General features: G+C 44.0%; 1 pseudogene; it reads right to left on the bottom strand.

Moving 5' to 3' along the window:
* Window positions 1–33,796: 33,796 nt before the first annotated feature.
* On the bottom strand, window positions 33,797–119,926 carry LOC144828223 (RNA demethylase ALKBH5-like; annotated as a pseudogene).
* Between the last annotated feature and the right edge of the window lie 24,253 nt (window positions 119,927–144,179).

Genomic DNA, 144,179 nt, shown 5'->3' with positions numbered 1-144,179 from the left:
TTCGGAAGTAATGAAAAGCGTAATTTTTAGGTCATATGACCAAGCCTTTCATCATTACAATAAGAAAAGTAAAATGAACCAATGAAAAGTTTTATTAACAAGTCACATGACTTGTTATGCTTACGTTACGCGCTGCGCGCCCCGGATGACTTCCGGATGCGCTAACGCGGCGCGTCATATGACGCATTACGCGACAACGCAGGTACAGAATATAGTCAAAATGTCTCCACCAACCAGCGGTCGGAACACAACCCCTTTCAGCAGGCTAAATAGTTCTGTTAAATGACAACAGAAGGGACAGGCAACAAGAACCATCAGTCAAAGAGGGGAGAGCTAGTTCTTCTCTACCGGGTTACATTGGGGCGCTACCGGAACTGATCGAATTGGTAGTCTACAGTGTTTCTGGATGTTTCAGACTGAAGCTGGGGTTAGCATGAGAGCAGCACCATTTCGTAGCTCCGTCGTGGTCATTCCGCAACCAATCATGGCAGCCGTTCTTTATCGTTATTTTGGGCGGGGTGGGTGGCGGAGCCGAGCTGTTTTGCAGCCATCATTGTGTGGAGTTCAGTTCATCTCACTAGTTTTGTATTTGTCATGAGGGGTTGTTCCTAATGTTTCTATTTTAGCGAGGTCAAAAAGAGATCCCATTAGTGGCCTACTGATTTTGCTCGATTCCTTTTCTTTTTTTTAAAACGATTTTTCGTTATCTGCAAAGACTAAACAGAGTATTGCGACTCTGTGTTTGTTTGTAAATAGAGAATGAACCAAAGAGAACTAATTCTAAAACAGTAAATACTTGGATAACAATCAATCAAATGGAGAGAGAAGCAGGCACGACGGATTACAATGGGGGCAAAGACCTGCGTTAACTACCTTTCACTATCTGCAAAGAGAGAGTACTCCTAATAGAAATGAGGGGGGGGGGCACCATTCAAAGCAGATCAGTGTGCATAAACACGAACATGTTTTCACTTACCACGTACTTGACATTCGACAGCTTATGATATTTGCTATTAAAAAACCATTGAAATTCACTGAAAAAACCATAGGTTATAGACCATATATAGTTAGGAATTAGCATTTACAAAACCTTGAAAATTCACTGAAAAAACCATAGGTTATAGACCATATATAGTTAGGAATTAGCATTTAAAAAACCTTATTTTACTCACACAAAACCATTGAAATTCCATATATAGTTAGTTGCACTAACTATATATCGCGCACCTGCAATCCACTGCTGATCATGTCACATATTACATCATTCATGACATGGTCAGTGACATCACTGATGACATCACTGATGACATCTCAAATGACATCACTGATGACATCACTGATGACATCTCATTTGACATCATTCTTGTGCTAATACGATAAACCTCTTCAGACTCTAATATAACCTTAGATACACTCAGTGTATACAGACACTCACACACTGCCACTCATCCATGGAGTTACTCACACACCCAGTCAGTCATGCAAAGAAACAATCTCATCTCCATTTCTTCAACTATACAGTTAAACACACCTTACTTATTGAAACATATACTAACACATATTTACTCTCTTATACAATCCCTGATACAAGTTCACAATGATCGATACAACCACTCACTCATTCGGTGGCTCTCATGCACAGTTATTTATATATGCCAACTCTCACATGTACTGTGTTTTACATATGTACTTACTATGACATGTAGCATTGAGATATCCATTCACTCATCAATACACTCATGCACACAGTCAACTGCCCATGTAGCTGTTTCCACATGCACTCTTGAACTCATACACCTAGTGAATAAACTGTTCACACATCTATGCATAGAGTCACACACCTTCCAGCCACCCCCACACAAACTCAATCTCCCATAGAAATACTTGGGCAACCAATTAATAACACATATAGCCTCTCGTATAGCTAATGATCAACACATGCAGCAGTTTACAGAACAACAGACATAATGATGCACAAATTAAGACAGTTTAGTCACTAACCCATGCATTCAGTGAGACACATTTAATCACTCACTCATACAGTCAGTCACGCACCTACTAAATCCTTCATCCAGACACTTATACATCCACTCATTCTTCAATATGTAAGACATATTTTAACTTTACAGAAACATACAGTCACTGGATGTTGTCATCAGTGATGTCATCAGTGATGTCATTTGAGATGTCATCAGTGATGTCATCAGTGATGTCACTGACCATGTCATGAATGATGTAATATGTGACATCATCAGCAGTGGATTGCGGGTGCGCGATATATAGTTAGTGCAACTAACTATATATGGAATTTCAATGGTTTTGTGTGAGTAAAATAAGGTTTTCTAAATGCTAATTCCTAACTATATATGGTCTATAACCTATGATTTTTTCAGTGAATTTTCAAGGTTTTGTAAATGCTAATTCCTAACTATATATGGTCTATAACCTATGGTTTTTTCTGTGAATATATATATATATATATATATATATATATATATATATATATTCACAGAAAAAACCATAGGTTATAGACCATATATAGTTAGGAATTAGCATTTACAAAACCTTGAAAATTCACTGAAAAAATCATAGGTTATAGACCATATATAGTTAGGAATTAGCATTTACAAAACCTTGAAAATTCACTGAAAAAATCATAGGTTATAGACCATATATAGTTAGGAATTAGCATTTAGAAAACCTTATTTTACTCACACAAAACCATTGAAATTCCATATATAGTTAGTTGCACTAACTATATATCGCGCACCCGCAATCCACTGCTGATGATGTCACATATTACATCATTCATGACATGGTCAGTGACATCACTGATGACATCACTGATGACATCTCAAATGACATCACTGATGACATCACTGATGACATCTCAAATGACATCACTGATGACATCATGACACACCAATACCAGTTACTACATAAGCACTCACTGATTCCTACGTCTACACACACATTCACTCATTCACCCATACAATCACTCATACATACAGTCACTTATTATTACAACACTATCATATGCACTCATACACCTATGCAGACAGTCACACACTGCCACTCATCCATGGAGTTACTCACACACCAAGCCAGTCCTGTAAAGAATCAATCACACTTCCATTTCTTTATCTATACAGTTAAACACAGAACACCATACTTCAGTGACATCACTGATGACATCACTAATGACATCTGAAATGACATCACTGATGACATCTCAAATGACATCACTGATGACATCATGACACACCAATACCAGTTACTACATACACACTCACTGATTCGTACGTCTACACACACATTCACTCATTCACCCATACAATTACTCATACATACAGTCACTTATTATTACAACACTATCATATGCACTCATACACCTAGTCAGTCCTGTGAAGAATCAATCACACTTCGATTTCCTCATCTATAGTTAAACACAGAACACCATACTTTTCACACATATACTAACACATACTTACTCTCTTATACAATCACTGATACAAGTACACATTGATATGCACAGAGTCACACACCTCCCAGCCAGCCACACACACACTCAGTCTTCCATACATCCAGTCATTCTTCAATATGTAAAACGTATTTAAACTTTACAAAAACACACAGACACTAGATGATGTCATCAGTGATGTCATTTGAGATGTCATCAGTGATGTCATCAGTGATGTCACTGACCATGTCATGAATGATGTAATATGTGACATCATCAGCAGTGGATTGCGGGTGCGCGATATATAGTTAGTGCAACTAACTATATATGGAATTTCAATGGTTTTGTGTGAGTAAAATAAGGTTTTCTAAATGCTAATTCCTAACTATATATGGTCTATAACCTATGGTTTTTTCAGTGAATTTTCAAGGTTTTGTAAATGCTAATTCCTAACTATATATGGTCTATAACCTATGGTTTTTTCTGTGAATTTCATTGGTTTTTTAACAGCTAATATCTGTAGCTGTAAAATTTATTCTTCTTTAAATCCAAAAATATATTTTATATGTTTATGAATAATCTTTTTTTTAAACATTTTTTTTTCTTCGTTCCCGCTTCGCGAATCGGGAAGCTTCCCGTTAGCTGACCTTGATGCCGCGAAATAGACCGCGAGCCGGTAAACGTTTCTTTACCGCAAGTGCCGCGTTAGAAAACAACATCGTGACGCCTCCCGTCCGCATGACGTTTCACGTTGTCGCGTGATACGTCATATGACGTGCTACGTTAGCGAACTGGTACGCGAAGCGAGTCGCAAAGCGCAGGTTTCTGGAAGCAAACCGGGAGGCCCTGCAAAGCGCTTAACGTAAACACAGCAAGTCATGTGACTTGGTAATAACACTTTTCATTGGTTCATTTCACTTTTGGTTTCCTAATGATGTAAGACTAGGTCATATAATCTAAAATGAACACTTTTGATTGGTTGAGAACTCTTGTTTTTCCCAAATGATGAAAATCCCTCCTTCTTTCCTCACTCTGACTTTCATCATTGTGAGAGAAAGACCCTTTGTGATCACTGAGCAATGGCTTCTTTAGTAGCTTCAGCTGGTGCTTCCCCACCACCTCCACCACATCCAAGGAAGAGTGGACCACCTGCTCAAGTTATAATTCAACAAGAAGAAGAAGAAGAGGAACAGGAGGACGAGCACGAAGAGAGGCAGTTTTTGCCTGAGCAGCCCAGGACGTCTCACCGGAAAGAAAACTTCATTTGGCAATTTTTTAAAATTCCCAAAGGTCAGAAAAAAGTAAATGCAAGATACGTAACTTGCCTTATATGTCAAGATAGACTGTCCAGAGGGACCGACAAAAAATACAGTTTCGGAAACTACACAATGCATCGCCATATGACTAGGTGGCATCCTAACAACTACAGTGCTGCACAGTTTCGGAACGACCTAGATAATCTCCCTATTATGGCCAGAAGATCTGTTGTACCGGAAGTAACGGGACCAGAGGGCAGGGAGATGATGCCAAATATACAAATGAGATTTGGTGAAGTAAAACACACCTGCGTATTTTGCGATGGATTCATTTCCTACGGAGAAAGAAGCATCACTCTGATCAACAGAGCTATTGACTATCATATGCAAGTTTGTCCGAAACGCCCAAAATAATAAATACTTCTTTTTTTTGTTTTGTTGCTCCTGTTGAGCCCTTTACAATGAATCGTTTTCATTGCCCCCTCCAAGAAAAACCCAAAAAAATATAAAACTGTTCCGAAAAATTCAAAAACAGTAAAAAAATGTTCAGAAAAATAAAAAAAAAAGTTCTTTTCAGAACTACCTCCCCGTTATTAAAAAATTGGTACAATATTTGGAACTGTGCCAACCTCTATTTCTCTTAGTTCGCTTCCTAGTTCGCTCGCCGGTACGCGAACTGGAAGCGAACCAAAAACAGTAAGTATAAGGGAGGGAAACACACACTTATGTTAAAATAAAGACAGCTATAGGGGAGTAAACTAGAGATACTATTACCCGTAATCCACTGCTGATGATGTCACATATTACATCATTCATGACATGCTCAGTGACATCATCAGCAGAGGATTGCGGGTTTTTTTACAACATGCCTTATCCACGGTTTAATAACGCTGCCTTTTGCTTTATATAAGTTTTCAAATTGTATGAAATATATACCAATAGGTCGTTATGAACCTTTAGGTAGTGCTTTTCTTCATGAGGTCTGGTCGCTTCCATACACATACAGATGTTTCAAAGATGATCAAGAAGTTTATCTGAATGGAGAGGAATGCACTGAGACGCCAGATCATTCACTAATGTGTAGGCACATACAGTTACACGGTTCATGCAACAAACACCGACCAAATATGGCTTGCGTGTTGCAAGGCACGCCAGTTCCTGCTATCATCCCCACGTTCAAGTTGTTGGAAAATGGTAGTTATTTGATGCTCAATAATGAAGATTGTTCTGAGTTAATTAAAAGTATTCCTTTTATCGTAACAGTAAGTGAACGGGTTATTTGCTGCAGAAATGTTCTATTTCCTCCCACACATGAACATAGGGAGTTTTCAATCTGGCCACAAATACCAACCTTGGGACACGTTTCAACGGCATGGCAAGAATAAGAGCTCTTTTGTCTCAGAGAGAGGTGGCCTTGAGTTTGGCCCGTGAAACTTTCGTACTTCACATAGCGAACACCCGTACAGAGGTGCACACCCTTTTCAATTAAGATTTGCCTTTCAATTTCAGCAACATGTTTCCGACTATCTTTAACGCATCCTCCACAAAGTCCCTGACACACTTTTTTAAAGTTGTTACCAGTGGTCTCGTGACTTCATTTGAGAAAATCTTTGGAGTCATCCCTGCTTCCTTTCATTGTATTTTCTGCACTCTGGTTCGTGGATTGGCATTTTTACTTGCATTACCAGCGGACGCTCTTGTGCTTTTTTACATTTTTAAATATGGATGTCCCTCCTATGCAACCTCCGACCCTGCAGCTGCTGACACTGTTCCGCAATCGCATGCTAGAATATTATGGCACAATGCCGTTGGCGATATTAAGCACGGCATATGGATTATCTTTTCGGTTCTCCTACTTCACCTGTGTCCAGCCTGTATTTCACTGCCTGACCTGTGATTTCGATTGGGCCATTGATTTGTGTCTCTGCGGACCGGTTTCTCCTGACGTCGACTTTAATCAGCTGATGACTCCTATCATTACTCACGAGTTGGTTTGTCCTGGCGAAAGGATTATGGCTGTGGCATTGATGCATGGACTACTTGGTCCCTGGAATTTACTGGCGGCAGCACAGTCTTTCTTGGAAGAGAGCTTTCTTGAAAACCCACCGAGCTGTCCTCTGATGGTGATAGAGGATCCGGTGCTGGGAGAGCACGTATGCTCTTTTCCGCTTTTAAATTGGATGGCTGAACTGTTTTCGGATGAAGACGGTGACTTCCTATTGGAGGCTGTTGCAGCTTATTTTGCATACACAGTTATGTCATAGACCTTTTTCATGTTTGATATGCTGAGTACTAGCATTTCATTGACAATTCATTGACTTATTTATCAAGTTTTTATTATTTACCTTGCATATTGGCTTAAGACTCGATAAAGTACTTGGCTGTTTTATTTTTCTTTAGCATTAAATTTTCCTAGTTTTTAATGCTTTACCTTGCGGACCGTCCACATATAAACTTGCAATCTGCTCTCATGAGATGGCACTTCTATTATCTTATTCAGTTCGTTTCCGGATCATGAGGAGGTGTCATCTAGGTCCTGGATATCTTTACACCGTGTTAAGTTAGCATGGGCTCATTACCGGTTTAAACGCCATTTTTCCTTTTTTGCAACTTCTGCACACGACACTTAGTTGTTGCTTTAGCTTTCCACCTAGTAGTTCATCGTGGTTTACATGAGAATAATATGTTATTGGTCTACTATCTGCTTTACTTGTTAAACTATATCTGTACAGCGAGTGCTAAAGTTTCAAGAACAACACGATACAGAATTGTTATGAGGTCTGATCTCCACGACTTCATACTCATAACATAAGTGCAACTTCTGCCAATTCTGGGCATGAGGCGGGTTTTATATTGCTTTGCCGAACACACATACACAACAGTTGATGCGGTTCACATGAAGAGAGAGCTGGTGTATGGTGATGTGATTCCTTCAAATCTAAGACACTAAAGTATGGGCACGCCCTAAACCAACACAAAGAGACCTTCTTAGCAAATAATATAATATGTGTATTAGGGAGGGTGAGATATAAGCAGCCGCGGGCCGTGGAGGGAGTTACGATGGGGCAGGGAGGCGGGGAGGGGGAGAAGCAGGGTGGAGCCCTCTCTACCTTGCCCCTCCCCCTCCCCGCCTCCCTGCCCCACCGTAACTCCCTCCACGGCCCGCGGCTGCTTATAAGTGTTGCTAACTCTTATTCATTTACAGCATGTTAACATACTGTCACCATTCGCTTTTTATGTACTAGTAACTATGCTGGTAATTTTGCTACTGATAATATGTGTACTTGTATTCTCCACCCTGCTTCTCCCCCTCCCCGCCTCCCTGCCTCACCGTAACTCCCTCCACGGCCCGCGGCTGCTTATAAGTGTTGCTAACTCTTATTCATTTACAGCATGTTAACATACTATCACCATTCACTTTTTATGTACTAGTAACTATGCTGGTAATTTTGCTACTGATAATATGTGTACTTTTATTATCTAAGGTACTACGCCTGAGAAGACGGCATTAGTAAATAAACATTTCAAATACACATCTGTTCTTCTTAACTCCATGTTCTGGTTTCTAAGAAATCTATAACGACCGACTGTTCATGAGTTCCACGTATCCTGAGGTACTATAAGTTCATATTCTGGATTGTCTAAACATTGAGAGTTTGTTATATCCAATGTGACACTGTACCTAGCTTGCTAAGGAGTTTTTGATTACTAACGTGAGTTTTGGGACACCCTAATTCGCCGAGGTTCCAATCCTCTGTCCACAGTTCTGTGTGACAACAGAAACCCTGCGACAGGGGCACCCCCGACCCTTGCTGGAGCTTCATCACACTTGCGATACAACTCCAGCAATGCATTCGCCGAGGTTCCAATCCTCTGTCCACAGTTCTGTGTGAGAACAGAAACCCTGCGACAGGGGCACCCCCGACCCTTGCTGGAGCTTCATCACACTTGCGATACAACTCCAGCAATGCGCCACCTTTACGGCACAGATACATCACGCATCTGTGCTGTTTTTGCCCCATGATGCGCCGCATTGTAAATGCAGCACACCATAGGTGACGGAACAGCGGCACAGAATGACTAACACATCCCTGGTGATGCGCCAGTCATCATAAATGTATCCCTATGCTTCTTATCTTGTTAGAGATGAACCGCCATATATATCATCAAAGTTTTTTGCATTTCCTAAATAGCAAACTTTAAGGAATAAATAGCGATTCTTTACCATTCCTAGTTTGCGATGAGCTATTTGCTAATTAGCCGAATGTAGCCCAATGAAGCCCAATGTAGCCCAATGTAGCCCAAAGATGGCCGCCAGACACACAAAAAAACAAATGTAGCCCAAATATCAGCCAGATGTAGCCCAACTATAGCCCAGTGACAGAATGACCAATCAGCTTCGCAAACCTCCGTTACGCGAAGCGGAGCGCTGTTACAGATATATATCTTTTTTTGAACGTTAATTTCTCAAAATCCACTGGAGCACATATATTGAGACCTAGCAAAGGCACATCGGGCTACCAGTCCCTAATATTTTGCCAAGTTTCGTGCAAATCCATTCAGCCGTTCAATTATTATTATTATTATTTTTTTTTGCCCCGCGGGGCCCTTTTAAAACCTCCACATCAAACCTAGGGGGTCAGCGAGGATCTACTATGCCCCCTTATAGTTATTTCCCCCTTTGTTTTGACCTCCTCTTGTCTCTCGATCCTACCGAGAGACAAGATGGCGGCCGCTACGGACTGTTTGGAATGTTGACAGACGCCGGAGAACCAATCAGCTTCGCTTCACAAAGCTTCGTTGCGCGAAAAGTCCGCGAACCAGAGCGCTAACCGGTCCGCTGTTACAGATATATATCTTTTTTTAAACGTTAATTTCTCAAAATCCACTGGAGCACATATATTGAGACCTACAAAAGGCACATCGGGCTACCAGTCCCTACAATTTTGCCAAGTTTCGTGCAAATCCATTCAGCCGTTCGGGCTAAAAGTGAGGCCAACCGCCCTATGGAAAACTCAATGTTAAAAACACGTTTTGGGACCCCCCTTTTTTCTCGGCCCCCACTGGACGAACCCCCCCCAAATTTTCAAGGGCTGCTCAGAAACAAAATGTGCCATTTTCCTGAAAATTTCAGCCAATTCCGTCCACAAACGCCAAAGTTATTAGACATAGAATTTTCAAAAAACCCATAGAGAAAAAATCCTAACTATATATACCTACTGGCGACCGCCAGTAGGTAATATATATATATATATATATATATATATATATATATATATTACCTACTGGCGGTGGTGAATAGATAGTTAGGACCTAGTTTCCATAGGAAAAGCATTTTTTATTCTGTCAAAAACCTTTGTGCAGTCTGACTATTCTTAACAAAATTTTAAAAATGAGTGCGAATGAGAAAAAGGGGTGGTCCCCTTTCTGGAGTAAATAATGTCCCTTGGGATCGCCTTCCCCAAGGGCTGGCTCCTGCTATGTCCCGGGGTGTCTATTGAAGCCAGCCAACATGTATTATTTTCTATTTATTGGACCTGTTGTCCAGACACACCTCCCTTTCTCACCAGAACATAAATACAAAATCTTGGTATTCAATTGTATTCTCATAAATATGGCTACTCCTCTAAGTGCAAAAAACACAGTTGATGGACAGAATGTAGAACAATGTCATACATTCACCCCAGTACAAGGATCTGGGCCTAAATCCATCGTTTTTTTGCACTCCACACCACCCTGGGTTAGACACTGGCTATATGCAAATCAGCTCTGACCCTGTGCCTCATGGGAACAGTCCAGTCCGAACTACCAAGCCATGTCTTTCCCAGACCGGAATCAAGCATCCAAGGACCGGTTTCTGGCTATCACCTTCATCAGCCTGGATAGCTTGACTCCAGTGGTGTGGAGAGCCTGGGACTCACGTCTGAGCATACCCAGCCCACTCGGGGTGAAAATTGCAAAAAACACAGTTGATGGACAGAATGTAGAACAATGTCATACATTCACCCCAGTACAAGGATCTGGGCCTAAATCCATCGTTTTTTTGCACTCCACACCACCTTGGGTTAGACACTGGCTATATGCAAATCAGCTCTTACCCTGTGCCTCATGGGAACAGTCCAGTCCGAACTACCAAGCCATGTCTTTCCCAGACCGGAATCAAGCATCCAAGGACCGGTTTCTGGCTATCAGCCTTCATCAGCCTGGATAGCTTGACTCCAGTGGTGTGGAGAGCCTGGGACTCACGTCTGAGCATACCCAGCCCACTCGGGGTGAAAATTGCAAAAAACACAGTTGATGGACAGAATGTAGAACAATGTCATACATTCACCCCAGTACAAGGATCTGGGCCTAAATCCATCGTTTTTTTGCACTCCACACCACCCTGGGTTAGACACTGGCTATTTATCAAACATATTCCAGTTTACGTTTACTCCAATGAGTTTCCTGCAGAAAATGATAGATGGATTATGGCCCAGAATCCATGACTCCACTGCTTCATATTTCGCCCATTTATTACCACCAGTAAAGTTGTATGGACATATTATAACATAAATAATTGCACTATGACTCTGGGTAAAAGAATAAAAAGAACTCATTTAAATACTTCAATAACTGCTGTTAGCAAATCATCAGGCTGGTGAGCTGGTTTCTGAATTACAAAGACAAATTGACCCCTTTCTGTTCTTAAACCATTCAGCCAATGCCCTGCTGATGCATCTCTGCATTACGGTGCTTTATGGTGCTCTAACCCTGGGTTCCCCAAAGTCGGACCTTGAGGGCGGATACTGGCAAGACTTTTAGCGTATCCAAAATTAAATAAATGCTATTATCTGAAAAATCTGCCATGGACCTGGCCTGAATTTGGAGAACCCTGCTTTTACCAAACATTCCTCTTATCTTCCTCCCACTCCTTGCGCTAACCCCTGATGCTCCCCTTTGGTGTCACCATCTTCTGATCCTACACGTATGACGGAAAGGGAGTTTGGTATGTACCAATTTCCCTAGACAGGGGACCCCTCATTAGGGTAGATCACTGCGGTAGAACATAGTTACCGATCAATTTTATGACTATTCAAAATATTAATGTGGTCAATCCTAAACATCATATAGCACTCTACTCATCAGCTATCGTAAGCACTTTCAAATGTTGACTTCTTTCTATGTTTCCTAGTTTTGTCATTTACATGCAATCTTAGCTTTACCAACTGAAAAGGGGTATTAATTGCTGTTGCTCACAAGTTTACTCTTGAAAGTGTTGAGTTTCTCATGGATATGATCTATTTTTTGATTAGGATCTTTAGTGATCTAATTGAACTGCATTGCATTGACTGATTCACTTTCTGAACCAGCGTTCACATGAATGTTTTCTGCTGGCATTGGTAATAGGAGACTGTGAGTTTTGTTTAGAGTTTGAGGGACAGGTTACTCCATCACAAACATGGTGGATGTCATGTCTACCATATTAAAGTGCATTTTAGCCAATAGCACCTAATATGGTGGATGGAATATCTGCTATGTTTTGATGAGGCATCCTAATTACTAAACTCTAAATAGTCCCCTATGTTAGCATAGTGAGTGAGGGTAAAAATGTAAAGAATCTGATTTAATGTCTAACTATTGTTAATAGAGTCATCAAAATCCACCTCTACAGAGGGACACGTAGTGCTTAAGGTTTGTACTTGGGAGCAAAGGCTTGAGGTAAACCCAACATTAGCACAGAACTTAAGGGTATTTTATTTTTTACTCAGTGTTATTGAATTAGAGTGTTATTGAGAAAGTCTCTCGAGATTACCAGAAAAGATGAGGCATCAAACTGGAGCATAAGAAGAACAGTGCCCTATGCACTTCTTTCCAAATTGGTTTGAGCTTTTTTTCCCAGAACTGCTGAACAACTATCTTGTTGTTTTTTAGTTAACAAATCGTGGTTTCTGTCTATAGCCCTTGTGTTTCCATTATCCTCTGTGCCACTATAAGTTGAAATTAAGGCAACTGCATTATCTGCTTGCAAGCTTCTGCTGAGAGTTTCATCAAAATGTTGGACTGCAGGACTAGACAAGACCATATGTGCCTATGTTTCCATATTTGGTTTACATTGAGGACGTAGCATCTCTGTGACAGACTCTCCAGTATATTCACACCTTGCATTTAACGTGCATCTTCACTTTTTATGTAGCACTGCTCCTAGCTGCCCACTCTTTGTATACAATTAATTAGCACAGTGGTTCAAAGGCTTTAGAGGCCATGTACTGAACATATATGTACCCATTAACGCAGCATAAGTAGATACCAAAGCCTTAACAAATGATATTATCTACTGGATTAGAATAAAGAATACAGCAATTCCCATCCCCTAGGAATGTGTGAAAACTAAGTGTCTAATTATGATGTTGGGCATACTTAAGCCCGCCGGACACCATCTCGGTCCTTGGACCTACTGAACTCTGGTCGGAGGTTCCAACCGCTTAATTAGGATGCAACGGAACACTGTTCGGTCGCATTCCTACATTTGCCTATGGGAGCATGCTCTACGGCAGTTAACTAGCCGTAATACATGCTCGCACAGGGAAATGGGAGGTGCTGTTCATTCCTTCACCTGTGGCAGGCACCTCAAGATGCCCGGCACGGGGTGCAGGGATCAGCAGGGGGGAACAATAGGTGCCCCCTACACCCCTAAACGGAGGCACAACACACCAGGGGGCCCCCAAACACGCATTCCGACATGGTGTCCATGTCAGACAGGCCGGCATGGAAACCATGCCAACCGTGCATCGTAATCCCAAGAGCGGAAAGGCCTGTCCTTTGGGATTACGAGCCGTTCCAACTGGCCAACGGGCTTCTTGGGCCCGTCAGAAGCCAGCCAGAATGTATGGCCAGTTTAATTTCTGACCTAATTATTATAATACGGTGGTCAGAAAGTAAATCAAGGGGCCGATCATGATGCCACCCTGAGCCTTTCCGGGCCACATCGTAATTGGCCCCTAAATGTCAGCAATTTCGTTTCACAAGCTTTTAGCTTCTGGTATACTAACAGCCTCATACTTTACTCTTGATTGTTCTTAGTTCACTGTTGAATATCATATCCTAGCACCATTTTGAATACCCATACTGCTTCCACATCCCCAGACAGGGAAAACCTAGAATCTTATCTGAGAGGTCCAATCAGGACAGCAGCTCGCTGTGTAACACCAACAGGAGTGAACTCAGCTGAACGTCATAACTCTTGGCAAGAGTGCACTGGGAAAATCGGCGGCAGGTTGCCAACATAAGTTGGAGATTTGGTGTCCATATCAACTTCCTTGTCCTGCGCATCATTTAAAGAACCATCACCTTCAATGAGCTTAAAGGCCTGCTACTCTTTCCTGTTGTGAACTATTGGAATCGGCAGAAAAAGAGAGGCCTCTGTTCTAACAATGTTGGATCAAAATAAACTCTGCTGGTGACAAAGAAAGAGTCAATATAGTCATTGTTTTTGTTCTTGTAGACAGCAGAGCTGCCATTGATGTGTGGTCCCCGCCCCCCCCCCCCCCCAGCAAAGAGTCTGCATCACACCATCAGAGGCTGGATCCTGGAAGCCTCACAACCTGTATCCCCCCAAACAACACTGTCAATGTGTGTTGTTTATTCTATTTTTATTGCCTCAATGTTTTGATTTTTGGAATAATGTTTTGAATTAGTGGATTCTATGATCTCTCAGATTGCCCATAATTATGAAATGTCATAGAAATTAGAACAAACAGGCATTTTTTTCTGAGATTGATAACTCTGTAGGGTTTTGTTGTTAGGAATTTTTTTCCAGCACTCATTTAAAGCGTATTTTTTGTTTGTAACGGTATGAGAGAGGGATGATTGACAGTTTGAATGAAGAATTTTGAAATGTATTATTGTTATTGTAAATAGGAATGTTGTGGTTCTTTTTTGTTATGTACATAAGGTCTTAACAAATGCAAATTTGAAAAATTACAATACTAAAGAGAAGATTATTGAATAAAACACTGAAATAAATTAAAAATAATTGAAAACAAATAAAACACAAAACATAGCGTTTCACTCGTATGTTTTGAGATAATAATTTCAGGACAATTGAGTAGCGGCACGTGCCCCCCTTTTTTGTTCATTATTAGCTTGTGGCAAGATGTGCTGTTGGGAGCCCAGACCCAGTAGTGGTTGTTCTGCCATAATTATAAACTGGCCTAATGTTGGAATTCTTCTCAATTACCACTTGAAGTATAAAAAGTGGTCTTTGTATTCATGTGGAATGTGTGTATGTGTCATGTTGCTGTTGGCTTTTTTCCATCTGTGATCTGGTGTTATCTCTGACATAGTAGTGTCTGCATGAATTCCATTTTCAGTGAATGTCCACTGGACCTTTCCCAGTAATTAATGACAATGTTTGTCTCTCTTTGAAACTGTCGGCATGCGTGACTTTCCTGACTTGCTGCACTATTTTTCTCTGCTCCTGTTTTCTTTCTGCTAGCCTCAGGATTTCTTTGGCAGGCCATGTAAAACTAGGAAATCACTTTCTGTACATGCTTTTAATGTGCCTTCTTTATTATTTTTATCTGTCAGGCTTCTAGCCATGTGTGTTTTCTGGCCTCTGATTCTTACAAGCTATATCTGTTGAGTTCGTTTTTTTTTTTTTAGTGGATTACATGTAGTTAGGTGTGGGGTCCAGTAAGGAGTCTCAGGGGCATATTACCAACGATTAGCGATAATTATCGCTAACAATGCTTAGCAACAAATTTTATAACGCTAAGCATCGCCGAAAATTATCGCAGAGATAGCTTGCTATTAGCAAGGTTTACCTCAGAAGTGATAAAAATCCTCGCGCTAACTGCCAAATGAGAGATTATCGCTGGAAAACCAACGATAATCTCTCGAAGTTTGGCGTTAGCTTGATGATAGGGGCTCACAAACTTAGCCATGATATCCACCTTCCATAGGATATCATGGCTAAGTCAGGAAAATACCAGGTATAAAAAAAGCAGTGCTAACCGCGGTTAGCGCTGCTTTTTTTTATCACTAACAAGGTTAGCAAAATCCTTGATAATAGGAGAAATGTCGCTTAACAACATTTCTCCTATTATTTTTCTCTGGAACGCCCCCTTTGCATCTCATTAGAGTTGCAAGGGGAAGCGTAGAGGAAAAGGGTGCTAACATGCAAATTTGCGTGTTAGCACCCTGTTGCTGATAGGGAGATAAGTTTATCTCCGCTTTCTTGGCTTTTAAAGCCAAATAAGCTGAGATAAATCCCTTGATAATATGCCCCTTACTGTGGTCTGGACCACTGTACCTTCATCTCTCGTGTTGGTCTTCGCTGTAATGAAAAATGCTCATTAGGAAAAATTATGAATTCTCGATTTGCGCTGAAACCGGAGTTTCAAGTCGAATTGGGATTGAGCTTTGGGTCAGAAAATCCCATTTTCAGGGTGTTATCCACACACAGATTGTGCGAAGAAAACGCTGGTGAAATTGAGATGAGGACTAAGAAAACGCATGTGTTAATCACTGCGCAACAACAATTTCCAGCAGCAATTTCCCATTCTAGTATTTCCAATTGAGCTCTGTCCTATCACTTTCTCTCCAAAATAGCATAAAAGCCATTTCAACATTTTTGCTGTCAACCAAAAAGATTAAGTGTACTCTTAACAACTCCATCGATTGCCTCCCTTTAAATTCCTTGTTATGGTAATTCTTCTTTTTAAATCTGTAGTGCATGTGACATGAGTCAAGCGTTCTTGTTAAAGATAGCATTATTCTTTATGTTCAATCGTCCTTTCTATTATATAGCAGCTCAATTCTCTTTTTATTTTAAAGAAAATTAATTGGAAAATAGCAATTATGTTCTCTTTAAAATTTCTAGAGTGCAAATCTGTTTTTGTATTCAACACATTTGTAAACTGCATTGTATGTATTTCGCTTCATAACATAGAGAACATCGAAAAAGGCAGCGAAATGTGTGCATACTTGAGTGATTAGTTTCCGAGTGAATGCTTGCTGTCGTGTAAATTGATTATGTGGATGTAAACCAAATAAAAATGCGTTATAATCAAATCAAGGCTATTCATTCGCTGAAAACAAACATTTTTCTCAGGTTTCAAAAGGCATTTAAAGATCTTGAAAATGAGCCATGTCAATTATCCTCAAACTCCTTATTCAAACAGCACAGCTTTAGCTACTGAAAACACTCATGTATTTAGGGCTTCTCATAGTCAATAATTTATTTGGCATTTCCTAGATGCAAAACACTTTACGCCCACAGAAAAATAATTACAATTAATTTGGAGTTTTTTCTTGCACTAACAACTGTTAGACCTGTCATCCATAGGGTGGTCTTTCCGCCAGACATTTTGCCTTTTACTTCAAATCTTTGCTGATTCTTTTTGTAGGCTTTAAGACTTTTAACAATTCACCACTACTTACCAATCCTAAAGCGCATGTGCGTCTCCCCTAATTAAAGTGGTATACCATATGCCCAGGGCTTGTACTTCAAAGGCTACTTGAGGGCAGTAGCACTGATTGTGCCACCCACAGAAGTATCCTTTCCAATCTGTCTCAGACCTGCCACTGAAGTGCCTGTGTGTGCAGTTTACTGCCACTTCGACTTGCCATTTAAAACTACTTGCCAGGCCTTAAGCTCCTTAAGTGACCCTTAGGGTAGGGTGCCATGTAGGCAAAAGGGAGGACATTTGCTTGTATTTTTTGCTTGTCCTGGTAGTGCCAAATAGCCTATTTCGTTTTTAATTACTGTGAGGTCTACCCCTCTCATAGGCCAGCATTGGGAATTTCTTAATCCAATTTTAAGATGTAATTCTTGATCAGAGAGGAATAGCTTTTTCATGTTTCATATTTTTGGAATGGTAATGATAAATCGTCCTTACAAGTGAAGTTGGATTTAACATAACTGTTTTCGAAATGACACTTTTAGAAAGTGGAAATTTCTCTGTATTTACTGCTCATTGTGCCTGACAGCGAGTCTCCAATACACGTCTGGAATAGCTACACTTTGTGCATTCCCTCTGCACAGCCACAAGCACAGGAAGGTGGGCCTCGTCTGCATTCTGCATACCCATCCACATTCTGATTGTTCTTCCTGAACAGGGAGGAATGGGAGGGGTTGATACTCATACTTCAATAGGTAGTGTCCTATCCAGACACAAAGAACTGATTTACCAGCCACATGGAGCCTGGTAGGCAGGACTGGCTGAAAGGGATCCTTGCACACTTCATCCCCTACATCAGAGGTCTCCAAACCTGTCCTGGAGGGCCGGATCCATGCCAGATTTTTAAAATAACTACATGTATCGTAATGGGGATATCCCAAAAATCTGGCATGCATCCGGCCCTCCAGGACCGGTTTGGAGACCCCTGCCCTACATCAATAGCACTTTTAGCACTTAGTACGAGTACTGAGGCCCTGACTCAAAGGACTCAGCTGGACTGCTTTTCTGTTTGTTGCCCTGCTTCTCCCTAACTCTGCTGAAGGAGCGCTGGACTCTGCCTTCTCTCCAGCCTAATCAGTAAAGGCCTCCCATCCCTGCACAACAGATGTTTAGGAGAAAAACACAATTTGAGAGGGCCAGTGCTGCTGGGCCCATCCTCCATTCCATAATTATTGGGAAATACCACTGCTTAAGTATAGAACATATCAGAGCCACTTTTTATAACACAGCATCATAGACTCTTTGCAAGTCATGATAAATCCTGAATTTCTCATGTGGGACCATTTCCTATTGGTCAATTGTGGACCTGCATTGATGTGAAAAGGACCCAGTGTCCACATGCCACTTTATGTTCAGCAACTGAAGAAAGCCCCGATGATCATGAAGTGGTACCCTGTTTGTGGAGTATAAAGTGAATCTGAATCCTACATTACACCTGTCGCAATACACTTTCCACCATGAAGAGGTTCTACTTCTCCTGCTGGTAATGGTACCATCCTCTATATTACCTTGCTGCAATTTCCATGTTTTGTAAACTGTACGCTTGTACTGTATACATTTCATGTTGTAAATAGGAGTTTGCTAAAGCAAATAAACCAACTTTAGATTATAGTGGATTACTTCTCTACTGGAATATAAACCTATCACCCTGCCAATAAAATGGCTAAACTAGAAAGATAGCAGAAGCACACTGAATGCTGGGATCGATTTTTCATGTGAAAAGCACTCTGAGGTCTTATGCTGGTTTCCAATCGAACAACCTGAGAACTCAAAATATGGTGGACGGTGAAAGGCACACACTGCCCGAAGCAATGTATGGAATTGTTCCATTTTCTATCAAAAGCACCATGTGACCCAACTAGATGCCTAAGGACAGCCTGAATAACATGCTTTGTTTTTGAACAATGAAGTACAAATATTTTTAGTAAAAGGCGTGCATGAAAAGCCCATATTTTGTGAAATGTCTCGACTTTGTATCTTCTCCCTGGATGCGAGAAGCCTGAAAGTCCCTTTGCTTTGTAAGTATATAAAATAATATTGTTCCAACCAAAGAAAGCATTCTAAAGAGCCGAAATGGCAGCATGAACAGGAAACAAACACATAAATCAGCGAAGCAGCGAATCTTTAGAAACGTCTACATTCGTAGAACCATTAGTACTGTTGGTAATATCACATCTAGGTTCAATAACAGTTCATGGGCCTCATGTACTATGTGCTGCCACAAATAAGTCTGTGTTTTTTTTCAAAATCTACTAGTAGTTAGTGCATCATCTGAAGTGCTAATCAGTCGCATAATAAAAAACCATTTGCAGGGAATAGAAAAACCTATTTCTCATTAATGCACATGAAGAAAGGGCTTGTTTGTGACTGTACGATTAGCTGAAAGGAGGAGGAGGTCTACAAGGGACACCAGACTGTCACCATAGCATTCACCTTTAGTGAAAGGCAATGTTTCTATGAAAAACTGACCATGCCCCCCGATGAGACAGGAGCTGCTTTTAAAATTAAAAATGGCATTCCGCGAATGTAATTGGGGGCGCAAGGAGGGATCCACTGGGTTGCTACCTGTTTCCCCTATTGTCGTCCATCATGATTTCCAAATTTAGAGCTGGTATTCGGGGTAGCAGATAAATCATTGCTACATTTCAGATTTCATTAGCAAAGAAAAAAGGGGCGCCTTTAAGATGACATCTGACATCTCCAATGCTGATTGTGTAGCAAAGTTTAATTAGTAAGTCTGAATGATGTGTCTGGCTCATGAAATATGCATTGCGCATTTGGTTTTTCAATGATAAAGTTTATGATTATGGCAAAATAGGCTTTGTGACCACAAAATATTTATGTACATTTGGCCCTATATGATTGTGGGTGAACAACGTGCATTTGGTGACCTACTGGTCACTTTTCTAGTCATTACTGTGCCAGCCACTCCCCGAGGGCTGGCTTACACCTCACCCCACACCCATCCAACAAAGGTGTCACAGGAGATGTGACCCTGTTAATAAAAGGGGCTGGGTGCACATGCCCTGGGCTAGTTCTACCAACTAAAATACAGTGTCTGTGTCGTCACTCCTACTGCCTGGGGACCTAGTGACCCACTCCATTACATCGGCGATGAGAGGGTTCGACTCATGTGTGCAGCTGCCTTGATGGTGGGAGGGTGGGAGAGTGTAGCCGGTGTTGAGGGTAGTGACACCTAGTGACCATGGATGGTCACTGCATCAGTAAGGATAGCCCAGGACAACATGAACAGAGACACTGTGGCCCTGAACTGTTGTTTGCAGAGAGGAAGCAGAGAATGGACTGTGTTCCCCAGGAGAGGCAGAAGCTCAAACTAGCCAAGACTGAAGAAAGTGGGCAGCAGGTGCATGCAGTAATGTAAGGATGGCACAACAAGCGGAATGACCAGGTGAGCAAGCTGCCCGAAGCTGCGTACCCTCAGATGAAGAAAGGAGAGTGCAAGGATAGAAGTGTGCAGAAGATTATACCCTGGACACTCACAGTACGGGCTGGAGCCCGAGAGGAGAGGTCAGTGAAGATGATCGAGAAGAGGTCAGTGAAGAGGACCTAGGAGAGGTCAGTGAAGAGGACCTAGGAGAGGTCAGTGAAGATGACTGAGGACAGGTCATAGAAGATGACTGAGGAGAGGTCAGAAAAGATTGACCTGAAATCGAAGGGTGAAGTCTGAGAAGAAGTCAGAAAGGTAGAAGGTCACATCAAGTGGTCTGGACACTGACAGAGGAGAAAGCACCATTGTCCTAGGGGTAGAACATGGCCAGGAAGACCCGTGTGAAGTGCACGTCACATGGAGAAGCCTGGTCAGAGAAGACGAGTAAAAAGATGAGACCAGACCGCGTCACAAAGTGAAAGACAAGGAAAAAGAAATCGTGTGGCATGAGGCCACTGCAGAAGAAGAGAAAACAAGAGAAAAGAAAGAAGAGAGGAGTATGTGAGAAGACACCTGGCATACCACAAGATAAAGACGATGAACGAGTGCAAGAACAACCTGAATGGAGCACAGTACCTTGGTAACATCGGTGGCAACATGAGAGGCTAGCTGTCCAGAAGTCTTCGGCAACACCAAGCAAACCTGGTGACTGCGGAGGTGAGCAAGCTGGACCATTTGTGATATTCACCTTTGGGGTCGCATAGAAGACTGGATTGTGAGACTGCTCAGACATCCTTAGGGACCTTCGATGTGGGGTCTAGAAGTTGAGCCGACCACTAAACACCAGACCATGGCGGTCCAGGGGCAAAGACCTCAGGGACATCCGGTGAGAGTGGGTCCCACCACAAGAGATGAGTCCACAGCAGCTCCCCTGCAGGTCCCAGGAAGACGAAGATCTCGGGTAGCAAGCTGGTTCTTCCAAATACCATCCCATCAATGCCAGTGCACCCGAGTCTAGGGGGCAGGAGTAATCCTATCAGGAAGCAAGAACAACCCAGTTGGAACGAGGTACTTGAAGGTTGGACTCATAGAGCTTCCTCCACAAACATAGAGGGTGGTGTTGGAGTGACACAGCAAAGTACACCCTGTCCAGAGGAAGCCTGATGAAGAGGGCCTCTGGGACATCCCTTGAGAGGGGAACACCCTGGAGAAGGGCATCATGGTGAGAGAGGGATGTTTGTAACTACTCCACCATTCTGTAGCTAGAAGCAATGCTGTCTCTGCAAAGACACAGCAACAACCAGGACTGATATGTGAAAATGTAACATCTGCCAGATTTACTATCACTCCACCTGCACCGCCACAGTGAACTGTGTATATAGAGACTTTGGTTGTCAACTTCCACGCCTCGAGTCCAGGGACGACTAGATGAGCTGGTCACCACTCAACTGTTCCAGACCGAACTGTTGATCCTAACTGCAGTTGTACCATTGTCCTGCGCTGAAAGCAGCTGAAAAGACTCAGTGTAAGTTTTCTAGTTGTTGTTTTATTCTCTCCCAGGTTAGACTTTGTTGTCCCAGTTTGAATAAAGTTATGGAGGTATGTAGTGACCTGCTGGTCACTGTTCTAGTTGTTGCTGGGTCAGCCGCTCCCTCAGGGCTGGCTTACATCTCAACCCACACCCATCCAACACAGGCGTCACAGGACATGTGACCCTGTTAATAAAAGGGGCTGGTCACATGTGCCCTAGGCCAGTTCTATCAACTAAAATACTGTGTCCGTATAGTCACTCTTCTACATGGGGGCATAGTGCCCCACTACTTTACAGTGCAATCCACTTCATGTGAATAAATACATAAGTGTAAGTAAAAGTAAATCAAATAATTAGAGCCCCAGAGAGCAAAGTACACAATTGGTTTTAAAGGCTGAAGGACAAATACATAACCATCAGAAAAAACTCAGCTAATGGGGTAATTATTGAAAAGATTCTTTGTACAACATCATATAAATATACATATGAGAAAAGTGACCTACTGTTCCTAGAACCTACCAGCAAATTAGGCACCAATCACAAATTGAGTAGAAAGGACATGATAAAAGAATAAATGAATTTCAGTGCAGAAAAGAAGAAAATAATGAGCTATCCATTGCCTTCTTTATTATAGAAAATTGTGTGCTCCTAACAATTCTGGTCTATGACTTTCCAAAGCAAAAATGCCCTTTGAACATATAGTAATCATGATTGCCTTAGCTTTCAATGGCATGCACAAAGAAGTAGAGAGGCAGGTGTAATTACATTAATTGTTTAGAAACATTATCTGCCACCGCTTCTCATTCATACACAAGTCTGCTCTAATTACACGAATGACAGCAATTAAGAATGATGGAAAACACCAAACCATACTTTAAACTTCTAAACTTGAACCTGGTCCACATCGTTTTTAATTTTCACATTCATTTCCACCTCCTCTTATCTATCAAAGTTCAGACTCATTCTACGTGCATTATATTTTCACACAAATGCATAATCAAGTCTACCCCCTATGGAACAGCCTTGATTCCAAAAGCCACAAGTAGAAAATTGGATGGAACAACGAATGTACTTTTCATATGATGTACTTCGGTTTAATTAGGAAGGCCTTTTTTCCAATTCTCTGAGATTAAAATCACCCCCTTCAGTACCCCATTCTAGCTTGAAGTGTAATAACTTCTTAACTTCTTAGTTCTGCAACAAAATGCCATTCGAAAGTTGTGCAGCTAGAACATGACCTTCAGTAGAAAGCAATATTGGTTTCCACTCCCTTCCCCAGGATAAAGAAGAGGACTCCAATGGTCAGTTGGCTTACCTGTTGTGTGACTGCAGGGACACAACATGCCCCAAGAGGCCTTTTTCCTAAAGAGCATAGCTGCCCAATGGCAAGTGGAATTGGACTGGACTTTGTTGTTGGCCACTGCCTGGCACCCTGGAGTCTCAAAGTGCCTTCCCCTGGGGTCCTCATGGATTTACAACTGTACTCATTTGGTTATTTGGGCACCAAAATAAAGTTTGGAAACTTTGAAAAACTCTTGCTCCCGATCTCCAGCACCTCACTGGTATTTGACTGGCAGTTTTGCATCATCGGACTGAATTTCAGCTTTGTCCAGTATCTATGCACCACCAAAAAATGACAAAATCCCTATTTTTATTTGCAGTTTTTCTAACATGAACTGTCTTACTTTTTAGCAGGACCAACCCACTAATGGTATCGGACCAGCGTTCCAACGTGGTCAGCCTTAAGTTGCATCTAGGACTCAGTCTACCACAGCCATTGACTATCATTGGCACCTTGTGCTTTTTGGTGCTATTTCTACTTAAACTTAAAAAATCCATGTCTCTGGTTCCCCTTGGAGAATTTTGCTGTTTTCTGTCATTACCTTTATTAAATTTTTCTCTATTTTCTAATTGCTTAGTGTTTTGACTTTATTACTGTTTTGGTGCTGCATTATTAATTTATGTGTTGCCCTAAGTTAGGCCTTGCTGTTCTGTGCCATAGCTACCAGGGGTTTGAGCTATGGTTAATTTAGTAATTTTGTGGGTTCACCCTGACAAGATCTGCGATTATTCGTTGTGGTGGGCAATCACCCGCCCCAAAAAATTACTCAACTTTTTTACAATTACCATTTCCGTATTTACAACAGGAAAAATAAAATATTTTCTCACGCAGAAGATGAATTTAGTTTGTGATAGAACATTGAAATATATATTAATGGGCATTAGAACTACAGATGTTCTAAAAATATAATGTTTTTAAAAGTAAATCTTAAACTTACTTCTGGAAATCTCATTAACATTCTTCTGTCAACATACAAACAAACAATAAAAAATACAGCAAAGATATTCAATTATATATTTCAATGATTATTCATCAGGGGGTGTGTCTGATTGACAGTAAGTCATCAATTTAAATAAAATATTGGTGTTAGAAATGGGGTTTCTAATTGGCAGAGGTAGGTACCTTTGTCCAAGTAGGGACCCTTGCTTCTATTCAGGAAAATGGGGATACACACTTTAGATAACCCCTGCTCACCCCCTTGTTAGAATTGTCACGTGAAGACGGGCTTATCCCAAAGGCAATGTGTATAATATTTGCACTCAAAATACACAGTAATACATGGAAAACTCCATAAATGGACACCAAACCTGTTCAAATAAAGTATCTTTATCTAAACCAAATAAGACCAAAATGACACAAATCCAACACACATAGATTAAAATAGCTCTTAAAAACAGTTATCTCCAAAAGAAAGATTGTAGGAGACAGATAGCACTACCTGGGGCTATTACGATGTTGCGACAGGCACAAATCTAAAGTACAGTGCTGACCGCAAGGTGCATGGCAAGAGGTACGGAGTCACACAGACCCCCAAACAGCAGTACCTTGGAATCAAAGTCTATAGACGATACACAGTGTGGTGGAGGTGAGGTGTCGGTGCTCAGTTCGAGGCCGGATCCCTAGTTGCCATGGGGGCGGTGAGGTGTTGTGTCTGCGAGGAGGAGACATGTCGAGTCCAGGACAGGGGAAGTTGGCGGATTTGGTGGTTAGGTGTTGGTTCTGGTGAGGTGGTGTGAAGTTAAAGAGTTTGTCAAGTCACACTCATCGGTTATTGGCTCTGCAATAACAGGATGTTGGGTCTGGCACAGACAGTGCCAATGTGAGTGCTGGCATTGGGAAGGCTGATAACTGCAGGCATTGGCAGGATTCCAAGGGTGTCAGAACTGTGGTGCAGGCAGACGGTGCATCGTGCACTTCACGAACAGTGCCTTTGGCCTCAGTGCAGGTCATGGCATCACTGGCAGCATCGCTGACAGCTCCATTTTGTCTGGCAAGGGTCTCTAAGCCGGGTGCAAACCAGTTCTGTCTTCTCTGGTGTAGCATAACCATTGGAGATAGAGACAGCTTTGTGCAGAGAAGACACAGCCTATTCAGCTGCAAGTGAAAGTCAACCCACCACTCTAAATGCAGCCAAGGTCTATTCTTCTCAGCTATGAGTCACCCGGGAAAGGCAACATACACAAGTCAACCCCCCTTGTCGCTGTCTACAGTGAATGCACATCCTCAGCCCTGTCAATCCTAAGCCAGACATTCAATATGCAGAACAGTAGAGGCACACAGATGGTGAAATAAGGAAATGGCTTAATTCTAAAAGTGGCATTTTCAAACACACAATTTAAAAAACATCTTCAGCAAAAGATGTGCTATTAAATTATGAGCTCAGTGGAAAGTTATACTTGTAAAAGGTTACAAAGCAACTCCCATGTAGGACAGATATCCTCTCAGTCGTGAAAAAACGAAATGGCAGCATTTCACTAGCAGGACACGTAAAACCCACCAGTACATGTCCCGCCTTTTACATACACTGCACCCTGCCCATGGGGGTACCTTGGGCCTACTTGAGGGGTACTTTACATGTAAGAAAATGGAAGGTTAGGACCTGGCAAGTTGGTGGACTTGCCAAGTTGACAGAGTAGTTAAGAAATGATGGGCGCAGACACATCAGTGGCAAGTCTGAGACACATCACAGGGCTACTCATGTGGGTGGCGCAATCAGTACTGCAGGCCGCCTAGTAGCATTTGAATTACAGGCCCTGGCACACTCAGTGGACTTTACCAGTGCCTTTCCAGTAAATCAAATATGCCAATCATGGATAACCTATCATAATAACAATTTACACAGAAAGCATATGCACCTTAGCACTGATTAGCAGTGGTAAAGGTTCCATAGTTCTAAAGCCAAGAAATACAAGTCAGGAAAAATAGGAGGAAGAAGCAAAATGTCTGGGGATAACCCTGCAAAAAGGGCAATTTTCAACAATTGTTAATCTTGCTTTAAGAATAAAAAAACCCAATAGCAATAATGATCAGGATGGCAGATCTATAAACTGTAAACTCCTTCGAAAATAACTGTGTTGTAGTACTGATTTTTTATTAAGGCATGAAAGCGTGTAGTCTGTGATATGATCCCATTATTGTTTTTTTTAAAAGAGAATTAGCCTGATGTTATCTTGCATATCACAGTCATTTGTATAGGATGCAATATCAAATGGCATAACGCACACAATATAACCTCAGAGCCCAACCTAGTGGGCTCTACCAGACATTAAAGGCCCGCTCCAGTGTTAAGCAAGGGAGCAGGCCTTTAATGGCCGGTAGAGCCAGCTAGGAGGGCCCTAAGGCTATTAGAACATTCGCCCCTAGGGGGCAGAATGTTTTAATTAGTAAAAACAAAGGCCTTCGGGAGACTCTCAGGCTCCGAGAGGCCTTTCTTCAAGGCAGCAGCTGTGAAAAGAAAACAACATTGGAATGTTACTCTCTGGGATTCTACCGGCCACTAGAAGCCCGGAGCACTCCATTGTCTACAATGGAGCGCTCAGCATTCCAATATTCGAATATACGAGGCTTTATTGAAACCGAATAGTAACATGGAATTAATATATCATTATGTCCATAACAGAATCTGCTTAACTTCATTAGCTGCATTGTTTGTTTTTTCTTTACCCTGACAGCCAGTGTTTTGGCATTATAGGCAATGAGGACTGCTAAGCATCTCTCACGTCATGCAACCCGCTCTAAAGATGGTAACTGTTGTACCCTGCATATAGAGACACAGGTAGCCTTGTAGTATTTCCAAGTCTTGTTTATTGGTTCCATGTCCAGTTAACCCCTTTCTTAGTCAAGCCAGCTCTGGTCAAGTACCCGCCCCACCAGGAGCAGCCTGCCTAGCTGCTCAGACCATCTCTAACTGTCATCACTCATCCACACAGGCACCCAGGCATTCCACGCATCACAGTCCCACTAACATTCTGTAACCAACTCACACTCTGGCTGAGCAGCTAGGAGGACCTAGGCTGGTTTACATGTACATGTAATACCGAGGATATAACATTATCCCTTTCCTTTAAATAAAAACGAAAATAACAATACAAAAGGAGAGAACTATTAACAAAAAAGCGGTAAAGTTTGGAACTCAGGGATGCAACATAAATCAAAACATCACGAGAGAGCGAACAGTACAAATCAAGAAAAGATGGGCAAAATACGACATCAAAAATATGAGCAACAATATCACCCATCCTCCCCCATGAAACTTATCAAAACATTTCGAAGCGTAAGCTTGTAGAGATTTAAGTACAAATTGTAATACTTTGTAACATAAACTGTAAAGTATTGTTCTGTAAGGCAAAGAATAAAACACCCTGCAACACCAATCTCAATAAACATAAAGTAGAATGGAGCAAAGGGTAACACACCCAGCAACCAATTCCACTTGCAAGGGAACTAACAAGTATATGGGACAGTGACCCATGGAAACTGTGTAAGGGGCTAGCACCCATAACGCACACCCTATGTAGGGTTGTACCTTAGTACTGCATGCAACATGTAAATGGGGTCTAAGCCCATATCCTAACCCTGTGTAAGGGTTACACTCAATAACGATTATGTATGGGAACTAACCAATGGCCCATCCCTCATGTAGAGGTCACTTACTCCCTGAAGGAGTATATCTTTGTAAATGTTCATGATAAAACCCCATAACCCAACCTTGTGTAAGGTTAAAACAAAAGGTTAAAACAAAAACTGTGTGTATAGCAACACACCCATGTGCCTACCTCCATATAGAGGTCACTAACTGGGACTCAAACCCAACCCCATCCCTGTGATGGGACTAAAGCCATTGCCCCAAACGCATCCCTCCTTAAAGGGATAAAACTGTGATAACCACCCCTGAAATATACAGGACACCATACATGGAAAAGCGTAAATCTGTGGCATCACGAAATATGAAACTGTTGCATAGATCTTACTAATACGAATCCATTAACTGTAGAAAACTAGTGAACTGTGCCCGCTGCCGGTGAGCGATCTCTCACCCGAGTTGTACTGCACAGGGCACCCACACACAAATACAAAACACCCTAAGTAAAATGAGTAAAGACATCGTGGATACAAGTAAAGCTTTGGCATAACAAACTACTAAGACGTATAATGTCTAGAGTACATAGTAATAGCAAGTGGAATAAAAATCATTAGAAAGTTCCTCTAGAATAACAATATGAGAGGCAAAAAGGCATAAGTGTACAATAAAAGTTGTTCCTTTAGAATAACAATATGAGAGGCAAAAAGGCATAAGTGTACAAATAAAGTTGAGACCATTATACTAAATACAGCTTGAAGCAAGACAATAAATGGAGATGGTAAAAAACAAAACCAGTCTGTAAAAATGACTACAATCTTGTAGAACTTCTTGTACCACTCTTTCAGATAGTTTGTCCATGCCAAAAGAAACAGAATACAAGAAACCGCCCACTGTCTTTTTAATTATCCGCTTTCTTACCTCCAAAAGACGAGACCATGGCAATATTCAGAGAGGATATATCACACAAAAGAAAATGAACTCTGACATACATGAAACGGAGCATTCCACCAAAAGAATAGCACGTCAGAGGTACCTCATCTTGTACTCCATTGCCCCCAGCAGACTGTTGCTCATCCGGACTGGCTGACGATGAATACTTAACGTGAATAAGCCTGAGGTGGATGGCAAAGCAAAAGGAACCACCAGATGCCAACCACAGGATGGCTGCACATCCTTGACAAAGTACCGGATGACTCACGGTACGTTAGTGCACCAAAGCGTCCACAGGCATAGCTGAACCAACCACCAACGTGATGAGAGGACGTCACTGAAGGAACAGCGCTCGACCCCGTGATGAAGGTAGATGTGCGCACGTATTGCTTTTTAAACATGAAATGTTATGGTTTAACTGACAATACAGCCAGAATCATAAAATGTCAAAAGAACTGTAGATTAATGCACTTGAACTGGCTTGTGCCACAACGGTTATTAAACAGGATGCGCAACAGAACCGACAACACAGTTCACGTTAGCCTCATCACTGCGGCGCGAATTCCGCCGCAGTGCTGAGCATTCCAATCGCGGGCGTGGTCATGATGGCAAAAGATCAGGGTTTAATTCATCACCGTTCTTTAGCCCACTCTGCCACCCCAGTTCAGACATAGCCATATGCGAATCAGTCTGACCCTGTGCCTCATGGGAACAGTCCAGACCGAACTGCCAAGCCATGCCTCCCTTGGACCGGAAACAAGCTTCCTAGGACCGGTTTCTGGCATTTCAGCCGTCTTCAGCCAGGCTTGCTTGAATCCAGTGGCAAAGTGAGCAAGGGACTCACATACTCTGCCAACTTATGGCGAACAAAGCGGTACAAAATGGGGTGGTGATGGACGGAGCATCTGAACCAATCAAACACTCACACCCACTCAAAAGATCTAGTTTAATCACCGTTATTTAGCCCACTCTGCCACCCCAGTTCAGACATGGCCATATGCAAATCAGTCTGACAATAGCATGGAAAGCAAGGGACCAACGTCTGGGCATACCCGTCAGGGTGACAAATTCAAAAAGAACTATTGATGGACTGAATGCAGAACAATGTCATACATTCACCCCAGTACAGAGATCTGGGACTAAATCAATCATTTTTCTGCTCACCATACCATTCCAGTTTGCCCCATCCCCCATGACCATCTCCTTGGATTTCCTCACGAACACCAGGCAAAAGGGCTCCTCATATCACCATAATCCCTCTCTCACTTACATTATATTTTTTTGGAAGCACTGGTAAAGGTTGACTTTACTAATGAGAATGTATATCTACCCAAACACACACTTTTCAGCAACATTAGCAATAGATAATGAATGACTGGGGAAAATAACAGAACTCCCTAAACTATTTTATGCAATTTGGATAAGGATTTTTCATGACAGTTCATAACAGTTACTGTTCTACATTAGGGTTGTATCTTATGATCTGTGGTAACAAAATGATCTCTGTGAAAAAAGCAGTGATCCACTCAGCTACCCACAACAAATACAGATCTGTGATCTGCATGGTACAGGTTATTTGCAGCAGGTATATTACCCCTCTGCACCACTTTCTGGTGAGTCAAAACTGCCCCAAATAAAAACTCGAATCTCTCTAGCAGTAACATTGATCACTGAGTTATCTTGACATTTTTAATGCTGCCTGAATACTGGACACACAAAGAGCTCTGCTAAAGGTGTTTTTAAATCATGAGTTATTACTAAGCACAGCGCCTCCTCCTTTTCCAACCCCGAGGTCAGTGCCTCCTCGCCAGGTCAGCACCCAGTACAGCCACACCAGTTGCTGTGCCTTAAAACTGGCCCTACACCACAGTTATTACGTATTGGGTAAAACAAAAAGAGCAGCAGGGTAGTCCATGGAGTGAGGGGGCAGAGAAGCACAGTTCGCATGATCTACAGGTGGGCAAAGGTTCAATTAAAGTCATATTAAAATAGATTGCTGTTAGACATGGCCCTTTCTGCAGGTATATCTCCAAACGTTTTGCCTTTTGCCTCCTATTTTTCTGATCCTGTTTTTTTGTGGTTATGTGATTCTGGGCATTTTACCACTGCTGAGCACTGCTAAAGTGCATATGCTCTCTGTTTAAATTGTAATTATAAATGGTCATCCATGATTTGCATATTTGATTTTCTGGTAAGTCCCTAGTAAAGTGCACTGATTGTGCCAGGGCCTGTAAATCAAATGCTACTAGTGGGCTTGCAGCACAGGTTGTGCCTAAAATACGGCATAATGCAATAGATGCGCAGATGTGCTGTATCCATGGCTTCTTTCTCTGCAATTGTAAGGAATTTGCCCTATGTGTTCAGGGTGACGTGTATATGGTGATTCCTGGTTTGTGTGCATTATCCAACTGCTTCACATGTTGCACCCTGATTTATGATGTGCTTATACCTTATAGTGACAGCATAGGGATTACTATTTCAGGAGCTACATAATACATGCACAGTGGTGATGTAAGGTGGTGTTATGCATAAGTGTTCAGTAAGTAAATCTTTATTTCGAAGAATAAAAATTCCTCATAAAAGCACATTACATTATAAAATTTCATTAAATATCATTACATTTCATTCCTGAACTTTTTATGTTAAAAACAACAATAAAAAAAAGAGAGGATATGATTCCCAAGACAGGTGTGGTTTTATAAAACATATTCATTTCTTGTATTCCTCAATCTTACTGCTACTTTTAAAAAGCTTAAAATGGCGCATAGGGTGTGGGGATTAGTGGCTTTCTGTAAAAACAGCAATGCAAATTTTGCTTGGCGGAATTTCTGTTTCTTAAAAATGTCTACCAAAAACAAACGTCTAGGGTTGCTGTAAAAAAGACATAAAAGTACAAAATGAAGGGTGTCCTGCGGAGACCTATTGTCGCAGCTGCAGGCACCCTTCTGCTCAATTGTTACAGTAAAACCAGCAGGATAAGCTAAAATGTTTGGTAACCAATTGAGCCTACAACGGCACATTAAAAAACGATCATTTTGGCTATACATCAGAAACAGATATGGTTCCATTCCCTCCCCGTTTCTTACAAGGTCATAGGCTGCTAATGATTTCTTTGCCAGGCCACGACTTCTTCTATCGGAGGCAAATTTTTCTAAAAGCAATTTTTTCACCTTCAGTTTACAACTATATACAATCGAGGAAGGATCATTAAAAAGTTGGCACTGGTCAATACTTGTTAGCGAGTCTTTCACATATTTCAACCAAGGGATTTGTAGGGCCTTGTCTCTTTGTAAACAGTCTGTGACTATTTCCCTGGTCAGGGCTGCCTCCGGGTTGGTCCAAATTCTCATCCATGCCATGGTTGGCCTTAGTTTAACAATGTCAGAGATATATGGCATCCCCAGTTCATCATGGGCAATTTCTGCAGGGATGGTTTGCGGGATTTTTAAAATTCTTCGAAAGAATTTATCTTCATGCTGTTGAAGTTGCTTACAGTCCCTGAAGCCCCATACCTCAGCACCATACAAGGCCTTTGCTGTGCTGATTGAGCCATATAGTGCCATTATCTGTTCTGGGCACCAACGTCCCAATCTACGGGCGAAACTTGAGATGGCCCCATTTGAGGAGAGAAGCTTGGTGCAATGGGCCTCAAGCAGGTGATTAAACTGCATGTCCCCGTCCATTAGCAGCCCTAGATAGGGGAAGGTCTTTACTTTGCCCAGGGTATGTGAACCAATTTTAAACACGCTCTTGCTGGCGGGTTTTTTGCCGGCCACCATGACAAAAGATTTTGTTAGGTTGACAGACAGGTCCAAGTCCCCCATGAACTCAACAAATCCGTCCACCGGGAGTTGCAAAGCCCTTGGGGTCCTGGCCAGCAGGACCGCGTCATCCGCGTACAATAGTACTGGGACACGACGCGGTCCTACTTTAGGGGAGTCAGCTTCTAGAGCAATAAGGGCACTCTCTAGGGCGTTAATGTAAAGGGAGAAAAGAAAAGGGGCTAATATGCACCCTTGTCTTACTCCCCCTGAACATAAAAATTGATCAGTTTGCCCCCCTCCGGGCTGAAGCGGACCTTGGCCGTGGTGTTCCAGTGCAGCTCTTTCAGGATGTTAATCAGCCCCTCCTCTATCCCTAGGTTGTGCATCATGGACCACAGTTTAGACCTATTGACGTTGTCAAAGGCCGCGGCTAGTTCCATAAATGCCATGTAGACCGTGCCCCTGCCTGCTTTCGTATATTTAGCTGTCAAAAGATACAAATTTAGGCACTGGTCCCTTGTCGATCTGCCCTCCCTAAACCCATATTGTATTTCAGCCAAGATATGATGTTCCTCGGTCCACTCCATAAGCCTGTTTAAAATCGCTCGCCCCAAAATTTTAGCAGAAACATCAATAAGCGAGATCGGCCTATAACATTTAGTGGCATCCCTGGACCCTTTTTTAAATATCGGTACAATCAGTGCCGTGGACCAGGAGCGTGGTAGGGCAGATTTGATGGCTGCATTTATGACCCTTGTTAAAATTGGTGCCCATAAGTCTATATTGCTTCTATATAGATCCGGTGGAGTACCATCCGGACCAGGGGCCTTGTTTGGGGTCAACCCGCTGATTGCATTTGTTATCTCCACTAGCGAGAGGGAGATTTTGTCACTCCGTGTGCCCTGCCATTCGCCCTCCTGAATTGCTAGGTGTAACTTATTATATAGCCCTTGGAAGTGATTGACCCATTGCTCTGGGAGGATGTTACTATTAATCGCTGGGGCAGAATTCTCGTTGAAACAGGGCCGATTTACAATTCTCCAGAATTCCGCAAAATCCCTGTTTTCTCCCGCCTCTCTCAGGTCAGCCCACACTTCTGCCTAAAGCAGCTTCTTCCGCTCTTTTACTTTGGTTCTGTAGTTAAATCTGCAAGTGGACACTTCTGTCTTATTCCTTGGTTTAACTTTAAGACAGGCTTTTAGATCCCTTAGGGCTTTGGAGCAGCTCTTGTCGAACCAACGTGGGTTCTTCTGCTCTTTCCTCGGGCCTTTGACTTTCAGCATTTTATCCACTATGTTTGTGAGGATTGTGAAGGATTCCATTAATTCCGGACCTTCCTTTAGGGGGTCCAAACAGTCTTCTATCTCTTTTCTACCATATTGGACAAGAGATTTATAAAACTCATCAGAGTTTACCCTTGCCCACTTAAGACGCCTACCCTGGTCTGTTGGCTGGAGGCTAATTCCCCCCCCTTTGCGTTTACCCACCCCACACACATGTTTGATTTCTAGAACAAGAGGGTTATGGTCACTAAAGGGACTCCATTTAGTTTTGACCCTGGCAATTCTGTTTTTAGCAAAGGAGGATATTAGTATATAATCTATTATGGTAGAACTCCCTCTGCCTTTGAAGGTTGGAACATATGTACCCTCTGCCTCTGGGACTATTAGGTCCATCGTGTGTACTAATGAATGGGCTTCTAACATTGCGTTTAATTGTGTGCCCTCCTGGTTATGTTCCCAATGGGGTCCCTCATTAAAGGGGCAAGTGTCCCAATATAGATGATCCTGAAGCAGATCTGGGCAGAGATGACAATTAAAGTCGCCCAATACTATTGTCATTGGTACCCCCCCCCCTTCTTCAACTCAGCCTCATGTGTAAGTTTCTCATCTAGTTCACTGAGTGCGCCATTTATTCCCTTTATGGGTCCGGGGTTGTAAAAATTAAAAAACTGTACCCTCAGCCCTCTACTCTGGAATATTGCGGTTTGCAGGGTACGTGATGTCCAGGATGGAACAGTCCATTTCCCTTCCAGTGTTAGATCGACATAGAGCGCCAACCCTCCTCTCGCTCTTCACCCCCTACCTTTTTGTGCAGGCACAAAAAAGCACTTATAGCCCTCTATTTGATATAATGCTGCACTGACTGCCCATGTCTCCTGAAATGCCAGGATATAGTATCCCTGGATCTCATTCCTCCATTCCGGGTTATCAAATTTGCCTGCTAAACCCGCTACATTCCATGTCAGAATGTTCACTTTTCGTGTATGTGCTTCCCCGCTGTTCGTATCCCATAAAACAGGGTTTGAATCTATTAACGTTTTGTTGCCAACTCTCGCTATTTCTGTTGTTTTGTTGTTTAGATTTTCTGCCGTGTTTTGAGTGCCTTCGCTACCCTCCGCTTCCTCCCCTTTAGCCAGCGTTACAACCTTTTCTCCCTTATCCTTCTCAGCTTCCCTTAGTCATTCATTTTCATCCATGGATTGTAAGGGGCTGTATCTATTTGTCCATTGGGGACCTCCCTGGTATGCTATAGTTTGCACGCCATACTCCATGGGCCTAGGACCAAGTCCATCTGTGAATCTGTTCCTTCCCAGGAAGTGAAAGTTTGGTTGGCGTGTCACCAATTTCCTGGGGTAAAAGTATGCTAGTGGCAAGGTCCTTATTGTGCTAGTGGTGTTTCTGTTGTCATTGGCTAATATATACTCCACAAGATTCGGATCCCTGAAGTTGGCGATAATACAATTCCCCTCTATTTCTTTCTTTCTTGTTCCCACCCATTGTGCTCTCGCTCTCCTTAAATGTAAAATCTCCCCCCCTCTTCCGCCCTGTAGAGGTCTATGAATGTTTAGCCAGGTTGTAATTTTTTGTTTCAGTTCTGAGAAAGTTTCTCTCTGCCCCCGTCCTAGCCCTGGGACCCCCGTGAAAATAACGACAAAAGGGCTTGCTTCCGGGGGTAGGTTTACACATGGGAGTGGGCCTTGTGCTCTAGCATTATGCTCAGTAAGATATTGTTGGTTTTTTGACTGGTATGAGGTGCCGATGTTATCTGGCTGCCTTGGCCCTCCCACACCCTGTCTTTGAGTATTATTTCTATCCGAGTTTCCATGTGTGTTGGTACTCCCACCCCTGTCTGCAGTTGCCCCTTCAGTCGCAGCATGCACATGAGCAATGGTGCATTGGTCATAGCTAGCACAGTTATTGGATGATACTGGTCGTTGGGCTGGGGCGGTATTTGTTGAGGTCCCCTTAACATTTTGTGTGGGTATTGGGGATTCCCTTGCCTTACTCTGTCTTTGTAGTTCGCTAGCTATTTTATCTATCTTACTCACTAGTGGTTTGATTAAGCTAGTTATAAATGTCTCCAGGTGCTTTTGTAGCTCTAGAATTATAGGGTCAAGCCACCTCGGGGCATTGGGGCGGCTTTGGGTTCTATTATTAGGACTTCATCCTCTATGTCTTTAGACTTACTACACTTATTGATCTTTTTCTTCGCCCTTGTTTGTCTGGTTCTGTTTTGGCGTTTTTTAGTAGGTAGTTTCGGTATTACGTTTGTTTCTGTATTTATGGATGCTTGGTCCTCTGCTGCTACTTGTGCACAGGGGATAGTGTCTAGTGAGTTTTCGCGGCTCCCTTCAGGTGATATATCAACTTGGGTTACATCCTCAGTTTGAGTTGGTGTCAGTGGCAGGGAGGGTAAGGTCATTCATATACGTCTCTCTGCACGCTCAATATCCCCTGCGACCTTTCTTAACATTAAATCAATGACCGTAGGAGTGGCTTTGTGGGTGGATTCATCACCAGGCCCTGGGCCGGGGTTTTTTGGTTTAAGAGGGGTTCCTACTTTGCTCATTGTCGAGCGAGTTTTAGGTTTGGTCGCCATGGTTTTTCAGGTTACAGTGTCAGAAATGTAATCCTTCTTCCTGTTTTGTATAGAACAGTTTGGACAAAAATAGTAAACAAAACAATAGCAATGAGCTGTCTGCTTTCCCCCCCTGGCAGTTATTAGGCTTCCGTGTCCAGTCTTTGTGATTTTGAGTGGGCCCTCAAATTCTTTGGGGAACGGCTTTGACAGTACCTTTCGGCAGAACCACGGGATGTGGCCCGTCCCGTCCCTGGTCGTCCCCGGACGGCCACAGACGGCCCTCCCTTTGCCCGGGCTTTGCCCGGTGTCCCGCGAGGCGGGGCTGACGCTGCACTTATGCGCCTCCTGGCGCGGTCGTTTGCTGGTCGGGGCGCTAGGGCTTCTGGGGGTTGGAGTCCCCTGGCCCGCTCTCCGCTCGGCGGCCGCGCTCCGAGATGGAAGAGGAGCGAGGCGGCGGGAGGCAGGCGGGAAGCGGGAAGCAGACGGATGGCTGGCAGAATGCTCCGCAGGTGTGGGCTGCCCTCTCCCCACAAGGCTGCAGGTAACTTTTTGGCCGAGTCCCCCGCTCAGCCGGGCTGACGCTGCACTTATGCGCCTCCTGGCGCGGTCGTTTGCTGGTCGGGGCACTAGGGCTTCTGGGGGTTGGAGTCCCCTGGCCCGATCTCCGCTCGGCGGCCGCGCTCCGAGATGGAAGAGGAGCGAGGCGGCGGGAGGCAGGCGGAAAGCGGGAAGCAGGCGGATGGCTGGCAGAATGCTACGCAGGTGTGGGCTGCCCTGTCTGTCACTACCTCAGGCTCGATCCTGGTTGCCACAAGCAATAGCAAACGGACGAGTGCGCGGGATTAAATACGGAGTTCAAGTGGTCATAAGTGATGTTTTCTAACATACGCAATCTATGATCATTTACCTTATTGCCCTACCTATGATGTTATGACCGTTGCCTCGTTGGAAAGGAGATTTATGGTTTATGGCAAAGTGATTTATGATCTACGTATTGTTATGACTTACGCCTAGTTGGTAAATTGATTTAAGTGATTCTTATCTAATGTGTTTTATGTATAATACAAAGGATTTTTTATATAACTTTGTTTGTGCTCTGCCTAGTGTGCCACTAGCGTGTGTGTTTGCACATATGCTTTACATATTGTCTCTGGGATAAGCCTGACTGCTCTGCCAAGCTACCAAGTGGAGGAGCAGGTCTTATCTTGTGTGTGTAACTCCCTTACCCTGACTAGAGTGGTGGGTTCTGCCTGGCTATGTGCATACCCTAGGCAGCCAAAACCCCAATTTCAACAGTTTCTAACACCATTTGCTGTCAGTAATACCGGTTTTGGTGGAATTGCCACCACATTTTTACCAGGTGACTATTAATGAGCCTCATAATGTGCTGCTGGGCTATTCAGGTTGTACCTTGTTAACTGATTAACACACTTAAAAATGTTTTTATTCACGTCAGTCAGTAAATAAAACGTAGAAATGTTTTTGTTTCATAGCTGTTATGAAAAACTTCAAGTGAGAGAACCACGTGTGTTTTATTTACAACGTTCATCATAGGAGTCTGTAACACTACAGCAGGCGTGTTTAAAGCTATCCCGGTTCAGCTTGATATTGTTACCTTTATTTCAAAATGATGAGTTTGATCGTTAGTGGCCCTTTCAAGTAGGTTTTTCCTTTGAAGTGCAGGTGATCTATTGAAACCAAAGTAGTTGAAAGGAATCAAAACATGAACATGGATCCTTTGGGCATTTCTTTTACAACAAAGCATTATATAAAATAAATAGGCGTTTCAGGAAGGTATTACATACATCCTCACAAATTGTGAAAGGTTTTTCTTATGTGTTGTTTATCGCTACTCTACAACTATATCAAGCTTTGTACTTTATTTAATTCATATTCCCTATCTGAAATTAAAAGGCGTGCTTTTCTTAGTCTGCTTTTCGTCCATTTGATGTAGTACACAACACATTTGAATTATTTGCATTCTGAATTATCATTTAGCTCTATTTAGAATAAGAATTTATTGTATTTCACTACTTGTAGGAATCAGTTTGAAGGCGCCACCTCCAAATTTACTGCGAGGCTTAATATTGATCGGTCGAGATGCAATTGTTTATAACATAGTCATGACATATTTATGTATATCAATTTCTTTTTTTTGTTCATTGTAATATTCAAGAATGCCGACATCAACGCACAGCCTCCTTATAAATTAGCAATTGGTGCAGCGTGGTCTCTCATGAGCCCTCCTTCCAGACAAAGAGGTAATTATTCGAGTTTATCTGCTGACTAGTGTGGCTGCAGTTTGATGATATCTCCTATAATAGTACTTTTGAGTGTGGGTTCAGTAAAGTGGTATACTAGTGAATATGTAAGGCAGCAATCATTGGTTTTCAAAAGATAGGCATGAAATACTGTGGTAATAACATCGATTTTGAGTTTTGTATTGTAGAATAACTCCTATGAACTTCGGTGCAATAGAACAATTGTCCCCAGTCAGATGTTTTATTATGCCATTTTTATTTTTAGTGTCATGGCATAATTAAGTTTTGGGGCTTGCCTAAAAGGGCTATCAAAGCTAAGCACTGAATGCATTTCTGAAATAGAAAAAGAACTAAACAAATATAAGAAATACAATCGAAAGTTCAACAATGCAATGAGAGACCAGAAATAGTGGAGGGGCTATTAAAGCCAGGAGCTACACCTAGACACTCTGAAGGCTCTCCTTTTGTGTGGCACGTATTATGAATGTTTGGACCTCATTTCTTGCACCCTTGCAGAAAAGGTTATTACTGAAAAGGCACCGAGGATAATGCTAAGAGAAATTATCTGTCATTCATAGGCTTCCCTATAGAGTCCCAAAGAGTTCACATGTTAGGCAGATGAGTCAAGGGAGAGAAAAATACATTTAGGGTGATGTAAATATAGCATTTTTCTGTTTAGATCTACTAGACATTTGGATGTCTACTTTTCCCAAAAAATCGCCATTGCTCTTTTGTTGTTTGGTGTTATTCCCTTTTGAAATAGTTGCATTAAAATATCTGTCAGCTATGTTCAACACCCTTCCTGAGCCTCTTTTTGCCCCGAGGAATCCATCCCGAGGCCATCCATTTTTTAAAAGGGATGAGCGGGCCCCATAGAATCCCTTCCCAAGCCATATTAGGCCCCAGGGATCGTATCCACCAGGGCTGTATTTTATTAAAAGGGTAGGGCAGATGTGTGGCCTGAAGACTTGGGTCTTATTAGGCCATAGGGACCCAATCTTCCAGGGCTTTATATTTTTAAAAAGGGGAGGCGAACCACATTGGTTCCATCCCCTGAGCCTTATTAGTATTTAGGGACCCTATACCCCAGGGCTGATTAATTAATCAATGAAGTCCACATGCAGCACACCTCCCTGAGCATTTGTAAGACCCGGAGAACCGAGCTGTTTATGCTGCGCCCTCTGGGCGGAAGCCATCTGTTGTTATGATTCCCTACCCACATTAGTGGGAACTGGGAAACAGAATACAGGTCTGCTCTCAGCTAGAGGGAGCATTTTTAAAGCTCCCGCCTGCAGGGAACAGACGTCGTATGAGCTCACATATTGTGAAAAATTTGAAAATGCTCCTGGCAGGCAGGAGCAGAGATGTTTCCCTGCCCACGCCAGTGTGGACAGAGAAACCACTGTCTCCCGGGATGGGCTCCCCGGAACACAACAAGTGAGCCGGCTCCAGGGTATGGGCTGTCTGCGTCCATTAAAGGCTCAAGAGGGGTTTGCTCAGTACCCACACTTTTATTAAAGACATGGCCATTGGGTATTGAGTCTCAAGGGTCCTTTGAAGGCTCTGGGAGGGGTCCACATGGCTCCCATACCCTTAAAAAATACTTTGTGCCCCAAGGGGTGGGGTCCTTGGGGCTCAATATCACTTGGGGAGAGGGGCCGCATGCCCCCTTTCTATATTCATTTAATTGGACCCATGGCAATGTGTTCCCAGGTGCCAAAAATGGCATGGGGCTGGGGGCTGCACACCCCCCTAGTTTTTAAATGTGTGCTCCAGTGAGACTCCCATGGGCCTACCAATCCAGAATTTAAATCTTAATGTATCAAAAACGAATGAACAGATTTATTCCAAATCTCAAAAAGCACAATCTACAGATCAAGTTCTAGTTTCCTGACAAATTTGGTGTAATTTCATTCTGCTATTTGTGCAGTACAGCTTCGCATTTATTTTGCAGGAATAACAGCCCAGTGAAGGAAACAATGTCCAAATAAATCAATATGCCTGACGCGTTTCATGCTCTTCCCACATTTCTTCAGAGGCTTTATTTCAAACATTAGGGGGAGCACTGATCTTTTTTCAATCATTTACACCTGACCCAGTGGGCGTTGGCTCACCCAGAGCCTGCTGGGATTAGTAGTGCCTCAATAACGCTGCAGTGAGCTGCTCCTATGCAATTTCAGTGTTAAAAAAATAATACCACTGTGGGTCTGGAAATTGTCACATGTGCTCTGCGCCGCATATTCAAACCTGCAACACGACCTTCCTGCCCTTCGCGCTGCTTGCCACATAGTATGTGACAGTTGTTGTATATAAATAAGTGTACATAAAAATCATTGATTCCATCAGTGACTGTATGGATAATTCTATACTTGTAATAGTGATTTCATAACGCACTAAGTATGAGTTACTATTTATATGAATAAATGAAGTGATATTTGCATAAGTGTGTACCTAAGTAAATGTATTTAAGGAACATTGTTTTCAAAAGTGAGTAGGATGACTGCATAACTGAATAGGATGCGTGCTGGTGTGTAATGTTAATATAAGTGTATAAGTATATTTGATCGTGTTCTATTGATCATTGACAACATGTATGAGTGAATCTATAGGTAAGTGATTAGATGTGTGTGTAGATCAAGGAATTACTGAGTAGGTTTTTATATACTTGTTTTGCTGTGTCAATTGATTCAAATATGGTACTCTATATTTTTCAGTGAGTGATGAAAGGTTATAGTAGTGAATGATGAGGTGTATCTGATTGTCACGTGGATGATGTCAACAGTGATGTCATCAGTGATGTCATTTGAGATGTCATCAGTGTTGTCATCAGTGATATCACTGACCATGTCATGAATGATGTAATATGTGACATCATTGCCAGTGGATTGCGGGCGCGAGAGTTACAGTTAGAACAACTAACTATATCGGAGGAATTTCAATCGTTTTGTATGAGTGAAATTTCCAGCTAACTATAACACCCCTAAAACCTATGGTTTTGTCAATGAATTTTTAAGGTTTTTTAAATGATAATTCCTACCTATAACATGTCTGAAACCTGTGGTTTTTTCATTGAATTTCAAACGTTTTGTAAATGATAATTCCGAACTATACACCTGCCTGAAACCAATGTTTTTTTCAGTGAATTTCAAAGGTTTTTGAAATGACATCTCCTACTTATAATGTTGACCATTTCCCTATATTTTGAACAAGAAACCAAATCTGCAATGCTACCTGAAAAATAAGGCAATAGTTCCACTTACCATTAACAAATCAACATCAACATTTAACTAATGTAAGAACGTGGACTATGTACTGCGTGAATTACATCCTGCTCACACCCATATTTAAAGATCAATATGTGATAGAGGTTCTAATTATACACTTTCGACACCAAAGAAAAACACAATACCCAATGCCACCACCACCACAACCACCCCCCCGAACTCCTCCCCCCTACTACGTCAGAGGCAGCGCAAAACAGGACAACGGACCTTTCCAAAATAATATATCCCCTCAACAGTACACTAGCTCAATCTATAGAGATGTGGCAACCAAGTATGTATAAGGGAAAGAACTCGAACATTAACCTAATGTACACAACGCTAAGACTACCGGTGAAATACTATACACAATTCACTATACAAACCAAAAACTTTTCATTGTGTAGATATACCATTTATCCGTGTAGTGTACTGAATAGTGAATGCAATCAAATTATCTCAGACACTGGGGAATATTTCAGTCATGCAGCTGTGTTCACTCCCCCCCCCCTTTGAAACAGAAGCGGAGTTGGCTGGTTCAACATAAATAAAGTCAACGTAAGACTATAAATAATTAGGCTACGCCTTGGGCGTGGTTCACTTCTGCAAAGTGAAGAGACTGAGCATTAGAGAAGGTCCACACCCTGCCACGTGGCTGCCGCCATGACCACGGGCCTCCTCGGTACAGGGCCATTGCGAACTCAGTGCCACAGCACCGCAGACTTATGTCTGTACAGACTCCTGTTTTCGATCTACACTGCGGACAGCAGGGTTTAGAACTTGAATTCAACTTTGGATCTAAATTTGTAGTTGGTATCTGTGCTGAGTACTGCCTTCAATCTACTCTGCGGTCAGTAGAATTGACAACTTGATACCAGTTGCGCATCAGCACTAGAGAAAACATTGAATTCAGTCTTGATTTTTTTAAAGCAGAGACAATTGTACTATGTTCTCAGATTTTGTTAAAGTTTGAACAGTAGGAAATTCAACCTTCATTTATTTAATGCAGAGACAATTACGGACAGCATTTAAGTTAGCCTTGATTTATGTAAGGCAGGGACAATTTTGTTAATGAATGCCATTAAAAAATTCCTCAATGTCTGTACTAAATACTGCTTTCAAATGCACACTGCGATCAACAGAGTTCACAACATGATACCAGAAGCGGATATGCACTACAGACAACATTGAATTCATTCTCAATTTATTTAAGACAGAGACATTTCTACTGTGTCGTCAGAGTTTGTTAACGTATGTCACAAAAAAGCATTTATCGATGCTTCTGTGGACTACTGCAATAAATGTACTCTGCGGACAGCAGGGTTCACAACTTGAATTCAACTTTTCATCTACACTATGGACAGTAGGAAATTCAGCCTGGATTTACGTAATGCAGAGACAATTTTACTGTATGTGTTCAGATTTTTTTTACATAAGTCACAAAAATCATTCGTTGATATCTGTGCTGCCAACTGCCTTCGATCTACATTGTGAGGGCTCATGATTCAGGTGGAATGGCGATTGCACATGACGCATTCCATTAGCCAAGAGACATTGTACCAGTGCGACCCGCTCGAACCACGAATCATCGCAGGGTGCGCACACGCTGAATTCTTCATGTACCACTAACTCACTGCACCACAAATCCTCGCCACATGACCGTATTGAGTCAGATGTTTTATTGGGAAGAAAATATATCATAGTTTTTACTACTACTGCAACTTACTACCGTGAAAGCACAACCAATTTTTATAAGAAAACTTGATTTTTAAGACTTTACTACCAGTGCGTCCTGCTCGGAACACGCATCATCGCAGGCTCCACAGAACTTTGTTGCTTCAGGTGCCACTAACTCTGTGCACTACTTATCATAGCTGGCTGCACACAAACTACATTACCAATACAGTGCAGCTCTAATCAATGCCCCGTGGTCATGGGCTCTTGCTAACCGCTGCCTCCTGCCAACACTGCGGTCATCAGAGCTCACGATTAATTACACTGTTGATTTAATATTTGCAGAGTACAATACCAAACTAAGAATAACATTTATCAAACCCTATACAATATCCCTTTATTATGCTTCCTTTAACAACTTCTTTTACATCACTTATAGATTTACTTGAATAATAAATTTCACGCTGCAAGTGCAAAGGTACACTTAATGATAGTCTTCACTGTGGATAGCATAGGTCATAATTTGAACCTCACTTTTTCTTCGTTGGAAACCTGAATTTCTTTTTTGGAGACAAAATTGGCCACACCACTGGAAGAATCATCTGATTCTGATCATTTTGCTGCTGAAGAATTCATAACCATCAATGGTACTTTTTTCCCCTCAAAGTACATGCAGTCCATTATGCAACAGTCAATGCTTTCAGTGCAGCCCGTTCAGACCACGCATCATTGCACATGCTAAACACCAGACGTACCACTAACTCAGTACACCATAAATAATCACCACGAGGCTTTATTAAGGCAGAATTCTGTATTCAAAAAACATTATCACCAGTGCGGCCTATCCGGACCACCCATCATCGCAGGTTACGTACACACTCAGTCCCAAAGGTACTACTAACTCAGTGCACCATAATTCATCGCCACATGACCGTATTCAGGCAGAATTTAACTGATTCTTCATTCATTATTTATAAAGTGCAATACCAAACAAAGTAACATCCCTCAAACTTACACAAAATCACCACATGGCCTTATTAAGCCAGAATTCACAAGACAAAACACATTACTATCAGTATGGCCTTCCCAGACCACACATCATTGCAGGGTCCAAAGAACCTTGTTGTTTCAGTTACCACTAACTCAGTGGAAACCAAACTAAGTATAACACCTATCAAACCCTACACAATATCCCTTTAGTATGCTTCCTTCAAAACATTTTTTATATCACTTATAGATTTAGTTTAATAATAAAATGCACACTGCATACATGTTCTACCTTCCACTTCAATCATAATTGCAGATGATGGACTCCACCCTAAGATCTACACTGTGGACAACAGGGTTTACAACTTGAATTCACCTTTGCATCTACACTATAAAAAGTAGGAAATTCAACCTTGATTTATTTAATGCAGAGACAATTATACTGTATGTATTCAGATTTTGTTAAAATAAGTGAAAAAAGCATTGTTCTATAACTGTACTGACTACTAGCTTCGATGTACAATGTGCACAGTAGGGTTCACAACTTGAATTTACCTTTTCATCTACACTACAGACAGCATTAAATTCAGCTTCGATTTATTTAAAGCAGAGACAAAAATAGTGCTGTTGCTAGTATGTGCAAGCACCTTCAATCGCTGCATCGTGTGAACTATGATAACAAAGAATGTAGAAGATTGCGCCAAAATGTACCTCCACCACAGGCAATACCAAGTACCTCTGGGGTATCACCTTCAACATCGCCACCAGACATACGTCCCCAATTTGGGAAAGTTAGAATGCACTGAGTGTTGTGGAATCGTTTAATTTGTTATGGGGAGCAATCAGTACACCTAGCTTGCACAGTAATTGCTAACCATCGATGCTAGGTTTCCCCCCCCCTCGAAGTTCATATAGTCCAGTATGCATCTTTGAATGATTTCAGTGCAGCCCGCTCAGACCACGCATCATCGCAGGGTGAGCACACGATAGACACCAGACGTATCACTAACTCAGTAGACCATAAATAATCACCACATGCCCTTGTTAAGGCAAAATTCAATAGTCAAAACACATTTTTACCTGTGCTGTCTGCCTGGACCAAAACGATTCAAAAATGGGGTGGTGATGGGCAGAGTATCTGAATTAAGCAGAACACTCCTACCCAGTCAAAAGATCAGGGCTTGATCCATCACCGTTTTTTAGCTCACTGCACCATCCCAGTTCAGAACCTGGCTACATGCAAATTAGTCTGACCCTGGCCCAGTGCATCATGGGAACAGGGCAGACCAAACTACCAAGCCAATTCTTTACTGGAAAGGAAACAAGCTTCCGGGGACCGGTTTCTGGCATTACAGCCGTCTTCGGCCCGGCTTGCTTGAATCCTGATGGTGCAGTGAGCAAGGGACTCACATCTGAGCATACCCTTCCACACTTGTGGTGGCCAAAACGATTCAAAAAGGGGGTGGTGATGGACAGAGTATCTGAATTAAGCAGAACACTCCTACCCAGTCAAAAGATCAGGGCTTGATCCATCACCGTTTTTTAGCTCACTGCACCATCCCAGTTCAGAACCTGGCTACATGCAAATTAGTCTGACCCTGGCCCAGTGCATCATGGGAACAGGGCAGACCAAACTACCAAGCCAATTCTTTACTGGAAAGGAAACAAGCTTCCGGGGACCGGTTTCTGGCATTACAGCCGTCTTCGGCCCGGCTTGCTTGAATCCTGATGGTGCAGTGAGCAAGGGACTCACATCTGAGCATACGCTTCCACACTTGTGGTGGCCAAAACGATTCAAAAAGGGGCTTCTTTCAGAGACTCTGTCCCTCACCACCCCTTGTTGTAAATATTTTTGTCCACCCTAAGCGTGGAAGGGTATACTCAGACATGAGTCCCTTGCTCATTGCACCATCAGGATTCAAGCAAGCCGGGCCGAAGACGGCTGTAATGCCAGAAACCGGTCCCCGGAAGCTTGTTTCCTTCCCAGTGTAAGAATTGGCTTTTGTAGTTTGGTTTTCCCTGTTCCCATCATGCACTGGGACAGGAACAGACTAATTTGCATACAGCCAGGTTCTGAAACTGGGATGGTGCAATGAGCTAAAAAACGGTGTTGGATCTAGCCCAGATCTCTTGACTGGGTGAGAGTATTCTGCTTAATTCAGAGACTCTGTCCCTCACCACCCCTTGTTGTAAATATGTCTGCCTGGACCAGGCATCATTGCAGGCTCCACATAAACTGTCCCTACCTCAGTGCACCACAACTCATGAACTCTTTACGATAGAATCTTCTGTGTATTATTTCACATACAATGCTCCTACCTTTGTACAGCAGGAGACATAAACCATTTATGATTAAATATCTGTATATGATATCATGATTACTATTCTACTTGTTACCAACAACAACGTAATAAAGTGGAGTCGAGCACACGTGCCCGTACCCACTTCAACTATCTATCTGTGTCTGTGTATTTATTGTGTTTGTAAAATGCTGCTCTTCTGCCCTACCACATTATATTGTGCTATAAATAGCGTATGCAACCATCTTACCTGTGACAGTAAGTGTGGGCAATTCCTCCTTTTTTTTTTGCATATTTATATAGCGCAAAATCAACCCAAAACTATATCAGCAATTTACATGAGCACCGTATTTACAATACATTTTCAGGCACGCGTACATTACGTCATTACTCTACAATAACAGGATGTGGACGCAACTCCGAGCCTCGAACACTGATTTCCGGCACCAAGTTCTACAGTGTACCTGAATAACCACATACGTATATATATTAGCTGCCCTTCATGTGCCAAAAACTGCAACTGAAACCTTTCACGGCCCTGTATTACTACAGCTACAACACTCCACTGAATGTACAACAAACATTCATAATCACAGAAATGCATCATGTCCACCATCTTCTATGTGTGCAACTATGAACGAATATAGAGTCAGTGATACCCCTTACCTACCGTGTTGGCCAAGTTGTGGAACTTTATAGATATAACGACACATTTGCTTTTAAGACCCGGGTGACTTCAGCACTAGAAAACGGACACCTGAATCACGTGATTTCTCGTGTAGCTCATGACGGGACCACGCCCATAGCTCCTGAATCATGGTTTAGAGCCTCGCGCAGCACTGGCATACGTGAAGCCAGCCCATTCCACTTACGCTACCAGGAAAAAACAAAAAACAAACATTGTCCATATTTCCATTGTAGTGATTTCTTAGTTCCAGGTCTAGTTGTTAGAAAGGCACACACACACTCCCTCATGGCTGGTATACACCCACACCACACCCATCCAGGGTATGCATCTCTAGACACATGACCCTACCAATAAAAAAGACGGAGGGCACGTGCTGTACACCATTTTAGAGTTGCTCCCATCGCAAACGCTGTGATGGCCCGTCCTAGGGGTTCGGACGCCTCATGAGGGGCCGAACCACAGAATACAAGGGCCCACCACTTCATGTGTGGCCTCCTTGGTCACTGAGTTAGTGGTACCGCAAGGACTGAGCGGGTGAGGAACCAGCGATGATGATGGGAGCACGAGTATGTTGTAAGCCAATACCGATATCAAGATTCGGCACCAAATGTGAGACTTCTTGGTGGAAGAGCGGGACTGCATGATGTAGAAGGTGTCCTGTCCACGGAAAGGTGAGCAGTGAGGCCTGGGTGCGCAGCGGAGGGAGTCGATGGGCTGCAGCAGACTGTATACAAAAAACCATCGCAGTGATTTAGACGAACGCAGTCCTATATACCGAATCTTATTCCATTTGTATTTTTTTTTCCAATAGCAGGAACGTTTTTATAATCGGTCAAACGTCTCGAATATAAACTGTACAAATAGTTTTTAAATGCAGGAGGGAAGGTGTATGAAAGGGCAATGTTATTGTACTTCACATTAAAATAGTAATAAATATCAATCATAACATCTTTCTTTTACTATCTTTTAGATGTAGAGCTTCAGGTTGCATTATGTCCCGGCACGTGGTGAAAAACACATCGGTGACAGAAAGGTGAGCTGCGAATATTCTTTTCAGTCACTCTCTCACTTCCTCCCTCCTTTCATATAGAAATGACACACAATGTTAACTTCCTTTTTAATCTAACAGGTTGTGTTTCACAAACCTACAAAGCTCTACGTTCGTGTATTCTGCGATGATGCGTGGCCATCGTAACAACGTCTGAGAAGCCTGCTTCGACACATGGTGCACCATCTTTGAATCAAGCCAATGGCACAAGGTGAGCAAAGAAACTTGTTTCCGAATCAACGACAAGTTATCTGTGAAAGGAGAGTGTGTGTAGTGTGCAGCAGCTTCACTGCGTAGGAATGTACAAATACTTCCGAGCAGTGAGGATAGGTTACAACAGTCTGAGGGGCCCTTGCACCACTTTTGTGTCACTTTTAACATGAGAAAAGTGGCGCAAGGAGCTTCTAAATCTGCCTCTGACTTCCCAAGAAAAACACTCACCTCTGGACTCTGCGAGTCAATGGGGTGCAACAGTCTAGGTCGGCAATATTGAGATTTCACCGCTATGCAGTGGGAGTGCATGGGATATACTACTACTTTAGAAGAAAAACAGCTCACAGACACCTCCTTACAGTGGAACTTGATGAAATACATTATCCTGAGTGTATAAATAAATAAATCAAAGATATACATGTGCAGGTGTATGTACTATGCTATTACTAACTCTATATACTATCTTTCAGATCACTAAACTAGAGGGTGCACTATGAACCAGCACATGCTTGGACACACAACGGAGGCAAAAGGTGAGCTACGAGTATTTTCTTCAGTATTAACTGCTCCATCTATAACTTTTTCTCTCTCACAGTTTAATGTTGTTTTTTTCTCTCTTTCTCTCCCTCACTCTCTCTCACATCGTTTCTCTTTCTCTTTTAAAGTTATGGACGCTGCTGTTCACTCTGCCGTGTACAACCAAAGCTGAGTTCAAGTTGTGAACTCTGTTGGTCACAGTGTTTACACAAGGTAAGTGGAGCGGCCTAGATATACAATGCCTTCGATTAAATGCATTATAAATAAAAGAGCTTATTTACAAGCCCCTTGTGCCACTTTTGCCTCACTTTTATCATGGGAAAAGTAACACAAAAGTGGTGCAAGAGTCTTGTAAATAAGCCCTAAAGAATATTATTCTGCATAATGACTTGGTTTCTCACCTAATTGTCTCATCTCTGAATCATTTTAAATACCTGTTGGTCCATAGTGTAAATCTGATGCAGTAGGCACTTCTATACATCACCTCTTGAACGCAGGACTATAAGACAGGTGAAATGTATCAGGCACACTGCAGACGTGCAAATAACCAAATTTCGCCAAGTGTTACCTTAACTTGTAATGTTTGACCTCATTTAGTCACATCGATCTAATTTTGAACACTTATTTTAATTTTTGTTTTGCAGATTACCTACTCTACTTCTATTTGAGTCCATATCACATGTTGTTGAATTGTTTTTTTAAGTTATGTTTCTAGTTATTTATTACATTGTTATCTTTAAATTACGTTTCCAGTTATTTATTATTGTTTTAATAAAAGTTAATTAAAAAAGTATATACGTCTTCTTTTTCTGACAACATTTCACAATTATTTAGTGTGATAATGATATAGTTAGAAAACATTTAAAAATAGAAATTATATTTATAACTTGAAGTATTATACTGAGACTAACTCTTTACAGATCTTTACCAGAGTCTATAGCTACGACTAACGGTTCCTATGGAAAAGTTTTAAAACTCCACAACAGTAACTGTTGCAATTAGCAACATAGTGTGGTGAACTTCTAGCCTCTGTGCTCATTTAAGTGTTACATGAACTGTTACTATGGTAACAGGCAGAAAACCGTTTGGGGGTAGGGTTGAAAGGTACTGGCTGTATAGAAACCGTTATATTTACCCAGGATCCTCTACATGACAGAAAGGAAAGCAAAGTAAGACAGAACACTGTGTAGCAGATTTACAAGCCCCTTGTGCCACTTTCGCGTCACTGTTCCCATCTTAAAAGTGATGCAATAGTAACGCAATGAACTTGTAAATCTGCCCCTATGCACATTACGAGCAAAACAGGTATATAACTCATTCAATTCTTTATCGATCACAATTAGACAGTGTTGCTTCACGATTCACAATGAACTTCATTAAATACTTTGTGCCTATTTATATGGAAGACGAGATTGTCGACATTACAAAACTTAGTGGCATATTTACAAAGATGGAGTTAAAATTGCAGTCGCTTTAAAACGCCTGCAAACTACAACAAAAATGACAAAAATTGACTTCAAAATCCTTTGTTATCTAACCGGAAGATTTTCTCAACATTGCTGTTTCCTATACAAGACTGACAGCCACCCACCCAGGCTATAAAATAAATGGTTGTGGCGGGCTCCAAGGCCCCCCCATTGCAAAATTAGAAGTGTGGGAACCTCAACGACCACCCTCAAACCCCGGGAACCAACACCCCTGGGGATTTGTGTATTGTGGGAGGCACACAGCGTAGCCCTCTGCCTGGATCCCTCGTGGGCCCTGGGGACTGCCACACCCCAGGGCCGGCTCCTGCAGTGTCCTGGGGTGCCTACCCCCGGGACACTGCTGTTTGCTATGAGAAGGCGGGAGTCTCGCGGCTCCCGCCCTCCCATAGCAAACTTAGTTTGCATTTTGAAAGGCATAGCAGTGAAATCTGTTCTCACTTTCAAAATCCAAACCAGATTGCTTTTCCACATGCAAGTTAGCATCTCCCCATATGGAAAAGCAATGCCAGCTCCCGTTGCAAAAGTCGCGCACCCAGGGCAGCGCTCAGTGCGGCCCCCTGGTGTGCACGCACTGGATGCATGACTCATAATCTGTAGGGTGCACGACTCCAGCACCTTTGCTGGACAATTTCTATGCGTTTGGAAGCCGGCATTGCTTTTCCACATGGGGAGCTACTTACATGCAGCTCCCCATGTGGAAAAGCAATCTGATTTAGATTTTGAAAGAGAGAACAGATTTCCTTGCTATGGGAGGGTGGGATGGACACCCGGGGACACTGCAGGAGCAGGCCAACCCACAATACATAAAGCCCCAGGGGAGGTCGTCTATTGACATGCGTATATGCACATATCCACAACTTTGACAACAACATGTGATGTTCGCCATTCAATCTTTTCGAACAACATCTCATTAGCGATAGTTGCCGCCCTCCCGATACATGCTACATTAATGTAAATTGCGCATTCTGCAACATCAAAATTGTAAAATCAACAAACATAAGTACACTTTCTGGCCAGGTAGGAACTGAACAATGCCCACAACCCCAGAACAATAATTCACAGCCCTACGCTGCCTAGTGTACGTAAGCCCAGCCCACTTTGCGTACGTATAAATAGGATAACGACAATGCCACATGTCCCAATTCTTCCCAATTCTTCCACACTGCATCCACCTCGCATATCACAATGCGCAATAAAAACAGGGATCCATGAGTAACCCTGGGCAAACAACGACGCTACGCTTGCAAAATTTGTGCTACTTCGCGCTACGCGAATTGCATGTAGCACAGTGCAAAAACGCGTAGCGTAGCATAGTTGAAATTTTTTGCTCGCTCGCGGTCCTCAACATCAAGTTGGCGACTGTGAGTAAGCAAAATTACATTCCGGCGAGACTTTTTCCTCGTTCGTGATCAGCAACATAAAAATAAAATGGAATGTAAAATAAACTGCACGTCGAGATTCTCAACGCGGGGAGGTTCTCATTGCGAGTTGTCGCGTATGCTCACGACCGCTCGCGATGAGGAACAACCAGTCCGCGTTGAGAAAGCTGCCGATCGAGTAAAAATCTACTCGAGTGGCAGAAAACGACAGCTCGCACTATGCAAGATGTTGTTTTCAATGATTGCACAGTGCGGACATGCATCTGGCATAGTGCAATCATCGCGAACAGCGCACTACTCAGTTCACGTAATGCTAAGAGTAGTGCACTTTGCGTAGCTACACGTAGAGCTACTTCGCAAACTACGCCCAGGGTTATCCATGAGGTGCACACCGTCCTGGCAATCAACACTGGCTCTAAATTGTGAACCCTACTGCTCGTCATGTTTCGAAAGGGATCCATGAGGTGCACACCATCCTGCAATCAACACTGCAACTGAATTGTGAACAATGCTGCCCGTAGTGTTTGCACACACAACAATGAGAGCAGGTGAGCAGTGGGGCCTGGGTTCACAGCCGCTCCAATTGAGCACGGTGCTGCGGGAGAGGTGGGTTGCATCAGCCTAAGTGTTTAACTAGCAAACTTACCCTGCGAAATGATGTGATCTCTGACCACATTCAGTCACATCTCTGTCTCATTTTAAAGACCTGCTGGACCGTACTGTAGGCCTGAGGCAGTGGGCAGCATTGCCCTACAGACATGTGTTGATTACAGTGCTGCAGGAGCGGCGGGGTGCATCAGCCTGAGTGCGCAGGTGCGAACAAGCGATGTTGCTCTGCGTAATGATGTGATCTCTGACTTCATTCAGTCACATGTCTGTCTCATTTTAAGGACCTGCTGGACCGTACTGTAGGCTTCAACCAGCGGGCAGCGCTGCCCTACAGACACGTGTTGAGCGCAGTGCTGTTGGAGGGGTGGGGTGCATCAGCCTGGGTGCGCAGGTGCAAACAAGCGATGTTTCTGTGTATAATTATGTGATCTCAGACCTCATTCAGTCACCCAGTCTGTCTCATTTTAAGGACCTGCTGGACCGTACAGTAGGCCTGAACCCTGCTGGCTGCGCTGCCCTAGCTGCGTGGCATTGGCTTTTGGGGGCTGTAGTGAGCTGATTACTAAGCGTACATGCACACAGGGTTCGTCCACTGCATTACATGAGCACATCATGCTTCTAGCATGCGATCTGTTCCTTTGTATGTGAACGTTGGTATAACATATTATTATTTAACCTTGTGTATTCTCGCGCACTCCAACTCCTCTTTGAACCACGATTACCACTAACAGTTGGTAGATCGTACTTCAAAAACGAAGGATGCACTAAACTGGTGTTTTCTATTAAGCTTGAAATAAACCTTCATTTACCTCCAGACGTTTCCATTAAATTAGTTCTCCCTTTTCAGACACTGAATTGATTGAACCAAAATGGGCAGTGCAGGTGCTCACCCCGTGATGATGCCCTCGGCATTCTGACGCCTTCCATCGTGGAGACCTGCTCTCCCACCCTACAAAGGTACCCCGGACTCGCAGCTTGCACCAACACGTCGTTGGACACACCGATGGTGGCAGGTGAGCAGTGAAGCCTCGGTGCACAGGTATTTTATGTTATACTGTTGTTTGTTCTAATAAATTTGTATTTCCATTTATTTGTGTTGTTTCATTAAAGGTTATTTTTTTTCCAATAAATAAGTGAGTGTTTAGGTCTTTTTTTCTGACAACACTTGTCTGTAGTTTATTGTGAAAATCGTCTGTTTATAGGAGGTTATGGTGGAAAACATTTGTAATTTTGCAGTGCACCTACCAAATATAAACCAACTGACTATTACACAAATGAAGCCTGGGTAATTCTACAACTGCAAGGGTTCTTTGCGTGTATCACTTTATAACACCATGAGTACTGCCCGTGTGATTACAGAACCAATAATGCACTGCCTAGGACCACCGAGGCTTCAGGGACTGCCGATGACCACCCTGCATATTTAAGTAAAGCCCCGGAGGGTTTCGATCCCCAGACTTCAGTTGGCCTCGAAGCCCCCGAGCTTTTAGTAAACACTACAAGGGAAGGTGGCGATCCCCTAGGCTGCAAAACAGCTATGTGCCCTCCCTCACCTAATTTACATGTGACATTAAGATCCCCAGTCCTACATAGACCCTGCAATATAATAATAGGAACATTACCCACCAGGGGCCTCATTTAAATGAACTGGTGAGACCGCTCTTTTTTTTTTTCATTTTTGTAATCCGGATCCGCACTTTTAAAGCAATACAAGGTTTCCTCCTCTCGCTTCAACTAGTCAAACAAGGATTTTCTATCACAGGGTGGAAGCCATGTACCCGCCCTCTAATAGCAAACATAAATGTCCCGTGGATGCACATGCAGGACATTGTATGAGCTATGCCTGGGAGGTCGCGCTCTCTAAGAGCATGATGCATTGGTTAGTATAAACGCATACTGACACTACTTACACACGTGTAGTACAGCAACCAGAGTGTAGTGAAGAGGCAGAGGAAGCAAAAAATCTAAAAATATAAGTCAGATGACATAGTTAAATGAGCCAACAACCCTGGGATGAGTAGAAACAGCTACACGAAGAAAACGGGTCTTCAGCACAACGCAAGCAACTTTGAAATACTGGTGAGTGCTGCCTTCTTTTTACCTTCTCCCGCTCGTCACCAAATTCATGTAGTGAAGAGGCAGACAGCAGTGGATACGATCAGTAGATTTATTGCAGTGAAACAAGACACCTTAAACACCCACCAACAGGAGCAGACAGCAAGGCATCCATCTTCTCCAGCACTATGTACATACTCCCAAGGTTCCCCTCATGACAGCCCTACATTCTAACATTACATACTTACATTCTAGTAGAATTACATACTAACATTCTAATATGACTTACATTGGAATACTACACAGAGCACATGACTTCACAGCAATGAGCTCATGGTTCCATCCATGAGTCTTGAGACCTGGAAGGGTGAGTAGTTCGCTTCTCACTCCCTGTATTATATAAACGCAAACTAACACTACTTCCACAGGTATACTACAGCGCCCAGAGCACATCACTTTACAGCAATGAGTTCACGATTTAGGCTCACGGTTTAACCCCCGAGTCTTCAGACCAGTAGGAGAAAGTAGTTCGCTACCCAGTCCCTATATACTATAAACACATACTAACACTACTTACACAGTTAGACTACAGTGGCTAGTATCCTACAGCGCCCATCACTTTACAGCAATCAGCTCGGTTTGATCCCCGAGTCTTCACACCGGTAGGCGTGAGTACTTTGCTTCCCGCTTCCGGTATAGTATAAACACACAATAGCGGTCAGTAATTCGCTTCCCACTCCCTGTATGGTATAAATGCCTACATAGGAGCTGATATGAACAAATAATTTGTTTTGATAATTTCATGAAGATTCATCAAACGATGCCAACGTTATAAGCAAAACAATAAATGATCTTCCTATGGAAACTTGGTCCTAACTATAAGTAAGTAGCTAGTTATAATTAGGACCTATTTTCTATAGGAACTCCGCAACATACTATTCCCAATAACTTTGGATCCGGTTGACAAATCTTTGTAAAATGTTCAAAACTCGTGGGGCACTCCAGTCAGCTCCAGTCAGCTCCTATCCTGAAAGTTTCACGGTGATTCGTCAGGCAGGGGCAGAGAAAAAAGGGGGGGTCCCAAAACGTGTTTTACCCATGCAATTTTCCATGGGAACATTTAGCCGCAGCTACAGCCCGAACTGCTGAACAGAATTACACCGAATTTGGCAAAAAGGTAGCCCTTGGTTCAGAGTTGTGCCTTTTTGTAAAATGGTGTATATCCGTTCAGTAGCTACTGAGAAAATCACATATATATCTATGGCAGCGCAGGATATGCGCACCCTCCCGATGACAAGCTGTATGCTAATTGGCTGCCAACACTCTAAACCAGGAAGTGTTGCCAGCCATCTTGTGCCTCGGTAGTACAAAGGCACAAGAAAACAGAATAAAAAATGCGCAGAACTCAAAAAGGGGGCAGGGTAGAAACAGCCTGAACCCCTAGGCCTGCTCAGAAGGTCCCACAAGGACATCCAAGGCCCCAAAAGAAATTGTTTTTTTTAAAAAAAACAGCAAGGATCCAGCAGATAAAAAAAAATTAAGAAGAGCTGGCTCCCGTGCATCGCAGAAAATTAGCCCTCGGGGGGCCAAGTCCCAGGGGCATGCTAAAAAAAAGTGTGGGGAGCCCAATCCCACCGAAGCCCCTGGGACCGCCACCCCCGGAGCTCGACTTAATTGATATTGCAGAGGGGTACACTACCCCCCTGCATCCCCGGGGACCGCCACCCCCGGGGCTTTATAAAGAAAATACCCTGTGTGGGTAAATATTAAAATTAGGGGGTCCGTAACGGACCCCCCGGCCCCGGGCACCATCACCCCCCGGAGCTTTGAAGATTGTGGGAGGGGGCCCATGCAGGCCCCCTCCTGGAGCCTTGTCATGGCCCTGGGGACCGCCAACCCCCAGTGCCGGCTCCTGCAGTGTCCCGGGGTGCATCTTAGCAGCTCCCCATGTGGAAAAGCAATACCGACTCCCGAAGGACCCGGGAAGCCGGCAGGACCGTGGGGGGATTGGGGACCCCCCACAGTCTTCAACAGAGAGTCCCAGCCCCAGGGGATGGGGTCCCGGGGCAGATTTTGGCCTCGGGAGAGGGGCCACGTGGCCCCCTTCCCAAAACTTTAAGAAAAAAAAATATGGGGGCAGGCCCTGGGGGATGGGATCCCCAGGGCCAAGATTATTAGGAAAAGAAGGGGGGCCACACAGCCCCCTTTTAAAAAAAAACAAAAGGACCGGCATCACACTGGAGGCCATGCCCCATCGTTTGAGCACTCTGCTAACACTCCCCCTCGTGCATTTGCAGATGGGGAAATACATCCTTTTGAATACTGGGGGGTCACTGGGGGCCAACTAGCCCACCAGGAACCTCCAGTATGTGCCAGGGGGCTGTTTTGCTGAGAGGTGTTCTGAGACCACGCCCCTTTTTACACCTCTCTGCAACGCAGCTCTGTGGCGCTCAATTGAGGTAGCTGGTGGGCTAGTTGCACCCCAGGGGCCCTTAGGATTCAAGGGGACTTAAAATCTCAACTTAGAACGGCCACAGGGCGCGTTTACACAGTGGTGAAGGGAGGGGAGGGGCCTCAGGTGAAGTGTGCAAACACGCCCTGTGGCATGTTTTAAGTTGTGAAAATTATTCTCCTTTAATCCTGAGGGACCCTGGGGGCCAACTAGCACACCAGGGGCTTCCAGTAAGCGCCACTGCGCTGCATTACAGAGAGGTGGTGCAGGCCGACACTAGACCTCTTCATCTTTCGATACATTCTACATACTGTCTTTCTCTTTTATTCTGCTTTATGCTTTTCTGATGATCATATATTCATGTGAAAATCTTAAATCATGAATCATGTTATCTTAAGTATTATGGGACATCAAATGTTTAATATGAAATGCATATTTGTATCAATCAAATGACATGCTTCCAAAATGATATGCTCCCAAACTGGCCTTATGGAACTAAATTATTCCCCCCCCCTTTCTTTGATATGACTGATAGTTCTTTTGATACATGTTTCAAAAATGTTGTACTTTCTAAACCAATAGAATGAACTAGTCTGGCGGTCCACCCATTGTACAGATTAAAAAACACTGGCAAAGTTGTTTAAACAAATCATTTGTATGACTATGCACTTTTCTAGCACAAGAGATATGATATCTTAAATATTGTTAATTTTAATTCCAGTGACAAGATGGTAGTGTCCTGAGGAAGACACTGGTATTGTGTTGAAACGCGTAGACGGGACCATCTCCACATTGTATCATCTGACCCAAGAAAACAAAATATATCTTTGTATCATATCAATTGAGAAACCATTTTATTCTATTTTTCTATCTATATGTCAATGAACTTGTTCATGATATTTTTATACAACTTATTAAATTGAAAATCATTGTGCTAATTTCAGTGCTTTGTAATCTTTATTCATTTGTTGTTCGTTACTTTGCCAGTGTATATTTGTGAGCCTGGGTACTTTATTTTCACATACGTGCCCCTTTTTACACCTCGCTGCAATGGTGCTTACTGGACGTATCTAGTGGGCTAATTTGCACCTAGGGACCCTAAGGATTACAGGGGATTTAATCTCTAAAATTAAAATGGCCACAGGGCGTGTTTACACAGTGGGGAAGGGAGGGGACGGGGACTGAGGTGACGTGTGCAAAGACGCCCTATGGCGTGTTTTAAGTTGGGGAAATAATTCCCCTTCAATCCTGAGGGCCCATGGGGGCCAACTAGTCCACCAGGTACTTCCAGAAAGCGCCACTGCGCTGCGTTGCAGAGAGATGGTCCAGGACGTGCCCATTTTCTCTGCAACGCAGCTCTGTGGTGCTAACTGGAGATAACTGATGGGCTAGTTGTATCCAAGGGACACTCGGGATTCAAGGGGAAATTAAAACGGCCACAGAGCGTGTTTGCACACGTCAGCTCAGGCCCCCTCTCTTCACCAGTGTGCAAACATGCCCTGTGGCGTGTTTTAAGAGTTAGTTTTAATGCACCTGCCCTATTATATACTTGGGGCTTACAGAGGAGGTCATGCTAATAACAGGGGTACCCCAACGCATAGTGTTCCCTAGTGTATGTAGGGGTTTTAACTGTATTCTAAGTGTGTATTAGCATAGCACTGGCTCTAGGCCTGGTTAGTCAGAGTCAGTTACCACCAGTATCCAACTGAAAAAGTTGAGGGTACAGGATGATTTTGCAACAAGGCCTCTTTCTGCTCCTCTGTTCGTTCTTTCTGCGCATCTTCCTTCTTCCTGCACTTTTCTTCGTCTTTGAGGACTTCTGTTGCTTCTTTCTGCTTTTTTTCCTTCTTTCTGTGTGTTTTTTCTTCTTTCTTCACATGTCCTACCTCTGTAGGCATAATTAGAAATTAGTATTTAAAAAACCTTTGAAATTCACTAAAAAAAACATAGGTTTCAGGCACGTTATAGTTAGGAATTAGCATTTAAAAAACCTTGGAAATTCACAGAAAAAAACGTAGGTTTCAGGGGTCTTATAGTTAGCTGGACATTTCACTCGTACAAAATCACTGAAATTACACCGTTATAGTTAGTTAAGCTAACTATAACTTGCGCCCCGCAATGCACTGCTGATGACGTCGCATGTCACATCACTCATGACATGGTCAGTGAAATCACTCATGACATCACTGATGACATCTCAAATGCCATCACTGATGACATCACAGATGACATCATCCTTGTGAAAGAGTGGCAGACCTCCTCTCACCCTAAGATAACCTATGATACACACATTCAAAAATAGAAAGTACATTTTTTTTCAAAATGGACATATCAATACCAGTTACAACAAACTATTCAGTAATTCCAAGATCTACATACACATCCACTCATTCACCAACAGTCCTATATAGTCACTCATACATGTACTCACTCATCATATGTACTCATACACCTATACATCCTGTTACACACTGCCGCTCATCCATAGAGTTACTCTCACACATAGTCACACATGCAAACTAAGTATCAAACATCCATCTACTTGCATATACAGTTATACACACACTACCTCACTTACTTCTACAGAAACTTACACATACTTACTCTCTTAAACAATCACTTCTAGAAACACCTACTCATTTGTACATGAACTCTTCCAATATCTCATTCTCACATACACTCAGTTATAAACATCAATACTCACATATACTAGTTTAAAACATATGTAGTTACCCATAAAGACACTAGTGAGACAGTCATTCATGTGGAAGAGGTGTGGCACAGCGGCCACGGCAACAGACGCTGGAATCTGAGGCTCACGGTTCTATCCCCGGCACCGATGGCACGTCAGCCCAGCACCATGTGACACTGGGCAATAGCTTGCTTAGTCTTCCTGAGGGCCCCCATCTCCGGGACACCACTTTAGAGGTAGCTGTGCACGTTACAAATACTGGTATTCACTCACTAACACACCCACACACACACTCATCCACCCATACAGTCCTGCACACATGCTGTCTTCAACACATACAAACAGTGAGTCACTCATTCATGCACCTATGCACTAAGTAATACCCCGCACCGAACCATACAGACATTCTGACACTCATACTGATACTCAAAAAAACAACTAATAACCCATATAGACACACATGTAGCTACTCACCAACCCATGCTGCCACTTATACATAAAGTGAGAGACTGGTACAGATATTTACATATTTAAACATTACTCACTAGCCCATGTATTCACTAAGATACACTTAATTATTCAGTTATACAATCAATTTTACAAAAACAAAATCATCCATTTAGACACTTATATACCCATTTATTCTTCCATCGACCTTGAGATATACATATATAAAACATACTTAATTTTCAGAAAAGCACACATTCACTGGATAATGTCATCAGTGATGTCAATTAAGATGTCATCAATGATGCCATGAGTGATGTCACTGACCATGTCATAAGTGATGTAATATGTGATGTCCTTAGCTGTGCATTTATAGCAGCCCAGGTTCTGGTGTTAACCTGGGCTCCTATGGTTATTCACAAGGGCATATTATCAAGCCCATTATCGCCGCTTTATCGGCAGTTTCCTGCCGATAAAAGCGAGGATAATGTATCACCTTTTGTTGATAATATGGCTCATTGCTCTTTTTTTGACCAGTAAACTTACGTGCATAATATCAAGGACCGGTGTTAAAATTATCGCCGTTTTATTGGCAGGAAACTACCGATAAAACGGCGATAATGAGCTTGATAATGCGGCCTTGTTATTTCCCATAGAAGCCCATGTTAACACCAGAACATAGGCTTCTATGGCAATTAACAAGGACGTATTATCAAGCCCACCCTCCCAACATTAATAAAAAACTCTTCAGACAATGCAGGTACCCGCAGCTGGAAGTTCATTTTACGTATCACTGCCCCAGAAAGGTGGCGTTCCCCGCGACGTGTACGGGGAGAGAGAGAGAGAGAGAGCTCAAAACATATATTTTTTTTAAAAAGACCCGAGGGGTGCCGCTCAGCAAGACTACGGGGAGTAAAGCCCTAACCCCCCCCCCTGCATACTTCAAAATTAAAACCAGAGGAGTGCGTTCCCCAGTGCTCGGGGCACCTTACAAGCCCCCATTATGAAGAAAAAATGCCCCTGTAATTTGCCCCCCAGGACCTAATGAATAAAACGGACTTCTACTTTGTTTTCACCTTTTCCACCGCGTACAAGTACTGCACGAGTACCCCGCCATTTTCTATTTAAAAAAAAATAAAAATTGAGCCTATAGCTCCATATACCACCCCCTGACCAAGACTATAGGCTCAGAATGTTTCTACCCTGCCCCGTTTCCTTATTTCTCAACTTTGTTTTACTGTTATCTTCTGACTCTGCTCTCCCGACAAGCAACATGGCTGCCAACACTTCCTGGTTTGGAGTATTGACAGCCAATCAGCATGTAGCTCCTGCTTGTAATTCTACGTATTTCCATACGCGTACGCCGCGATTTTTCTTTAAAAAAGAAAAAATTTAAAATAGAGCCTAAACATCTATGTACGACCCCCTGAGCAAGCCTAGAGGGTCAGAATGTCTCTACCCTACCCCCTTCCCTTATTTCTGAACTTTGTTTTACTGTTTTCTTGTGACTCGGTTCTAACGAGGCACAAGATGGCCGCCAACACTTCCTGGTTTTAAGTGTTGACAGACAGTTCACAGCCAATCAGCATGCAGCTCGCGCTCGTAATTGAACAGATTTCAGTACGCGTGCTGAACTCCGTCTCTCGATATCGCTATGATTTTACTTGCAATTTTCTCAGAAACTACTGAACGGTTTTACACCATTTAACAGAAAGCACAATCTGCGAACAGAACTCTACCTCTCTGCCAAATTTCGTGTAATTCCGTTCAGCCGTTCGGGCTGTAGCCCTGGCTAAAGGTCCCTACGGAAAATTGCATGGGGAAAACACGTTTTGGACCCCCCTTTTTTCTCGGCCCCACTTGACGAATCACCCCCAAACTTTCAGGGAAGGAGTGGAACTGATTTTTTAAATCGCGGGGTAGGGTTACAGTACGTGTACAGATACGTGTACGTACGCGTACCCTTCCGAGTACGAGCTGCATGCTCAGTGGCTGTCAACATTCCAAACCAGGAAGTGTTGGCAGCCATCTTGTGCTCGGTAGACCGAGGCACAAGAAAGCAGAAAATAAACATGTAGAACGCAAAAAGGCTTGCTCAGGGGGTCCCACAAGGACCTCCAGGGCAAAAAAATACGTGTACCCCGTGGAAAAAAAACGATCTGCTTTTTTTTCAAATTAGCCCCCGGGGGGACCGATTCCCGGGGGCATAGTGAAAAAGAAGTGTTGGGGGGGCCCAATCCCCCCCACAGTGCCCGGGGACCGCCACCCCTGGGGCTTGTATATGTATTTTGGGGGCCTCTAAGGCACCCACACGCCCCGGGGACCGCCACCTCCCCGGGGCTCTAATATGTAATATAGGGGGGTCTGTGATGGACCCCCCAGCCCCGCGGACCACCACCCCGTGGGGCTTCTAACAGGTGGGAGGGGGGCCACTCTCCTGGAGCGTGTGATGGCCCTGGGGACGCCACCCCCCAAGGCCGACTCCTGCAGTGTCCCGGGGTGCCTACCCCTGGGACACTGCTGTTGCTATGGTAGGGCAGGAACCTCGCGGCTCCCGGCCTACCATAGCAAACTGCTTTGATTTTTGAAAGAGAGAGCAGGAAACCTGCTCTCTCTTTCAAAAATCAAAGCGTATTGCTTTTCTGCATGGGGAGAAGCATGTTAGCTGCTCCCCAAGCAGAAAAGCAGGATGCGGGGAGCCGGCAGGGACCGTGGAGTGCTTGGGGACACCCCCACGGTCCCCAACGGAGAAGGCAGGCCCCAGGGGATGGGGTCCCTGGGGCCATAAGTTGCCCAGGAGGGGGGCCATGTGACCCCCCTCCACCATTGATATAAAAACATTTTTTTAAAAGCAGGCCCCGGGGGATGGGGTCCCCGGGGCCTTAAGGGGGCATAGGAGGGGAGTATGCAGCTCACCTGCACAAAAAACATAAATTTAAATGTTGGGGGCCGGAATTGGCCACGGGAGGCCCCCTTTCCGTAAAATAATTTTTTTTTTTAAGAATTGGGGGCAGGCCCTGGGGGATGGGGTCCCCAGGGCAAAAAAAAAGAAAAAGAAGGGGGGCTACACAGTACCCCTTCTTAAAAGTTTTTTTTTTTTTTAACGGGATCGGGAGGAGGCCACGCCCCCTCCCTGCACCGTGCGTTTGCAGAGGTAGAACTAATTCCACTTGCATACTGGGGGTTCCTGGGGGACAACTAGCCCACCAGGAGCCTCCAGTAGGACCAGGGGGCTCCCTTGCAGAGAGGTGTAATTAGGCCACACCCCTTTTGATACCTCTCTGCAACACAGCCCCGTGGCGCATACTTGAGGCTCCTGGTGGGTTAGTTGGTACCCAGGGACCCCCAGTATGCAAGGGGAATTAGTTCCACCTCTGCAGATGCACCAGTGGGCTGTGTTGTAGAGAGGTGTAAAAAGGGGCGTGGCCTCATTACACCTCTCTGCAATGCAGCCCCCTGGTGCATACTGGATGTTCCTGGTGGGCTAGTTGGCCCCCAGAGACCCCCAGTATGCAAGGGGACTTAATCGCCCAACTTAGGACACACTAAAGGGCGCGTTTGCACAGTGTTGAAGGTAAGGGGCGAGGCTTGAGGTGATGTGAGTGCAAACATGCCCTGTGGCGCATTTTAGGTTGGGGAATTATTTCCTGTTCAATCCAGAGGGGGCAACTAGTCCAACAGGTATCTCCAGTAAGCGCCACGGACCTGTGTTGCAGAGTGTTGTAAAAAGGGGGCATGCCCTTTGAACACCTCTCTGCAACACAGCTGCCTTGCGCATACTGGAGGTACCTGGTGGACCAGCTGGCTCACAAGGGACCTTAGGATTGAAGAGGAATTAATCCCCCAATCTAAAACGCGCCACAGGGCGTGTTTGCACACATGTTACCTCAGGCCCCACCCCCTTCCTTCACTATTGAGCAAAATATTCCTGTAAATTCTGCCGAACTGCGAATTCCTATTTACTCACCTTTTATCACAAGCAACGTCAGTACTGTATCTTTGAGCGCACTACTGATCCTGAAATTCTAACCATTATCACAGTAACATGAATTTCCTTCCATAGGATATCATTGCCTGACATATAAAATATATATAAATTTAAAAATAAAAAAAAATAAAAAATATTACAATTTCAATATTTTAAAAAAAATTTATTTTGCAAATTATATAAAAAATATGTAATGTAATTTAAAAAATAAAATATCTAAAAATAAATAATGTAAAATAATGTAGTAAATCAGTATAAAAAATATAACAATCTATACATTCAAAAATGATCATTTACAAAACCTTTGAAATTCACTGAAAAAACCCTAGGTTTCAGCCACGTTATAGTTAGGAATTAGCATTTAAAAAACCTTAGAAATTCACAAAAAAAACATAGGTTTCACACATGTTATAGTTAGCTGGACATTTCACTCATACAAAACCATTGAAATTCCCCCGTTATAGTTAGTTCAGCTAACTATAATTCGCGCACCCGCAATGCACTGCTGATGACGCGACATATTACATCACTCATGACATGGTCAGTGACATCACTCATGACATCAATGATGACATCTCAAATGACATCACTGATGACATCACTGATGACATCATCCTTGTGAAAGAGTGGCAGACCTCTCACCCTAAAATAACCTTTGATACACACATTCAAAAATAGAAACTAAAATGTTTTTAAAAAATGGAGATACCAATACCAGTTACCACAACCTATTAGGTAATTCCAACATCTACATACACATCCACTCATTCATCAACAGTTCTATATAGTCACTCCTACATGTACTCACTCATCATATGTACGCATACACATAAACATCCTGTTACACACCGACACTCATCCATAGAGTTACTCACAAACATACTCACACATGCAAATAAACTAACAAACATCCATTTATTTGCATATACAGCTATACACACACCACTACACTTACTTTTACAGAAACGTACTTATACTTACTCTCTTAAACAATCACTTATAGAAACACATGCTTATTTATACAGGAACTCTTCCAATCTCTCACTCTCACATATAATCACTTTCATACATCAATACTCACATATACTAGGATAAAACATATGTAGTTACTCCTAAAGATACTATTGAGACAGTCATTCTCTCACTAACACACCCGTACAGACACTCATCCACCCATACAGTCCTGCACACAAGCTGTCTTCAAAACACATACAAACAGTGAGACACTCATTCATGCATCTATGTGCTGAGTAATACCCCCCACCAAACCATACAGTCACTCATTCTGATACTCAAAAGAACAACTAATAACCCATATAGACACTCATGTAGCTACTCACCAACCCATGCAGCCACTCATACACAAAGTAAGACACTGATACAAATATTTACATATTTAAACATTACTCGCTAATACATGTATTCACTAAGATACACTTAATAAGTCAGTTATACAATCAATTAAAAAAAGAAATCATCCATTTATACACTTATTTACCCATTTATTCTTTCATCGACCTTTAGATATACATATATAAAAAATATATATTTTTTTTTAATTTATTTTTCAGAAAGACACCTTTCCCTGGATGAAAGGGGCCTGGCCTCTGGACACCTCTCTGCAACGCAGCTCTCTGGCGCATACTAGGGGTACCTGGTGGGCTAGTTGGCCCCCAGGGACCCTCAGGATTGAAGAAGAATTAATTCCCCAACTTAAAACGCACCACAGGGCAAGTTTGCACACATGTAACCTCAGGCCCCATCCCCTTCCTTCACCACTCTGCAAATGCACCACCTAGCGAGTTGTAAGTTGAGGAATTAATTCCCCTTGAATACTGAGGGTCCCTGGGGGCCAAGTAGCCCACCAGGTACCCCAGTATGGGCTAGGGAGCTTATATTTTTTACCCAAAGTACATAAGAGATTGGATAATCCCCAGGCAGGCCAATAGTGTCCGGGAGTGATTCTCTATTAGAGCCCATTTCCAAATACGTGGATTTTTTCCTTAAACCCTTCTTGACCCAGGTACCTTCTTATGTGAGGGACACCACTGATTTTATCAATAAGATTGAAGGCCATAAATTTGATGAGTTGACCCAATGGATGGTGTCGTTTGATGGTGCACAGACATAATATCGACTACATAATATCGTTTGGACATAATATCGACTCCAAAATATCGTTTGGAGAAAATATCGACAGGACAGAATATCGACAGCCAAAATATCGTTTGTAAGGTAAGTGAAGTAATATCGTTTTTAAGGTAAGTGAAGTAATATCGTTTTTATTTTTAGGGTTCAGGGTCAGTTTTGGGTTTTTGGGTAAAGGGGTATTTTTAGGGTTCAGGGTCAGTTTTGGGTTTTTGGGTAAAGGGGTATTTTTAGGGTTCAGGGTCAGTTTTCAGTTTTTGGGTAAAGGGGTATTTTTAGGGTGCAGGGTCAGTTTTCAGTTTTTGGGCAAAGGGGTATTTTTAGGGTTCAGGGTCAGTTTTCAGTTTTTGGGCAAAGGGGTATTTTTAGGGTTCAGGGTCAGTTTTCAGTTTTTGGGTAAAGGGGTATTTTTAGGGTTCAGGGTCAGTTTTCAGTTTTTGGGTAAAGGGGTATTTTTAGGGTTCAGGGTCAGTTTTCAGTTTTTGGGTATTATTTTATTATATTTTATTACTATATATATATGTTTAATAAATATGAAATAAAAAAATATTTATTTAACTTTCATTAATTATTTAATTATTATAAGTTAATTTAAGTAATTTTAAGTATATTTTAGTAATTAATAATTAATATTAATTTAATTTAACACTGTTTTTAGTAAATACGATATTTTTTACAACTATATTTTTGTAAACGATATTTTTAACTCGATATTTTTGTACTTACCTGTTTGTAGATAGAAACTCGATATTTTGACTGTCGATATTTTCTCAACGATATTTTTGGTGGTTGATATTCTGTCGGTCGATATTCTTTCAGTGATCCGTCGTTTGATGTCACCTCATTATACATGCAGATACCCCAAGATGAGGCATTTCAAGTGATTGAGGCCTACATGCAAGAAAGACCTCGCCCTATGGGGTACCCTCACAGTTTATTCTTCAACTAGCAGAGGTCGCCTTAAAGAAAAATTATTTCAGATTTGATGATTCCTTTTTTATTCAGATCAAAGGATCAGCTATGGGCTGTCCATTTGCACCAGAAATGGTGAATCTCTTTATGACCAAATATGAGGATAGATTTATTTTTAACAAAAATCCATTTAAAGAACATATAGCGCAATGGTTGCGCTATATAGATGACATTGGGTGCGTGTGGAATGGGTCTAAGGAAGAGTTGGAAAGTTTCTATGGCTGGCTAAACGCCCACCATGAGGATATTACATTTTCATTGACCATGAGTAGGACAAAGCTGACATTTGTGGATGTTGAAGTGGCGCCTAGTGTTAAAAAGTTAACAGCTACTTTGCATAGAAAGGCAACTGATAAAAATACCATCCTTCACCATACAAGTGCTCATCCTAGGAGCTTGAAAGAAATCTTCTGGATGAACAACTATTCAGAATACGTCGCAACTGTTCATCAAAATCAGATTTTGAACACCATGCGGCGCTATTTAAAGAACAGATGATCCTTCGTGGATACCCAAAAAAGCTCTTGAATTTCTCAATAAAGAGAGCATGGTGCACGCCTCGGGAAGATATTTTACAAAAGAAGGAGAAACCACCATTGGAATATATGATGTGTGCGACCACCTTTGGTCCGGATACAAACAGATGCAGGCAAGTTATAATGAAAAATTGGCACTTGCTTGAAAAATTAGAATGCAGCTTTCCAAAACCCATGTTCGCAATGAGAAAAAACAAGAGTATTGGTCAACAAATAGAACGAGCAAACATCTTTCCCATCCAAAATAAACAGTCTTTAAGATCGCAATGGAAATTAAAACCTGTTGAAGGCCATCATAAATGTGGAACGTGTGCAGCTTGCGATTCGACAATTGAAGGTGTTGAATTTTCCCATATTGGTACCAAATGCCGCCATTCAGAATTCTCTAATTGCAAATCAAAACCATAGTGTATGCAATGGTCTGCCTGTGTGCCTCATTATAAATTGGCAAAACAAATCAACAAATAAATCAATGGATCACGCAGCACCGCTCTAGGATTAAAAAGAAAGTGTTGACTGCCCCTATGGTGCAATACTTTATTGACAATTCCCATACTGAGAAGGATTTTAAATGGACGTTTTGTCTAGCTTTGAAACAAGTGAACGCTGTTTTGACATTGATGCTGCATTATTGAGAAAGGAAGCTTATCTCATTTTAAAGTTTGATAGTGCCTCCACGGGACTGAATGGTATGACTGAATTATCTAGAGTGTAGTGTGTAGTTGAGTGAAAAGTAAGTCACTGTTTTGCCCGTGTTTGTTTGGTTAAAAATTACAATACTAAAAAACATAGAACTGTATGCTTAAATGCGCTTACGTTTCTTCTTATAGATAATAGCTGTGAGGGAAAGTACGCCTGTATTTGAGCAAAAGGATAGTTCATTGCATTCAGAGTTTTGAATTGGTGAAAATGCGGTAAAGTAAGTCTGCTTGTTAATAGTGTTTTAAAGTGCTTTATGCATTTTGCCTGTTTGGATACATTCTTAAATGAGGACAATATCGATTTTTCATTTGTAGAATAAAGAGTCTTCAAGGAACTCAGTCCTGCCCATACTCTGCAGTAAAGGTACATATCTTTTTGGTGCTTCCCTCTGGAGTTGTAAGTCGAGAGTAGAAGTAGATATATTCAATACTTTGGTTCTTTCTATTCAGACATTTATACTGGCAAAGTTAAGGGAGCCTCATAGACAGTAACATAAACGAGTCCAGTGGCAGAAAAGCCCAAAACTCTTGGAGCAAACGAGCTGGAGCGGCTGCTCCAACTCTAAAAAACAGGTACACACTAAGGGGCCTATTAGGATGGCGGAGGGACCTGCGTCCGTCCGCCACCCCCGAGGTGGAGGGAACGTCCGCAGGGGCTGCGGCGTTCCCTCCAGTGCAATTAGGATGTGACCGCCACCCTGGCGCCTGTTCAATATATGCATGCATGCATGCTTTGCATTTGCATACACAAAGCGGCAGGCACCGCACGGTGCCTGCCGCTTTGTGCATGCAAATGTGCACCCCCCATTCACCCTGGGGACGCCAGCAACGGGCCCCCAAAGAAAAGACCGCATGCCTTTCCACGGCGGAAAAGCCGCCGCGGAAAGGCATGTGTTCTGCCCCATGCTAATATGGATGGCGGTGTCTGATAGACACCGCCACCATATTAGAGGTTTTCCGCCGCGGTCGGAAGGCGACCGCGGCGGAAAAGCGGCAGACGGTCTTGCCGCCAGCCGATGACCCCCCAGCCACCCTAATCTCGTGGGGGGTCTTTGGAGGCACCGCAGCGGTGAATCCGCATCCTCCGGGACGGCAGTGGCTTCCGCCGGCCCGGAGGATGCGGATTCACCGCGATCCTAATCGGCCCCATAGTTAGTTACATGTACAAGAGAGAGAGTCAGTTCGGATTGATGCTGTTTTTGCATCACTTATTTATTTTGTTTTTTGTAGAATATCCGGTCCATTTATATGAAGCCCTGATGATAGTCCCAGTACAATTCGCCTGGATCTTGAAACGCGTTGGCATTTTGGGAGGCATTTAGTTAATTCTGAATGCGGCGTGTGTTGAAGGAAACTATTGGATGAAGGATTGATACACTATTCAGATACTCTTTTGATGCTGGAGCTGGAATAACATATGTGGTTCATTACATTGGATATGTTCATGTGTATTACTAAATTTTGTATTGATGTACATTTTTCTAAAAATGTGTTTTGCATCAGATTAATGTATGAAATCATTTGCTGATTTTGTCATGTTGCAAGCTGTTGCTAATAATTTTTTCACAGTTTCTAAGTCCATTTTTATCTTTAAGTGTATGTTATTGTGAATTGTATACGTGTAAGATTTATTTATTTATTTATTTTTACAATTTATAAAGCGCGGCTTATACCCGTAGGTGTCTTGGCGCTATAGCTCAACTTCTTGTCTCAGTAGGAACATTGTCTGATTTCAAAAGTGGTACCGTGGAAAAAAAAGATCAGTGGTCAAATAGCCAAGTTTTTAACAACTTTCTAAATTGCAACAATGATGAGGTAGTTCTTATCGCCATCGGCAGAGTGTTCCAAAGTTTGGCCGCGGTGTTTGTGAAACATCTGTCGCCCCAGGTGGCCGTCCTGGTCCGTGATACTGTTAGTTGGTGCAGATCCTTGGATCTGAGTGATCTCCTAGGTTGATATAAGATAAGCTTCTGTCTGAGAAACACCGGGCCAAGACCATGAAGTGCTTTAAAAGTAAGGCATAAAGGGGCATATTATCAAGGGGGTTTATCTCCGCTTTTTTGGCTTTAAAAGCCAAGAAAGGGGAGATAAAATTATCTCCCTATTACCTAGCTGTCGCTAACACCAGTTAGCGACAGCTAGTAGGAGATAGCGACCATCTTGGGCCCCACTTTGCATGTCAGTGATATTTATCACTAATGACATGCAAAGTGGGCGTGCCAAGATGTTAGCGACTGGAAACAGTCGCTAACATCGCTATCTCCTATTACCAACTTTTGGAGATATTCGCGCTAAGCGCGAATATCTCCAATAACTAACACCTGCCCTGAGCAGTTCTTAGCCATGTTATCCAATGGGAGGTGGATAACATGGCTAAGAGCATTAGCTCGGTAATGCATGAATATCGCTGACTTTTCAGCGATATTCATGCATTGCAGCCGTTTTTTATCGCATTTGCGATAAACCTTGATAATAGCAAGGTTTATCTGCGATAATTTCTGACGATGCTTAGCGTTAAAAAATTCGTTGCTAAGCATCGTTAGCGATAAATGTCGCTTAACGTTGGTAATATGCCCCAAAGTTTTAAATTTAATCCGGTTTCTTACAGTTAGCCAGTGGTAGCTCCTTATTACATGCTTAACGGATTTGTATTTAGGGGTGCCTGACAGCAGCCTTGCTGCGGCATTTTGAATCAGTTGTAATTTGGTCACCACCTTAGATTGAGCATTCATAAACAAACCGTTGCAGTAATCCAGAGCTGATAATACTAAGGAACTAACCACCGTTTTCCTTGCATTTTCTGGAAGAAATGGCAAGATTTTCCTCAGAAGCCTGAGTTTGTGGAAGGCGGCCGATGCTATCTGGTTAGCATGGTTAGTAAAATTCAGTTTTTCGTCAAAGACTATCCCTAAATTTCTAACCTTATGGACAGGGGTTGGTAAAGTTCCCATTGACGGAGGCCACCAAACGGAAGAACACAATGGGAGTAGCCTTCCGAAGATGATTACCTCGGTCTTCTCTGAATTGAGTCGTAAGCAATTACCGGCCATCCATTCCTTAATTGCTAGCATGCCTTCCTGAAACCGAGCTGCCACCTCCTCTCCATCATTCTTGATGGCAAGCACCAACTGAGTGTCATCGGCATATGTGGTGAGGCTCATCCGGTAGTTTTTAATAACCCTAGCTAAGTCCGACACGTAGATATTAAAAAGTGTCGGACTTAGGGATGAGCCCTGGGGAACACCACATGGAAGAGCAAGATCTAAAGGATCCTAAAGTTACTGCCTGTGATCTGCATGACAAAAAAGAGGCGAGCAGGGCACTGGCCATGGACTGAATGCCCATTTCTTCGACACGGTCAATCAGGATAGAATGATTGACCGTGTCGAAGGCCGCGGATAAATCCAGCAGGACCAGCACTGCTGTCCCTCCTTGGTCCCTGATGGTCCTAATATCGTCGGCAGCCTTGATAAGTGCAGTCTCAGTCCCATGCATTTTACGAAACCCGAATTGCGAGTCGTCAAGTAAGATGTTGTGTTCAATATATTCGAACAGTTGTTTATTCATTGCTTTCTCTGTTACTTTAGCTAGAAACGGCAGGCTAGCAATGGGTCTATAAGTTTTTTAACGTATTTTTCTCAAGACCAGATTTTTTAAGAAGTGGTTTGAGTAAGGTGTTCTTCGATCTGTCCGGAAAAACCCCTGATATAAACATCTTGTTACAAACTTGTGTTGCAACTTCGCTAATTAAATCAATTATTGGGGGAAAATTTTTTGGAGGGCATGGGTCTGAGGCAGAGCCTGTTTTTATAAGCCTGATGATATCAGCTGTTTGTTCCTCGCTTATCTCTCTGAATTGGGAAAATACCCTGTCAGGAGGTTTAACTAAAGAAGTACCCTTCAACTTGATAGGAGTAGTCATTACTGAAAACTCACTATAAATAGCGTGTACTTTTGAGTAGAAAAAGTTAGCTAGGGCGTCGCAAAAATCCTGCGAGGGAGGGGGGCCTAAATCTTCAGATTTCCCAGCCAATGATTTTACCACCTCATATAGTTGCCTTGTTGAGTTTTTTGAGTTTTCAATTTGTTCCTCAAAATATTTCTTTTTTTCTTCCAAAATCATTCTTTTATAGACAGCTAGTGTTCCTTTATATATAGATTTATTTTCGCTGTCATAAGTCATGTGCGAATTTGATAAGTCTATGTTTCATTTTCAGTCCCCAAAAAATTGTTTTGATTAACTTTTAAAGAAACAGAAATCGTCTAATAAAAATTCCTTTTGGACAGATAAAAGAGTTGACTGTTCGTTACTTCATGAGTAGTAGGAGTGTACGGTAGTACTGAGCTGGGTTCATTGTTTTGAATCAAAGCTTTATTTCGATATATAAAAAATATCTTAAAAGCACATAACGATTAAAATACAATACATTTTTTGATTAAAAAAAACATTTCATAAATAATTAAAAGACAAGGATAAAAAGACATTAAACCATTTACACCTTTGAACATGATTTTAAAAGTAAAGAATCACCTAATGAAATTTATCATAAAACTTTATGTCTAATCACCCATGCCCAGCTGAGGAATTTAGCTACCCCACAGGCCAATGTAGTGTTAGGATCTGTCTGTAAGATTCTTAAGGCAGAGACATGGCTCCTGGTCTCGAGTTGCAGACAAACAGGTTTTAGCCATTTCGATCGGGGTTTGTTGTAGGCGCTGCAAACGAAAAAAAGGTGCGGAATAGTTTCTAGTGCAACATTACAGAACGGACAAGTGGCAAGTGTTTGGTGAGGGGGTTTCCACTTGGAAGTGCGTTCACGAACCGGTAGGGTTCCTAATCTGAACTGGATGTATAGGGCCCTATCTTTGGGTTTTCTGATGAAGTCCATATAAGGTTCGAGAGAGTGTATTGTCTTGTGCAGACGAAACTCGTCTGTGAGTCTACACAGATTTTCAGCTCTAGCATCTTGGGCATCGACCCGCAACCAATATGCTAGCTTGACCTCCAGTTTAGAAACCGATGCACCACTCTCCCATGCAGCACTAAAACCAATAGCCGTTAGCAGCTCCTTAACCTTTGATAGCCAAACAATTTTATGAGACCCGGCATATTCATAACTTCTCTAAGGCCGTCTGCGTAGCTAACTAGCTCAGGGGTACGCCACAGACGAGCCCAATAGAGAAGCGGACGCAGGATTATAAGGTCTTTAATAGATCTGCGGCCAAGGTCGTGTTGGAGAGGTTTGTTAGGCGTGCCCCTGGGTAGGGACAGAAGCTCCCTAAAAAAAAATATTTCAGCCATGACACGGGAATCGACATTATTAAAACCCCAGAGCTCCGCTCCATACAGTGCGCTGCCTATAGCTTTTGCGGAATAGATCTCCAATGCAGGGGATATGGGTCTGGATAATGAGGATCTATGCTCCCTACAGATGACGCCCACGACACGTTTGTGGTTTAGGGCCATTTTTTCAATATGTGGGTTCCAATTGAGTTGATCGGATATCCTAATCCCTAAGTAGTCGAACATTTTAACACGCTCTAGTGGCTCCTCATTTAGTGTGAGCGTGCGGTTTGCTGTCCTACTGGGGTTAAAGTAAAGGAGCTTTGTTTTGGAGGTGTTAATAACCAAGCCCCTTAATTTGCAAAAAACACAAAACCGATCCAAAAGCTTTTGGAGCCCCATGGGCGTTTTAAAAACCAATAGCGTGTCATCAGCAAAAAGCATAGCGGGGACTTTAACACCGGCCAAGCTAAGGGCATCAGCATCGATGTCAGATAGAAAGGAGACAACCCCGTTTACAAACAGAGAAAAGAGGGTCGGCGCCAGGACGCATTCTTGACGAACACCTCTGTTTACTGGGATTTAGCCGTTTTCTGCTCCTGCGTGCCCCACCGGATGCATGCATACGTTCCGTCGTGCATGCGGGCCAACAGGTTCAGAATGGGCAATGGAAACCCCATCTCCTGCAATACCACCCACAGGCGCTCTCGAGAGACCAGATCGAACGCGGTCTTCGGGTCAATAAAGGCATGTTACAGACCGCCTTTACCAATGGATACTGTCTTCCAGTGGAGTAGTACCAGCCTAAATGCCTGGTCGGCGGTGCCTGTGCAAGCCCTGAAGCCTGCCTGGAAATGGGAGATGATGTTATTCTCCTCCGTCCAGGAGAGGATCCTTTCCAAAAGAACCCTGCCAACCACCTTCTGACCAGCATCGATCAAGCTGATTGGACGATAGTTGGCAGGGTCGCCCCTTGGCCCCTTCTTATGAATAGGGATCACCTCCACCCCCCTTCCATGAGCTTGGGACTGGGGACCCATGGAGAAGGGCGTTGATCAAAAGGGAGAAGAACTTGGCCCACTGCTTAGAGCTGGCACGAAACAGATCACCAGGGTGAAGTACTGGGTTTTTAAGAACCCAGCGGTGCCAGGGAACACATCGAAGACTTCGAGTCCTTCCTGTCTCAGACTACAGAAACACAGAGTCTTCTTGGTGAAGTCAAAGATCGAGTTTATTGGCTGCAGCCAGTAACAGGTATCCTAGAAGTACAACACTGTGTATATTCTCAGGAGACTGCTCAATCTTACAAAGCCAGCCTTCCCTTTTTATACAAAATATTATGCTTTAGGCAAACATTCCTTATTTTATAGTTGACCATTCACATATTTTCACTACAAAGAAAAAGCAGCATCATGATGACAAGCTTATTTTCAGTTTGTTCAGCCCACAATCAATTACCCGGCAAGGCCCAACATTTTCATCAGATATCGACGGACCCCTAATAAAATCGGGCACCTCCTCCTCGTAAAGCAGGTCATAAAGTAAGGAACAGAGACAGGTGTGTGTAAGATTAGGCATGGTTTGTGTGCGATGAAAAGTTTATGACATGCTGTGCCTTGATACTAATCTCGATCGGCCACTGGGAGAGGAACTGACCGAACAGGTTTGGCTTCAGGCAGTGGAGTCAGCTTGCCCAGGTCACACAGAAGTCAGCAAAGGTAAACGTGTCCTTCAGACTCGTTTTCGGCCTTAGTCATCGGCCTATGTGAGGGCAACCACAATATGGCTGCGTATACAAAATGGAACCCGAGGGTTCAGGACGGAATCTCTAATTTCAGGGTGATTTTGTCACTCGAATATGACGAAAATGCTTGTGTGTGGTATACTAATCATTCTCGGTCTGTTGATACCGAAATCGTCATGATTCGACGATGTTTATGACACGGGTCCAGAATTTTCAGTACCACAGACCCTCCTTTTGCCCTTACATAGGCAATTTACCTATACTCATGCTAATCTGAGTCCAGGTCTATATTCGTAAAGTCATTGAGATGTTGCTGTAGCATCATCCTATTACTTAGCTCGTCCTTCGATACAGTTTTCCTTACACACGATGTAGCACAGAGGCCACATATAGCAGGAGCACACTGTACACACAGACAGAACAGGAAAAGAATGGCTAAGATCATCCCAATCACCATCAGAATCTTCCATCCCCAGGTGGATAACAGTTCCCAGAACCACCCCATCAACGACCAATCTCCTTTATCCACATGAATAGATTCAGAGATCTTATGTAGTTTGGAAATGGCCTGGTATACTGTCGGAGCGTTATCTGGAATGAAAACACAGCAACTTGATTGGATCACTTTACATACCCCACCTCGGTCTGCAAGTATGACATCTAACGCATCCCTGTTCTGAAGGGTCATGAGACGATCCGACTGGAGCTCAGCAGTCAAGTTACTAAGGGCACCGGCGGTTTCAACTACGGTGGATTCAACCACCCTCGTTAATTACCTTATGTTCCTGCTGTTAACCATGGGTCCCCAAAATGGCAGAAAACCCTTCACGAAGTCTCCAAATTCTTGTCCTGCAGTGTCTTCTTTACTGAAGACACCTCTAACTATCCTTGTCTTATGGTAATTTGCCGCAGCTGTGTAGGTGGGAGGCAACAGGAACGAAACAAAACATGTGCCCGAGAAGTCAGGGGGCAACCATGTATAGGCTCTATCATGACAGATGAAATAGGTGCCCCTAGCTGCTAGGAACGAAGGGGAAGTCTGAGATGCAAAAACATACGTCTCATTGCAGATACTCTTCCCTAGCTGAGCTCTGGGATTTTTGCCATTACCTTGCAGACATAGATGACCCTGATGGGGTACAATCCAAATCGGGGAGGATCTCTTAGCTCGCTGTTTCTCACTCAGAGTAACTCCATATCCGGTCACGTTCCATCCAATATATGCTAGTGTCTCATCTCTCGGGATAGTCTCATAGGAAGTATCTTCCCTAATCATATCTACTATACCCTTAACTAGAGCACTATTCTTGGGATTATCTTTTACAGAACGTAAGGGGTTGACTTCATGAGCGTAGATGAACATTGTTCTGTATGCCCACACAGAACCATTATGGCTGAATGGCAGGACCAGGTAAGGGATACCTTTGACCGTAGTGTGAGGCATAAGACCACACACCCAACAGTTAGTCGTGTTTACTACTAATTGGTGTTGGTGCAAAAGCTGAACGAAGGAGTTATTAATAAACTCTAATCTTCTAGCAGACTCATGTTCAGGCAGAGGGTGAAAAGAATGTGAGAAAACAGTAGAAGGAGGTATGGGCTGTGTAGTGGGTGCAAATGTCACTTGAAAAGAGAAGAAAATATATCCTATTAAAAACATCATTGCACTGAACAACATGAAAATGCATAATATCAAAAAACGTTTCTTAGTCATCATCATAGATATTTTATCTTTAAAGTTCATCCCTTAGGCAGGTCTCTCCATCTCGAAAAACTCCATCCCCTCTAATTGCTGCTCAAGGTGGTAGGGTGTTCTATGCTAAGGAATGCTTCTGTCAGTCCAGGGCAACTCCCTTAGACCAACCAGAACTGTCGACCTAACGTCTCCGGCTGCACTCCAAAGACTTCGGCAACCGCGACCCTACAGCTGAACCCGGATGGTGGTTCGAAAAACAAAAATACAAAAGTTTCTCAGATGAGAGAGCTGCACTTTCAAAAATAGCAATGAAAAAGAAATATTTTATTTGTCCATAGTTCTCGGCCTCAGGTTATAACGTCTATTCCCAGGTAATGTCTGGTTTTGAAACAAGAGTTCAGGCTCGGTAGTGTCCAATCGAGTTGACGGTGGCACAGCTTCTTGCAAAAGATTGTCACTGTCAGGTTCAGAAATTGTTCCTTTTACACGTGCATCACTGAAAGGCAGAAAACGAGGCACAGTCTCAGTCTCAGAGTCAGCAATACCCTCCTGGAGCCACCGGTCGTACGGCAGAGGCAAAGGGACCCTCTTGCAGTGTACGCCGTGGATCCAGTTCTTCTTTCCTTCCACTCGAACGGCTGATTTCGTTGAGAGAAGGACTAGGTGGGGACCTGTCCAACGGGGCTGATCGTTTTTCGTCCGCTGGAAGTTTTTCACCAAGACCCATGAGCCAGGATCGATGATGTGGCCTGGATCTTCAGAAACCTGAGGCAGAGTGTCATGAACCTGTTGGTATAAAACACGCAATTTAGCCGTCAATTCATACAAATAATCAAGCAGTACAGGGTGTTAGATCTCACTGAATTTAGTCGGCCTTGGCACTCCCCATATGTTGGCCGGACGGCCGAATACTATTTCATAAGGACTAAGTCCTACTCGCGAATGCACAGTCATTCTTGTTGATAGGAGTGCTAAGGGCAGAGCGTCAGGCCATTTAAGACCAGAGCTTGCTTGTATCTTGGCCAGTTTTAGTTTTAGTGTGCCATTGTAACATTCTACTAGTACTAGCTGATTGGGGGTGATTTGCAACGTGGAATTTTTGCTGGATTCCTAGTCCCTCACATACTTTCTTCATCACTCGGCCCACAAATTCACTCCCATTATCACTCCAGACCATTCTCGGCAAACCGAACCTAGGGAAAAATTCTTTGACAAGGACTTTAGCTGTGGACAGGGCAGTGTTGTCTTTCAGGGGATATGCTTCTACCCATCTTGAAAAGGCGCAAACAAAAACGAGTACGTATTTCAAATTGTTGCACCTTTCCATGTGGATGAAATCTAGCTGCAAAACCTCGAACGGATACGTTGGAGGCGCAAAATGACCAGCTGGAGTTGGGGTTCCCCTACCGGGATTGTATTTCAGACACACCATGCAATTCTTGACCACATTCTCTGCACACTTAGGAATTCCAGCATTTTGCCATACTGGAGCCAACAACTTACAAATCCCTTTCACACTGATGTGAGCCATTCCATGGGCCATTGTAACCACTGCAAGCACATACGCATCAGGTAACAGCCATCGCTGATGCTCTGACAACTCAACCCAACAACCATTTGCATCCAATTCACCCGTACTTTCTCTCCACACACTCAACTCTTTCTCTGTAGCTTCAGCTTGAATAGATTTTACACTCTCTATCGTATCTTCACACATTCCAACGTCACCAACCCATCTTGCAGGGCCTGCAACATACATTCGGCTCATCACATCCTTTGCTGTTTCTTTTGCGACTTCGTCAGCAAATGCATTACCACGACCAACATCATCAGTAACCTTCTTGTGTGCACTACATTTCACAATCGCAACTTGCAACGGCAGAGTAAGTGATTCAAGAAGCTCATTCACCAACTGACCATGCTGAATCTTGGTTCCATGCGAAGTCAGAAACCCACGTTCTTTCCACAATCGTCCAAAACTATGAGCCACACCAAATGCATACTGGCTGTCGGTATATATGGTCACTTTCATTCCTTTCGATAACACACACGCTCTCGTAAGTGCAATCAATTCTGCTGCTTGAGCTGAATTATGTGGGATACGTGCAGCTTCAACAATCGTATGCAAAGTCGTAACAGCATATGCCACAGTCGTATCACCATTCGGAAGCTTGAAGCATGAACCATCCACCCATAAGGTACCATCACACTTCACGAGAGGAGTGTCTTTCAAATCTATCCTCCCTTTTGTTTCTTCTTCTGTCCTGAGAAAACAATCATGCTGTTCAGAAGCATCTGTCTCTGCTACAATCGGCAACAACGTAGCTGGATTCAACGTGTTGCATCTTTTTATGTGCACATGACTCGCTAAAAGTGTCAACTCGTAACCTGACAATCGAACACTAGTTAAATGCTGCGTTTTGGTCCTGTTTAACAAAGTGTCAACTGCATGTGGACCCATCACAATCAATGTATTATTCATCACTAAGCCAGCAGACTGCCAAATAGAAACAGCTGCTGCCGCTGTTGCTCTTAAACAACTTGGCAACGCTCTAGCTACCGGATCCAAAGTCGACGAAAAATACGCGCATGGACGCTGCTTGTCTCCAAAAGACTGTGTCAACACTGACAATGCACATCCTTCTTTCTCATGGACATACAGTGTAAAGGGCTTACTGTAGTCGGGGGTACCTAACACAGGAGCCGAACACAATGCATCACGCAATTCGGAAAAACTTTTCTGACAATCTTCAGACCATGGATGGGGATTCGGTGTATCTTTACAAGTCAATGCTATCAAAGGTTTGGCCAGCAAAGAAAAATTCGGTATCCATTGTCTGCAATATGATGTAATACCCAAGAAAGCACGCACTTCTCTCTGTGTCTTTGGCACACTCAATTTTGCAATTGCCTGAATTCTTTCTGGGGTCAGTTTCCTTCCCTCCTTCGATAAGAGAGGACCTAAGTAGGTCACTTCTTGTCGACAATATTGCAATTTCGAAAGGGACACTTTGTGATGCAAATCAGACAAATGACGCAACAATGACAACGTGGCTTCTTTACAAATCTCCTCAGTATCTGCAGCGACTAGCAAATCGTCGACGTACTGAATAAGGGTAGCGCCGTCAGGTAAAACAATCGTATCAAGCTGTGTCTTTAAAGCCTGACTATATATCGATGGACTCTCACAATAGCCTTGGGGAGCGCGTTTGAAGCGGAAGCTTCGGCCTCCTAAACAGAAGCCGAAAATATCCCTGCTCTCCTCGGCAATCGGGATGCTGAAGAAAGCATTCTTCAAGTCAATCACCGAGAACCAAATCGCGGAAGCTGGAATCATAGTCAATAGGGCAGGGATATCAGGAACAACTGGAAATTGTGGCACAACTATTTTATTCACTTCTCTAAGATCAATGACAAACCTGTAAACAGGTGGCTGAGAAGGGTCAGTACGTTTCAAAACAGGCAGAACAGGACTATTGCAAACGTTGCCTCTTGTCTCTTCAATTACATCTTTTTCAATCAAATCATAAATGATCGCTAGCAATGCCTCTTCACCTTCACTAGAGATTTTGTATTGGGGAATGCGCAGCATTTTAACATTCGCTTTCAATGTCACAACATATGGTGGTATCTCCAAGAGACCCACATCATTAGGACCAGTAGCCCAAAGAATATCAGGAAGAAATGACAATTCTGTCGGAAGTTCATCCTTCGACAAATACATAGGAGAGACCAATTTCTTACCCAGTGTAAGTTGTACTCCCGAAGGAGAACAATACAATGTCGCGTACAATCTTTTTAACAGGTCCAATCTTAACAAGTTTTCAAGACAACCTGTCGTCAGAATAAGGGGTGCTTCGAATTCACAAGGTCCAACAGAAAGGGACATAGGACTAGAAACCGGGTTCCTAACCGGGGCGCCAGAAAAACCTACTGAAACATTCGTCTCGCCAGACAAAGGTGCCCCAGGGAGTTTAGAGTGCATAATAGAACTCTTTGTAGCACCAGTATCCAACCGAAAAGGCTCTGACACACCTGATGTAATCACCTCAACATAAGGTCCACTCTGATCTACTGGAACTGAAACAACTCCCTCTCTCTGTCTATGGCTGTCCTAGCAATCATCACCTTCCATATTCTCATTTTCTGCATAGTAGTCATCAGCATAGTACTGAGTCGTCCTACCAGACGTGTTATTCTGCTGATCAAAACTATTCATTGAACTTTGGGGCGGAAAGGAACGCGCGTTCTGGGAAAAATGTCCACGTCCTTTACCTCTAGGTGCTTGCTGAACACCTCGACCTCTTACACCATAAGCACCATTCATACGCTGTAACAAAATAGGGCAACTGTACTTAAAATGACCCTCTTCCTTACAATATGAACACTGGTTAGGACCTACAGGAAAACGTTGTTGAGAAGACTCGAATCTTTGCGAGTTTCTCTGAAACTGCGAAGGCTGCTGATAGTTATTCTGCCCACCACGAGGCGGATACGCCTGCTGTAAAAGCACTTTCGTTTTTAACTCTTTAGTTTTCTTGTCTGCTCTATCCTTCCCATCTTTTTTTCTATTTTCGTAATACTGTGCAGTAGCCAATATCTGTGCTGAAGAAGAAACGGCCCACGAACTCTCTGAATCTTTCAATTTCTTACACAACTCGGGAAGCAAATTGTGCACAAACTTGTCAACGAACAACCGTTGACCACCTTCTGTACTCATATCTTGACCACTGTGGTTGACAAACGTCTCTTCAAACCTAGTGAAGAAATCCGATACGGTCTCCTCTTTCTTCTGCTTACATGCAGACAATTTATCCCAATTTACACGATTAGCAGGCATTAAAGTCTTCATGTATGCAACAATCCTACCAGGGAGTTCTGCAACTAACGGCTCGGGTTTAGCACCACCAATTTGTCTGTCGTCTGCAGCACCAATATTAGCCCATGTCTCACCTAACTCTTGCGCATGATCTGTATGGCGAATCAATCCCCACAAAGGCTGTGGAACAACATTTCCAAACAATATGTCTATATCGGCCAAATTCATGATGCATGAATCTGCAGTCTGAGATAGCTCCTTATAGTACCCTGCAGGGTTTTTACGGGGGTCAGGTAAAGTTTGTTTGAGAGCCAAAACTTCGGCTCTTTTCCATGGGACATGTACCCAAACACGCTGAAAATGTCCCAGAACAGGTGGATTAGCTGCCTGGTCCCCTTCTCTCCAAACTGGGGGAACTTCTCTCATTGGATATTGTTTCACTTTCTTTTTAACAGAAAAATCAGACTCGAACAACTGTTGAGAAATAGTTCCACTCCTAAATGATAACAACGTCGCAACTGCTTTTTCAACGTCAGAACCCACAATCGTGCCTTTTGCAAACTCGAACCGTACACGACACAACTCAGGCCGATTGGATTCCAAATCATTGTCCTCCAATTCCTCACAAAGAAAAACATACATTTTCTCAAAAACATATCTCTGCTCCAGTGCTTCCCATTGTCGGAAGACATCCATAACAGAATGTAACTCATATCTTCTAGGATCGGTAACCCATTTACGCGCCATACGGTCAAACATTTCTTTTTCTCGAGAATCAGGCAGTTGACTGCGCGACTGTTTACGTTCCGAATCAGGGGTCACACCAGATGACACAAAGAGAGGAAATATAAGACTGGCCACAGTGTCAGTCATTCTCTGTCGAACAGAAGGAGAAGTCGACAGGACGGGAGATAAAGCAGACTGAGAAAAGGTCAACGTAGGAACAGTAGCAGAGGTAGTAAGAACAGGTGGAGAAGTTGCAGGAGTTGAAGGCGGAACAGGTAGCGGAGCAGGTAGCAAAGTCAGTGGCCCTTGAGAAGGCTGAACCAGAAGAGTAGGATCCAACTGAAGAGGTGTTGGCGGTTGTGGAGGAGCAGGAGGCACAACAACTGGGGGTTGCACAACTAAAGGTTGCGGAGGTGCTGTAGCACTTTGCGCATAAGGGGGTGGCAAACTCAATAAATGAGACATTATAGGGTCTTTCTCAAGTTCCTTTGCTGCATCTTGCTGGAGAAGCGGCAAAGCAGGGTAGCATTTATCAATTACCATTTTACGTTGCCTGTGCAACTGCTCACTCATCTGTTCTTCTTCGTTATCTTTAAACTGCATAGCAGCTTGCATTATTGAAATACCTTTTTCTCTTTTATTTCTCTTTGCTAATTTAATTTCTTTCTGTTTGGCTTCCTTTCGCCATAGGCGGAAAGAGTCATACATCGCCGGCCGGGCTTTCTTCTTAAAAAGTCTAACCTCTAGATTACCTAAAATCTCCGCATCAAAGCTACCATATTGGGGCCATTTTAAAACGCCATCTTTCCTGGTGTATTGGATCCACACTTCATTATATGTGATGGGGCCTACGCCATGTTTCACATACAATTCATAGGACACGAGTCCTCCAATCGGGAATCCTTATTACAACCAAGACAAAACAAGTTTCCAAGTCTGCTAAGACCAGGCATCTTTGCTCTCTAGTCTAGCTTCAAACTTCAAAGGATTATTGAATACGATAGTCTCGTGAATACACGAGTCCCTCGGCTTTGGTACTTGTAAGTTCCAAATCAAAGATCCCAAGGGGATACCCAAACTAAGAACCAAACTAAGGACTGGGAGACGCTCCACTTATACTTAACTGAGGTATCGAAGACGTCACCAGAAGACTCGTCTATCGTTTCGCTCTACAAATCATCAAGGGTCCAAGACAGGGCGATAGTCACGGCAGCAGTCCTTTGTAGCCGTTGGGAAGAGGGGAACCTCACAGCAAAGACTTTAGGACCACCAACGACATGCAGGGGTCGATGAAGTGGTTGGCCTTCCTCCAGAATTTTTCACGAAGCTCCTCACGAACCTCTGGCTTGGAATGGTACCGCTGAAATCGCCCAACGTTGGGCGCCAACTGAAGTACTGGGTTTTTAAGAACCCAGCGGTGCCAGGGAACACACCCGAAGACTTCGAGTCCTTCCTGTCTCAGACTACAGAAACACAGAGTCTTCTTGGTGAAGTCAAAGATCGAGTTTATTGGCCACAGCCAGAAACAGGTATCCTAGAAGTACAACACGGTGTATATTCTCAGGAGACTGCTCAATCTTACAAAGCCAGCCTTCCCTTTTTATACAAAATATTATGCTTTAGGCAAACATTCCTTATTTTATAGTTGACCATTCACATATTTTCACTACAAAGAAAAAGCATCATCATGATGACAAGCTTATTTTCAGTTTGTTCAGCCCACAATCAATTACCCGGCAAGGCCCAACATTTACATCAGATATCGACGGACCCCTAATAAAATCGGGCACCTCCTCCTCGTAAAGCAGGTCATAAAGTAAGGAACAGAGACAGGTGTGTGTAAGATTAGGCATGGTTTGTGTGTGATGAAAGGTTTATGACATGCTGTGCCTTGATACTAATCTCGATCGGCCACTGGGAGAGGAACTGACCGAACAGGTTTGGCTTCAAGCAGTGGAGTCAGCTTGCCCAGGTCACACAGAAGTCAGCAAAGGTAAACGTGTCCTTCAGACTCGTTTTCGGCCTTAGTCATCGGCCTATGTGAGGGCAACCACAAAATGGCTGCCGTATACAAAATAGAACCCGAGGGTTCAGGACGGAATCTCTAATTTCAGGGTGATTTCGTCACTCGAATATGATGAAAATGCTTGTGTGTGGTATACTAATCATTCTCGGTCTGTTGATACCGAAATCGTCATGATTCGACGATGTTTATGACACGGGTCCAGAATTTTCAGTACCACAAGGGATGCCATCCTGGCCTGGTGCCTTACCTTGAACAATTTTAATAAAAGCTGACTCAACCTCTACCTGCCCTACGGGATCAATGGGGGTGGCGGTGTCGGACAAGCGTGGTGTACAATATACAGTGGGCTCGCTGCTATCGGGTACCCCTGGCCCTTCATACAGCCTCCTGAAATGTTCAAACCAGTCCCTATCCGTGATATGATTGGGTAATGGTTCGGTATCACCATTGTTTGCTCGTCTAACTAAGGCCCAAAACCGCTCGCCATTTTTGGACTGGCTAGCCTGCTTCAACTCTTCCCAATGGGAGTCATCCCAAGCCCTCTTTGCCGCCAATAGTGTTCTCCCGTACGCGGCTCGGGCTACGCGAACCTCGGCTGCATCACGGGTTTTGATGGCACTTATCAATTTAGATTTAGCCCCTCCACATTCTTGATTGTACCACTTGGCTGTGGATTTCCTACTCTTCGATTGACTTGACCCGCGAGAGTCAAGAAAGAGAGCAGCCATCCTGTCAATTGTCTCCACATAGACCACATCAGCTTGGGCAAGACCTAGGTCGTTAATACAAATAGCAGAGAGCTTCTCCGTCTGAGCTCTAATTGTTTTGTGTTCTGAATTTTGAAATGCCCTACCTGGCCCCGGTCCTTTGGGCTTAACCCCTATAGGTTTTTGCACTTTCTAAAAGTGGCATTTTCAAACACACAATTTAAAAACCAACTTCACTAAAAGGTGTATTTTTAATGCGTTCAGGCAACTGATACTCAATTTCTCTATTTTGTCCAATTGGAAGGAACACCTGTAAAATGTTACAAAGCATCTCCAAAGATCACCTATGGGAAAGACAATCTTTCAATAGTGAAAAACTAATTTGCAGTTTTTCACTATCAGGACATTTAAAACACACCAGCACCTGTCCTACCTTTCTCATACACTGCACCCTTCCCTTTGGGGCACCTTGGACCTACCTTGGAACTGACTTATATGTAAGAAAAGGGAAGGTTAGGGTCTGCCAAGTGGGTGCACTTGCCAAGTAAACATGGCAGTTAAAAACTGTGTGCGCAGACACTGCAGTGGCAACTCTGAGACAGGTTTGAAGGGCTACTCATGTAGGTGGCACAACCAGTGCTGCAGGCCAACTCATGCCGACAACATGCCACTGGAATTAAGCTATCCTGGCTGAAGAGGGGTGATACCCCAAAACCGTTCCTAGGATGTTTGTTTCCAGTCTAGGGAGGACCTGGCTTGGCAGTTTCGGGCTGGACTATTCCCATGAGGCACAGGGTCAAGACTGATTTGCATATGGCTGGGTTCAAACTAGAATGGCATGGTGAGCAAAAAAATGATGGATTTAGACCCAGATCTCTGTAATGGGGTCAATGTATGACATTGTTCTGCATTCTGTCCATCAACTATTGTTTTTGCAGCAGGCCAACTCATAACATTTGATATACAGGCCCTAGGCATACACAGTGCTCTTTACTATGGACTTACCAGTAAATCAAATATGCTAATCATAGCCACAATTACACAGGGAGAACTTTGGCACTGATCATCCTTGGCAACTTGCCAAAAAATCTAAACCAGCAATTACAAAATCCAGCACCTAGTCAAAAATACAGGTGGTAGAGGCAAAAAAGTCAGGGGAAACCATGCCAAGAATGACAGGTCTAACACCCACTTATTGCAATTTCATTTTGTAACAGTGGGTCATCATAATATTTTTTTTTAATAGAGATCAGTGTAAACTGTATCCATCTAATTCTATGACCTAGTTAGAGGCCTGATCTTTAACGTTTCTTCAAAGGCAAAATCAGATTTTTGGAGGTGTTGAAATATTAATGAAGGGGCATATTACCAACAAGTAGCGATAATTATCACTAAATAGGCTAAGCGACAATTTTTTTTATCGCTGCCTATCGCTGGATATGTTAGCGGAGAAAAAATGCGTGAATATCGCTGAGAATACAGAGATATTCACGCATTAGCGATGAAATTCTCTTAGACATGTTATCCACCTCCCATTGGATAACATGGCTAAGAACTGGTCTGAGCAGGTGTTAGTTTTTGGCGATAGCGGGAATATTTCCATCGCTACGCCTGCCTTGCTAATAGGCGATAGAGACGTTAGCGACTGCTTTCAGTCGCTAACAGGTTGGGTACGCCCACTTTGCATGTCATTAGCGATAAATATCACTGACATGCAAAGCGGGCCCCAAACCGCTCGCTATCGCCTAAAAGCTGTCGCTAACATCATTTGGCGACAGCTTGCTGATAGAGTGATAGAATTATCCCGCTAAACCGGCGATAATTGCCTATCGCCACCCTTGGTAATATGCCCCAAAGTTTTCATATATTGTGAAAACATAGACTATATTACATATTCTGCAAATACTCAGACTTCTTACCAACATCTGAACTTTACATAAAAACATTCCTGCCTGCATCATTATACACTATCTGGCTCGCAACTAGGAAATGTCTCGACTTAGACAAGCATAATTATCATGTTCTAATCATGTGTCAAGCACAGCTAGCTGGGCTAAAGAATTAAATAAACTCTCAATGTTTGCATTTTTCTTATAGATTTTTCGGCAAGGTATAGCTGTATATGTGATTAAGTTACTGTAAGCATTGTTGAGGAAAATCAGAATGCCCAATTCACAAAGGCATTTGTATACATATTTAAATTTTCGATTGTAAACTCACAATTGCAATTTTCAAAGCATGTAATTATACCTTTGAACTGATTGGCCACATGTTACATTGCATCCGTATTTTGAGACACATAGCTGCTGCAAATGACAGGCTCGTGGTTTCCCATTGAGGGGATGTCTGTGTAAGGAGATTAACACCCACATACATTTGTAATTTTTTATTATAATAATATTTGGCAGGCATGTTGGATTCAGGCATATACTTTTTCCTTCTAATGGCAAGAGTCACTTCATCTCCAGGGTGAAATGGGGAAGAAACGCCACAAAATTTGTTTTGTTTTGGAAAGATCTTTAATCATTTAGTAAGTTATTCTACATAAAACAATGCATATACAATGTAAGTAGTAATGATTACTATATGTACAAACACTAAATTTATGTATACATTGGGGTTAGCTGGGATTCGAGAAACTACTCTACTGCATGTCGAGGGTCAGCTGACCACACCGGGTAGATTCTTGGACCTGAGGCAAGCAAAGATATACCAACTTTCCACCTTGAGCGGAGAAAAACAAATAGGGGGTGGCCCATAGGTTGCTACTAACCCTACCCAAACAGAGTTCACATCTGGAATGCATCAATAATACACTAACTCCCCGAGCTCATGCAAAATGTGCTGCTCCAGCCCAACTTTTTTCTAGGACTTGTAGTTCTTTTTTTATAATGGAATAAATAAAACTTCAAGTACCAGAATTCAAAGGAAAGCCTGAACTGGTTAAGCACTTTTGGCATACTTCTTGCAGAGAATGAAGCAATGAAGGAATACATTGAAATATTGCATATTTTCATTCTGAGGGATCTTTGTCCTTATTTTTATCTTCTCATGAGTCCAAGTTTTGCTTTGCCTGAAAACTCTTGTGTGGCCATTGAAATGTGTGGATTTAGCTTCTCTTGGCTCATGGGCATTTGTATCTTCAAAAGTAAAATAATAACTTAATACATTTCAGGCCCTAAGCCAGTTCTGGGGGCTTAATAGACACAAGCATCCATTGGAGGGGCCCATGTTTGACCTCATGGTCACAGATTCCAGTCCCGATGAATCCACTCAGCTCGACAAAGTGAGTACCATTGAGTTGGGTAAAAATAACAATTTGTTATTCAGAGCCTAGATACCCTTCTCGGTGAAAGTGCGCTTTACAAATGCATATGTTATGTTTATGTTCCATTTCAAATAATAATTCTTCTAGAAAACTGCCTAAAATTGTCAGATACATAATAATGTTGAGCCCAGCAGCTAAATCAGATCAGGTGATATCTATACAATGTTTCTTTTGGAAAGTTTATTACAATTTGGAAGCCATAAGGTCCTGTCCACTATCATGTAGAAATATTTGTTGAAGGTGTGTATCCAGTTCCCTCTTCTTAGTTGTATTTGTATTGTCATTTTATTACTGGATCAGAGTTCACTAACCAAATGCTAAATGATTTAGTGAATGCTTGAGATAAGATCACAAAGATATGCTTCAAGATAAGTTATGGAGGTGACTGGTATCACTATGCTAAATGGGCTGGACAGAAGCATATCAATGATTGGTTTAGTCATTAGATTTAACAGCCCAAACACTGTCCCCAATAGATGTTGAAAACAATGTAGATTATCCAAGTTCAAACAGCATGGTTTTGCTTGATTGGTTGTATTGTAAATTGGTTAATGGAAGAGATGGAGAACCACAAGTCCCATATATGAGTTCTAGGTGATAATATGGTTGTTTATGGTGCTTTGTTTTCTTTTTAGTCTGCTTTAACAGTGTCCACTAGAAGAGTGCCCTGAAGGAGACAGGGAAGGAAGAATATCTATATAAGAAGATAGATCCTTGATGCGGTTATATGTTAGAATAGTATTACAGTGCTACCAAAATATCATAGTCAATAAATTGACTATGATATTATTGTGAAGGAAAATATTGATAACTCAGTATAGATTTGCTATAATCCATAAATGCTTTATCGATATTGATATTTTCAAGGTCCATTTTATGTTATGTTCTGTTTAACCAATTTCTAAAGCCCACATTCACCAATTGGATTCATGGAGCTCAGTCAACTAAAACATAGCCTGCAACAGGTCATTACTCATATGCCAGCCTAAAGAGCCATGTCTTTTGGACCTTCCTAAATGCAGTGTAACAGGAAGTACACCTGATTTCTAAAGGTAGAGCATTTCAAATGCGAAGAGCCATAACCGCAAACCTGAATCCACCAATTTTCTTCCTTTTAAAAGAAGGGAAATTAAGAAGATTGGCGTACGAAGACCTCAGATTGCACCTGGGAATGTGACTTTGAATACGGGCAGTAACAAAAGCAGATCTGCCCATCTAAACATATTATAAAATGAGGCACCCCACCCTACAGATGAAACACTTTTCATCAGGCAGCCAGTGCAACTTCCTAAGTAAGGAGGTAATGTCACAGTAACGAGGTTGATGTTACAACAGCCTGGCACCTTGGTTTTGTACCATCTGAAGTCTGCGATTTAAGCCCTTAGTAAGACCCAAACACAGAGAATTGGCATAATCTAGCTTGGAGAGGTTTAGTGCAATGACTTCTTGCATAAGAGCCTCAAAGAAAAGACGTTTGCTGATCTTTTGGATTTTCCTAAGTTGAAATGAAAATGAGGAAATCACAACCCCAAGTTTAGGTATCATGGTCAAATTATGATCTATCAGGACTCCTAGGTTCTTCACAGATTTTTTTAGGCAACGAGGAGAACCCATGATTGCTGGCCAGAGTGAGGGCCTACATAATTCAACCTTTTTTTCATGGCGACAATCTTCGTCTTATCTTAATTAAGTTTGAATTGACTGTTGTTCGTCCATTCATGAATAGAGAGCATTGTGTTTTGAAAGGTAGTAACACGTTCTAGGCTGCTGTTGATGGTGAATATCAGTTGTAATTCATCCACATATTTATAGACCCTAACCTTCCCTTAATTCAGGAAATGCATCAGCTGACAAATGTATAAGTTAATAAGAAGAGGTGATAAAGAAGAAGCCTGAGGAACTCCATAGGACACATTGGCCATAGAAAAGCAGAATGTAGAGAACCTGACCGCTTGCGAGATGAACTTGATCTAGTCTCATACAGTGACCGGAAGGTTTACTGCTTCAACCAGGTCAACTAAGATATCAAGGTTGATCGTGTCAAAAGCTGCAGTGAGATCAAAGAGCAGCAATGCCTGAGCAGTGACCTTGTCAGCTGCTTTACAGAGATCATCCACCACTCAGACAATGATTGTCTCGGTGGAATGAGCAGGCCGGAAGCCTGCTTAGTAAGGGTCAAACATTTTTGTTGTCTCCTCGAAGGATCCAATAAAGTTGGCTATATGGGCCTTGAGTACCTTGGCTAAGTAGGGGAATACGGATATTGGGTGGTAGTTTTTTAGAATGGAAGGATCATCACCAACTTTCTTTAATAAAAGGATCACTGTTGCCTCCTTCAATGAGCTGGGTACCATGCCATCGCTCAAAGATTTGTTGAGAAAGACAAGGGCTGGGCCGGGAAAGCAGGAAAAAAAGCAGTGTTTAGAATGTCAGGGGGCAAGGAACATTCAGTGAGCCTGATTTTACCTTAATCAAGAGGTCCATTAGACTTTTCTTTACTGATAGCAGGCAGGAAAGACATAGTGATCGAAGTTGCATTTGGAAGTGGGAGAGGTAGCTACAAGATGAATGGAAGGGATGATGGCTTTAATGTTAACTGTCTTATTGAGAAAGAAAGAATGTAACATCTCACATAGATTCGTCATGGGAGTAATTGTTAGTGTGATTCCATCAGGATTAAACAGTTTCTCTACAATGTTGAAGATATGCTTCAATTTATTGGTTGATTTGGGAATTCTATCTGAGTATTAGCTAGATTTGGATTGTGGGATACGCTTTTCATATTGTTTAAAAGGAGACAGAAAGACTGCTTTTTATCTGTAAAATAACCTTTCCACCACTTGCAATCTGCATGGCATAATTCTAGTTTAGCAGACTTAAGATCCCCTTAAACCCATTTTGAGGCATCATGAGGTCTGGGTCGCCTTGTTTTACAAAGTGGAGCAAAGGAATCACTGGCTTTGTCAGCCAGTTCAGGATCCCCTCCTCCAGTCTGTGGAGATTGACCTTAGAGTCAGGCAGAGAGTTTGCTAAATAACTGCAAAAGGAGTCCTTATTAACACAGGCCAAATTTCTAGAGAGATTGCCAGTGCTAGGATGAGGCATGCATAGGGCCACATCTGTGAGTGAAAATTTGATTAGTAAGTGAACTGACAATATACATGGCATAACAGCAGTGGGAGAGACTGAAAGATTAGTGATCCAAACTTCAACCAAAATATGACCTTTGTAATGGGTAGGTGTGGTAATATTATGGGTAGTATTTAGGCTGCAGAGCAGGTCAGTAAAGTCAAGGGATAATTGACCTCGAGTCTCCTCGTTAGCCCACTAGTTAAAATCACCAATAATTTAAGATCTAGCAAACTCAATTACGAGTGAAGAAATCTGGTCTGCAAGGGCATGAGGGAAGTTAGACAAATGACCAGGGAGCCTGTAAACTAGAATAGAAATTAGAGGAGAGGTGAGGGAATCCAGTTTAACTATGATACTATCTGTCTTTGGGATGTCAAGTGGTGTAAGACAAGAAAACTTTAAGTGATTCCTTATGATGGCTGTCATGCCACCTCCTGTTTTACAGAGATTATGTTATGTTATGTTAATAACAATTTCTTGAGCACACGTACACCCTTGAGTTTCTTGGCGCGATTAGCACTGAAGAATAGTACATTTGCCTATATACTCTCAATATTACAATATTTTGGTAGTTGAGAAATAGGAAAGCATTTTTCATTTGAGGAAAGTCACTTTTATGTATATTTACTTTTAGTCTTCCTTTCCTTGTTGATGTTGCAGGTGCATGGAATAAGTTTTTAATTGTGGAAGAACATGTAGTTTATGTAGGCTGCAGATGCTGAAAGGACCCAGAGACAAATACGTGTGTACTGTTCTTCATTTACAATTTGTTTTTCTCTGCGGAAGTGTGCGTTACTCCTGGAGATACTTACTTTTGCAGATTTCTTTGTCAATTGGGTGCTTAAAGTCTAGCTCCTTTAACCTTGGAATAATTTTATAGTTGTTACTTCCTGGCAATAAGGGATGTTCAAGCCTAATTAACAGCCTTATGCTGAAATTCGTCCAATATTTTGGGATTGATGTTTATTGAAGGGAACATGAACTATTTCGGTGAGTTGGATAAACTGAGATGATCATTTATTATCATGTATGCATCGGGCCCAATTCATAAATCTATTTATGCGTATGGTAGGTAATACACTTAATACTCTCACATGCCTTGTGAGTCGTTACAAAACATCCAATTGTTTATTAGCAAAAGTGCAAAGAATGCACAGTTTTTTTCATTTCTACTCACTCTATATAAATAGCCTCATTTTATTCAGATGGTTTGAGGCAATTCACAAAGGAATACGAGTACTATGGGAGTACTGTTGTACATATTCCTATATGTCTTTGTGATTAGCCACACTCTAATCTGAAATGTTAATTTATTTACGATGTGTACAAATGACAAACAAAAAAATACTAGTCAAAGAAAAAGTCAAATCAAGGTTTCATGCAAACTCTATTGAAATGTTCAGAAAATATGGGCATTCTATAGTAATGGTAACATAGTGTCATTCACATAGAGGCAGAATCAACTCTAACACTCGATTAAGCTTTCAATGCACATGCCTTGTATTCCTGTTTCACTTTCAATATCCCCACTTTTCTTCCAAAGGGACTCAATTCTGCTCCGTCATATTATGTGTTCTAAGGTCAAGTCGCGTTCGGCATGACTCATGGGTGGGGTTGGGGAGTTGCGTGGGAGGAGCGGGTATTAATTTTAACTATAAAAAAGGTTACCATGCCTTAGCAGGCCCGGTCCGGTCCTACTCGTCCTGTGTCGTCTCTGCTCCTCACAGGAAGCAGGCAGCCTCCCAACCCTCCCCAAAGTCAATCACAATGCTGCAATGGCAGCGTTGTGATTGGCTGGTACGCCGACAGCTCAGGCGTCTATGGGGAGGCCATTTTCTCCATGTAGGCAGCCTACATGGAAAAATGTAAATGTAGTGCTTATATAGCGCACGTATCACCCCCGAAGGGGTCTCAAGGCGCTGTACACATACCGCTGTGGAACCCTTCCTGGCCACTCCTGGGCACCCCCAAGGTGAGGCCAGGCATCCTAGCGCTGTTGGGGCCGTTGAGATTAAGCAAGCTATTGCCCAGAGTTGCAGAGTGGGACCCATGATTAGAATAGGCACCGAGGCGAGAATTATCAGGTCCAGGACCGAGGCGGGAATTGAACCCTGGTCCGGGCCAGACCTCTGCATCTGGGTCTGCCGCTCTAAACATTGAGCCACACTTCTCCACAAATGCAGGGTGTGTATGACTGAGTTGGTCGGCCTTGGGGCCGACCAAAGAGTCCGCGCCCTCAGAGTGGGCAAGCCACTCCTTCCCAGGTCTCGAGCAGGACCGTCCACCCGCTCGCCTCTGGCCAAACCCTTCTGCTTTCTCGAAGTGTGAGAGGCAGATACATAAAATGTTTTTTATAATACTGTGAGAAAGCAGTGAGTCGACGCTCCTCCGCCCACATGGAGGAGCTGCCCCTGCTAAGGTCATGCACATCATAATTGGCAAGGGTGAAACGGGATGGGGCTGGGGATAGAGGTCATATGATGAGACCTCTAATCTCTCAAAGCTATATTCACTGAAATATTAGGGAATAGATAGTGCTGTTACGATGCGCACATCCTTAAATGAAAATTGAACCTTAAACAATACAATTGTGTATTTTTGGAATTAGGAGCCATGATATTCTCTTCAGAGGGAGCACAATCGGTAAAAGAGTGAAATAAGGAAGTATATATTCAAAAAAAAGAAACGAATGCATGTAAATACCTCCCAGTGGGAGATATGCAGGCAGCCACAGATGCAGAATACATAAAAAGCCTGCAACATAAACAAGGGCTCATTGGTAGTAAGAATCAACGAGGAAATCTGCAGTTGAAAAGGGTATAAAGCATTGAGATTTGACAAGAAAACAGCCAAACTTCGTGGAATCGGTATCCCTAATCTACCTTCAAATGGTCTGCTGAATAGAAGATCAAGTGCGGGATGGATGACTCCATAAAAAGCATCGCTGTTCGCTGTGCATTCTTCTTTCGTTCTCCTGGGCTGTGCAGATCAAGCTCAGTAGGAGAAGCTCTGATAAGAATAACAAGCATTAAGGTCACAGCTCTTTGAAGTTGCAATGCAAAACAATCACACTGCGCCCAGCTCATGTTTTCATTTATGTCACACGGTGAACGGCGGATTTACATCTATTCCTTGACTAAAATGCGGTTTAACACGGGCGCAGCTTGTTGGGCTAGAGCGTGTTTGCAAAATGATGCATGTTTGACAATTCCTATTTCTATGTCCAAAAAATATAATTGTTCCCCCAACACAGCAACATTTTATTCTCTTGAAAATAGGCTTTTTGGGGGGCGATGCATGGTCTCTGGTTCTATCACTTAACTAGAAGCCAAGGGCGTGCGCCATTCTTTTGAAAATGCCGTCTTGCTGTGCTGATAATTAGCTGGAAGTGGGATGTAGTGCCTCATTATTCATGGCATGATTATCACACAGCAGAGATGGAAAAGGATAGCCTTTGTTGAAAGGATGAGGCGAGAGAGAAAACACGCGCTGTGGGGGCAAAGGTTGTGCAGCTTATTGAAAACATAACTGCTAAGATAGTTGTACTCAAGCTGGGAATGCATATGAATTTCTAAAGCACACAACATGCCTGCAGTCCCCAATCACAAAGCGTCTGTGCATGCGAAGTGTTAACAATTCCCAAAGACACCATTTATTACTAAAAAATGGTATGTCCAGAGATGTATTTAGTTATTTTAAGATTAGTGAACCGCGATCAGTAGCCATGGAAAAGGGTGCTCTGGCGCTGAAGAGACAACCATCAACAAGCATTGGCATAGCTAATAGGTCTCGCTTTTGGGACCTTATACGTGTTTAGGTATCCAGCACAACATCCTTGGTGCAACAACATCAACTGTTGCATGGTTAAACACTTATAAAGTCCCAAAGGCGAGACCTATTGGCTATGCCAATGCTTGTTTCACTTTCCTGTCTCCATTCTGATGATGTCCTGGCTACAGGTGTGCAGAGAGCCAGCGGAGATGGTCACTTTGTCAGCCAGATTGACAGGAGAGCCGGTTGTTATGGCTTTGTAGATGGTGCAGCTGACTTAAAAGAGGATGCGGACAGGCCAGGGGAACTAGTAGAGTTCACTCAGGATAGGGTTGATGTTGTTCTATTTCTTTAGGCCCTCAAAATGAGGCGTGCTGTGATACGTAGGATGCCCTTACAGGCGTGCCATCATTGAGTCACTCTTGCTAAACACATCACAAAACAAAACCAATTTTGTAGTGGCTAGGTAAAATGGCATAGGCCTCAGATGAATGTGTTCTTTGACGGGCTTTGCTTGGATATTCCACCTCTTTGAGCGGTGGTTAAGAAAGCGCATAACATTTTCTGAAAAGCAGATTTCAAGCAAGGGTCCAATGTGTGAGCAAGTGCAGCATTTTCAGTATTGAATGTGAAAGGGCGAGATTTTGATCGATACCTTATATCTATTGATCCAAACCTCGTTCTGGTCGACTGAACCTTTATTGCCTGTCTTGGAAGGAAACAGTACACCTATCTGCAAATTAGTTCACCCAAGAAAGGACTCTACTCTCAAAGATCACGGACAACTTCTAGGTTTCAAAAGTTTATTGTAAAGATATAATGAGCTGCAAATACAAGCATCTCAGAATGAGATTCACGAGATACACAGGTCCAATTACATACATGTGCTCTCGAAAAGCCCTCAGACGAGCAACAGAAATCACTAACACAAGTTCTAAAAATAGCAAAGCTATCAGCATAGACGCATATCTCTCCTTCATTTAGGTTGGAGGAAAACAAACACAGGTTAGGCGTCCCTACCCTGTTCTAGATGGTATCCCTACTTAACCAAATCCCAACCTAACAAAGGTGTCAGCAATGAATGACCCCCAAGGGAAGTCACCCACTCTAAGTCTCTTGGTGAAAACCTAAAGTTCTCCAGTCATGACCCCTCACTGCCTACCCATCCGCTCTCTAAAGGGTCCTCAGGTCTCTGCTCTAACTCCACCCAGGGGTGCTGTCCCCAATACAAAACAGTCAACAACATTTGAGACGCCCCTTGCGAAACGCCTCTCACGTGGTGCAACTTCAGGCTTTTTCCATGATGCTTTGTATTGGGCCTCAGACGTTAGAGTTGACCTTGCTTCTCAGTCTCTTCTCCGGCCCGCTGATACCCCTTAAACATTCCAGAACCCTCCTCCATGTCTGGGCCGTCTACTGAACAGGCCTCTATTCATTCACTTATAATTGGATCCCCCCTTTCCTGTTGCAGACAGATATCTGCCGCCAAGAACCCAACTCTCATAGACTTCTAAAAAAAGGCTTGCAACATTTCTCAGCCCAGACATGTACGTGTAAATCAATGCTAAAACATTTCAGGCCTACAATATTTCACATTATGATTATAGCATTCAATTTCTTCATTTAATTAAAGCATGTTAAAACTCTTATTCTATTATTTGGAAAACATTACTCTAAATCATGGCCCGTTAATGCAATGACCAAAAACGTTAAACAATCTGTGTCGTGAAAAGAAACACCTTCCCTTTTAGCTCCAGCTCTGGCCCTGAGGCCTACCACGTTCTGCGTTTTACCACAGACCATCTTATATGTTAACAGCTACACGACATAGATTCAAAATAATCACGTCTAATAAAATCATATAATGTCACACCTTTCTGTATTAGTTCCACTTCTACTTAAATCTCTATATTAGCTATACATTTAGAATATAATTTCAGATACTATTAGCACTCATGGCATTTCTCTTCATGAATTATGCTCTCTATAGGTAAGTGTGATGTACTCATATATTTATATCAGTTTGCGCTCTCTCAGTTCCCCCCTTTGATGACCTCTCGGGGTCATCACTAACATTTAAACTGCAGTTATTGCTGGCATTCTCTGCGCTTCCAGAGCTCTCAGGCTCCTGTACTGATTATCTTGTATGGCAGCCAATCTCTGCAACTGTTCTCTTTGGGCCCTTTCTGACCTTCTTGCTCTGTACCATTTGAATACCCTCACCAATCCCCACAATATTATCCCACAGATCAATATTATGATGATAGGCTTTAGGATATACCAAATAAAGCTTTTGCCTAAGGTGGAAAACCACCCTCCAACTGTACTCATTCCGTGGCCCACCTTTTCCCAGACATTTTCTCTACTCAAGTCTTCGATCTCTTTGTGTATATTAGTTATGTTCTTAATAACTTTCTCAAGGGGTTTTGAAAGGTCTGGAATGTAAGTGCAACATTCCTGAACCTTCAAAGCCTTACAGACTCCGCCCTCTTTTGCTAATAAGACATCTAATGCAAGCCGATTTTGAAGAACCATAGCCCTTATCGATTGCATCTCTCCTTCTACCAGCATTAAGGACTGAGCAGTGCTGGCAGACAACCTGTCGACAACTGTTGCCAGTCGTCTAATTTTAACATCATTAAGGATTATTCCCAAAAGAGGGAACATAGCTCCAAAGACATCTCCAACCATTTCTGCATCGCCTAAATCCCTCCTTCCCCTCGATGATGTCTGGCCCTCAATGATCAATAAGTCTTGTGCATGATATATTTTGGGGAAGACAATTGCCAAGTAACATGATCCATACCAGTTGTCAGGTAGTCTCACGTAAGCATTTCTTCCACATACAAAATACACATTTGGAATCACTTGCATTCCCTTCAGGAAATCCTTAGTGTAGTACTCTAAATTAAAAGCATGTTCACAGTCAACTTCACCCACGTATACATTTTCATAATACGTTTTGGCTCGGTGAAGACATAACTTTCCTTTCTGCGCTTTATCTAAAGCTATTGGACCACTACTACCCTTTCTCTTGTGTGACTTCTCTTCCTCGGTCCAATCTAATTTCCCTTGTCCTGATTTTTTCAAAATCTTTTGTCTCCTGTAACGATCATCCACCTGCCCTATGAACTTTTTCTCGACTTCTGACACCTTGCATGTCAGATTATTTCTACGGGCATGTGAAGTATCTAAGGTAATCCAAGGAATGAAGAACTTGGCCAATCTGTCTTCACTCTTCCAGTAATCCCATTTATTCATCTGCTTATAATTCGGGACTTCTGGCAACACAGAATCATAATTGGAGAAATAGTATTCAAAACTATCTCTCTCATAAAATATACTAAGCAATAAGCTACATGTAATGCCATATGTCAGAGGGAGGTGATGATATCGAATTCCTTCATCTACAGACGCAGGCAACTGCATGCAGACGTAGCAATCCTTAACCTCCATGGCATCCACGTATTCATACAAAAGTTTAGCATAAGCATTTGACCTAAAGTCTCCTTGGGACTCGTCTACATGTAACCTGCGGGCTTCTGCAGCCAATAACGCTTTCTCTTGAGTGTTTTCCCTTTTCTCACCTGCAACAGTGGGTGTAAGTGTTACTACAGAATTCGCATCAGTTACCTTTACCTCTTCCTCATGTCCCTTTACATAAGATATTGTTACCACTAAAGCTATTAATATTATCACTCCTACTATTAGTGTACCTATTATGCATTTAGCTCTGCGGTTCGGGGTGCCGGCCTCCATTTCGTCAGACAATCTAGCTTTTCCCTTTCTCTTTGCAAAAAAAGTTCTTTTCCTCTCGTTCCTTTACAGTCTCTTTCAATCCTTTTTTGTCTTTAGAATCCACACAGCTGGAGGCTGACAGCCTTTTTCGCAAAAAGTCCTTTCACAGTTCAAAAAGACAACCCTAGCCCTTCTCCATCCACTCAAGGGGTTCCCTAAAATTCTCTGCTTCCTGGGCGCTAGGTAATCTTCTTTTCTTCTGCTTGCTTTATTTACAAAGTCCTTTAACAATCGACTATTAGATTTGTGGTTGCAGCTTCAATAGCATAGTTCAATATTTCCATGCGAAGAGTATGCTCTTCATGTGCTGTTATCGTGGTACCAAAGTCGGGGAATTTCAATTCTGTAAGAAACATGTGTTTTAACTTGCTGAGGCGGGGAGGTCTGGGGAGCACGAATGTTAGTGACCCTTCTTGTTCGACACCGGGTACCAACAGTTGTATTTCCACGGTGATAATGGGCTCAGAACTGGACACCACCACCGCTCGGATCCTCCCTGTCTCCGGTTTCACAGACATTTGTCGCCAGATATGTCCACTCAGGTGTGGAGTATCTTCTGTTAGGCACACGCACTCTTCTTGACCTCCTTCGGTTCGGTGCCTCAGCGCCCTGAGCACCTTCTTCTGGGTCTGAGTCTTCTGATATCGGAGGAAGGGTTGCTTCTGGAGTTGACCTCAGGCTAGAACTTCTTCTTTGCGGCCAATTTGCTTCTCCACGTGCCCTTCTACTCCTTCTCCTTCTGGTCTGTTCTCGCTCTCTTTCAGACCTGTCAGGGTCAGACTCGTACTCCCAGCTGTCTTCTCCTTCTGTAGCGTCTTCTGTTTCGCTGTTGTACTGACCGTCCTCAGCTTGGTCAGACTCGTTCCCTGCTTCCACTGGCACCTCTACAGCTTGGCTAGCCCCCTCTATGGCTTCTTGGTCCTCAGCTGGACGTCCATCCGAGAGAGGAGCTGTTTCCAGAGGTGCTGGAACCCTTTTCGTATGCGACGCGTGTATCCAGTTGGGCAGGCCTCCCACCTTTACAGCTGTACTTGTGATCAGGATGACCTGGTAGGGCCCACGCCAACGAATATCCAAGCAGCTTCTTCTCACATGTTTCTTCACCAGGACCCAGTCCCCAGGATACAGGTCATGGCAAGGGCCCTGGCACGCTGGAACCTCTGCAGCCTGCACCTGAAGGGACACAGAACGCATGGCGTCAGACAGCCCCTTACAATAGTCCAGGATCATATCATCTGTGATATTTAACAGTGCAGTAGCTGGAATAGATGGCAGTCTCATTGCTCTCCCCATTAACACCTCATGTGGTGACAACCCTGTTCTTCTGTCTGGGGTACTACGAAGGCTCATGAGTACTAATGGCAGGGCATCAGGCCAACTCAGGGTCGTTGAGGAGCAAACTTTCGCTATTCTGGACTTGATCGTGCCATTAATTTGTTCCACAATTCCTGAGGCTTCTGGTCGGTAACTGCAATGGAGCTTTTGGTCTATATTCAGTGCAACACAAATCATCTTCACAAGCTCGCTGTTAAAATGTGTTCCCCTATCTGATTCCAAAAAGGCCGGCACCCCAAAACGAGGGATAAGTTCTCTAAGCAGTAACTTAGCCACTGTGAGGGTGTCGCACCTACGTGTAGGGTATGCCTCAACCCATCTGGAGAACACACAAACAACCACCAGGACATAGCGGAGGCGGTTGCATCTTGGCATTTCAATGAAATCTATCTGCATTCTGTTGAATGGACCTCCAGACCTTCCTATGTGACTTAGTGCAACTGGTGTTCTTTTCCCTACATTCAGCTGCTGGCAGGTCACACAACGCTGGCACACTGCTTCTGCTGCTATTCTAAACTTAGGATTGTACCAAGTCTGTCTAAACACTCTCAGCATAGCATCTCTCCCTAAGTGTACGGGACCATGTATGAGTCTAGCCATTGGACTCACCATCTCATTGGGCAACACTGCTCTGCCGTCTGCTGAGACCCAAAAATGAGTCTCACCCATTACACATCCTGCCTTTACCCATGTTTCCTTTTCTGAATCAGGAGCATTTTCTTGCATGGTTGACAGTTCATCCCAAGTATCAACAGTTTCCAGTATCATGGCTAATTCAGTTCTTACATTTATTCCACCCACATCCACCTCTGTGAAAGAGTAACCTTGTTCTGCGCAATACCGCGCAACTTCATCAGCATATCTATTGCCTTTCGAAACAAAGTCCTCATTTTTGGTATGTGCGATGCACTTTACAACTGCGATACTTGCTGGACATTGCAATGCTTCTAACAACAAGCGCACAAACTCTCCATTGCGAATGGGAGAGCCTGAAGAAGTCATGAACCCTCTTTGAGACCATAACTGCCCGTAATCATGAACTACCCCAAACCCGTATTGGCTGTCGGTGTAGATGGTGACTCGAATTTGATTGCCTGCTAAGCAAGCACGTGTTAGGGCAATAATCTCGGCTACCTGAGCGGAGTTTACTCCTTCCAGGCACCCTGCTTCCACAACTCCTTCAATTGTACAAACAGCATAAGCTGCTCTCAACTGCCCAACTTCGTCTCTTACACATGAGCCATCGACAAAGAAAACTTCGTCTGGGTCGGTCAGTGGCTCATCTACGATGTCGGGTCTGGGTTTGGTGCATAGTTCAGTCACATCGAGACAGTCATGGTCTGTATATTCATCATCATCATCAATATCATTTGGAAGTGGCATTAAGGTAGCAGGGTTCAAAACAGAGCATCTCTTGAGGGTCACGTTCTCTGCAGCAAGAATAACTTGCTCATAGCGCGTGAGCCTGCTATTGGTCAGATGCTGTGTTTTGGTCCTGGTCATCAACAGTTCAACAGAATGTGGCACGCACACCTCTAACGGGTGCCCCATGACGATATTTTCACATCTCTCAATGCTGACACCCGTTGCAGCAACGGATTTGAGACATCCGGGCAACGCTGCGGCTACTGGGTCTAAAGTAGCTGAGAAATAAGCAACTGGTCTACGGGCATTCCCATGGATTTGGACCAACACAGACAACGCACAACCTTCTCTCTCACAACAGTAAAGAAAGAATTGTTTATTGTAATCAGGCATTCCCAATGCCGGAGCACGACACAGGTCCTCTCTCAGCTGTAAGAATGCCATCAAACAGTCTTTGTCCCATGGTACCGGATCACTCACCTCCTTGTGCGTCAGTTTTTGCAAAGGTTTTGCTTTCAGTGAAAAGTTCACGATCCACTGTCGGCAATAACCCACCATCCCTAGGAACATCCTGACCTCTCTCTGGGTCTGAGGCGCATTCATTTTCATGATCGCCTCTATCCTATCTGGTGACACTTTTCGTTTGCCTTTCTCAATTCTGTGTCCCAAGTACTGCACTTCTGTCAGGCAGTACTGCAATTTTCCCGGGGATACCTTATGCCCATTGGCAGCTAGGTGATTTAACAAAGCAATGGAGTCTTCCCTGCAAGCCTCTTCTGTGTCTGACGCCACAAGGAGGTCGTCTATGTACTGGACCAGAACTGACTTCTGGGGCAGCACTAGACTTTCAAGATTTTTCTTCAGAAGCTGGTTAAAGATCGATGGACTCTCTGTATACCCCTGAGGGATACGACACCATGTTAGGACGCGATTTTCCAGCTTAAATGCGAAAAGAAAATGGCTATCTTCGTCCAAAGGGATCGAAAAGAAAGCCTGACAAAGATCTATCACAGTGAACCACTCAGCTTGGAATGGAATCTGAAACAGTATCACTGATGGATTCGGTACCACTGGACAACATGAAACGACTATGTTATTAATCTTTCGAAGGTCCTGCACTATCCGAAATTTCCCATTTGGTTTCTGCAGACCCATAATCGGGGAGTTACATGGACTACCCACGATTTCTTTCAGTATTCCCTGTTTAATCATGGACTCGATCACGGGTTTTATGCCTGCAATCGTTTCTGGAGTCAATTTATACTGGGGTGTTCTTGGGAACTCAGCATGCGGTTTCACTACAATTTTCACTGGGTCCACCCCTTTGACCAATCCAATCTCTTCCCCAGTGAAATCCCATACCTCTGATGCCACTGTCCCTCTCAAATCCCAGGGAAGCTCGTCTACTGTCAAAGTAGGGTACAGCTCCACACATATTCTTGAGTTTGCAACTTTGAAATCTGCATCATCATCATTAGTCAATACCTCCACTCCCTGGGGTGTACAATATATAGTACAATTCAATTTGCACAACAGGTCTCTTCCTAGCAGACACACAGGGCTTGAATCGCAAACCACAAATTGGTGCTCATCGCTGTACTTCCCTATTTTCACCTGTACCGGTTCTGTCAATTGGCTGGTTATTCTCCTGTTTGCGACCCCTACCACCTGTATGGTCTCTCCAGACATGGGCAGGTCTGGAACTGCAGCTGATCTGATCGTGGATCTAGTGGCTCCTGTGTCCACCAGAAATGTCGTAGGGCACCCTGCTACTTCTGCTTCCACATAGGGTCCCCTCTGATCTACCTCTAAGGCTGCCCCAAGGGTGCAGTCTTCTCTTTCCACTCTCTGTCCGGTTAATGGGTCCACATAATAGCATTCTTCCCCTTCCATAAACAGGGGCATTTGTCTATAGGTCTTACCCATACTCCCTACTCGAGGAGGTTGCGGGAACTGGGCTCGGGGAGGAGCCCCCCCCCCTTTGAGCACCTTTCCTTGGTATGGCGTCGCCCCTCTCATAGGTGCGCTCTGGACCTCTTCCTCCTCTATCTCTTGCTCTCCGATCTCTACATTGTAAGGGCACTCGCGTTTCCAATGCCCCAACTCGTTGCACTGGTGGCACCTAGTCGTTTTCTTCAAGGTAGCTATGTCTACTCTGGGTCTAAAGGTAGTACTCTCCTCATTACCCTTGTTCTGACTGTACTGCTTCTTACCTCCTGTACCTGTCCCTTGCTGCTGTTGTTGCGGTCCCCCCTTTCCTGCTGTCTGCAATTGTACCACCATCAGCTTCTCTTTTAGTTTCTTAGCCTTGGAGTCTACCTCATCACAGCAGTACCTGGCATATCTCAGTATTTCATCTAGGGGTTTACTTTGCCAACAAATCGAGTGTTGCTGAATCATTAAACTAATATCCGGTCTCAGTCCCAGGACGAACTTGGACACGAATTGCCCTATGTCCTTTGGATCCATTACATCCAAGCCGCTATACTGTTTAAACGCCTTCAGCAATCTCTCGTAATATTCATGGACTGTCTCTTTGGGTTCCTGTCTCGTTCTGTCTATTCTGACCCAATCTATGTCTTGCATTGGCACTTTTTCTTTCAGCCAAGTCATCACTCTCTCGAATTTTGCCATCACGATCTCGGACGGCCCATTAGTCCTAGCATCTCTCTCTGGCTCCGTTGTGGGCCACTCAGCGCTAACCTTGCATGCTGTCCACAGATCTCCTGGTACTACAATGTCAAACAGCGTGTTCAGATCTATCCATAGGACTTTTGAGATCTTTACAAACCTCTCGACTTGCTTGTACCACTCCACGGGGCTCTCTCGTAACTTGGGGAAAGATGTGGTAAAAGCAGCTAAATCTCCCCTACTCCAAGGGACATGTACATAGCTCCCATTGGCAACTTCACGCAAAGGGTAAGCTTCTATTCCCTGCTGTCCTGGTGTTATACCAATCATGCTTCTCCTGCCGGTCCCTTTCTTGGACCACCTCTCTTCCCATTTATCTAGTGCCCTCCATGTCCTTATTCCAGTAATCAGTTCCCTTATGTGTGTTTTCAGCCCAATCGTTCTCCTCTCATCTAGATCTCGATCTGAGTAATGTAGCCTGTGGTTACCCTGTAATGCTTTGGTTCTTGACAAGTCCACCATATATTTGCCTGCTAGTTCGACTAACTTCTCATGGACTGCTCTCGCCTTTCGTGTGATGTCCTTTGCCATATACAGTATTTCATCCTGTTCATACATTTCCATTCTTTCTAAAGGCAGGGTACCATCTACCATGTCATCCAGATCTGACCTTAAGCTGGAGACATCAAGTCTCTTGGCTTTTATCTCAGCTCGCAATATGTCTTTCGAAGGGGGCTCACTGGTCTCCCTACCATCCCAACTTCGAGCTCTGCGTTTGGGCTCAGGAGAATTAATGGGTGGCCTCCCTTGCTCCCATCTCTCCAGGTCCCATGCTCGGCCATCCGATCTTGGAAGGTGATGGAACACGGGCCTTTTATCCCTACTCTCTCTCTGCCCACTCTCGTCTTCTTCTCTCCTCTCACCGCACATCTCTCTGTTATTTTCCCTCTGGTCGCTACACTCCCTTTGCCTCGTATCGCTCAGTATCCGATACGATCCTTCCTGGTTCCCCATATTCCCTGGGCTGCGCTCATTTCTGTCATCACAGGGACTATGGTGCGACCTCTCACAACTCCCATTCTGTTCTCTGGTGGCAGGCACACAGTGTGGACACTTAAAGCTGTTCCTGTACTCTTGCGCTCTCCTCTCCCCTTCACTGAGTATTGGGCACGCCACCCCTCCACTCCCGGGGCCCCCGTTTTCCAGGTCTGTTCTACCTCCATTCCGGGCCCAATGGGTGACTCCCCTACTCCCTCTACAGTCCCACTCCGGGCTACTCTCCCCAGCCCCGCAGTGAGTTCGTGCTCTGCTGTCCTGACTTTCCCTTTCTGCTTCTGCAGCATTGATGCACTTTTGAGCCTTCACTGCCTCATCCCACTGCTTCATGTACTCATTTAGCTCTTGAAAGGATCTTCGTCCAGATCCCCTCAGATCTTTTGGCCATCTAGGGCCCCCAGGATCTCCTCCTGGGTCCCCTGCTGTGTGCATCGGGGTGCTCCACTCTCTGGGTATCGGCATCTGACTTGGGGAATTAGTGGTATCGTTCCTCCTTGCCTGCTCTGCTCTTTCTCTGTCTTTCCGTTTCCGTTCTTCCCCTTTTGCTCTCTCTTGGTCATATATCGATATTATAGGACCTATGGTAACAGGTACCTGTAGTGCATCTGGTAATGGGTAGGATGTGGCGCTTTCCGTTTCCGGCGCTCTTTGTACCACAAACCTACCGACTACCTGTTGCACCTGACTAGGCTGGAGCAACTCTTTCTTTGGCTCAGGATCCCACTCTGAACTGGGAAGCGGTCTATGCTCTCCTGCATTGCCCCCCTTTTCTCCTTCAGTATTCTCGACCTCTCCCCCTGCTCTATTATACGGGGGTGGCCTGTCTGTCAGTAATCTGTTTATCAGGCTGTCCTCTGTTTCGCTCTCATCATCTTCTTCTAGGGGGCTTTTATTTACTGGCGCCTCTAACACTGGGTACAGTTTATTTATTTCCAAATTATGCACTCTCCATCTTTTAGCATCCGCATCCCACCTGGCATCCTGTACTGCCCTTACCGAGCGTTTCACCCTTTCTTGTCGTCTGTTCATATTCCTTTCATGCGCTGCCCTAAGCCATGCATCAAGGGCTTCAAACTGGGTTGGTCTAGGCAAGGGTCTCTTTGAGGTCATGATTGATTTCAATCGATGTAACACCTCTAATCTGAACGTCCCGTACTTCGGGAACGTCAGTTCCTCGTTTCCTTCAGTAATCTTACTCCACTCTGATATCCAAAGGATCGTATGCAACCCAACATTTACTGCCATATAACGAGCTGGCGTACCCTCCGGCGGGGCTTCTTCCCCTTCATACGATCCTCGCCTCTCTTTCTTAAACAGCGCTTTCAACCATTTAAAACACTTCATAATTATGCGCACAAAATTCAGCCTCGCTACTCTGTTTACTTCCTGATGACAATCCACCAATCCTGTCGCGGCTTTGCTAGCTTGGCCTATCACAGCGCGGTCTTTCTCCTGTTGGCCAATCACGTCGCGACCCTGTATGACGTGTTCGCTAGCTGGCCTATCACAGCGCGGTCTTTCTCCGGTCAGCCAATCACTGCGCGACACCACCTGACGTCTTTTTTCTCCGCTTCGCAGCAGCACCCCTCCTTTCTCAACTCGTCTCCCGGTTATGCATGCGTCCCATTCATACACTGAAAATGACTACTTCCGACCAAGCGGTCACTTCTCTCGACTGTACGTCCACAGTCTATCTGTAATTGTCAACACAACTGACGAGATGTCTATCGTCTCTCTGATAGGTTACTTACACACACAGTAACTTCCGACCAGCGTCCGTTACTCACGCACTCACTCTTACGTTCCCCCTATCTCGGTCTCTCGGGTGATCAATGGTACCTCATGACCCCCTTCACACTAGTTGACAATTACTCTGGGTGTCCGATACACCCGAACCACTTAAGCTCTCCTTGAACTTAAGATTTCCACCGGTTGCGCGCGCTCACAACCTGTTCCACAGTCACTCTACAGACATTCAACTCCGCCAGACATTACAACATAGACACAATACAAAAACACCGCAATCTAACACGCATAACCCTTTATACTCACTCTCGACCGATACTGCTGCTTTTTCTGTCTCACGTCATCCGGATCTTCATCTGCGGGCTGTTCTTCCGATCATCGATTTTCTAGGGGCCTTGGGGTAAGCTAACCTGGCCTAGGTCACCGTCCTCAAGAAGGCAACCATCCTCTATAGCTACCAACTGAAAGGGCGAGATTTTGATCGATACCTTATATCTATTGATCCAAACCTCGTTCTGGTCGACTGAACCTTTATTGCCTGTCTTGGAAGGAAACAGTACACCTATCTGCAAATTAGTTCACCCAAGAAAGGACTCTACTCTCAAAGATCACGGACAACTTCTAGGTTTCAAAAGTTTATTGTAAAGATATAATGAGCTGCAAATACAAGCATCTCAGAATGAGATTCACGAGATACACAGGTCCAATTACACACATGTGCTCTCGAAAAGCCCTCAGACGAGCAACAGAAATCACTAACACAAGTTCTAAAAATAGCAAAGCTATCAGCATAGACGCATATCTCTCCTTCATTTAGGTTGGAGGAAAACAAACACAGGTTAGGCGTCCCTACCCTGTTCTAGATGGTATCCCTACTTAACCAAATCCCAACCTAACAAAGGTGTCAGCAATGAATGACCCCCAAGGGAAGTCACCCACTCTAAGTCTCTTGGTGAAAACCTAAAGTTCTCCAGTCATGACCCCTCACTGCCTACCCATCCGCTCTCTAAAGGGTCCTCAGGTCTCTGCTCTAACTCCACCCAGGGGTGCTGTCCCCAATACAAAACAGTCAACAACATTTGAGACGCCCCTTGCGAAACGCCTCTCACGTGGTGCAACTTCAGGCTTTTTCCATGATGCTTTGTATTGGGCCTCAGACGTTAGAGTTGACCTTGCTTCTCAGTCTCTTCTCCGGCCCGCTGATACCCCTTAAACATTCCAGAACCCTCCTCCATGTCTGGGCCGTCTACTGAACAGGCCTCTATTCATTCACTTATAATTGGATCCCCCCTTTCCTGTTGCAGACAGATATCTGCCGCCAAGAACCCAACTCTCATAGACTTCTAAAAAAAGGCTTGCAACATTTCTCAGCCCAGACATGTACGTGTAAATCAATGCTAAAACATTTCAGGCCTACAATATTTCACATTATGATTATAGCATTCAATTTCTTCATTTAATTAAAGCATGTTAAAACTCTTATTCTATTATTTGGAAAACATTACTCTAAATCATGGCCCGTTAATGCAATGACCAAAAACGTTAAACAATCTGTGTCGTGAAAAGAAACACCTTCCCTTTTAGCTCCAGCTCTGGCCCTGAGGCCTACCACGTTCTGCGTTTTACCACAGACCATCTTATATGTTAACAGCTACACGACATAGATTCAAAATAATCACGTCTAATAAAATCATATAATGTCACACCTTTCTGTATTAGTTCCACTTCTACTTAAATCTCTATATTAGCTATACATTTAGAATATAATTTCAGATACTATTAGCACTCATGGCATTTCTCTTCATGAATTATGCTCTCTATAGGTAAGTGTGATGTACTCATATATTTATATCAGTTTGCGCTCTCTCAAATGCATTCTCCTCCGACAATCTTGCTCTCCCTTTCTCGCTCCATGTGGTTTAATACCGCCAACCCTAATGTGATAACCTGCCATGGTGCCAAACTGGGGAGTCGTGTATTAGCAAAGGGTGAATATTTGTAAGAAAGATGGTAGCAGCAATAACAATAGCAACAGACCATCGTAAAGTAAAGTCGGAGAGAGAAGGGATCAGAATGTGCAAGACAGTAGTGAGAGCCAAGGTTTAAAAAAAGTGACACCGGAAATATTAACATCAAGGGGCAGATTTACAAGCGCCGTGCGCCACGTTTACGCTGCTGTTGTGTCACGCAAGGCGGCGTAAACGTGGCGCATCCCATCGAGGCATTTACAACGTGACGCATCTATGGAGATGCGTCACGGTGTAAGGCCCTGTGCCACATGAAACCTGCATCAGGTTTCATGTAGGCGTTCCGGTGCAGGGGGAGGGGGCATTCCGTCGCAGGAACGCCCCTGAAAAGTGACTCAGTGAAATCTACAAGATTTCACTGAGTCACTTTCCCAACGCTGATGCGTCAAAACCCTGCGCCTGCTTGAAGCAGGCGTAAGGCTTGACGCACCACGTTAAAGATAGGGCAAGTTGGAAAAGTGCTGGAGTTGTGTGCCGCACGCAACACAACTTCAGCACTGCGCCAACTTTACGCCCAAGATGCGACAAGCATCTGTTCATTCCTGCGCCATGGTGCGCAGCATTGTAAATGCGGCGCATCATGGATGGCGCAAGGATGAACTTGTGTGCCGTACCTTTCCTGGCGCATCTCTGCCGATTTGCAGAGATGCGTCAGCCAACGTAAATCTGCCACCAAGTCTACTGTCAAAGTAGGACATATTTCCTTGGAACTCCCTGCCCTTGGAGCTCTGTCGGTCCGAAGTCTTTAAAAATGTTTTGAACATCCACCCATTTCCAATGTTTACCACTTATTAGGTCGACACGAGAAGTGTAATCGGTTAGTCGAAGCCCATCTCTTAAGTCGCATGTACTTAAATAAAAAACATACCCCTCCCACAGCAGCGCAGTCCCTCCTTCATTGGCCACCTCTACTTTATGGTAAGTCATTTATCATCACGTAACATTCCATCCCCCTCACCTCATTCTTAAACTCTAGTATACTATCCAATATAGGCACTCTAGAGTCATTAATCTCATGACCACTCTGGTCATTTTCTGTAGCGTTTCCTGTGCAATTGCTTCTCCACTGCAAATAAAGCATTTGTTAATCAAAAGTCATGGAAACTGCCCCAGTAATCCCATTTCAAAGACCTGCATAGTAGCGGTTCCATGTTTATTCTCGCGAGACTGCAATGTGACCCCTAAGTTTTCACTGAACTTTAACATGATTTTAATTAACAACGTGATGACACACAGGTTAAAGGTGAAGGCATCCAAGGTAATGACTCTAAAGAGCATGATATTAAATTAACAGTGAATGGTGCCTCAACCAGTGCACAAGTTAGATGCACTGCTGTGGGTATTATCTTAAACAAGCATTGGCAAAGTCTTGTCTTTGGAAACTGTTGGCTGTGCCAATAGTCTTTAGTCAGGCTAAAGTCCATTGTGCAGCATGACTGGTGGGTCTTCCATTATTCTTCATCTCTTTTGTATAGTGTCATGAGGACACCTGAGTGGCATGGAGATGCTTTTAGTAGGTTTCCATTCATGGACTCACATACTGATTTCTTGAATATAGCAATGTCCAAATACCAACCATTTGATTGACTCCTGTGCATCTCTGTTGAACTGTCCTGATGAATGCTTGACCCAGAACAGAAATGGTGCCCAGATTTTAAAAGAGCTGCATGAGCACACACATGGTAGAAAATCGTTTTATAAATGCCTGTAAATTAACATGCATAAAAGTGTATGCTTTGCTGGCACAAAACGAAGAGCTAGCTCTATCACAGTCCTGACGATAAACAGATTGGGTTTTACATGTTGCATTCCCTGGCACAGCAAACAGCTGCAATGTGTCAGACCTACGTCTGGCATCTTGTTATAGCTAAGAGATGTTACGTTTCCCACCGAGGCCTTTGTCTGAGCTGATGCCCGGGTCTCGTCAGTGAGCCAGTTGGGCCGCCGTCCATCAAACAGCACTAAAGCCAGCTGTGGTTAGTGTAAATAGCGTTTCTGGGCAGTCATCAGGGTCCAGGACATAGGCAGACAATCCAACGCTTCCATCAGCTGGCATTTTTATTGAAACACAGGACTTGCTCTGTGCATAATACACTCCACAAGCTTCCTTTTAATTGGACGCAAACCTGACCCTGGCTTTTACATGCACACTGACTACTTTGAAACATACACACCGAATTATATGGGGCTCGTATCAAATGCTTCGAGAACACAACTGATGACAAAATAATACTTGAGAAAGAGAGAGAGGATATATCCCGGTGCTGAGTGAAAGGGGTGAGAGAATGTGGTGAATGGAGAGGGGTTGACTATGACGCTGTTCTCTGACGTAGGCTCAAGCATGTTTCATAACATTACCACTTGCACTGAGAAGCTGTCTATGCCTCATTGTAGTTTGAGGATTTCCGTACAGTAAATTGATTCCATACAGTATATTGCTTAAACTCCTTTTAAAAATCACATTTTCTAGTTGTTAAAAAAAGAGGCAGGACGATGCGATGGGCGTGAAGCCTCGTAACCTCAGGAAGAGAAGGCTGCTTTCTTGTGCACAAGACTGGATTTAAAGGTAAACAAGAGAGCGCCTCGCATAGCAGCAGGGTAGGGGGCCTGCGGGATTTCTTTGTGGGAGCGTGCGACCATATGGCGCCACCATATGGTGCCGCGCTCCCGCAAGGAAATCGCCAGACGTGCAGGCGTTGCCATTACAAGCAATGCAATGAGTGCACGTTTTTGCCCCCAAAGCTGTGCCGATGGCATTAGGTCCCTCTCCTATGCAGCACACGTGTGCTGCGTAGGCAAGACCTAAAAATTCTGAACAACAATTTGGATGTATTAGCAAGTAACAATAGTAAATCCAATGTTCATAAAATTTGGAAACTTAGAGGCACCTAAAAGAGAGTAGGTTTGGACACGATTCAAGCACTCTTATATTGACCAGTGTTCTAAACATGCATTTGCAATGCAATAGGTCTTGCATTCACACGAGTTTGAACTATTGGCATTGTAAATGTAAATGACAATGCCTTTTATTTATGTTTTGGGTTAAAAACACAAATAAAAGGCACTGCATTTACAATACTTGGGGCATGTTCACAAGGAGCTATCGCCAAATTAACGGCACTTTATCGCAGCCAAAGTCGTGATAAATTTACCCCACCATTCACAAGCTGGTGCTAAATGCCCACTGCACCAGTTTTCCTACGATAGCAGCCGCAAAAAAAATCGCCACAGAGGATGCCCGCAACTATTGCTAATGAGATGCAGAGTAGGCGTTCCCGTGACAAAACTCACGACAACACCACACCTCAACATTCACAACGACCAGCCACACCGGCAATAGGAACACAAAACACGCGATAAGGCGACTTAGCAGCAGGAAAGTTATACCTGCCCTGACCTGGTGTAAAGCCAGACCGCAGCCTGTACCACAAAAGGGAGCACAGCCCACATCCACACCTGTAGAGAAACAGATGCCATAGAGCAACTGACCATGCAGCACGGACACCCAAGAGGCTCACAACACCCACCGACACCACACCCAGGGCCATTCCTCCCTGGCACCGCCTACCAAAGACATGCCACATCAGCTACACCGAAACATGTACGAAATAATTTGCCTGATGTTGCACAACACAACTGGTGACATGCTTGTGTCATCACAGAAATGAGCATCACACATTCACTTTTTGAAGCAAACAATGAAACTTTATTGAAATCAACACAGAAATCAAATAAAGACAGATGGCGGCTCCCCTCGACTCATTCCGTAAGTCACAGCCTGCAAGACAAAAAACATGATGAGAAGGTGTGTCCTGCGCACATCAAAGGACAGAGAGAGAGCGAATGAGAGAGAGAAGAGAGGGGGAGAGAGGGAGAGAGAGAGAAGTGGAGAGGAGAGGGGGAGAGAGAGAGAAAAGGAGAGGAGGAGAGAGAGAGAGAGAGAGGAGGAGAGGAGAGTTGAGGGGGAGAGAGAAGAGGGAGAGAGAAAGTGGGAGAGAAGAGGAGACGGGGAGAGAGAGAGAGACAAGGAGAGAAGTAGAAAGAGAGAGAGAGAAGAGGAGAGGAGGAGAGAGAGAGAGGAGGGGGGAGAGAGAGAGAGAGAGAAGAGGAGAGGGGGAGAGAGAGAGAGAAGAGGGGGAGAGAGAGAGGAAGAGAAGAGAAGAGAAGAGAAGAGAAGAGAAGAGAAGAGAGAGAGGAAGAGAGAGAGGGAGAGCGAGAGAGAGAGGGAGAGAAAGAGAGAGAGAGAAGAGAAAGAGAGAGAGAGAGAGAGAGAGAGAGAGAGAGAGAGAGATAGAGAGAGAAGAGGGGAGAGAGAGAGCCGACCCTACACACCCAGGCCACACTGCTCACCTGCTGCCACCAGTCTGTCTCCAACCTCTTGCCGGTACGTATAGCAGTACACCAGGTAACACATCTGAGACAGAGCCGTCATCTGAACAGAGTCCAGAGTCATGACTGGTACAGTACACACACCTGCACAAGATAACATCGCCCACCCACCCATGCGCACCCTGCAGAGTCATCCCAGCCCCTCCCGTCGCCCATCGGAGCATACCCGCCCATGCACACACGTGCCTCACTGCTCACCTTCCGCCACCGGCTGGTATACTGCAGGTCTCACCATGTGCCGCTGCAAGCCACAAGCCCAGGGCCCGTGGACATGGCACCCTCCACACCATGCAGCCACACTGCGCAGGCCACCAGGTCTCACGTTTGGTGCTGGGTCTTGATTATACCAGGGCACCCAGCAACAACGCAGCCTGCACAGCTGCTCAGCCCAATGGGTGCCACTAACTCTGTGATCCCGGAAGCGAGGCCACGTGGCGGTAGGCCAGCACAGCCAACTGGCGTGCCCTACACTGCGGTCAAGCAAGGCACATTAATCCTGAGCAGTCCGGCCCGCTGAGACGGGCCATCATCACAGGCTGCACATCCGCTCAGCAGCTCAAGGTGCCAATGACTCAGTGAACCCTAAGTCACGGTCCCCTGGCAGAGTGCCTGTGCCGGCCACAATGCAGCATGTGCCACAAACCCTGTTCAACCCCATTCAGCGTCCTGTGGCAGGGTGCCTGTTCCGGCCACAATGCAGCATGTGCCACAAACCCTGTTCAACCCCAGTCAGCACCACATGGCGGGGTTGTAGGCCCGTGCAGGCAGCAATGCAGGGTGTGCCACAAACCCTGTTCAACCTCAGTCACCGCCACGTGGTGGTAGGCCCGTGCTGGCCTCAAGGCTTCGGGTCGTCATCCAGTCACCACCGACAGAGGGGTATGTGACATCATCAGCCCCATATATTTGCGGGGTCACATGGCCTGTGACGCCTGTGTCGGGTGAGTGTGGTATGCGTGCAAACCTGCCCTCAGGGAGTGGCTGTGACATGCTGACAACTAGACCAGTGACCTGCACAACACCAGTCAGTATGCCTGCGACAGGTAGCAATGAGGCCCCCTCTGGAAGTGTGAACGGTGTGGTCTGGCCTGTCATATGCCCTGTCGTATGCCAGAACAACGCAGGGCTTGCAATAATGACTTGTGGGCACTGGGTGTGGTTCAGTCCATGTAAGAAAGTGGCTGGTGCGTGTGTCCCTGTTGTGGTGTCCACGGGACCTGTGCACACATAACTATTTAGCACCCCCAGACTGGCATCCCACAGGATGAACATCATTGAAGCAAGGGGAATCACTGTCCCTACATTCATCCACACATACATACATGAATGATGAAAGACATGACACAGCAGTGCATCACTGGATGTTTATTGCACATCCTGTGCAGTTCCTCAGCTGGAGTGGTACAGGGCACTGCCAAAAACACACACCATTAGGCCTGTGGAGGGCCAGCTGGAGTCCATCCGTGAAAGACAAGTACTGCGGAAGAGGAAGGGTGCAGTCTGCAGTCTGGTCGCCGTGTCATTGGTCATCAAACAGGATGTGGCGGTCCATGTCGCTGTCCAAGGTGAGTTCATATGAGTGAATCGGGGATCAGTGGAAGGTCATGAGGTCATATGCGGGACCAACCAGGAACATGCCAGGTGGCAGAAATGAATGCTACTGAGCCCTTCTGATTACAATCCCATCCACGTCCTCGGATGTGTGCCTTGCTCCATCTGGGGGTGTTGATGTTCCGGCTGCGGCACTGTGTGCCAATGACACCTCAGGAGCTGGGTGTGGATTGTCGGCCGCACTGTGTGCCAATGACACCTCAGGTGCCGAAGGTGGATTGTTGGTCGCCCTGTGTGCCAATAACACCTCAGGTGCCGGAGGTGGTTTGTCATCCGCACTGTGTGGCACTGTAACATCAGGTGCCAGAGTGGTTAGGCCTGCTGCACAGGGAGGCAGGGACACACCAGGGAGCAGAGATGTGTTTGGTTGGGGGCAGCAGCATTCAACATCACCACGCCTTGTGGCAGCAATGCCAGGATGAGGATCTGCAGGGCATGGTAGATCCCAGCTACATTCCACTGATGTGCAGCGGTGGCTGCCATCCTTTCCACCTCCATCCACACCCTGTCCTCCATGAGCCTCTGAATGTGTGCCTGGTCACGGCTGGTATCGCTGGAGCCACTCTGAGTGAACAGGTGTTCTTCTCTCTGCGTCATGACTCCAGTGATGTCAGTCATGACTCTTTGGAGCCCATGGAGCGGGTCTACACACCCAAGGATGGCGTCAAGTTTGGTTGCCATGTTGCCGAAGCCCAACCGCACCTGCTCTGTGGTCTCCCTCTGGCCCTCCAATAAATGGTGTTGGAGGGCCATGGGTTGTTCCTGGGGGTCTTGGGGGAGTGCCGGGGCTGTGGGTCCCTCCTGTTGGGAGCTTTGGGTAGTGGGTGGGGTCTCCTCGATGTAGCTGGCCCACCCTAATCTTGGAGGTGAGTGGCGGATGAGGTCAATGAGGTCTTTGATGGCTTCGGTGTTGATGCTGGTGTTGTCCTCCTCATCATTAGTGAAGAGTGGCTGGGACTTCTATGCAGGTGGTGTTGACGGTGCCCCTGCGACGTGAAGGGGAGATGGTGTATTACAATGTGTCCACATGTATGTAGCCGCATGTTACATGTTGACATTAAGACAGAATGGCATTGTACATTGTGACAGTCTGTAGCTCTGGGCGAGGACCCGGAGTCATTGTGGGTGTGCACTGTGCTCTGCTTGATTGTGCATGGGTGTCATTGTGGCCATCTCCACCCATACCCCAGTACCTGGTGGTCACTCACCCTGTTGTGGTTGTGCTGTGTCCTGTCGGGCAGTGTTCGATCCCCTGACTCCGGCCACAGTCTCCACACTGATGACTGTCAACACCAGCTCCTCTCTGTCATCTGCTTGAGCTATGGCGCTGGGCCTCCACCTCCAGTCTGCGTTGCTGCCTTCTGGTTGGCAGAGAGTTTCTCCTTGGTCCGCCCCTTGATGTAATTCCATCATCTCTTGACCTTGTCTAGTGTCCTCTTGTGCTCCCCAACAGCATTTACCTAGTCCACGATGTCCCGCCATAGTCCATTTTTGGTGCCCAATGACACGTTGGAGGTGACGAACAGTTGTTGATGGTGTTCCATCACCTCCGTGACTATGATCCTGTACGCCTGCGGACTAAACATCGGCTTCCTCTTCTCCTTGCCCTTCCCTGTCCCTGAGGTCCCAGGCTGGACGTCCAGTGTGCTTGTGGGGCTGCGCTCGTCCTCTGTGCCTGTTCCAGCTGACTCCATGGTGCTTAGGTGTTAGTCAGTTTGTGTTTAGGTGTTTTTTCTACTTTTACGATTTTTCCCACCTGCCAGGTGTGTGTTGCTTGCCTGGCACTGCTTATTGCTGGTTTCCTCATTGCGCTTTGGCCCATCACAGGTTTTTTGGTGTTGTGGTTTGTGTGTTTGTCTCCATCGAGGTGGTTGTTTCGCGGACATTGTCCACGGTTTCGGCAGACTATCACATGCTACTGCCTTGTTGTGAATGACACGTTGACACAGGGTTATTTTCCTGCAATAGGCTGCGATGGTGAAAGTTGTGTTACGCTACTCTTGTGGTAGTTATCATACCTTCTTGTGAATATACCCTTTATAGTTTAAACTCTCGCAAATGCGAGACCTATTGCATTGCAATAAAGGGCCTACCTGACCGCTTGTTAGATTGTAAATACCAGAGGAAGAGACCAGCCTGCGACATCTTCAAAGTGGTGCTAAATAGTGCAGTCAAGAAGATGTGTAAGTGTTGTAAATTACACAGACACAAAGTGTGAAGTGAGAGAGACATGTGATCTGAGCTATAATCATTAACAAAGCGCTCCAACACCTTTCGCTCTGTGATTACACTGTCGCGGCTCAAAAGGAAGAGCTGGAGGGGGGGCTAATTCCTGCCCTCTCCATGATTTGAGTGTGCAGTGTGGCATTGCATAATGTCATTGCAAGTACGAGCAAAACAAAACCGCAGCGTCACCCCAAACATCTCTAGATAGTCAGCTGTGATTGAACATTGGCATCCCCTTTTACATGCAAATAGTAATGATATACATATCACCAGGAAATGACAACTAAACAACTGTGAGTGACTCCATAGTGGATGTAAACCCCACAGTACATTTGCCATGGACATGGTCATACTTTTCCTCCTTCGATTAACTATGACCTTGCCATCCAAAGATAAGTAAGCCAGTTAACCCTCAGCCAAAGCCCCACTTTACTTGAGGGAATTAACCATGCGCAAGCATGGTGATCCGACCCTCAGAAGGTGAGTGCAGCCCCACACTCCTCTCAATCAAAGTGGTAAATTATGCTCCCACCATGGATAGAGAGCATATATTTCTTTACCAGAGGCCAGTGGGCCTTTATACCACCTTACCTCAAGGACTGTGATCCTCCTATCTATCCATCTGCCAAGAAGACTGATAATTACATTTTGCGCTTTGCTTAAGAAGTGTTACACAGTGTTAACGAAAGACTACATTATGACATGCATTGCGGTAGAGTGATCATCACAAATGCTTTAGACTTTTGGCACTTAAATGACATTACCTATCACTTTCACCATACACGGAGGGGGCATCTTCACTTACACAGCATCACAGTAACCCCATCTTTTCTTACCTGAGGATGGTGACGATACCCCTCCCCACAGGCAAAAACACCACAGTTTCGGACATCCGGATCGGTTTGAACTGGAAGTTGCAGCTGAAGCACAGCGCTGAGTCGCTAAAGAAGGACACGGAAAGGATGGGCAGTTTAAAGATGTGGATGGGGTCCACGTGCGAGACGATGCAGCCTCCGGGCTGGTAATCATTGGTAATGGCTCTGTTAACGAAGACCTCAGAGATGACTCAGTGCTGCTCCAGTTTGCGGATGACCAGCTGGTGCATCAGGCGGGGATCTCATTCACATCGCCCTTAGGGTATAGCCACTCCTGGCCGGGCCCGCTCTTCTGCAGCTGCACCCCATAATTGTAGCCCTTCCCGATAAAGTACTTGTTGCACAGCAGAGCCCGGTCCACAGTGTACTCCTTGCACAGCCCCTTCTCAGCGGCACGCACCACCTCGTCGATGTGGGCACACTTGTCCGGTCTTAAGAGGCACATCTTCCGGATCCCGTGCTTCATCCCCACCTCATTGTCCTGGTAGTGGAGATGTGGCAGAGGGGGCAGTAGCGGCTCCTCATGGTCGCTGTACTCGCCGTCTGACAGCTTCCTCTTGGAGCCCGGTTCAGGGCCTTAATGGTATGGCATCTTGGACTGCAATTTCTCCCGCAGGTCTGTATATACATTGGCGGCCATGCTGCGGGGCTCACATCACCCAAAGGAGGCAATGCATGGCTCATCTCTTCCGATTGGCGCTAGTTCAATATCAAGACCGAGCTGAAGAGTTCATGATGAAGGACTGCCTTTGCCTGCTGGGGAGAGCAGGGACTTTGGGGTGGCGTGAGTTACTGAGTCCCCTATCCACCCAAACAATGAAAAACAGGTTATTTTAGGGTGCCTGGCCGTAGCACAGCCTGCAAATGCTGGTCTCCACTTCAACCAAACTTTCAAACACCAAGCCCCAGCCTCTCTTCTTCGCAGTCCCATTGGCTTCCATCTGGTGCAGTGAACTGTAGGGGGGCATCATAGAAAGACTGGCTTGATGCAGCATCCTAATGTGGCAGACGGTGCCTGCTAGGCACTGCCACCATTCTAGGTATGCTGGCCGGGTCCAACAGGCAATCGCAACGATTGCCTGTGTCGGACCCATGGCGGATGGGCCACCAGCACACCACCCTAATCTGGTGGGCAGAGAATGGCCGCATGATGGAGGTGAACCCGCCACTGCCAGGCTGCTGGTAGCACATTAACCACCATAGTGTTTGGCCAGCCATTTACATGCAAAACTCGTTGTTACACTTTTTATAGCGTGGTCTAATGTGTGTAGCACCTGGTGTGTGTAGCACCTGGCTACTTCTAAGCCCATGATGCAAGTTTTGGTCAAGATTTGAGGAGGGACATCTTTTTCTGTTGCCTCACATTTACTTGGTGACTTTTGGGCAGCTTGGGTCGCCAATTTATAGGTAACACCACCTTAAATGGTAGGGAAGTGCCAATGCAATTGGAATTGTTTAGCAGGTCCCAGCTGAACAGAGATCTTAATACAAGCTACTAATGCCAGAAAATGTGGCAACCAAGAAAAACGATGGTTTTTAAGCAGTCGTATACAGGTTATTACAGAACAGGTTTATAACCTTTGAGCAGCAACACTTTGAAGAGGCTTGGACTAAAGTTCCAAAAATGAATGAGGGTGTGATGAACTAAGAGCAACGATATTTACTTTAGCACGGGTCTATCTTGTTGCTACTGATTCACAGAATATTGTATGACAATGGATGTGAGCTACACGTATAAGCAATGTATTTGTGCATGATTTGCAGAGTCAAGACTTTCTTCCGGAAATCACTGACAGACGTAAGGCAGACGTTTCTGCAAGTATTAGAAATGTATACTGGTGGAAAAGGGACAATATCGATGTGAATAATGAAATGAAATGAAATGAAAAATTACACTTATATAGCGCATAACCACCCGGAGGCCTCGCAGCGCTATAGACTGATTACTGTGTGGTGGGTGGTGGTATGGAAACTGTAATGCTGACAAAAATAGGATTTTAGTTGCAGACTTATTTTATGTGATGTTTCTTGAAAAGACAGTCTGACTTCCAAGAACTGGCAGATTTCCAGACATCTCATTGACTCTGTGAAGTGTAGATCAGGTGTTTATGACTTTGTCCAAGTCATATTAGATTGACGTGTCAGGAAGTAGGCTGATTTTCTCTAGCAGAATCTAATTGTATATTTCTTACATTCCAGTTTCTTGTTGCACATTACTCTGTTCTTCCACCTTCCTATTATTTATGATGACTTAGATTTTCCCTTCCCTCCTTCACTTTGCCAGAATCTAATCAAATGCATTATCAAGGCACCAAAACGTTGCTGCTTTTGAAATACTTAAAGAGTTGGATAGATTTCTGTCTGATGTCAGTCAAGTCTGCATTGTGAGTGACTAGACCCCATATTTGCATTTCAAAGATTTTTTTTAACAAATGCGCTTATGTTTCCAAGTGACTGGATTATACGATGTCTTGTGGATGCTTATTTTTAATGCTTTTATTTCATTACAACGCTTTCTTAAAACATTGCAATGGAGTCATATTGGCCTAGGTGACATAAAGCCACCAGGGAGACTTCACTATGGGCCAGGACTGTGCTGATCTTATCTGCTCATTTTGTAGAATATCACTGTTGTCAATGTTATTCTAGTCGTCCCTATAGAGGTTTCTCCACCCCTAACTACTTCTGTCCTAATGTGAACCTCTCAAAATGCAACACTACACACCCATGATAAATAATGGCTGCCATGCCTGACTGTTGAGTAGCTAAAACCAGCTGCGAACACCGAATTCAGATACATCAACGTGTGAGCAGTTGTGTCTATATTTGGTAAGACAAGCCTGCCCTGTCCTCATCTGAAACAATGAATTTGTACACATGTACAGATCTACCTGGTATTTTTATTGAACTACGAGCAATATGGGCCTTCTTATAATTTTGGCGTTTCATTGACTGCTATACCAGTGGTGGTGTGCCGATCATGGGGAGGTTGGCGGTTCGACTGCCATATTACAAGTTGGGCAGATAGGCTTTGCGAAGACAGCAGCTGAACCTCTGAGACTGCCATCAGACTGACGGGTTTGTGGGCAGGGAAAGGCAGTCACCATAGGGTGGAAAAGGGGAGCTGCACCACCATCCAATATTAGGAGTTGCCTTTTCCATGTGCTGACCCCGATGGTCTGACAGGTGGCCGTGACAATGGATTTTGGGTGCGCACTCACCGGTTTCTTATTCTAGGAGGAGTCCAACGTGGATCCCTTTCTCCAGGTCCACACTTCAAAGCAAGATTTACACCCTGAGGATTACAACGGTGACCTACAGGTGGGTCCTTTCATGCCATATACACAATGCCAAGGCTGCCAACATATGGGCCGGACCCAGCAATGTGTAGATGGTATTTTTTTCTTGTGTAACATGAATATGTACGCATACGACATATATGCAGTTGAACTGTACACAGAGGCATCAATATATTTGGAAAAAGTACTCACATTGCAGCTAGATCTCAGCAGCCACACTGCCCGCAACATGGTCTACTCAATACAGCAGTCTTTGGACTGCCAGCGCTGTGGTCTACTGGCAGACACGGATGTGGTTCTTGGGCGGTCAGACCACCAAACTTGTGATAAGACCCTTGATCTTCTCTCTTTCTTAAGTAAATCCTCCCCTACTCCCCAGCCCATCTGAAATAATCATTAGAACTTACCCTTAGGAAATATAATCAAGACCATCCCCTTTGAACTTGTGAGGTCAGAACAAAAAATATTTTGTTGAGGGATATTGGGCCTCTTCAATGGTCTACATGGTTTAAACGCTATCTACTAGTGGCCTAGCAAGAGGGGGATGGGTTGAAGAGGCTGCAACAGCATTCCAAGGAATCGCCAGCAACCCACCTCCCCCGCTCTTCATTGCGGCTGCCACGGGGCGGCCGCCACCGGGACAGCCCCAGGCAGTCTAAGGTCTAGCTACGCTACTCTTCCTCTAAACCTAGCTTCTAAACCAGACATTTGCTGTCATGTGAGAATGGTGCTTGTGTATAATTAATTGTGATGTGTTGATATTGTGGCCAGAGAAATGTTATGACATGCTGTAGTCTCTGATAGGTAAAATTTCCTTCTTTTTCATATGATATATCAATTCAATGTATTGATAGTTGGAAGTTGACTCAGATGCCTATTCAGGGATGCAAGTTTGTGACTAGAAGTTCACCTGAATTTGAGAAGTGAATACATAACTGACAGTGCCATCACGGTGACGCTCTTGAAAAAAACATACATTGTGGCACCTTTATTTATTTAAATTCTATGAATGGCTTATTCTTTACTTAGGTCTCTAAAAACTAGTATAAGTTCTTTCTGAAAATGGGGTGCTTTTAAATCATATCACAATCAGAAACATTGTAAGAGTTCCTTGCAAGACCTTGAAAAAGTAAATGAATGTGTACATATAACTGGGTTATTTTGTCTAACAACATTGAAAGTTACAGTACATGCAGTCAATTCAATTAAGAGATCTTTATTTTGACACTATCACCATAGGCCATAAACTAAGACATTATAATAATTACAATGCAATACATCTTACATCATAAAAACTATTAAACCATTAAAAGATACATCAAAAGCTCAGATATAGTCTGACAATGTAGTGCCAAAGTGAATAAAACAATCTTTTGCTGACACGTGCTGATTTACAGACATAAGATGCAAAATTAAAACATATGGCAGAGGACTTCATAGTGCACAAGTGCATGGCAGCTTTGTGGTCCCTAATATATTATGCAACTAGCTTACCCGTCGCGCATTACTGCGATCTCAGAAGAAAGGAATGTTGCTGCTGCTCAGAAAAATAAGTATCTCTCCGACATCCTTGTTATTGATTTACTCTGCTTTGCTTATCTGATACTTGTATATATGTAATAGGATGTTATTGAATATTAACAGTTTCTATATATGTAAATAGGATGTTATTTAGTATTAAGAGTTTCCTATGTTTTCTGGGATTGGCCTATTTCTTCAGAATACCTCAGAATGGCCTTTTAAGGTGAAAATTTAACTTGTTGCTCTGGTTTGTGTACGCTTTCTAATGATACTTGTGTCTCGCACTCGATATTGGCCCCTGTGTCTTTCACCCTGGACTACTTCCCCTCCGGTTCTATTTCGAACCGGATTAGGCCTCATCGCATTTGGTATATTTTTGAACGCGAGCGCGAGAGCACAGCGCTTACACGCTCATTCCTTGCGCCCCCATCAGGACTCGGGTTCATTCCTGATCCCGCACTGTCTCGTCAACACTCCGTCTCGGCACAACGAAGTCTGATTCGACATGTTTGGGCAGCTTCTCCGGCCCCCTCAACGCGCGTAGCTGCGCTCGATGAGGGCCGGGTTACATTCGAGGAATTCACCTTTGGAGCGATTCTCGATGCTCGTTCGTTTGAGAAGAATGGGCTTGATCAGTTTGTATTCGAACAGCTTCTAATCTGGCTTCGATATTTAAACATATTTTATGCCAGAAACCTTCACGGGAGTGTACTCAACAACTTCCCAAAGTTTCATGGCGATCGGATGAATGGTGTAGTAAGGCATAAAGGGCAAACAGACAGACAGACATACATTCATTTTTATATATATAGACTAGCTTACCCGTCGTGCGTTGCTGCGATCTCCGAAGAAAGGAAATTCAAGGAAACTCGTTATGATAACATTCAATTTTCATTGTGTAATTTTTATTAAAACGTATTCATTTTAATATGGAAAACATTTCAAAGTGTCGTTCTAATTCTATTTATTTATTTGAGTGCTTGTGGATACACAATATTTTGTTTTTCCGTTTGGTGCGTACATCAGTATTTGAAAGATTATGAGGGCCCTGGGGGGGCCGATATTTAAAAACATTTTTATGCCAGAAACCTTTGCGGGAGTGTACTCAACAACTTCCAAAAGTTTCCTGGCGATCGGATGTATGGTGTTTTAATTCTATTTATTTATTCGAGTGCTTGTGGATACACAATTTTTTGATATTCCGTATTGTGCGTACATCAGAATTCGAAATATTAAGAGGGCCCTGGGGGGGCGATATTTAAAAAACTTTTATGCGAGAAACCTTTGCGGGAATGTACTCAACAACTTCCCAAAGTTTTCTGGCGATCGGATGAATGGTGTTTTAATTCTATTTATTTATTCGAGTTCTTGTGGATACACGATTTTTTGTTTTTCCATCTGGTGCATACATCAGTATTTGAAAGATTATGAGGGCCCTGGGGGGGCGATATTTTAAAAAAAATGTATGCCATAAACCTTCGCTGGAGTGTACTCAACAACTTCCCAAAGTTTCATGGCGATTTTTTGTTTTTCCGTCTAGTGCGTACATCAGTATTCGAAAGATTATGAGGGCCCTTGGGGGGCCGATATTTTAAAACAAATTATGCCAGAAACCTTCGAGGGAGTGTACTCAACAACTTCCCAAAGTTTCCTGGCGATCGGATGAATGGTGTTTTAATTCTATTTATTTTGTTCGAGTGCTTGTGGCTACACGATTTTTTTTTTCCGTCTGGAGCGTACATCAGTATTCGAAAGATTGTGAGGGCCCTAGGGGGCCGATATTTAAAAAAAATGTATGCCAGAAACCTTTGCGGGAGTGTACTCAACAACTTCCCAAAGTTTCATGGCGATCGGATGAATGGTGTAGTAAGGCATAAAGGACAAACAGACAGACAGACATACATTCATTTTTATATATATAGACTAGCTTACCCGTCGCGCGTTGCTGCGATCTCCGAAGAAAGGAAATTCAAGGAAACTCGTTATGATAACATTCAATTTTCATTGTGTAATTTTTATTAAAACGTATTCATTTTAATATGGAAAACATTTCAAAGTGTCGTTCTAATTCTATTTATTTATTTGAGTGCTTGTGGATACACAATATTTTGTTTTTCCGTTTGGTGCGTACATCAGTATTTGAAAGATTATGAGGGCCCTGGGGGGCCGATATTTAAAAAAAATTTTATGCCAGAAACCTTTGCGGGAGTGTACTCAACAACTTCCAAAAGTTTCCTGGCGATCGGATGAATGGTGTTTTAATTCTATTTATTTATTCGAGTGCTTGTGGATACACAATTTTTTGTTATTCCGTCTTGTGCGTACATCAAAATTCGAAATATTAAGAGGGCCCTGGGGGGCCGATATTTAAAAAACTTTTATGCGAGAAACCTTTGCGGGAGTGTACTCAACAACTTCCCAAAGTTTTCTGGCGATCGGATGAATGGTGTTTTAATTCTATTTATTTATTCGAGTTCTTGTGGATACACGATTTTTTGTTTTTCCATCTGGTGCATACATCAGTATTCGAAAGATTATGAGGGCCTTGGGGAGGGCGATATTTTTAAAAAAATGTATGCCAGAAACCTTCGCTGGAGTGTACTCAACAACTTCCCAAAGTTTCATGGCGATTTTTTGTTTTTCCGTCTAGTGCGTACATCAGTATTCGAAAGATTATGAGGGCCCTGGGGGGGCCGATATTTAAAAACAAATTATGCCAGAAACCTTCGAGGGAGTGTACTCAACAACTTCCCAAAGTTTCCTGGCGATCGGATGAATGGTGTTTTAATTCTATTTATTTTGTTCGAGTGCTTGTGGCTACACGATTTTTTTTTTCCGTCTGGAGCGTACATCAGTATTCGAAAGATTGTGAGGGCCCTAGGGGGCCGATATTTAAAAAAAATGTATGCCAGAAACCTTTGCGGCAGTGTACTCAACAACTTCCCAAAGTTTCATGGCGATCGGATGAATGGTATAGTAATGCATAAAGGACAAACAGACAGACAGACAGACAGACATTGTTTGGTTTTTATATATATAGAATAAAACTGGGGTTTAAAAATTGCTTCCTTAAATCCAAATAAAACTGACAAGAAGCATAAAGTGTAGAGTGCTCTGATTTGAGATTCCATCACCTGGGCACGGGACAGACATTCTATCCTACTGAATAATATTAGGAAATGAAACAAGGTGGTGTACAGTGCTCAACCACAATCTGGTCATGACGAATCGATGTTATGTATTTGTCAGGGTTCAAAACTCTCGGTAGAGCATAGGAAATACATGTGCCCACTTTCTAGGTCTCGCCTAGCGACGGAGCGCATGTGCTGCTCACCTTGGCGAGACTATTGTAGTCGGTTTTCCATCGGGAGGAGAATAGGAGATGTACACGCGTATGGACAGGGGATGTGCACTCCGTACATGTGCACATCTCCTGTCCCACTGCTCGCAGCGTTTTTCAGGGCAACATGTGCATGGCACGCTTTCACTTTCCCTCCCTCTCCCCTGTGATCTCCACATCTCCTGCCCCGTGCTTTCAAGGCGACAGCTTGTTGGTGTCTGTGGTCGATGGAGCGGTGTCCCTGACCTCCACTCCTTTCCATGATCCCCCAGATGTGAGTCTGTTCGCTCGGTGACCCACAGATCAGGGAACCTGGTGCCCAGAGTGGGGCTTCTCGGGGACCCTGATGCCGCCGCAGTATCCCGGGGTGCCCTGTTCCTCCTTGGTGTCCCAGCTGTGAGTCTCTCTTACCTGGTGGGGGCAGCCTCAGTGTCATTGCTTGCTCTGGGATTGGCAGCTAGTGGTCCCCACTCTGCAACCCTGGTATATGGTTTTGGGCTGCTCAGGTTCCCTGGTAATCGTTGTGAAGCAGCTTTGGGTCCCTACTAACTCTGAATCTTTTCATCCTTGGGGTCCTGGAGTTCAGTGTCCTTGGTACCTGGGGCTGAGGTCATTGGAGCCTCTGTTATGTGGTATTGGAGAGCTCAGGACCCCTGGTACCGGCAGGGGACTCTCTGGGTCTTTGCCCCTCTGGGTCCTACTATACCAGATCTGAAGTTCGGTGCCCCCTCTTCCAGATTCAGATCCTTTCTGCACGCGCCTCCGCTTGTAGCTATGACGCTCTGCTGATGAAAGACTCCGGGGCTTAAGGCCAGTCTCTGAGTGTAATCACAGCCCCGTCACCTTTGTGACTTCAGCCCACTGTCAATGTCAGATCCTTAGACAAGCCCTACCCACAGCATACACAAATTAGGACGTAGCTACCAACCGGTCCATGCCAGGTGTGACACCCTCAGCTAAGTTCAGGCTTAGCCAACATTACACTGCTTTCTGATCCCTTTAGTTTCTATTTTTATAGATCCTAAACTCCAGTGAGAAATGTTCTGTTTGCTAAAAAGCCAGAACTGGCCCTATTTAATTTAAGTTACAAAGCTCCTAGTCGCAATCACTTCTCTGCTAGTCCTGCTGCCCTTGTGTCCCAGTGGCTCCTGCTCACCCACACTTCCCTCATGCTCTGCACGCCCTCAGTTTCCTGGTGCTTGAACCCACTCTCAGGTCACTGATGTTCCTACTCACCTGCATGGCCGCAAAAGATGCAACTCATACAAGTGGCAGAGTAATATGTGCACATAGATCCTACAGGTATATGTGAAAAAGCTCAATGAGATCTATTTTTGCATATCTGATGTGCAGGACAGGATTGAGATGCAGTAGTGAGTGCAATTTGTGCACGGATTATGCAAATTTCTGGAATAAGATACACTGGCAGAGTTGTGTCCTACACTACAACACTTACACACATTTGGTAATTGTTTTCAGTATATGTTTTAAGTTCTTTTGCAAAAAATGTGTTTTACCCTCTGGTATGTATGTTTTCTTTCGTTTAAAAAAAAAATGATATTACTTTATGAATCATTCGTGGTCTGGGTTCAATGTGATGGTTGACAGGTCGAGGACACCCCAGAAATGGTGATCCAGGCAAAATAGCCTGCATGCAAATAAGGTTTAGCAATAAGCTTTAGCTTGCGTTTAAATTATTTCAATTTGCTTCGAGAGAGTACGAGTGTTTGGATATTTTATCTGTGATGGCAAACAATGACTTACTTCCATACCTGATTTATTTTTATTTGAGAGCTGAACTAGGACCGAGATGCTGCTATAGGGCTGAGTACAAGCAAATCGCAGCCAAACAGTTGGTTACAAACTGTTTAGAGAGGGGAATCAAATATATTCATGGAGAGTAACTGAAATAGTTCGCAACGATAATTGTGTTATAGACATTCACTAATACCGTCCATGTTGCTTGCATGCACGTCACATGAGTGTACACAAAGCATGGAAGGGCTGTATTTGTATTTGAAAAAGGCAACAGTTCTCTTATTTGCGAGAGTTTAAGCTATTGGCATTGTAAAAGACAATGCCATTTAGTCATCTGTTTTAAAAACAACACATAAATAAAAGGGATTATCATTTACAATACCAATAGCTCAAAATCTTGGAAATGTGAGACCTATTGCATTGCAAATGCTTGTTGTTTAATCTCATCAATGGAGTCTCCCTTTTGTGCGCTGGCGCCTAACAAAATAGTCTTCATCACCGATTTCTCAAGCATTAGGATACTAGCTGGATCATGAAGCACAGAACAACCAAACACCAGCCTAAGAGCATCGTTGATGGAGGACAACTATGGAATATTGAAGGCATAATCCACCTCTAGACAACCTTGTATGATTGCCTTTGTACATTTTTCTCGAGTTTGGCCCATGTAGAGGGCCACTACGAGATGGGTTTAGATATCAGTATATGCAGTCACTGCAAAGAGCAATTCCTGCTGATTGCCTAATTGTGTGTTTGGATTGGTACACAAGAAAACAACGTAACCATAGGGTAACCATCTTTGGAAAATGTGCTTGTTCCAAGTAATGCCACCAAAGTAACATGCAGTAAGTGGACATTTTTAAGGGAATCACAAAGAAAAGTGTTGTGACAAAGGTTCTCACTTGGTTTTGGGAAACTGTGACACTCTGCCCCAGTGTATTTCTATAAGGCCCTGTGCGGCTCTCTGGTCTTGACAATCAAGTTAACACATCTCAAAAGACTGTATTTTTGTCAACGCATGGTTGGTATTTGATGCCAGTGTTTAGTCAAGTGACTCCTTATTTGTGAGAGTGCCTACGTCCCTGTTTACCAGCCTACATTTACTAACCTTGGTGGCAGTGTTTATTGTAGACAGGGGCACATACCTTTTGATTATAGCACTGTGAAGGTGTTCCCACTACCTCTCCTGCCTGATCAATTTCCTCTAACAAGGGTCATTGGTCTTGATCATTAGTTCGAAATGTGTAAGAGGTGTATGTTTTATATAAGTGGTAACATATGAGCATGAAAAGGTGAATGTTATCAATTGCATTCCATATATGTAGGCTACTATGATAATGGTCTTCTTTGTGATTGAGTGCCAATGTGTATCTTGGACATTGCAGCCGTTGTGTGGACATCTGTTCAAAGCCCTTTGCACTTGAACAGTAGGTGGATAGTCTCCCACAGTTTTTTTTTTTAGTAGATATTACGTGTCAGTGTAAACGGCCCCCTTTCCCTTTGGTGCTTATGTACAAAGTCCCCTCTAAAACTACTCCCAAGAGAGATTAATTTCTTATCCACTAATCCTGTTGAAACAAGTCTCGATAGGGACAGCAGAAGAAGTAGCCATCAAATATGGCACTCTAGAGGAGGAAGAATAATCCCCCCAAAATCGGGTGAGCACTTAGACTTTTGGAATTGAAGCCTGTCATTATTGAACAATCTTGGTCTCCTGAAAAGTATAAGTACTGGCCCTTCTCAAATGGTATATTGTTAATTTGATTCATCCAGAAGAGTGCTTATGGACCAGCACCAAGACAAAAAATAAAATTTATGGAGCTAGCAATGAAAACTTCATTTGGTTTGCACTAATTCTCCAGCCAGGACTTAAGTAAGGGAAGGTTTTTTTAGTGATCTTGATTGAATTAGAGAAGGACAACCTGCATGACTGCACAAGGTGGTAAACAATGCATACCACGAGCAAATGACATGATCTAACAAAAGGGATATGTAGCAGTGGTTGTTCTATCCAAGAAAACATCAATTTTTTCATTCATTTTTGAGCTCTTGCTTAGGACCTCTGCTCTGAGATTGGACACCTCATGGAATCCCCCAATTGTGTTTCTCTGTTCAAGTTATCTGAGGTGCAGTGTGCAGTGGCTCTTAGGAACTTTTCACATGACAACTAACTGTGTGCCGCACCTGCACCTAGATATAGGCAGAGTGAGTAACACTTTTGTAGGACTCATTACCACCTGAACAGAGTAGCAATGTAACAGAAACAGGCTGGTCTTAATGTATATAATTTATTTTGAGAACAAAATGGGCTGCACTATTTTGTTGCACAGTGCAAAACATATAACATTTCACTGTGCATTTTATGAATACATTGTGTATTAATTTTAACTTTAGATTGCAACATTGAATCAGAATTGCTTCCATGTATATGAGTTATTGGTGTCCAAGATCAGGATATGGAGTCATGTTTGGCATGGCTAGATTCTTTAACATCGCTTAGGAATGAAAATCAGGTTTGGAGTCAACCTTTAATGTGATTTGTCCTTTGACTTGTCAGACTGAGTGAGGTAGAATACTCTGGTTCTTTAATTGGCAGATTCAAAGTGTCAAGAGACATTAGGTCCATTCCCAGAAGATTAAGAGAACTTTGAGAGAGGAACGGGCAAGACCTGGAATCACCATAGTCATCATCTAGCAAATGCCTGTAGTTTAGCGTAGGGATGCTCTCAGGGATTACCTATGGAAAGACCCATTCTTTTAACACAGCTTCCGAGCAATGTGTCTCTTTGAAAAGTCTAAGAGGAAAGAATCAGGTCTAGGAGGTTGGAGATAAACTCAGAGACTGATGTTCTATAGATCACGAGTGGGATGCCTTTTTCATCCTACCCCTAATGCATCAAAGGGATGAGACACTTAGTAAAATTGTTCTTATAATGACGGGTGTGGTGTGGCCTCCCTCTGTCAAATGAATCATATGACCTCAACCTCCCATCTTAAGCCACTGTGTAGACTGAAAAAGTTGGGAAGAAGTCTGAAAGAACAGATTAAGAACTGTCAAAGTAAATGAAACACTGTGAGGAGTTTGGGGTGCACCCTATCTTGATTTGTACTTTGTGGACTGTGCTCTAGTGCTTTAACACCAGTCACCTGCCTCTCCCCTAGTCCCAGTGATAATTGGAGTATTCAGTTCAATTCAGAAAGACTTTATTTTGGTCATTAAGACCATAAAAGTATGTATACAGTACAATACATTCCATTAAAAAGTAAATGACAAAAAGGAGATCCATCCAACTTGCTTACTCCATGTGCATTAGCTTACTAATTCTTAAGACAATCAAAGACAACACCTGTCCAGATTTATAAGCCACTTTAAAGTGCATTTTTTGCGCAACATCGATCAAGCTGATCGGTCTATAGTTTTCCAGCAAGAGTGGTGAGCCCTTTTTATAAACTGGAACAATTTTTGCCCCTGCCCAGGTTTTAGGGATCAGCATGCCTTTCATAATGGCATTAAATAAAACCCATAGGTAAGGTGCTCATATTTTGGGTTCGACCCGAAATAGGTCCCCCGGAAGCTTGTCCAATCCCGGTGCTTTGCCAGAGGGAAGCTTGATTATTCCATTGAACACATCGAGCAAGGTGATCTGTTAGACCTGACATCTTTGGTGTGGTTTCCCCCGTCTTTTTGCCTCTACCTCCTGTATTTTTGATGCTGTGCTGGATTTCGTTTTTGCTGGTATAGATGCTTTGTGCACTTTGCCACTGCTGATCAGTGTCAAAGTGCAAGTGCTTCCTGTGTAAATTGTTATGGTGATTGGTTATCCATGATTGGCATGTTTGTGTCACCAAGAAGTCCCTAGTAAAGTGCACTGGGTGTGCCAGGGCTGGTGATAACAAATGCTACTAGTGGGCCTGCAGCACTGATTGTGCCACCCACATGAGTAGCCCTAAAATGGTGTCTCAGGCCTGCCCCCGGAGTGCTTGTTAGCAGTCTGTGAACTGCCATGTCCTCTTGGTCAGTGTCCCCACTGACCAGGCCTAACCCTCCCTTTCTGTACAAATTGGTCACCCCTATGGAAGGCCCATGTACCCCCTTGGGCAGGGTGCAGTGTATGTGAAAGGTAGAGCATGTACTAGTGGATGTGATATGCTCTGGTAGTGAATTACAGCCATTTTCGTTTTTCACTATTGTAAGGCTATCTTGCCCCATAGGCTCTCATGGGGGATGCTGGCTACAGTGGCTACCAGCATATCTTCCCATAGGAGCAAGATAGGACATAAAAGTCTGGTATCCCTGTACTCAGAATTTAATAACACATCTTTTAGGAAAGGTTGTTTTTAAATCCTGTGTTTGAGAATAGCACTTTTAGAAAGTTGCTGTTCTCTTGTCTGACCTTTCTGAGTGCCTTGGCCTGTTTGTGAAGTGACTGTCTGGTTTGTGAGTGACAGGGACTGGGTGGCTCCCAGAGGCTGAGTGGGCCATCCCTGGGCTGAATAACTCCATCTGCATCTAAAGTGGTGGGATGGCGTAGCACCTGGGCCTGAATGGGGCTGTGCCTGACTTCCACAATGCTGGCTCCACCTCATGCTGGGTGGCTGACGACCCTGCCCTTCTCCCTGAAAGGAAAGGAGAGGCCAGGAAAACAAAGTGCTCAAGGAACACCCAGAACTGGTTCAGACCGGGCTCAGAGCCCTCCTGCACAAAGGGAATAAAGACTGTTAGGGGTATAAGTACCCCTGACTACAGAAAATTAGATCATCCTGGAATCAAGAAGGCACCTCTTCCAAGGAGAAAGCTGAAACTGAAGAAGGAAGACCGTCCTGCTGTTGCTCTGCTGGACTGACCTGCTGTTGCTTTGCTGCCAAGGAGAGGGGAAGGACTTTGCTTTGTGCTGTGTCACCTTGCTTGAAAGAATCTCCAAGGGCCTGAAGGAGAGCTGGCTCCCTGTTAAAAAGTCCCAGGAACAAAAGGACGTCACCCCCAGCTTCCCTGAACTCTGCTGAGAGAGTTCTGTCCTTCCTGGAGTGCTTGGCCCATGTGTGGTGCCTTTGGAAGTTGTACCTGTGTTGGGAAGCTGGAAACCAAGCTTTAAAGAACTTTCTTAAAAATGTATTGCATCGCTCGCTTGCGGAGCGCATCCCCGTCAGTATGGGGAAATTCCCGCCGCTACGAAGGCTGAGATCGTCGGAGCACCTGTTGCCGCTGCCAGAGCCATCGCATTCTTCGTTTGCAGGACGCACCAGACCGGAGCGGGAAGATTACCATTGATGCGAGTATCGTCGCAGAGCCTGCCATTACTACATGAGATCGTCGCACCGCTTGCTTGCGGACCGCATCACCCCCCCGTCTCTGCGAGATTCGTCGCAGAGCCATCGCATGGAGGGGCCGCGAGAGTAGAAGATCGCCACGCATCGTCGCTGCACTGGAGATCGTCGCCGCCCCAAGGATCATCGTATCGTCCCTTTTGCGAGCCGCTTCCATGAAAACCTGTGCATCGGAATCCATGCAAGGTATCGCATCCCTCACCGTACAGACCGGAGTCACTGCAACACGCCGGCTACATCGAGCGGGGTTGTCGCATCGTCTCTCCAGGTTCTCAGGAGTGACGCATCGCTTGCTTTTCACCGCAACAGCTTTTCACTTGGAACTTTGTCGCATCTAAATGCACGGTGGGATAAAACGTGACGCAACTGGGGATTATTTTGACGCAACCTTAAGAACTCTTTTGAAACCATATTCTTCAACTGTGTATGTTGCATTTTTGTTGTTTTGGTCTTGTGTAATTTAGATTAAAATACCTTTATTTTCCTAAACTGTTGTGGAGTCAGTTTGTGGTGTTTTCACTGTGTTACTGTGAGTGTTGGTACAAATTCTTTACACATTGCCTTTGATAAGCCTTGCCTGCTCGTGCCAAGCTACTCAGGGGTGAGCAGAGGTTATCTAAGAGGGTTTCCTCCTTACCCTGACTAGAAGCAAGGGTCCCTATTTGGACAGTGGCACCTACCTCTGTCAACTAGAGACCCCCAGTTCTAACATGATCTCTCCCGCTTCTTCGGGGTTGGTCCTGGGTAGGAGTAAAAGCGCATCATCACATGGGTCAGGAACTTCCCTTGATGTGTATAGCGCCTTGAAATGGGTTTCCCATACTCCCGCTGCTAAATTGGAGTTTTCACTCATCCTGAAGGATGAAGATCTCTGGACATTTGTTGGGCTCACTGTTGTAGTGCCTCAGGAGTTTTCATTTCAGGCTCAGGCAAGTGGGGCTTTAGCAGGAAGCTGAGCAATGCACGCAAGGAGGTCTGCTGTAGAGGAGTAGTGCAATGCAACTTTGGAACACATCAGAACATCAACAGTGCTGTGTAACCATGAAGGCACCTACTGATGGGGGCTGGAACTACTGAAAACCAGTCTGAAATTGGCTCGCAGGGACAAAGATAGTACAATTCTAATACTCAGATTGTGCATAGCTGGTGTAAGAAAATTCCAGCATCTGATGGTTTGAGGTGATTGCCCAGGAACGGGGGCATGAAGAAAAATGTGATTATGCTTGCCCATTGTCGTGTCTTACCCTGCTCCGTCTGGAAGAGTCAGTGCATAACTTTGCATACATTACAGATGGGATGCCCATGAAGCACTCAGGCAAGGAGTGTGGGTGAAAGGTGCCGTCAGTAGGACCTCTCATTTTGAAGGAGCTCACTACATGGTTTCATTTGCTCATGCAGGCAGGACAAAAGTGGGACCCCATTGGAGGGCAGAAGTGTTCATAACTAAAATAAGAAAGAAAACAGAGATCATCCTATTCAAAAGAAAAGTGACATGCCACCGATGGCCCCACATGCAGAGATTTAAAAAATCATAATTGGAAACTGATGCCTCTAATGGACCGGGGCTTACACTAGGCAGTAAGAAGCAGAAGCCATTTATTGTACATCCACATCAAGACAGCAGCACACAGCTCACATCACAGGGAGAAATTGGATGCCCTAAAGTCCTCCACGAAGAAAGATATAGGTGTCCATGAAGACCAGAGTATACAAAGCAAGTAACACCAACAGTTGTTGAGTTAGAAATGCCCAAAGGGTCTGGGGCAGCCATTATATTGGGAAGTCATAGTTAGACTGTTTGATCAGAAGCATCGAGTAGAGCCAAATTGCAACTTCTTTTCAACTAAATTTAGTCTGGTCAAGTAAAATGTTCCTATATTATTAGAGACATTTTAAGTCCATGTCATGTATCTTTTATCCCTTGAAAAATGTGCTGTTTCATGCAACCCTAGGTGGACAGTTAAGTTCAAGCCAATAGGCCAGTTCTTCATTGTCTGTCTGCTTTGTAAAGAGTAGGATTTTAGTGTTTAGTTTGTGAAATGCCTTATTTTTCACATTAGGCAAATATAGGGGCACTGCACTGCTGGTTTGTAGCAGAAATTGTCAAGTTTCCTTGAAGATAAAAGAAACAGATGGGTTTAGATACCTGCTGCAATATTTCCTTCATTTAGTTGATTTATACCCTGGTATTCGGCAAGGCACCTTTGTGAATTTCTTGTAAAATCTTGTCAATATTTTTAATTGCTTACAATGTATTTTGTTATGTGTGCCTTAATGTACTCCTCCAGGATTCAACCTTGGACTGCTCTGCCTAACCACCCTTACAGCCACGTACTTGTACTTGGTGGCACAAATGTACCAGAATACTGTAGGTGAAAGACTCCCATTGACACATTTGATGGGTAACTGCTAATTCGCCTGAGACATTCTGATTAGAATTCAAATAAGAGACAACATCCAGAAGTTAGAAGGACATGCACAGAAGCTTTGCTCAACAAATGGGGACTTCCCAGACCCGATCTCCTAGCAGTGCTGCCTAGGATAAGCCCAAAGAACACCTGAATTGAGGAGTTGCCCTGTCACCTTTTTAAGTCAGGAATAGTGGGCATACATCACATCTAACTCTCCCCAGGCCCTCTGTAAGATCTTGAGATTGTTGGTCTTCATCTCACTACATTGGGATCCATTCCAGCATTTAGAGAACATTGCCCTGATACATGATTATTATGATTCAAGGAAAAGTACCAGTCAAATTCACTTTTACCTTTATATTCCATAGGACAAGTTTCTTTGCCAAATCACTTACAGTGGGTGCCCAGACATTAAAAAACTCTATTGTGGCTGGCACATTTGGAGATACTGGTCCCTGCAAAAGAAAAGGAACCTCTTGGAACTGATAATGCTAAATAACCTGCTGGTTTTCTAACAATCTTCAATTTAGAGTCTACTGAGTCTCAAAGATTTTGCAACTTTGATTTTAATGCATTGTTGTCACCAGTGGTCAATAAGGATTGACAGGAATAGGGCAACCTAGAGTTCAGATGGTGAATTGTGTCTTAATATTTGTATTTTTAAACAGTTCTTATTTACTACAGGTGAGTAGACCAAAGTAAAGCCCAGTTTCCGTACCTTTGTCTGTGTTCTGTCACTGAAATCCTTATATTAAAAAAAGAAACCTAACCACTTCTGAACTTTACTAAGAAGAGCCAAAGCATTTCAGTACATTATATTGGTCATTGTTGGAAATGGGATCCCTGGCTGGCCAGGGCTTTCGCCAAAGTCAGTCAGAGACCACCACTCCCAAGTCAGGGCAAGGGAGTTACACGCCAAGATAACCCCTACTCACCCTCTAGGTAACGTGGCGCGAGCAGCAAGGGTAAACTTGGAGGCGATGTAAGTTAAGTATTTGCGCATGCACCCCAGCAACAACACCCAAAGGCCCACCACAAAGGAAACTCCACACAAGGTTATATAAAAATAGCCTTTGTATTACACCAAAACACATTAGATAAAACACACACTTTACAATGTGCCAGAGGCACGGGCAGAATTTACAAGGGATTATTTACAAGACAGGGCCACCTGGACCACTGTCAGGAATCAGCACTTAGAATGTAAAACATAGAATACTTGCAGGCCTAGAACTTAGGACATAGCCTATCAGACAGTACCTTCCGTCCTGGTTGCACGGGATAATGCGAGTGACCTCCTTAGTAAGCTTGAGCGGGCGACCCAGCGAAGCGGCGCGGCTCAGGGGAGAGCGGCGCTGCTCGAGGCTTGGACGGGCTGCCGGCACGGTACAAGCGTTTCTCTGGGGCGACCAATGTGTGCGGCTCAGAAGAGATGGGGAAGGCAGAATGCGGGCGACCCAGCGAAGCGGCGCGGCTCAGGGGAGAGCGGCGCTGCTCGAGGCTTGGACGGGCTGCCGGCACGAGCTGCCAAGGGGAACGAGCGAGGCACACTTCAGCGAGGCCCCAGGGGCCAAGGGAGATCAGACAAGTCCCAGCAATTTGTCAGGGAAGGCACCATAGAGTCCACTGGTCCTGGGACTCTGGTCAGGGGGCAAGCTCAGTATCAAGCCCTTGGGATCACTTATAACAGAAGATCACTGTGACACAAAATAGGACATAAAGCACAAAACCAGTACCCACTGGTAACTGGTAAGTCCCCCCTACGCAATCATAACCACCCTAGGAACAGGTCACGCAGGGAACCAGGACCTTACTAGCACCACCTGCACTAGCAAGAACAACCACCTCAGTCTCACAATACACATAGGGGCATAAACCTGGGGACAAAACACATGATGCAGAACCTACATTCAGCGGTGTAAGGAACACATGACGCATCAACACACGTTCAGCGGTGTAAGGAACAGGGCACATAATGTATCAACAACACATTCAGAGGTGCAGAACACAGGGTGCGCAAAACATACTACACATTGTACATTTCCTAACACCCAAAAGCCATAGGACATAGATCATAACAGCATCTAAACCTCAGTTAGCGCATAATCACCTTTAGCGCAGAACTCATCACTGCGCCAGCATCACATTAGCCACAACCTGTGGCAGTCCCTAGGCCAATTGGCCTCTCTAGGGCTAGGACGCCCTGTGTCCCAATGTCAGGGGGCCTAAACGGAGCAGCTGCCCACGAAGTGCTGGGCAGCTGTGTAGCAAGTGATGGGGCCAACACGATGGGGGAGCCTCACAGGCTCTGCAGAATGACTGTCCCCTTGGAGCCTCGCTGGGCTCTGAATACACAAATGGCCCCAGAGCCTCTCGGGGCTCGTCACGAATGTGGGCAGGGGGGGCCCCTCTCGGGGGACCCCAGAACAACTGGAGAGCCACTCGGGGCTCGACGAACCATGAGGCCGGGTTGGAGCCTCTCAGGGCTCAAGAGCAGCAAGTGGGCCAATGTGGGAGCCTCGCTGGACTCAACAAATGACTGGCCTCTTAGAGCCTCTCTGGGCTCTTAACACAGTTTTGCGGGCATAGTTGGAGTCCCCCCTCGGGGGACTCGACATCACTTGAGGCCTCACGGGCCTCACAACACCAGGGTCTCGCTCTGGAGGGGAGGGGCGGGCACCGGCAACATGCCCCGACGCCCCCTCCCTTCCGCACACACTCACCGGGTCTCTGGTGCTCGGTGGCGGCTCTCCTCCTCCACCGGGGCTCCCTCCTGGTCCTGGGAGCCCCTCAACATCCGGCGGCTGCTTCCTGGCGGGCCCGGGGCTCTCCCGAGCTCACGGGAGTCCCGGGCGGCCATCACTCGACTTCTTTCTCCTGCCGGTGGCGGCAGGCGGGACTTCCGGTTGGGGCCGCGCCGGGATTGGCCGGCTGCCCAACCGCTTCCGGGTCGTCAAAGGCAGAGCGGCGGCCCGGCCGTAGACAGCAGCAAATGCCGGGTGGGCACCGGCTTTCCTTTTTAAATAAGTGGCACGAGGTGGCACTCCAGCGGGGCAATGCCGGGTGGGCACCGGCCTCTAATTAAATAACAAAAAGGCACGTAGGCGGCGTGGGCAGCCGCGCCCAAGTTGGCAAATCCACGGGGCAAATGCCGGGTGGGCACCGGCCACGAACAGAAAGCGCCCCCAGGCGCTAGCCGCAAATAAAGCGCTCCCAGCGCTAGAAGGGTGACCACAGCGCTATGAAAAGCAATTACAGCGCTCCTAGCGCTAGAGGGGAAATAAAAGCGCTTTCCAAGCGCTATGGCAGAGTCAAGCGCTCCCCAGCGCTAGGGGGGCCAACAAAGCGCTCCCAGGTGCTAGGCAGGCACAGAGAGCAACAAAAGTCCTTCAGGGGTCCATCAGCAAGCCAGGGGCTGGGCAGGACCCAGGGGGGGCAAGCCTTCCCCTGGGCCCAAGCAGCAGCATGCCCCTGGTAGATCCAAGTCAGAAACAAGAACATTTTCATGGGGTCACAGCCCCTCTTTTATACAGAGCAACCCTTTGTCTTTAGGTGCAGGGTGGGGGCAGAACCAGTCGCAGCTGGTCTGGGAGTACTGTTGATGGCCCAACCACCCATTCTATTAACAGGCAGGGCTAGGGTCATCAGACACACCACAGGGGGCGGAGCCAGCATTGTGTGGGGAAAACCCAGCCCATCCAGGACACAGGTACACTCCTCCCACACATCACTCATGCTAATCTCACACTCACCACCGGGCAGACCCATCCAGACTTCCTGGAGCCTGGCATGCCAGCCAGCTCCAGCCAATCACGCTCCAGCACCCTCACTGCACACATACATCAATGTCCAGAAGTAGCACTTCCCTTCTAGACACATACATGCCGCATATACCATCTCGCAGCATTCACTCCCCCGAGTTCACATATACCAAACTTGACCATGCACACCTCACGCATCAGGAACTACCAGGGACACAGACATTCCCCATGCATTCCTATGGGAGGGCAGGCCAATCTCACATACGCACTCAGGGAGAGCACGCACTTTACACTGCGCCACAGTGCTAAAGTGCGCAAAGACCAGAAATCACTATATTTCAAGGCAAAAAGTTCAGGGGTGACCCTGCCAGAAGGCCCAAGTCCAACAGTCATAGTAGTCAACGTTAAAATGTTTTCTTTTGCCATTACACACACCATTCCTTCATAAGAAGACATGTAAAAAATGAAGAAAGTGACCATCTGCACTTTCAAAAACATCCACGTTATCACAAAGAGAGATTGGGTGTCAGATCTTTCATGGTGCAGTCAGCTAAACTGTGGAACTCCCTCCCTCTCCATGTGCATCTACTCGAATCAGAAACAGAATTCTGAAAATCCTAAAGACCTGCCTTTTTAAGCGGTAACCTCCGCCCATCCCACCTCACACATGATTTTCTGCTAGCGCCGGGGCACCTCCGTCGAGGTAGCTTTCATTCATTCATTCCATCAACGAGAACTCAGAGAAAAACTAATCAACCTACCCAGACACTTCTAGTCCTCAACAGATGTCAAGGGGCTTCTCAAAATCTACAACATCAGTCTAAATAATCTTGTAGAAAGCTATGCTCTTCTGGAAATTGGAAATTTAAATTTTAAGTCATATGGCACACCATAGAACGTACTAAAAACAAGCCACCATAGGAAGACAGGAAAAGAAATGGAGAAGATTAAATACCGGGAGATCCTTACCATAGTGAAAGCACTCCAGTACATCCATTGTTCCATCCTCAACACAGCTAAGGCCATTGACTACAAAGCCAACTTCCATGAGGCAATCAACAGAAGGAAAGCCGTATTTAAGGCTAACAGTAGGTGAGCCACGCTCATCCCAGAACCCACCATCTCACCATCAGCTAAGACATGGCACAGTATCCACTGCTTCTTCACACAAAATCAGCTCTAACATCCCCAGTGCATCATTGTCATCCACACCATCAGCTATACCCAGCAGCCACACCACTAACTGGTTATCATTCAACACTATTTCACACATAGACCTCTCCAACAATCTGAATGCACTCAAAGCCACGGCTACAGAGACACCAGGCTTCCCTTCTCCTTCAAGAGAACCCTTCACACCCTTCTCACACTGTCTATGTCTCACTAATCCAAAGCACCGTCCTAGGCAACCACAACTGGATGGAATGGCCCCCTGCAGAAAAAGCTATATTAGATACAACTGACCTTGCCAACTTCTACCCTATAAATCATCTCTCATTGTTTTGTGAAAATCATTGAGAAGGCAGTCACCCCCTAACTACAGGGGGACATCATCAAGAATGGCCTACTTAAAATATTCAATAGGGGTTCAGACTACATTGCATTATTTAAGGAGCTACACTTCAAAAATTCAATAATGCCCTTTTCCTCCCCCAAAAAAATTACCCTTGCCCACTGGCCCTGCTTCACCTCTCTGCACATTTCAGTACCCTTGACCATTCCCGATTGATCCACAATCTGAAAGCTTGCATAATCTTCACATGGAACAATCTTCCAATAGTTCTCAACCTGCCCCACCACCTGACATCTCATACAGATAGGAATTACCAGACCCTTGACTCTCCCCATCAACTGCGGAGTCCCTAAGGATCTGTCCCGTCACCTATCATTTGGAGCATTTATATGGAACTCCTCTGAACCATCCTTGCAGACACCAAAATCAAGCTATCCTGATGCCAGCTCTATTTCTAAACGGTGGTTGCCAACTTTATCTCAAAATCTCTTCAAGCAATGTCATACTGAGATTCAAAAACTGATTTAAACACATTAAAATCTGTATGTTACCAAACTACCCAATGCTAAACCCCACGAAGACCCAATTGCTTTTGTTTTCTAACAAAGGCAAACATTGTTTAATTCTGTCATGGCTATCCAACTGCAATCTAATGAACCTTAATTAAATCTAACTGAAATGCCATGGCAAATTCCTCGAATTCACTCTCGATATGAACCCCTTACTCAGCACATTGCCTGGGAGATCAAAAAGGTCTAGCGTTAACTCTCTTCCAGAAAATGTGAAACCTTTTCTCCCAGGAGAAATTTCAAAACAACAGTTGAAACCCTAGTTCTCCCCCACTTAGAGGGAGGCTACATCCTACTCAAGAGTATCCCAGGGAATATTTATCTTCACTTGACATTCATCATTTATGCGAAAGCACGACTCATCAAGCACCTGAAGAAATCGAACCACATCACTTTCGTGTCAATTAATCTACACAAGCCCCCCGTGCAAGCCTGGATCATTGTCAAAATCAGCTCCATCTTGTACAAAGTGTTCTACAACAGGACCTCTGTTTACATAGCTAGGAAACTAACAATACCTGGAGGTCAGAACCAGATGAGGAGTTCGTACATCACCAATTTAGTGACTACACACTATAGGGAAAATAAAGCAGGCCTTCTCAGCCTACACTCCAAAGAACTGTAACAACATCACCCCCGACATCAAATCAGTAACAATCCTCCTGCAATTCAGGAAGACCCTGAACATTCACTGTATCCCCACTGGAGCTTGCCCCCAGTGCAGCACTCTGTTGCTAGCCAGCTAGCTTTGTGCTTTAGAAATGCAACACATACATAAACATACACAGCTGCTAGAGGGAGAGAACTGAAATAATGTGCAGGATTTGTTATGTGGCCCAAAGGTGCTATAAATGTATGACTTTCTGTGTGTATCCTGTTTCAAGTTTACTTTCATTTACCTACAAATATGAAAGTCCTTCTCTTCATATAAGGTAAAATCGTATTAGCTACTTAATGCATTATCTGTTACCTGACGTGTTACACCGTCCCTGAGCTTCTAACTGCACACCACTTCTTGCATAAAGCCTTTACTGTTCGACTGCACTACCATGAGGAAGTCAAATGTTAAAAAGGAGTACTTACAAGGTCACACTCTGGTGTAATAATGGAGTTCTCCGTTTTTTAAAAATCAAGGAGCATATTATCAAGCAAAGGCGATAACATTATCGTCGTTTTAGCGGTAGGAAACTGCCGCTAAAGCGGCGATAATGGGCTTGATAATATGCCCCCAAGTCTTCAATGAGTGACTTATCTCTGGAACGTGGAGCATAGCATGGCAATGATGACCATCAAATACCCTAAATATTTCGAGCAATTCTTCAAACATACGTTTAGAGGTACGTGAGCACAGTGCGGCACTTTCCACCATTTTCTGTAATTTTGATTGAGAACTGAA

The sequence above is a fragment of the Lissotriton helveticus genome, chromosome 4_1, assembly GCF_964261635.1.
Source record: "Lissotriton helveticus chromosome 4_1, aLisHel1.1, whole genome shotgun sequence".
Taxonomy (NCBI): domain Eukaryota; kingdom Metazoa; phylum Chordata; class Amphibia; order Caudata; family Salamandridae; genus Lissotriton; species Lissotriton helveticus.
The sequence above is the reverse complement of the archived record's forward strand: the minus strand, read 5'-3'. Positions and strand labels throughout refer to the sequence as shown.